Genomic DNA, 144,179 nt, shown 5'->3' on the forward strand with positions numbered 1-144,179 from the left:
AAGAACGAGTAGGTGAAATAGATTAAAAAAAAGGTTTGTAGTTAAAACTTTTAAATAGCTTTCAAAATATTTGCTAACCTAAAACATTCAAGTTTTGCTAAGTTAAATGATAAGTTAGGTTAAATTCGTTTGATATCTAAGACTTTTGCAAATAAGATAGAATACTAAAGCATTGATTACTGAATGTAGGTTTGTCTAATTTGGGCTTCTTGTTGCACAGAAACTGAGGACACTTGGGTCTGTTAGTAAACATGTTTTATGCTTTATTAAAGTTGTATTATGAAAAAAACATGTTTCTAGAAATTGTGAAATATATTCATAAATTTCTGATCTAAAGAATTTCTGGTATAACAGTTCATAGTTATTTACTACTTGGTTTTCACTGGAGGCTAAGTTTCTAAAAGTAAAATTCTTCTAAATGAAATTGATGGAAATGATAAGGGAAGCAATTCTGTATGTAGGAAGTAGGAGATGTGTAAAAAAGGGGTAAGGGATGAGAATACATTTTTGTTGAGGTAAAAGAAAGTGATTTTGTCCTAAAATGAGAGAGAGAAGGCTTAGGACAAAATCTGAATCAAAAAGAGAGTTGAAGAAGGTTTATAAAGGGAAAACTTTGGAAAACAATTTTATGTGTGGTCAGGACTAAGATTGGAATGGATACTGGTATAACATTGAAATTGTTTTACTCTCTGTTAAAAATACAAAGTTTTCTTGGATTGTTGGTCTGTTCTTGATAAGAAATTGCAAACAAATGTGTCTTTTTTCTTTTCTTTGCCCAGAAAACCAAGGTTTCTGTGTTTTGTCTTTATCGGGTCTTTGATTACATAAGAGAACTAAAACTTCTCAGTATTAAAAGAGTTAAGTTTTGCTAACAACTATATAACCTTCTGTAGAATCTCTTATTGCCACCTTGGTTTAATTAGATAATTAAATACTAAGTTTTGTAATGATCTGTAATCCTAGTTAGGTACCTTAAAACTTTCTCAGGTTTTTAACAAATTTCCCAAAATTTGAATTCTAAATGAAGTCTTTTTGACTAATTAAGCTTGTTTATTTGATATGTAAAGTTATATAGGAAGTATTGTCCAAAAAAGATGATAAACCTTTTTAGGTTATATTTTGAGAGTACATGATATAACCATTCTAGAAAATATATGAAATTCTTAAAGTTTTAATATATCCTGTCAAAAAGTCACCACTTGACATTCTAATTATTAAAATGTTATGTGTCACAGAAATAACCAGATTTCCTTGTCACCTGCATTATAATGAACTCTTACCAGATCTTTAACCACGTCCATTTTTGAGTCTTTTGTCACTCATAGTTATTGTTCTAATGCTCTTGACAAATGTTTCTCCAAGGAAATTCATGAAAAGGACTTTTGACAAATACAGATTTCTGATATCTTTAAGGTCATAAAACTAAACTGGATAGAAATTTCTGGAACTAATGGAAAAGCTGCATTCAAACAGAACAAGAATTAGTAACGTGGGACTGAATGAATTGAGGAAGATGATTACGGTTTTTATGACTCTTGTTTAAAACATTGCTGGTTCTCTAATGTTGGCTCTTCCAGATTTAAGGAAACATCTTCTCTTAAGAAGATGAATGTGATAAAATATGATAAAATATTCCTTTGTGAACAAACTGAAACATTTAACTTTTCTCTCTACTGGAACCCTCCAGATTCAGAAACTGTCAGTGAGGATTCTTTCTTTTATGGCAACTACAGTTGTTTGCAGGAGTTCACTAAGAATCTGTTCTCCTTGTAACTGGAGACCATTGGAAACATTATATTATCAAGGCTTTGACTGGAATGTCCTATTTGAGAGAGATATGCATAGACTCATATATGACCACACAGCTTTAAGGAATTAAGGTTGACTTGATGGAGCCAATAAACCCCTTGGAAATGTTGGCCAGATGCCTTGCTAACAGAGTTCCCAGCAGCCTTACCAGGTGAGTAAAGAATGATACATCCTGGCAGGTGCCAAATTCCTTCCCAGAATATTTGGGGGACCTCAAGAACTCCCCCAAATCTACAGGTATTGCAGGCATGTCTGATGGCAAGTATTTGGCTTGGCTTCTGGTCTTGAGAGGCTGTTAAATGTTCAACCTGAAATTCCTTAGAAAAGTTCTAGCAAAGCAGATTAAAAGAAAACTTAAATGGCCAATCGCTATTCTTGCTGAGCTTATGTAAATAATTAGGCAGGTTTGTTAAAACTGGACTTGTTTCACAAACAAATTAGTCTTGATTTGACTATCTTTAATGAAAATGAGAGTGATTTTAGAGAAAGATTATGTTTCAATAACATGTCTTCGTGAATGTTAGATTCTAGTTCTGGCTGTCTTAGTGTTTGAATGTAAAACCAGGCTGGATCCTGAAATGTTCTGGTTTCCTTGAGTATCTGGCTAGGACTCTCCAAACTAAGGTGTCCAATTTTCTTTCATTCTCTTGACTTGGAATCATTGAGAACCAAAACTTCCCTTTTTCCCAAAGCCCTGCATACTGAAGCTGGACAACTTGAGGTCAACTTCAGAGAAATTGCCACAGAACTCATGTATAGATAATCTTAGTGCCTATTGTCTATAGGCCACTTGAAAGGATCACCAGAGGCGTTTGAACAACAAACCAAAAGGACCCATCAGATTGCCACTGTTCACTCCCCCTCCCCACCCCCAATCTGAGGATGCTTCAAGCCTGACATCTAGAAATCTTCTCACTGGAAGCACTTAGGACTCAGACACTAGGTTTGCTCCAACCATTAACCTGTGTTTTTCTTTTGTTTCCATAGAAATGCCTCTTATTAATTGATTGTATGTTAAACAAGACAGAGTCTATATGATGGCTAACACCACCTGCTGCACCATATTAACTCCTTCTGAGAAGTAGGAATCCATATAGATAAAATCAGGCACCAAACTGGTTACTTGGCTACAAGAGGCCCTTGACTACATTCCTACAGAAATCAGAAAGACTGCACAAGAGCTAACACATCGTGCTGTATATGGATCAATTCATCCACAGAACTTAAAGAAAGCCTCCAGTCAGGTAAATCTCCAGATGGTGGTCCACAACAACCCCCAAAGAAACCCTAAAACAAATGACTATCAACACCCACTAGACCAACACCCACTACACCATGACTTCTACACCCCACTGTCCATTCAGGTTTCCTAAAACTTAGATAGCGAGGACTTCTGGAGCCCTCAGGCAGGGTCAACATCCCCTGCCAGCATGAAGTAGTTACAGAAGATGGACCATCGTCCTTTTTCCCTTAAAAGATTTTAAGGGCCCAGAGTCCTTGAGGGGTGAATGTCAGAGGCAGTTAGGTTCTAACAAGATACCTGGAGGCCAGCAAAGAGGAAGTCATGGTGATCTCTCTGGAAAGTCAGAAGCTTGTCCTGGCAGCACTCCAAAGCAAAACCACAAGCAGCTGGATCAAACCAGACAGGCCTAAGATGGCTGACAAAATAGGCAGAAACCCCTGACAAATTAAGGAAGAGAAAGCCTGAAACACTGCTTCCAGGAATTCTGTGCAAGTAATGAATATTCCTCCCCCTTACTAACAACTGTTGATAAAAGATAGAAATTCAAACCCCGGGGCACAGCACCTTACTCACCCACACACACTTTCTTTCCCTCTTACTCTTGCTCTCACATCTGAAAAGTGTACATTTGCTTTAGTAAACTTTCCTGCTTGTGTCACTTACCCACCGTGGAGTTGCCTGTCCTTGAATTCTTTCTGGTAACAAAACCAAGAGCCATCAGCAACATCTTTGGGATGGGCTAGGTCAATGCCTCAGGGTCTGTGATCTCCCCAGTTCACCTGGCAACATTTCTACTGGTTTTTGGTTTTGTTTGTTCTTTTTCTAGCTCCTTCAGGTTTAAGGTTATGTTGTATATTTGAGATTTTTCTTGCTTCTTTTTTTCTTTAATTTTTACTTAATTTTATTTTAAGTGGGCTCCACACCCAATGTGGGGCTTGAATTCATGACTCCGAGATTAAGAGTTGCATGCTTTACCAACTGAGCCAGCCAGGCAACCGATTTTTCTTGCTTCTTAAGGTAGGTTTATATTGTTATAAATTTCATTCTTAGAACAGCTTTTGCTGCATCACAAAGGTTTTGGACCATTGTGTATTCATTTTCATTTGTCTCCGTGTATTTTCTTATTTTTACTTCTTTGATTTCTTTGTTTACCCACTCATTGTTTAGTAACATGTTATTTAACCTCCATGTATTGTGTTCTTTCCAGATTTTTTTCTTGTAGTTGATTTCCAGTTTCATAGCATTGTGGTTGAAAAGGATGCATGGCATGACTTCAATCTTTTTTGATTTGTTGAGACTTGTTTTGTGGCCTAACATGTGATCTATTGTCGAGAATGTTCCATGTGCACTTGAAAAGAATGTGTACGCTGCTGTTTAGGGTGGAATGTTCTGAACACATCTGTTACATCCATCTGATCCAATGTGTCCTTCAAAGAAAGCCATTGTTTCCTTGTTGATTTCCTTTTGGATGATCTGTCCATTGATGTAAGTAGGTTGTTAAAATCCCCTACTATTATTGTATTCCTATCGATTTGTTCCTTTATGTTTGTTAATAGCTGCTTTATGTATTTGGGTGTTCCCATGTTGAGTGTAAATATTTGCAGTTGTTGTATCTTCTTGTTGGATTATTCCTTTTATGATTATATAAGGTCCTTCTTTGTCTCTTGTAACAGTCTTTGTTTTAAGGTCTATTTTGTCCAAATATGAGTATTGCTACCTTGGCTTTCTTTTCATTTGCATGATAAATGCTTCTCTATCCCTTCACTTTCAATTTGCATGTGTGTTTAGATCTGAAATGAGTCCCTTGCAGGCAGCATATAGATGGGTCTTGCTTTTTTATCCATTCAGTCACCCTCTGTCTTTTGGTTGGAGAATTTAGTCCATTTACATTCAAAGGAATTATTGATTGGTATGTACTTATTGCCATTTTGTTACTTGATTTACTGTTATTTTCGTAGTTCTTCTTTGTTCCTTTCTTCTCTTGTTGTCTTCCCTTGTGGTTTGCTAGGTTTCTTTAGCAATATACCTAGATTTCTTTGTCTTAATTTTTTTTATATCTATTATTGATTTTGATTTGTGGTTACCACTAGGTTTATATATAACCTTTATGCATATAACAGTCCCCAGATTAGGGCAGTTTTCAGCTATTATTTCTTCAAATAAATTTTCTGCCCCCTTTTCCCCCTCTTCTCTTTCTGGGATCCCCATAATGCAAATGATGTTACACTTGATGGTGTCGCTGAGTTCTCTTAATCCATTCTCTTTTTTTTATTCTTTTTTCTTTCTCCTATTTAGTTTGCTTACTTTCCATTACTCTGTCCTTCAGGTCACTGATCCATTCTTTTGCTTTCTCTAGTTTAATTTATTCCCTCTATGTATTTTTTAATTTCAGTTATTAAGTTCTTCATCTCTAATTGGTTCTTTTTTATGTTTTCTATATCTTTGTTGAGAGACTGAGGTCCTCCACTCTTTTCTCAAGTCCAGTGAATATCTTTATGACCATTACTTTATTTTTTAAACATTTATTTATTTATTTATTTATTTATTTATTTATTTATTATTTGAGAAAGAGAGAGAGGAGGCCAGCAGGGGGAGGGGCAGAGTCACCAGCAAACTCCCCACTGAGCATGGAGCCTGATGTGGGGCTCAATCTCACTACCCTGAGATCATGACCTGAGCTGAAACCAAGAATCAGATGCTTAACTGACTGAGCCACCCAGGTGCCCTTATGACCATTACTTTAAATTCTCTATCAGGCATATTACTTACCTCCATTTCACTTAGCTCTCTTGTGATTTTGTCCTGGTCTTTAATTTGGGACATTTTCCTCTGTCTCTTCTTTTTGTCTAACTCTCTGGGTCTGTTTCTGGGTGTTAAGAAAGTCAGTTATGTCTCCTGCTCTTGTAATTAGTGGTCTTATGAAGAGGTTCTGAAGTGCCCTGCAGCACAGTATCCCCTGTTCAGAACCTGGCACTTCAAGGGTGTCTCCTGTGTGTGTTGCATGCCCCCTACTGTAGTGACTGAGCCACATTTGCTTTCCACCCAGTCATCTGCAATGGCACTCTTTGCCTGTGGTGGGGAGGGTTTGGTCCCTGGGTTGTTAATGGGCCAGTCTAGGGCTGCCTTGGGCTTGAGTTGGGTCAGACTGGGCATTTGCCAGAACTGTGGTCACACTGTGAACTGCAGGGCACTTTCCCTGTGTTGTCCTCTGAGTGGCATTTGTTGGTGGGCAGGGTCTGCAGTCAGACCAGATGTCTGCCCCCAGCTCACTGCTAGGGCTGCAATGGAACTGGTGTGTGTGGTATCTTCCCCTCATCTCAGGACAAGAGTCACTTGGGGGGTGATGCTGACCTCTATCGGGGCTGCCTGCACACTTCCAGACTATGGCACCACTTTGGATGAACCCCTTCTGAGGGCAGGTTGGAAGAGGTGGCTTTGCAGGAGAACATGGGGGTGGGGTTCACAATGTTAGCAAGGTTTGCACTTTCTGCTGGGAGGAGACCTGGAGCCACTTTGGAGAACTCCTAAGGAGATCATGTTAACTGGAGCAGGTCCACTGGAGAACATGGGGGTAGGGCAAAGTATGTATGCAGGTGTGCTATGGGAGGGGATCTGTTGCTACTTTGGAGAACAGCCAAGGGTGGGTTGTAGGGGGTAGGTCCAGAGAAGACCACGGGGGGAGCTGCTGTTAGCAAGCTACGTGTAAAGTTTTGACACTACACTTGTTCCCACAAGTGTCTGTGTTTCTTGGCTGGGGGGCAGGGTGGGGCAGGGAGAGAAATGGTGTCCACCCCTTCTTTAGTTTTTGGAGAAGTCTCCAGAGATTTCTGCCCCTCCAGCACATTCTGAGACTACTAAATAGACCTCCTTCCCATGTACTCCAGGTGTTTGTCAAACTACTGCTTCTATGCTGTGTCTCTGCAGTACTATTTGTTATACTGTCCCTTTAAGGGCAGAGACTCATTTTTCGATTGCCCTCTTGCTCTCCCAGAGCTGAGCCACTAATTTTTAAAGTTTCTGGTGTTGAACCGCACTGATTATAATAATTCACCAATAAAGCCCCTCTCGTTTTAAGAGCCAAATATTATGGGGATTTGTCTTCCCATTGTGTGTCCCACGTGCCTCAGGTGACTGCTGTGGGGTCTGCTCCTCCCCCTGCTCTGTGCCTGTGGTGTCCCTCCCTCCCACAGCCAGTCTCACAGGTCAGTTTGGTTCCTAATTGCATCTTCACCCTTTAGTTTGATTCCTAATCATGTCTCCACCCTTCCTACCATTTGTCAATGTGGCTTCTTCTCTATGATTAGCAGTGGAGGGTCATTTTATGGGTTATTTACACTGATGTGGGTGTTATCTAGGTGTATCCCGTGGAACTGTTCCCATGGGACAGGTGAACTTAGGATCTTCCTACTCTACCATCTTCCCCAGATGGGTTTATGATGTAAAACAAGGATTTAGAGCCTTGTGATACTCTCAGAAAATTTTCATTTTAAATTTGTAAGCCAAGAATAGGTCAAGGTACAACTGATAAACTTTAAGTTAAAGAAGTGTCATGTAATTCTTTTAATTCTTCCTAGATATGTTATATTGTGCATTTAGCTGTACTCGTTTTAACAGAAAGGGCACAAATGACCAGATTATACACCTCATCGTGTGTCGGTTATTCATTCCAAATTCATTGCATTGCTAGTATTGTATGCATCACCATGGCCAGATAACAAGGTCAGCTCTGCACATTTTGTGCTTTGGAGAAAGAAACAACCAACTTCTGTAGCAACAAAAATGTCAGGAAGCCTGAAATGCTTTCGAGACCTGGATTTTAGATATTAAAGGATAGTGGAAATATATTTGTGGACAGGGATCCTTTTCATAATCCTCCAAATCACAATGTAGATGGCCTAATAATTTTGGCCCCTAAATGTGGTGCTAATAGGCCCTGATAAACTCACTCAGACAAGATGGGAAGCTCTAACACTGGATTCCAAGATGGGATGAAGGGCAACGCAAAGGGCTGCTGTGGTAATGTGATCTCTCCAGATGCATTCTTTAATCTTAGATGAGAAGGCCAGTCCTATGATCTCATATTCTTTTGCAAACATGACAACGGTTGACTTTATTATAGGGATTAAGATCTATCATTTAAGTGATGTAATGTGAATAATTCTTTCTTAATCCTCTGTTGATTCAACAACGCTTTGTATAGGCTTTAATTTAGTTCAGTGTGATGGAGTAGTTCATAGATGGCTGAATTCCAGCACCAACCACAATTGCTATACTTGCACTGCAGCTGGTGAGCTACTAATTTTTCTTTATAACAGTGTTATAGGATAGAATGATATTAAGTTACTTTGAATACAATAGGCATGACTCTCCCTTTGTCTGTAGTATATTAAAATATATTTAAAAATCATATATTTTTTATTTTGAAAACACTCAAACCTTGAGTTCCAGACCAGATTATTTCCAGATTTTTTCATGAAACTCTAAAATACAGTAAATAATATACCCCACTGATAATTTGTATTTTTAAAAAAATTATTTCAGGGGTTTTATAATGCCTTAATGATAAGCGATAACTACATATGAGTGCTGCTTTTGAAACAGGCTCAGAGTCACTTAAAAAATAATAGCATGGATGTTTCTCTTCCTTTATTGGCTAAATTCTGGATCAACACACTCTGAGTAGCAAAGCTGAGAGAACGTAGTGGAGACACAGCGTAGCTAGGGGGAATTAAAAATAAGTGCTCTGAAGTTCTGTGGTGCTTGAAAGGATTTTTTAAAAAATGTAAAAACACATGTTACATTGTGTCCAAAAAACACCACCCAAAAAACAAAAAAACAAAATGCATAAGCCTGTATATTTATTATTTCAGGGAACACAGCACAAGAGCAGTGTTACTTGTATCATTTGCCTTGAATTAACAGTTATGCCCCACTCATCACTGCCCACCACACCCACATCTTGCCTCTGAAGACACCTTTTTGGAGTTCTGAGCAAAGCCATGCGCTATAGAGGAACTCCGCAGAGGGTAATGGCGAACTGACCAATTTCATTCTTTCTTTATAACAGACACAGATTCAAGGAGCTATGCAGAAATGGAAGCTCTAGCCCCGCGTTTGCTGAGGTTTGTGCTGGTGTGCCATGAGGCCGGCTGTGTAGCCATCCGTGGGACCAAGGGTGACTGGGAACTCAGAGGGAGATGATGACCTGTGAGACCCGACGTGCTCCTGAATCCTTATGAGAGACCCGTGTCACTGAAGGTAACCAGGAATGTCTTCTCTGATCCTGAAAAACCACTTTGCACATCAGAAACTGGGCCTCTGCTTCAGAAATGCCCCCCAGGGCCAGGACAGAGGAGGCTTGTTTTGGCCTCCCGTGAATCTGTTACAGATAACATTGTCTTTCCTCTTCCTGATACACAGGCGGTGCCACAAGATCTGATTAAAGGTTAGCCGTCAATTAAATGCATGTGAACCCTTTGATCTCACTACAGTGCCTTTCTGTGCACGCCCTTGCTCTAAAAAATCTGCACACTAAGGTCCAACTTTGCAGAGAATACCTGTACAGAGCCCGGATCGTCTTCCACCCAAACCCCGCTGTCCGTAAGTCCCCCTGATAAAACTGTGTACATTGTATGAAGTCACCTGCTTCATTGCCAGTCTCCCAGCGCCTTCCCAGTTTGGGGGAGTCCTGACTGTCCCTCCCCAACCTTCTTACGGTAGAGACCGGGGTGATCCACAGTCAACAGCTTCCCCCCAGCAGCATATTATCTACGTCATCTTCCAAGGGCGGAGGCGGCAGCTACCGTACAGCCGTCCTCTCCTTCTAAGAGCCAGGTGCCTGCTACCGGTCTCGGAGCTCTCACTGAGCTTCCGAGAAACGCTACGTTCCAAGCGCAAGAGCAGAACCACAAATACCCAGTCATTTTTTCACATTAACCACGCCTGGTTGCAGTCGCAGGGTATATAAAGAAGACAAAATGTGTACAAAAAACTATGTAAAACATAGTGTCTGCCCTCAAACTTGCAATCAATGGCATGAGCAATTCAAGGCAGAACAGAAAAAAAATTCAAGTGCTGTGAAAAAGAGGAGGAAGGCGCTAACAGCAAGGCGAGAGACCACCCACTGTGAAGGAATTCTCATTTACTGACATGCGTGAGGAGAGACCAGTGGAGTTAGACGGTCTGGAAATCAGCCGTGAGAGCAGAACTGCAGAAGTTTCTGGAGACAATGACTGCCAAGCAAGAGAAATGAGGGTACTGACCTCACTCACTAGGTTGTTGGAATGGGGGTCACTATAAACTAAGAGAGCTGAGTGAGGGACACTGGCCCACAGCTGAAAGGTGCTCATAAGACCTTGCTGCTTAGTTCCCATCTGCCCTAGTTCTTCCCTTCATGCCCAAGGAGGTCCTGTGGGAAAAAGTCACTCTTGCCTGAATTGCTCTTAACTTCCTGCACATTCCAAATCCATTGGGAAGCCTCCAATTTCTAGCTCTTGAGAGGCACCCATCTACTTGCCACATCTCTTTTTCAAGTTGGGTGATCTCCAGGGTGAACTTCCTCTCACGTGACCTGCAGGGAGCACATGCACTCTCTCACCTCACAGCAGAGCCTTGCACTCCCTCTTTTCCTCAACACAGCCCTCTTCTCCCTCCACGGTCACCGCTGCCTGCCCCAGACTCTGCGGCTGCCCAGCCACTCCCTCTCTGTTGCACACACGCCTCTGTCTTGGCTGTCAGATCAGCCATGGCTGCCCTGGTGTCTGAGCTGCTTCCAACCCTTTGTTCTTTAATTTTTGTGGCTTCATTCCCTAGTAGACTGCCCGAGAAGCTTCCAACCCACCCAGAGGCAACACTTATACACTGATCTTAATGGAGAGAATGAAACAGGATCAGGAAGGATTACCATTTAAGGCTCATCTGGAATTTTTTAAGATTTTATGTATTTTTTGAGAGAGAAACAGAGCATGGTGGGGGGGGATGAGCAGAGGAAGAGGGAGAAGCAGACTCGCCACTGAGCAGGGAGCCTGATATGGGGCTCGATCCCAGGACCCTGAGACCATGACCTGAGCTCAAGGCAGATGCTTAATCGACTGAGCCATCTGGGCACTCCTGAAATTTGTTTTTTTAACAGACAAAACACAAGCACACATGTAGTGGTCTCCGATCACATGGCCAAGTTTCCCCCTTGATTTACTCCATGGAGTTTTTAGTTTTCATTCTCCCTTACTGAAAAGTGGACTGTAATTCACTATATTACTTAAATGACATAATTTAAAATAATTGTTTTCTATCTTAGGAATTTTTGCTGATCAATGATTTACTGGTTTCAATACGGTCTTAACATAAGAGATGGGGAAAGGAGCTTACTGTCATGCTAGGTAAGTACATGAGAATCTAAAGGCCACATTTACCATCCCACTCAGCTTTATTGTACTGTTATTCCATTGTTTTTATTATTATTTTATTTTTTTAATTCCAGTATAATTAACGTACGGTGCTATATTAGTTTCAGGTGTGCAATATAGTGATCCAACAATCCTATACATTATTCAGTGCTCATCAAGAGAAGTATACTTTTAGTCCTTCACCTATTTCACTCATCCCCTCATGCACCTCCCCTCTGGTAACCACTGGTTTGTTCACTAAACTTATTAAGAGTCTGGGGGTTTTTGTCTTTGTTTGTTTGTTTCTAAAATTCCACATACGAGTGAAATTATATGGTATTTGTCTTCCTCTGACTTATTTCACTTAGCATTACACTCTCTAGCTCCATCCACATTGTTACAAATGGCAAAATTTATTTCTTTTTATGGCTGAGTAATATCCCATTGTTTATATATACATGTATACACACACACACACACACACACACACACCACGTCTTCTTTATCCCTTCATCTAGTGATGGACACATGGGTTGCTTCCGTATCTTGGCTATTTAAATAATGGTGCAATAAACATAGAAGTCCATGTATCTTTTCAAATTAATTAATTGGGTAAATACCCAGCAGTGGAATTACTGGACCATATGGTAATTTTATTTTCAACTTTTGAGGAATCCCCATACTGCTTTCCACAGTGGCTGCACCAGTTTGCATTCCTAGCTAATAGTGCAGGAGGGTTCCTCATCTCCACATCCTCACCAGCACGAGTTGTTTCTTCTGTTTTTTGCTTTAGCCAGCCTGATACGTGTGACGCGATAACTCATTGTGGTTCTGATTTGCATTTCTCTGATGATGAGTGATGCTGAGTGTCTTTTCATCTGTCGTTTGGCCATCTGGATGTCTTCTCTGGAGAAATGTCTGTTCATGTCTTCTCATTTTTTAATTGGATTATTGTTTTTTGGGTGTTGATTGTATCAGATTTTTTATATAATTTTGGATACTAACACTTGTCTGATATATCATTTACAAATCTCTTCTCCCATTCACTAGGTTGTCTTTTAGTTTTGTTCGTTGTTTCCTTTATTGTGCAGAAGCTTTTTATTATGATGTAGTCTCAATAGTTTATTTTTTGCTTTTATTTTCCTTGCCACAGGAGACATATCTAGAAAAATGTTATTACAGCTAATGTCAGAGAAATTACTGCCTGTGCTCTCTTTTAGGAGTTTTATGGTTTCAGGTATCACATTTAGGTCTTTGATCCATTTTGAGTTTCTCTTTATATATGGTATAAGAAAATGGCCCAGTTTCATTCTTTTGCATTTAGCTCTCCGGTTTTCTCAACACCATTTCCCATTGCATATTCTTGCCTCCTTTGTAGTAGATCAACTGACCATATAATCATGGCTTTATTTCTGGGCTCTCTATTCTAGTGACCTATGTGTCTATTTTTGTGCCAGTACCATAGTTTAATTACTACAGCTTTGTAGTAGCATTACAGGATTGTGATATCTCCAGTTTTGTTCTTTTTCAAGACTGCTTTGACTATTTGGAGTCTTTTATGGTTCCATACAAATTTTAAGATTGTTTGTCCTAGTTCTGTGAAAAATGCTCATGATATTTTGATAGGGATTGCATTAAATCTGTAGATTGCTTTAGGTAGTATGGACACTTTAACAATAATTCTTCCAATCTATGAGCATGGCATATCTTTCCATTTGTTGTGTCATCTTCAATTTCTTTCATTAATCTTTTATACTTTTCAATGTACATGTCTTTTACCTCCTCAGTTAAGTTTATTCCTAGATATTTTATTCTTTTTGGTGCAGTTGTAAATGGGATTGTTTTCCTAATTTCTCTTGCTGCTACTTCATTATTGGTGTGTACAAACACAGTGGTTTTCTGTACGTTGATTTTATATCCTGTGACCTCACTGAATTCATTTATCAGTTCTAGCAGTTTTTTGATGGAGTCTTTAGAGTTTTCCACAGATACATCTGCAAATAATGGAACTTTTACTGCCTCCTCACCAATTTGGATGCCTTTTCTTCCTTTTTCTTGCATGATTGCTGTGGCTAGAACTTCCAGTACTATTTGAATAAAAGTGGTGAGAGTGGACATTCTTGTCTTGTTGCTGACCTTACGGGAAAAGCTCTCAGTTTCTCACCATTGAGGATGATGTTAGCTGTTTGTTGTATGATGTACGTTAAGTTTTTCATATATCGTCTTTATTATGTTGAACTCTGTTCCACCTGCAACAACTTTGTTGAGGGTTATTATCATGAATGGATATTGTACTTTGTCAAATACATTTTTAGCATCTAATGAAATGATCATATGGTTTTTATCCTTCCTCTTGTTGATGCAATGTATGTTGATAGATTTGCAAATATTGAATTACACTTGCATCCCAGGAATAAATCCCACTTGATCAGGGTGAATGATTTTTAAATATGTTATTGGATTTAGTATGCTAATACTTTGTTGAGGGTTTTTGCATCTGTGTTGATCAGAGAGATTGGCCTGCAGTTCTCTTTTTTTGTTGTGTCTTTATCTGGTTTTGGTATCAGGGTAGTGCTGGCCTCATAGAATGAATTTGGAAGCTGTCCTTCCTCTTGTAAGTTTTTGAATAGTTTGTGAAGAATAGGTGTTAACTCTTTAAATGTTTGGTAGAATGCACCTGTGAAGCCATCTGGTCCTCGACTGTTGTTTGTTGGGAATTTTTTGATTACAGATTTAATTTCATTGCTGGTAATCAGTCTGCTCAAATATTCTATTTCTTGCTGGTTCAGTTTGGGGGGGTTACATGTTTCTAGGAATTTATCCATTTCTTCTAGGTTGTCCAATTTGTTGGCATACAGTTTTTCATAATATTCTTTTACAATTGTCTGTATTTCTGTGGTGTTGGTTGATATTTCTTCTCTTTCATTTCTGATTTTGAGTTCTCTCTCTCTCTCTCTCTCTGTTAGATGGGTCTGACTGAAGGTTTTTCAATTTTGTTGATCTTTTCAAAGAACCAGTTTCTAGTTCCATTGGTCTAGTCCATTGCGTTCTTTTGTTGTTTTGTTGTTGTTGTTGTTGAAATTTCTATTTCATTTATTTCTACTCTAATCTATTATTTCCTTCCTTCTGCTGGTTTGGGGATTCATTTGTTCTGCTTTTTTTGCTCCCTCAGGTGTAGGGTTAGGTTATTTAAGATTTTTCTTGTTTCTTGAGGTAGACTGGTATTGTTATAATCTTCTCTCTTAGAACAGCTTTTGCTGCATCCCAATGATTTTGGACCATTGTGTTTTCATTTTCATTTGTTTACATGTATTTTTTAAATTTCTTCTTTGATTTCTTGGTTGACCCATTCATTGTTTACTAGCATGTTCTTTAACCTCCAAGTATTTGTTTCAGATTTTTTCCTTTGGTCAATTTCTATTTTTATAGCATTGTGTTCAGAAAAGATGTATGGTATGACTTCTATCTTTTTGAATTTGTTGAGACTTGCTTTGTGGCCTAACATGTGATGTATTATAGAGAATGTTCCTTGTGTACTTGAAAATAATGTGTACTCTGCTGTTTTAGGATGGAATGTTCTGAATATATCTGTTGCATCCATTGGGTCTAATGTGTCCTTCAAAGCCACTCTTTCCTTCTTGATTTTCTGTTTGGATGATCTATCCCTTGATGTAAGTGGGGTGTTAAAGTCCCCTATTATTTTATTCCTATCGATTACTTTCTTTGTTTGTTAATAGCTGCTTTATGTATTTGGGAGATCCAATACTGGGTGCATAAATATTTACAATTGTTATATTTTCTTGTTGGGTTGTTCCCTTTATGATTAGGTAGGGTCCTTCTTTATATAATAGTCTTTGTTTTAGGGTCTATTTTGTCCAATATAAGTATTGCTACACTGCCTTTCTTTTCACTGCCATTTGCATAATAATTGGTTTTCCATCCCTTCATTTTCGGTCTCCATGTTTCTTTAGGTCTGAAATGAGTCTCTTGTAGGCAGCATATAGATAGGTCTTACTTTTTTATCCATTCAGTCACCCCGTCTTTTGATATGAGCATTTGGTCCATTTACATTCAAAGTAATTATTGATAGGTATGTACTTATTGCATTTTGTTACTTGACAGTTGTTTTTCAAGTTCTTCTCTGTTCCTTTCTTCTGCCGTTTTTGGCTTTTTTTAGTGTAATCCTTGGATTCCTTTCTCTTTATTTTTTGCATATCTATTACTGGTTTTTGATGTGGTTTCCATTAGGTTTATATATAACATAGGTATAGCTGTCTATGTTAAGTTGATGGTCACTCAAGTTCAAACCCATTCTAAGAGCACTAGTTTTATTCTTCTCTCTCCCACATTTTAGGTATATCATGTCATACTTTACATCCTTTTATTCTGTGGATCCCTTGACTGATTTTTATAGATATACTTGATTTACTGCTCTTCTGCTTCCTATTTTTCTTACTCCTGCCTATGGTCTTTCCTTTCTGAAGAATCCCCTTTAATATTTCTTGTAAGGTTGGTTTAAGGGTAATGAATTTCTTTAACTTATATTTTTGTAGGAAACTTTATCTCTCCTTCTATTCTGAATGATAGTCTTGCTGGATAGAGTATTCTTGGTTGCAGGCTTTTTCTTTCAGTACTTTGAATAAATCAGGCCACTCCCATCTGGCCTGCAAAGTTTCAGCTGAAAAACCAGCTGATAGTCTTATGGGATTTCCTTATCTGTAACTCTTTTGCTGCTTTTCAAATTCTCTATCACTACTTTTTGCTATTTTAATTACTGTGTGTCTTGGTGTGGACCTCCTTCCGTTGACTTTGTTGGGGGCTCTCTGTGCACTAGGATCTGATTTACTGTTTCCTTCCCCAGATTAAGGAAGTTTTCAGCTCTTAGTTCTTCAAATAAAATTTCTGTCCCCTTGTCTCTCTTGTGGGATCCTTATAATGTATTATTATGCTTCTTGGTGTCACTGAGTTCCCTTTATCTAGTCTCATTTTTTTCTTTTTTCTTTCTGTCATGATTGACTTCCATCCATTACTCTGTCCTCCAGGTCACTGATCCGTTCTTCTGCTTTCTCTGGTCTTATTCCCGCTAGTGTATTTTTAATTTCAGTTATTGAGATCGTCATCTCTGATTTGTTCTTTTGTTTTCTAGCTCTTTGTTGAGGGTCTCACTGAGATTCTCCGCTCTTTTCTGAAGTTCAATGAGTATTTTTATGATCAGTCTTTAAATTCTCTATCAGGCATATTACTTATTTCCATTTCCTTAGCTCTTTTGCTGTGATTTTGTCCTGTTCTTTCATTTGGGATATATTTCTCTGTGTCTTCATTTTGTCTAACTTTGGGTCTGTTTCTGGGTGTTAGTAAAGTTAGTTAAATCTCCTACTCTTGAAAGTAATGCCCTTAAGAAGAAGAGGTCCTGTGATGCCCTGCAGTGCAGTGTCCCCTCTTGACCAGAACCTGGTGCTTCAGGGGTGTCTCCCCTGTGTGTTGTATGCACCTACTTTATGGCTGGGCTGCTTTGCTCTCAGTCCAGGCATCAGCAATGGCTCTCTTTGCCCGCTGTGGGGAGGGTTTTGTCCCTGTGTTATTAATGGGGCAGTCTGGAACTACCCTGGGCATGAGTTGGGTCAGACCAGGCATTTGCCAAAGCTGTAGCAGCACCTAACTGCAGGGCAATCTCCCTACGTTCGCCCCTGAGAGATGTTCACTGGTGGGCGGGGCCTACAGTCAGACGGGATGTCTGCCCACAGCCACTGCTGTCACCACATTCAGACTGGTATATTTTTTTTCTTCCCCTCCCCTCAGGGCAGGAGTCATTTTGGGGTGGTGCTGGCCCCTGTTGGGTCTGCTTTCATACTACCAAGCTTGTGGCACTACTTTGGATGGACTTCTGAGTGTAGGTTGGAGGAGTGGGTGCACTTGTTAGCCAAGCTAGGTGGGAAGTGTTCACGCTCTGCGGGTTCCTGCAGGGGTGCATGTTATCTAGCCCAGGGACTAGGGGAGAGAAATAGTGCCTGCCCGCTCTTTTGTTCTTGGAGAAATCTCCTAAAGATCCCTGCCCCTCCAGCACACACCCTGAGATTAGTAAATATACCTTCCTGTACACCCTGGGCATTTGTTAAACTGCTGCTTCTATGCCATATCTCAGTGGAGTTCTTTGCTATGCTCTTTAAGGCTGGGGACTCCGTTTCCTCTCACCCTCTTGCTCTCTGAGCTGAGTCTGCTGATTTTTCAAGTTCCCAATGTTGAGCCCCACTGACTATAAAAACTTACAAAGTCCCTCTGGTTTTCAAAGGCAAATGTTATGGGGATTAGTCTTCCCATTGCAGGTCCCCCATGCCTGGGGTGCCTGGTACGGGGTCTGCTAGTCTCCTCTATCCATGCCTGAGGTGTCCCGCTTTCCCGTGATCAGTTTTGAGGGACAGTTTGGTTTCCAACTGCATCTTGCCCTTCCTACCTCTTTGAAGTGGCCTCTTCTCTACATGTGCAGTGGAGAGTCTGTTCTGCCAGTCTTTGAGTTGTTTTCTCAGTTATTTACACTGATGTGGGTTTTATCTAGGTGTAGTCATGCAAGTAGGTGAGCTAAGGATCTTTCTACACTGCCATCTTCCCTGGCAGTCCCCATTCCACTTGACTTAGCCTATCATCAGATTAGGAGAAGTCAATCAGAAAATGGCTCTCTTTCCAGCACCATTTTTCTTTTCCTTCAAGGTTCTGATGTGGCTTTAATGACCTTTGCTTTTTCAGGGCTTCTGTCTTTCTCATTGGGACACCGTTGTTTCAGATAGGTTCCAGCCCCCACTCACTGCCCACTGTAGCTGCTCCTGAGGAGCCCTTCTTACCCTCCCAAGCCAAGAGCAACCTTGCTCCATCTTCCCCCCAAATCAGGAAAACATATGGATTTTTGTCACCTGCTTTAAGCACCTCCACATTTCAGAAAACATTTCACACAGAGGGGTTCAGAATCCTGGGAATCAGTCCGTGTTTTATTTTACAGTACATTCATATAAGTTCCTGCATTTCCAAGGTAACCAGATCACATTCAGGTTAGCACTGCTGGTAACAAAATTATACAACTACCCTGGCTTCAAAAACAAGATAGGATGATACACATTAACATCTCTTTCCCTTTAATACTGCAGAAGACAATACCTCACAAAAATAAAATCACATGCCTTTTACAATCCAGTGTGAAGGCATATTATTTATGTTAAAATAAACCATTTTGGACATGGGGAGAATAAGAAGAGTTTCAAAGCTTAAGATAACTAAAATGTCCCCCAGTGCCATCTTTCTCTTCTGCCAGCTGGCACATTCAACATCAATGCCTTGGGAAGAGGGACAGAGGAAAGTGAGGGATCATTTAACTCTGAAACTCATGGCTTCTTAGGCTACTTCTGTAAAAACTATTTAAATAACCTAAACTTCTAAAATGAGTTAATATTAACAAGGGATGGCAATATAGGAAGCACCTGGAGAAAATTCCTCCAGTCACTAAGGGGAAATATAAGCTGCAGACATTTCACAAAAATGGAAAACTGTATCGTATCCAGTAATACATTAGGTTTTGAAAATACACTTTCACTTTACTGTATGAAAACACTATGATCCATGTTTTAGTCTTGAATTTGTTCAGAAAAAGAGCCAGAACCTCCATCTGCAATATTTCCTATAGGTATCATTACCATCTAAGAGTGCAGCTGACCAACATCCCAACCTGTGAAAAATATAACAAGCTGAACTTAGCTATAGTAAAGGCTAGAATGAATTAGGTAGGGGGAAATTCAGATGTGTGAGAAATAGAAGTTAAATTCATTTGGGTCCTTATCCTAGATAAAAAATTTTGTTAGAAAATGTTTTGGACCCAGGTCCAACATAGCTGGAATGATATGTTGTTGAAAATGCAAGCCCCCATCCAGAAAGACCACGTGCTTATATAGCACCCTTCTCATAAGAGTTCAATGTGCTTTAGTATAATTATCAATTCATTACATAATTAAGTACATGATTCAGAATATACTCTCGGTCTCTTATTGTTAATTCCAGTGACTAAAGAGCTCCTGCCACTTGCTGTCAAGAAACTTTTGAGTCTGGAACTTACCAGGTTATAAATGAAATTTATACTCCTATTTGCTGGCTCCAAAAGAAATACCACCTCTTTCAGGGCTCAAAAATATGATGGAAGAGAGAATAAGACACTTATTAGGAAAGCCACAAAACATCTGATGAAAAACCAGAGCCAGTGCATATCTTACAACCCCTGAAGACAGCCCCCAGCAACAGGGTGAGCGAGGGGAGCAGGGATGTTTTTGAAACCAGCGTGACTTGTAGCTAACTGCCTAACAGTAAATTCACATAGTAAAACGCAGAATAAGTCAACATATAGCCAAGGTTACATTATATCTAGAAATATGTTTTATGCTTTAAAAAAAATTGCAATGCACTCCAAAAAAATTTTCAGATAATTCATGTACAACAGAAGGCACTGTTATCCGCATAAATCCATTGATTCTGCATGGCAAAAACCTGAGACGTGCATTTCAATTCAATCCTCTAAAACCACCTTGGTCATTCATCCTTTGGAGAATATGATTTGTCCTTTTCAGTCCACTGATTTTGTTTTCCTTGAATTTCATACATTACAGTAGCTGCGTGGAATATATATTTCGTGGGGGAGAAAGGTCAAAGGGGAAGCGGGAGTGGATAGAAGTGCTGCCTGAAGCCAGAGCGAACTGGCACAGCAGGAGGGGGCCGAAGAGCAGCCCACTCTTCTCCTCCCCTTGAGCTTCCCAGTCCCCTGGTGAAGTAAAGTGTAGCGATGACATTTGGTAGGCTGACGTTCCCTCTTTCAGTTGTTGCTGGGCACAGTCCCAAAGTTAAATGCGGAGAGGACTCCTTTGTTTTCAAACGTGAAGCCTCCCTGTTGTTCAATCTTCTTCTTTGCCTCTAGCATTTGCCAAGAGAAGGGGGGAGGGAAGAAGAGTAAGGTGACAAAGTTGGAAACAACCTCAAATGAGCTAGATTTCTTTATACTTAGCATTGTGAAGGCATGAGACTCACAGTATTAGTTATTCTGTCCAACTGAGCGTTAGCCTTTTTTTGATTTAATTCTAGTGTAGTTAACAACATACAGTGTTATGTTAGTTCGGGTGTATAACAGTGATTCAACACTTCCATATATTACTCAGTGTTCATCATGGTAAGTGTACCCTTAAACCCTTTCACCTACTTCCCCCGTTCTCCCACCCACCTCCCCTCTAGTAACTAACCGTCTGTTTGTTCTCTATAGTTAAGAGTCAGTTTTTTGGTTTGTCTCTTTTTCCCCTTTGTTCATTTGTTTTGTTTCTTAAATTCCACATAGGAGTGAAATCATATGGTATTTGTCTTTATCTGACTGGCTTATTTTGCTTAGCATTATACTGTCTAGATCCATCCTTACTGTTAAAATGACAGGATTTCATTCTTATTTATAGCTGAATAATATTCCATTGTGTGTATATATATACACACACACCATCTTTGGCTATTACAAATAATGCTGCAATAACATAGGGACACATATATCTCTTCAAATTAGTGTTTTTGTATTCTTTGAGTAAATGCCCAGTAGTGCAATTACTGGGTCACATGGTAGCTCTATTGTTAACTTTCCGAGGAACCTCCATGCTGTTTTCCACAGTGGCTGCACCAATTTGCATTTCCATCAACAGTGTACAAGGGTCCTTTTTCTCCACATCCTCACCAACACTTGTTTCTTGTGTTGTTGATTTTCACCAGTCTGACAGGTGTGACAGGATAGTTCATTGTGGTTTTGCATTTCTCTGATGAGTGATGTTGAGCACATTTTCACGTGTCTGCTGGCCATCTGTATGTCTATCCATGTCTTCTGCCCATTTTTTAATTGGATTGGTTTTTTGGATGTTGAGTTAATAAGTTCTTTATATATTTTAGATACTAACCCCTTATTAGATTGTCATTTGCAAGTCTCTTCTTCCATTCCATACGCTGTCTTTTAGCTTTGTTGGTTGTTTCCTTTACTGTGCAGAAGCTTTTCAATATGATATAGTCCCGCAACAGTTTATTTTGGTGTTGTCTCCCTTACCTCAGGAGACCTATCTAGAAAGATGTTGTTATGGCTGATGTCATACAAATTACTGCCTATGCTCTCTTCTAGCAGTTTATGGTTCCAGATCTCACATTTATATCCTTAATCCATTTTGAGGTTATTTTTGTGTATGGTATAAGAAAGTGGTCCAGTTTTCCCAAAACCATTGTTGAAGAGACCCTTTTCCATTGCGTATTCTTGCCTCCTGTGTCTTATGTTAATTATCATATAATTGTGGGTTTATTTCTGGGTTCTGTATTCTGTTCCACTGATCTGTGTGTCTATTTTTGTGCCAGTACCATACTGTTTTAATTACTACAGCTTTGTAGTATACCTTGAAATATGGAATTGCAATACCTCTAGTTTTTTTCTTCTTTTTCAAGACTGCTTTGACTATTTGGAGTCTTTTGTGGTTCCATACAAATTTTAAGATTGTTTGTTCTAGCTCTGTGAAAAATGCTCATGATATTTTGATAGTGATTGCATTAAGTCTGTAGATTGCTTTAGGTAGTATGGACATTTTAACAATAATTCTTCCAATCTATGAGCATGGCATATCTCTCCATTTGTTTATGTCATCTTCAATTTCTTTCATTAATCGTTTATACTTTTCTTTTTTTTAAAAAAAAAAAGATTTTATTTATTTGACAGAGATAGAGACAGCCAGCGAGAGAGGGAACACAAGCAGGGGGAGTGGGAGAGGAAGAAGCAGGCTCATAGCGGAGGAGCCTGATGTGGGGCTCGATCCCAGAACGCCGGGATCACGCCCTGAGCCAAAGGCAGACGCTTAACCACTGTGCCACCCAGGCGCCCCTAATCTTTTATACTTTTCAATGTACATGTCTTTTACCTCCTTGGTTAAGTTTATTTCTAGATATTTTATTCTTTTTGGTGCAGTTGTAAATGGGATTGTTTTCTTAATTTCTCTTGCTGCTACTTCATTATTAGTGTGTACAAACGCAGTGGTTTTCTGTACGTTGATTTTATATCCTGTGACCTCACTGAATTCATTTATCAGTTCTAGCAGTTTTTTGATGGAGTCTTTAGAGTTTTCCACAGATACAGTCTCATGTCATCTGCAAATAATGGAACTTTTACTGCCTCCTCACCAATTTGGATGCCTTTTCTTCCTTTTTCTTGCATGATTGCTGTGGCTAGAACTTCCAGTACTATGTTGAATAAAAGCGTGGAAATTCTTTTCTTGTTGCTGACCTTACGGGAAAAGCTCTCAGTTTTTCACCATTGAGGATGATGTTAGCTGTGGGTTTTTCATATATAGTCTTTATTATGTTGAGCTCTGTTCCATCTGCAACAACTTTGTTGAGGGTTATTATCATGAATGGATGTTGTACTTTGTCAAATGCTTTTTCTGTATCTATTGAGATGATCATATGGTTTTTGTCCTCTTACTGATATAAGGTATGACACTGATTGGTTTATGAATACTAAACCAGTCTTGCATTCTAGGAATAAATCCACTGGATTGTGGTAAATGATTTTTTTAACATACTGTTGCATTTAGTGTGCTAATACTTCATTGAGGATTTTTCCATTTATGTTCATCAGATATATTGGCCTTATAGCTCTTTTTTGGTGTCTTTATTTCATTTTGGTATCAGAGTAATGTTGGCCTCATAGAACAAATTTGGAAGTTTTTCTTCCTCTTCTATTTTTTGGAAAAGTTTAAGAACAGGTATTAACTCTTCTTTAAATGTTTGGTTAAAATTCACCTGTGAAGCCATCTGGTCCTGGACTGTTGTTTGTTGGGAGTCTTTTGATTACTGATTCAATTTCATTGTTGATAATTAGTCTGTTCAAATATTCTATTTCTTGCTGGTTCAGTTTTGGGAGATTGTTTCTAGGAATTTATCCATTTCTTCTAGGTTGTCCAATTTGTTGGCATATAATTTTTTGTACGGTCCCTTGTATTTCTTACAATCCTTTGTATTTCTGTGGTTTTGGTTGTAATTTCTCCTCTTCCATTTATGATTTTGTTTGAGTCCCCTCTCTTTCTCTCTCTCTCTCTCGGAATCTGGCTAAAGGTTTATCAATTTTGTTGATCTTTCAGAACCAGCTCCTGATTTCATTGATCTGTTCTATTTTTTAGTTTCTATATCATTCATTTCTGGTCTAATCATTATTTCCTTCGTTGTGCTGTTTCAGGGATTTGTTGTTCTTTTTCTTGCTCCCTCAGGTGTAAGTTAGGTTGTCTAAGATTTTCTTGATTCTTGAGGTAGGCCTGTATTGCTGCTATAAACTTCCTTCTTAGAATGGCTTTTGTTGCTCCCAACGATCTTGGGCCATTGGCTTTCATTTTCATTTGTCTCCATGTATCTTTTTTTATTTCTTCTTTGGGTCAACCAAGAAATCATTCATTGTTTACTAGCACGTCATTTAATCTTCATGTATTTGTGCTCTTTCCAGGTTTTTTCTTGTGGTTGATTTCTACTTTCGTAGTGTTGTGTTCAGAAAAGATGCATGGTATGACTTCTTTTTGAATTTAAGACTTGCTTTGTGGCCTAACAAACATGTGATGTATTATAGAGAATGTTCCATATGCACACTGCTGTTTTAGGATGGAATATTCCAAATATATCTGTTCGATCCATCTGATCCAATGTGTCCTTTAAGGCCACTATTTCCTTCTTGATTTTCTTTTGATCCATCCATTGATGTAAGTGGGGTGTCAAAGTCCCCTATTATTGTATTCCTGTTGATTACTTTCTTTGTTCATTAATAGCTGCTTTATATATTTGGGACCTCTCATGGTGGGTACATAAATATTTAAAATTGTTATGTCATCTTGGATTGTTCCCTTTATGTAGGGTCTTCTTTATCTCTTGTAACAGTGTTTGTTTTAAGGTCTATTTTGTCCAATATAAGTAATGCTATGCTGCCTTTATTTTCACTTCGATTTTCATAATTGTTTTTCTGTCCCTTCACTTTCAGTCTCCATGTGTCTTTAGGGTGTGAAATGAGTCTCTTCTACATAGCATATATATGGGTCTTGTTTTTTTATCCATTCCGTCACCCTTTGTCTTTTGATTGGAGAATTTAGTCCATTTGCAGTCATAGTAGTTATTTATAGCTATGTATTTACTGGCATTTTGTAACTTGATTTTTTTGTTTTTGAAGTTCTTCTCCATTCCTTTCTTCCCTTGCTCTCCTCTCCCCATAAGTTGGCTTTCTTTAGTGATATACTTGGATTTCTTTGTCTTTATATTTTTATGTCTATTAGTTTTTGATTTGTGGTTACCATTAGGTTTGTACACAACATCTACTTCATATAGCAATCTTTATTAAGTTGATGGTCACCTAAGTTTGAACCTATTCTTGACAACTGTCCCCCCTATATTTTAGGTATATGGTTTCATACTTCATATCCTTTCATTTTGTGAGTCCCTTGACTGGTTTTTAAAGATATACTTATTTTCACTTCTTTTGTGCTTCCTACTTTATTCATGGTTTTTGTTTTCCACTAACATTTCTTGTAGTGCTGGTTTAGTGGTCCTGAATTCTTTTAACTTTTGTTTGTCTGGAAATGCTTTATCTCCTTCTATTCTGAATAATAGCCTTACCAGATAGAGTATTTTTGGTTGTAGATATTTTCCTTCAGGCATCTTGAATATATCTTACCACTCCCGTCTGGCCTGCAAAGTTTCTGCTGAAAAAATCCACTGCTAGGCTTGTACATAACTTTCTTTTCTCTTGCTGCTTTGCTTTTCTCTATCACCACTTTTTGCCATTTTAATTATTATGTGTCTTGGAATGGACCTCCTTTGGTTGATTTTGTTTGGGGATGTCTGTACCTCCTGGATCTGCATTTCTATTTCCTTCTCCAGATTAAGGAAATTTTCAGCTATTATTTCTTCAAATAAATTTTCTGCCCCCTTTTCTTTCTCCTTCTCCCAGGATCCTTATAATGCAAATGTTATTATGCCTGATGGGGTCACTGAGTTCCCTAAGTCTATTTTCTTTTTTTTTTAAAGATTTTATTTATTTATTTGACAGAGAGAGAGACAGCCAGCGAGAGAGGGAACACAAGCAGGGGGAGTGGGAGAGGAAGAAGCAGGCTTATAGCGGAGGAGCCTGATGTGGGGCTCGATCCCATAATGCCGGGATCACGCCCTGAGCTGAAGGCAGACACTCAACCGCTGTGCCACCCAGGCGCCCCCCTAAGTCTATTTTCATGTTGCATAATTTGTTTTCCCTCATCTGCTCAGCTTGATTACTTTCAATTACTCTGTCCTTCAGGTTGCTAATCCATTCTGCTTCCCCTAGTCCACTATTTGTTCCATATAGTGTATTTTTAATTTCAGTTATCAAGTTCTTCATCTCTGGTGCTTTTTCAATGTTTTCTCTTTGTTAAAGTTCTCACTGAAATCCTCCACTGTTTTCTCAAGTCCAGTATCAGGCATACTACTTATCTCTGTTTTGCTTAGGTGTTTTGCTATCATTTTGTCCTTCTCTTTCATTTGGGACATATTCCCGTCTCCTCATTTGGTCTAACTTTTTGTGTTTGTGTTAGGAAATTCAGCTACATATCTTGTCTTGAAAGTAATGGGTGGAGCATGCAGTTTTAACAAGGTGGCGCGGGTCCTCTGCCAGAGATGCGTCTCCGTCTCTGAGACCAGCACAATCTGCATGGCTCGCACAGGCAGGGTACACGGTTTTAACAAGACTGGCCGCCACTGCTGGGACTGAGACCCCACAATGTGCACAGCGGAGAAAGACAGTGTTGGCAAGGTTTGCACCGGTCTTCTAGAGAAGGGCACCCACAGCACCAGGCCTGAGCAGGCCCGGCTGAAAAGGGTGGTGCATAGTGTGAGCAAGCCAGGTAGTGAATGCCAGCTCTAGGCCGGCTCCTGCAGGTATCTGAGTGTTCAGGCTGGGGGCGGGGGTGAGAAAGGGAGATGGCACCCACCAGCAACTTTGTTCCTGGTGCAGTCTTCCAGTAATCAGACTCTGAGATTAGTAAATAATTCTCCCTCCTGTATGCCCCAGGCATTTTTCAAAGTGCTGCCTCTATGCTGTATCTCTGTAGGCTGCTTGTGCTGTGAGGGTGGAAACTCAGTTTTCTATAGCCCTCAAGGCTCTCCTGGAACTGAACCTGCTTTTTAAAGTGCCCAGCTCTAAGTCACACTGGTTGTAAGAACTCATGAAATTCAGCCCCTCTGGTTTTCAAAGACAGATGTTATGGGGATTCACCTTTCCATGCAGGATCACAGTATGATAGTCTGTTTCTCTCCCTTCTCCACGCCTGCAGGTCCCTCCCGCCAGTGGACAGACCTGTGCACCGTTTTGCTCCCCACTGCATCTTCGCCCTTCCTATTCTCTTTGATGTGGACTCTTCTCTACATTTCGTTGTGGAGTTTGTTCCGCCAGTCTCTGAGTCATTCTCTGGGTTATTTACCCTGATGCAAGTGTTATCTGTGAGACGATGTGAGCTTAGGGTCCTCCTACTCTGCCAACTGAGTCCCTGAGCATTAACCTTTAACAGGGCTATGTGAGTAAGTAGATATATTTGCTATCACAGAAAAACTGCTACAAAACTACCTCCCCTGGGGCGCCTGGGTGGCACAGCGGTTAAACGTCTGCCTTCAGCTCAGGGCGTGATCCCAGTGTTCTGGGATCGAGCCCCACATTGGGCTCCTCCGCTGGGAGCCTGCTTCTTTCTCTCCCACTCCCCCTGCTTGTGTTCCCTCTCTCACTGGCTGTCTCTGTCTCTGTCAAATAAATAAATAAAGTCTTTAAAAAAAAAAAAAAAAAAAAAAAACCTCCCCTATCTCAACTTCCAGTAAAAATAAGCAAAATGAAAACAAGTCTCAAAGTTGTGTTTGTTTTCATAGTTCCATAGTCTACTGCTGGAAGTGTGCCCACAATTCTATCAGGGGGACTGACATAGACTGTGTGGGGTGAAAACTGAAGTCCATGTGAAGCACTTAGGCTCTAAACCCCAGGTGCCTGTTCCATGAGGTTTTCCGCTACAATATTTTTGTAATTACAAAATCTTTTCCATTGGTTTTCTAGGAGTGACCATAGTAATGTCTGCATAAAATAATTTCTCCGGGTCAAAAAAACTGAAAATCAACAAGAATCACCAACACATAAAGCCCAGCAAAAAGAAATGAAGAGTGTTTCATTTCCAGGAAAACAAGCTCCTTGCAAGAGCTCATGAAGTGCCTTTAGTCTATCTGGGGTAAGATGTGTGACCCACATCTTACCCCAGATCTAAATGGGTGACCCAACTGATTAACTCTCCCTCAGCAAGACTCGCCCCCCCTTTATGTCTTAACTTGGGCTCTAAGATACAGGGTGAGTGCATGAGTCACAACACCACTAAAAGACACGCAGTAATGCACAGCATTGTGCAGAGCTAAGGTATCACAAGGGATTAAAAAAATTTTTTTTAAATCATACAATAATTCATTATTATCTAGAAAGGTTGGCCTCTAACGATTTTTAAGTCTTTAAGTGCCCCAGGACTCATTACTAAGGCTGACTACTGGCACGCGACTGCACGCGCTCCAGGCTGGAAAGCAGGCGGCTGACCTGCGACTGTCCTCCGGTGCTCGGCCAGGGTGTACACCTCCTGCAGCGCCCGCCTCTGGTCCTCGCTGAGCGGGGCGGTGAGCAGCTGGTACCAGGCAGCGTCCCGGGTCTGCACCGCTATTGCGGGGGGGGGGGGGGGAGAGAAAAAGGTAAGAGTCTGGTGACAAGATAATAAGAGTATGATGATGAAATGACTGCAGACAGGAAGAGACAGAGTACAAAACCCTAACCAACACCAGGTGGGGAAACTTACTCCAGCAAAGGATTATTTCCGGGTACCCACGCCGTGTGCAACCACGTGGGACGATCAGAGGGCGGCTAAGACGGTGCAAATCTCTGCTTTGCCCAGTTCTCTTCCTCCTGAGGTTTTACTAGCCATGCTCCCTACAGTCCAGATCTCGGCAAACACCTCTGCTCCGATGCGGCCATCCTCCCCCAGATTCTCACAGCAGCTGCAACATCACTCCCACCCCAAGAACTCCAATGGCTGCTTCAGGCAAAACCATCCCCTGAGCCTCCCAGGTTTTTCCACGTGGACAGCTCACCACAAACTCAACACAACTAACACCAAATTTAACATCTAAACCAATTTTGGGCAGATCCCAAAACAACTTAAGGCAGACTTCAGAGAAAACATCTGCAGATTTCGGGAGTAATGACATACTTAGCAGAGCTTGTGTAAAAAACTGATATTCATCCACACTGTTGTCAAGGTCCAGTGGGGTGCTGAAGCCCTCCAGGGCGGTTTCTTCCAGTACTTCTTCATCCCAGTCATCCTCCTCCTCTTCCTCCTCTTCACCTCTTCCGTTATTTGACTGCATGGCTTGAGCAGTTACGTTTGTCTCCTCTTCATCACTTGAAATCTCCTCTGTGAATTCATTAATTATTTAAGAGGAATGAAAACACAAAAGGACAAAACATTCTGGAAATGGAAAAACTACCACCTATTTTTACATGAAGTTCTAAAAATAAACCTTTATCGTAGTTTGCTAAATTGAAAATGACTTTATCGGGGCGCCTGGGTGGCACAGCGGTTAAGCGTCTGCCTTCGGCTCAGGGCGTGATCCCGGTGTTCTGGGATCGAGCCCCACATCAGGCTCCTCCGCTATGAGCCTGCTTCTTCCTCTCCCACTCCCCCTGCTTGTGTTCCCTCTCTCGCTGGCTGTCTCTCTCTCTGTCGAATAAATAAATAAAATCTTAAAAAAAAAAAAAAGAAAAGAAAATGACTTTATCCTCCTCACTAAAAACAACTTCCAAGTAACCCTAAATCTAAAGTCCGCTGGACATGACTACTGTTTTGCTATGGCTGCCTCATACTCTTTAATGCAAAAATGCTATTTCGTCACAGAGTCCCAGACACCTGTACAGCCAGTGCACATGTTTTAAATAACAATGACCTCGCACTGAGAATCTGGTCTCTTAACAGTTACCTAAGTTGATTATGAACTGCTCAGAAGTGTTCAAATGAGGAGATCATTTCTGCTAATAGAAACAGAAAAATATAGAAATAAAGAAAAATTAGCTACATGTGGGTTGAAAAGTTGAGAGCTGAACTGTATATCATCATGGATTCTGTTTTCAGTGCTGATCTGTTTTGAGAGGTTAGGCCAGTACTGTAAACAACCACAAGACAGTCTGCAGCACAAAATCAACCTAAGAGGGAAAAACCTAGAGTAAACTCCAACTAGGAAATATTATTCCAAAGATAGTTCTGTAAAACATAGCACACTGAAGCAGCTGAATGAAACTGCGAAGCGGTTTTAGGGGTAAGGCAAGAAACCACAGTTTTGATCACGTACATACATATATATATAACAAAGGTATAGTTACAAAGACAGCAAAAAATACCTTCCTAATTAATCATTCTATACTTCAGTGGAAATTCAACAGGAAAATCTGGGCAAGTACTAGAAAATTTTTTCTCTAGTCATGTTAGTTATAAACCAACAGTTTACAAAACAAAAAATTAGAGAACATTATATAACATTCTGAAAAGAATTCTGTAATTGTTGGCCTATACTTAGCAAAAAAAACCAAAACCCTCCTAATAAGCATTACTGCAAAACTTCTACGTGGTATTCAGAAAAACAAATTAAGGGCGCCCGGGTTGCTCAGTTGGTTAAACATCCGACTCTTGATTTCAGTTCCGGTCATGACCTCTGGGTCGAGAGATTGAGCCCCACATCAGGCTCCAGGCTGGGGAACGAAGCCTGCTCAGGACTTTCCCTCTGCCTCTGCCCCTCCCCTCAGCACACACACAAGCACGCTCTCTCATAAATTTTATTTTGAGAGAGGGAAAGAAAGAAAACCAAATTAGATCAGATGCTGTGCTCTGCGTTAGGGTTAGGGAAGGGTACCATTCCTTGTACGTGAACAAACCAGGATGATGCCAGTTAAGTCTAAAAGGTTTTAAATCTACACTTGCTGAAATCATAGAATTTAGCATCAAAAATAGAGATATAGCTTTTCCATGATAAGTTCTGATTTTTCTCATTTAAAGAAATGCCTGTTTTTAACCAGAAGAGGAAGAACTCCATTTGGAGTTGGATAATGTTACTTCCTGGGCCCAAGTAAGTAGTTTTTTGCAGTATCCTTGACTCTAACAATCTTATTCTGACTCTCATTAAGCAAATAACCTTCCTTTGTGTACTTTATTCTAAATTTATTAATACATTAACTGTAAGTATCTCCCAAATACAGTTTCTGATTAGGAACCATTAAAAAAAATATCAGGCACTCTATCTTAATCTGCTATAGTGACACTTCGGCTAATTTAATTCATGCTGCTGACTCCATTGACACTGTTGGCACAAATAAGAAAATGAAATAACTGGTTGCTAACTTATCAAAACCATGTGATTCTGTTATAAATGTATTTGTATTTCCCAGGGTGTAACAACATTCATTAAGTTCAATAATTATTTAAATGTCAAAAAATAAATCTAAATTTAATCACATGATATGTAACAGAATATTTGTTAAATGTGCAATAATAAGCCAAAGAATGTAACTCTGTTTAATGACTCCAAATAGACTAAAATTTTTTAAAAAACGCATGCCCAAATCAAAATCAATTCTAGCACTCATTGCAATTAGAAGACTTTACCGTTTTCTTCCATATCAGCCTTCTCTGCTTTTGAGCGATCTTCACGGTTTACCAGTTGTCTGGTAGCACAGACCTGCTTCAGGCCAAGGAAAAGGAAAAGAATTGAGGGCACAATCTGTCCCACTACAGCATCTACTGCAGGAGGTCGATTTTGCAGTTCCAAAAGGATACTCAGTCCTATTATACACATCTTCCGGTCATGATGCCTACAAATTACAAAGAAAAAAAAATGTGTTCACAAGAAGTGAAGACAGTTGAGGAAAATACAAGAAAAAAATAGCCAAGGTATATTTTAGGGTTTATTCAATAGAATTATACAGAAGTATTCCCCATTTTGTACCATATGAAATCCTACATAAAATCGGTTTTGTAAACCAATTATTATCATCAAAGAGCTAAAGAAGTCTGCAATGTGGTGAATCTTGCTATAATATCAATTTATGATTGACATGAATGCTATATCTAGGCCTTGTCCTTGGCATAACAAGTTCTATTAAAGCAAGACTACATGAAATTCCTAGCCAATGGGAAAAAAGGAAAAATTCAGACTCTGTCTTCCGCATTAGATTGGTCTACAAGGTTTCCTAGCACATACCCTGTACACTAGCTCCAGGTGTCAAAAGCTACTCAGAAACTCAGCATATAATAAGCTGAGCTTGACAACTCTAACTAAATCCATTAATTGTTCTCTGCTTTAACATAGAATAAGGAAAATTTGATTCTGAAGGAAAAAAGTTTGACCAATATATATTATATACATTTTTCTGTTTCTTCTAAGTTGTTTAAATATATTAAGAATGGAAAGACTACTATATTTGGTTTAACACTCCCAGTAAGCCATCGTCAGAGCTGAAATTCTAGCATAACACAGTCGGGAATAGGTGTCCAGTCACTGGAGGAGGCCATGTACCTACTACTTGGCATCTCGCTTTTCCTAAGTTCAGAAACTAGAAGAGCGCTTCATGTAAAGTCAAACTCTTCCACCGGGGCATCGCCTAGGCTACAACGAACAATCCTTCTTTCTGATCTCATATGTGAGAACACGCTCCCCTGAGAGCTGCAGGGTTCAATATCCTGGGACAATAACTCTTTACCAAACTGGCATTCTCCTTAGAAACCTGACCCCATTTAGAATGTTTTTGCCTGTAGACACTTAAGGGTCATGGAACCGGCTGGGCACTTAATTCTTGTTGCCTAGAGATACAATGATAGCACCTAAGTCAAAAACAAGTAGGGACAGGCTATACCTACTTTTCAGAGACTGCATTCTTTCCACTAGATTATACTACGAAACACATTAATTCTCTAAAAATTAAATATTGTTAGCAATATGCTAAATATCATTCTTAAAAACGAAAATTATCTTTCTATATGCTATTTATATACTTCGAAAAGTCAACTTCCCAGAAACAGAAATGTAGAGTAAAATCCAAAAGACCCATACCCAAGAAAACAATCTGTATCATTCATCCACTGATTTATAAACTGTACAGTTATAGGTCCAGGGTTGTGAGGCAACTGAATTTGTTCTAAAGTGTGGAGCAGCAAGTCAGGGCTGTAGTACAAGGCAGCAATCGCAACCTGAAGACACATGGTACGGAGCTCACTAGTTTTGACTCCTCGGGTTAACCTCTCCAAAACAAGCTGAACAAAGAGTGGAATGCACTAGAGGAAAAAATGAAAAGGAGAGTCAACCATACCCATAGAAACCAGATACAGTGTCATCAATAAATAAGATACACTTAATGATAATTAAACCTTTGCTGATTTAGAGTTATTCGCCAAGTTCATATTCTCATAAAACCCAGAGATTAAATGGCCAAAAAGAGGTCCGAGAGCAGCAGTGTGAGGAAGTCTCCTTCCTTTCTGAGTGCAGATTACAGTTAGTTGAAAATTGTTCCACGAGAGTCCACACACAAATGACGGCAATAATCCGAATGTAGACTCAGCCATTTCCACATTCAAGGTAAAATGACTAGGTTGGAATTTTTCTTTGTTAAATCAAATTGAATGGGACTGAAAATAATCATGTATGACCAGAATTTCTCCTGAGAAAGAAAATTCCTAAGTCAGTCACAAGATGTAATGTAGAGCATGGTTACGAAAGCTGTATTGCATATCTGGCAGTTGCTAAGTAGATATTAAAAGGTCTTACCACAAGTAAAAAAATTGTAACTATGTATGGTGTATGGTAACTAGATTTACTGTGATCATTTCACAACATACATATATATATATATATATATATATATATATATATATATATATATATATCAAATCATTGTTATACACCTGAAACTAACAAGCTACTCGTCAATAACTCAAAAACAAAATTCCTGTTAGTAAAAGACTGAAGAAAAAATGGTGAACTTCGCACATGAAAATGAAGACACCTGACTCCAATTCTACAGTATTGATGAACTACTTTCATTAGAAGTATTTCCTATTGGGGCGCCTGGGTGGCTCAGTCGTTAAGCGTCTGCCTTCGGCTCAGGGCATGATCCCGGCATTATGGGATCGAGCCCCACATCAGGCTCCTCTGCTGGAAGCCTGCTTCTTCCTCTCCCACTCCCCCTGCTTGTGTTCCCTCTCTCGCTGGCTGTCTCTATCTCTGTCAAAATAAATAAATAAAATCTTTAAAAAAAAAAAAAAAAAAAAGAAGTATTTCCTATTTTCACCAAAAAGGATGGGCTGAAATGATCTGTGTAAAACAAAATTCTGAGGTCTTAACACAAGCTCATTTTAAAAATCAAGGCTTCAGGGGAGGATTAGAGGACTAGGAAGAGCGCAGAGGAGCTTGAGGGGCAAAGACACTCTGTATGTTACTGGAATGGTAGATACGTGCCATGATACAACTGTCCAAACTCATAAAATGTACAACACCAAGAGCGACCCCTAGAGTAAACTGTGGGCTCTGGGTGAAATGATACGTTATCAGTGTAGGCACATCAACTGTAACCACGGTGCCACCCTAGCGCATACCTTGATAAGAGAGGACACTGTGCATGTGTGGGGCAGGGGTACATGGGGAATCTCTGTCTGCTCAATTCTGTGAACCTGTAACTGCTCTAAAAAATAGCCTATTAAAAAATAAAGTTTTGTCTGAGGGTTGCTGGAAGGGAGGTGGGTGGGGGGACGGGGTAACTGGGTGATGGATATTAAGGAGGGCACTGGGTGTAATGAGCACTGGGTATTACATGCAAGTGACGAAGCACTAAGTTCTACCTCTGAAACTAATAATACTGTAAATGTAAACTAACTTGAATTTAAATAAAATTTTTGAAAAGAAAAACTAAAAAATAAAGTTTTGTGTAGAAATTTGAATTAAATGTAATATGTTTTGTAGTCCGAACTATAAATATATTAGGAGCAGAATACCAGCCTTCTTTAGGGGGATATATAAAATTAAAATACATAACTACACGTGGTACTTTTATTTTTTTTGTTTGTTTGTTTTAAAGATTTTATTTATTTGACAGAGACACGGCGAGAGAGGGAACACAAGCAGGGGGAGTGGAGGAGGGAGAAGCAGGCTTCCCACTGAGCAGGGAGCCTGACCAGAGGCTTGATCCTAGGACCCTGGGATCATGACCTGAGCCAAAGGCAGCCACTTAACGACTGAGCCACCCAGGCGCCCCCACATGGTACTTTTAAGATTGAGATTTTATAAAGGAGATGACTAGTCTGATGCTTGATTAACTCTACTGATGGGGCGCCTGCCTTCAGCTCAGGTCACGATCCTAGGGTCCTGGGACCAAGCCCTGCATCGGGCTCCCTGTCTGCTTCTCCCTCTCTCCTTCTCCCTCTGCTTGTGCACACACTCTCTCTCTCAAATAAATAAAATCTTAAAAAAAAAAAAAGACCTACTGATTTCTTCTCAAATTCTGATAGAGAGCATTCAGGTATCACAACACATGTAGGATATAGGCTACGTTAAAAAATATTACCGTGGAAGGAAGGGGAACGTTCTTCACAGTAGGAACGCAAACTGGCGCAGCCACTGTGGAAAACACTATGGACGTTCCTCAAAAAGTTAAAAATAGAACTACCCTGTGATCCAGTAATCGAACTACTGGGTTATTACCCCAAAAGTACAAAAACACAACTTCAAAGGGATACATGCACCCCTATGTTTATAGCACCATCATTTACAATAGCCAAATTATAGAAGCAGCCCAAGTGTCCTTCAACAGATGAATGGATAAAGAAGATATGGTATCTACAACAGATATTATTCAGCTATAAAAAAGAATGAAATCTTGCCATTAGCAATGACGTGGATGGAGGCAGAGTATATTATGCTAAGTGAAAAAAGTCAGAGAAAGATATACCATATGATTTCACTCATATATGGAAATTAAGAAACAAAACAAGCAAAGGAAAAAAAAAAGAGAGGCAAACCAAGAAAGACTCTTAACGACAGAAAACAATCGGATGGTTACCAGAGGGGAGGTGGCTGGGGGGATGGGTGAAACAGGTGATGGGGCTGAAGGAGGGCGCTTGCTGTGATGAGCGTAGGGTGATGTGTGGAAATGCTGAACCACTATATTGTACACCTGAAACTGCTAGTGCACTGTATGTTAATCACACTGGAATTAAAGTTAAAAATAAAAAATTAAAAATTTTTAAAAATTATTACTACAGTTAATTATTGTGAATCAATGAAGCCACAAGAAAATGTAAGCTAAGCTTGAAAAGCTCTTCTTGAGATGAATAATAAAGTTTCATTTTGACAAATATTTATTATTACATACAAGGCCATTAAGAATACAAAGAGACTTTGAGGTTTTAAAACAAAACTAAAATTATCCCTTTACATTAAAACAAAATCAGTTCTGGGGACTGATGGTGCAGAATACTTCTAGATACTACTATGGGGTGATCTTCAGGATGGATCTATGATTATGGGAAGAAAGCAAGATAGGAAAAAATATGTATAGTATGCTACTGCTTAAGGTGAGGAAAGAAAAAAGTGAGGAAAGAATGGATACATCTATTTGCTTACTTTTTAAAATGAAAGGATGAACTAAAAACTGGGGGTGGGGGAGAAGGGAAAAGAAAGTAAGGATAGAGGGAAAGGGATGGAAGCTAGACATCCCTGAATATACCTCGTTTTGTAGATGAGACTTTAGAATTACATATACAGTATATACTTAGAAAAAAATTTAAGGCATCCCTAAAAGTTAAAATAAAATGAAATAAATGAACAAACAAACAGGGATTATTTTAAAGGACTTTAAAATTTATGATTTGACTATATTCTGGCTACATATACCCCTAGCATATGGATATACCCTGGAGAGAAAAAGAGCCGCTACAAAATCTTAAACGGTTAATAGTAATCGCATGTTGGTGATAATCTGGTGTAATTACTCTGACACTATATATACATACTAGTGGGATAGAACACGTGAGTACTTACGAGGAGAACCAGGATGTTTGGTACGGCAGATATACGTTCAGATCACTTAGGTTAAGTAAAAATAATGCAGTCCTGAATTTGAATTAGAAATGTGTGTACTAATGATGGGTAAATCTTAAAATGATACGATATGTATTTGTTGGCTCTCTTGTGGAAATAATGACCAAACTCAATAACAATGAATATCCCTTGTGCTTGTAGGCTTGAAATACCATTTCCCAGCATAGGGCACGAAATGGACAAGACGAACCTGGAATATCTAGTCATACCAGACAGCAAGGAAACTACCAACACTATGAGGAGCAGGTCAAAAGCACTCATATGATAAACTCAAGAAGTTCCCACTGGCCAAAGCTGAAACAACTTTGTATACCTGAGATATACTGAAACACATCAAACAAATTTGAATCTTTACATTCATAATAATATTTTAAAAAACAAAAAAAGCAAAACACCTCATTTGGTCATCTTTGGAGAATGTTAGGAAACAAACTTGCATCTTGAATCATAGTAAATAAACGGACTGACTCAAACTGTTCCTCAGAGTAACCTCGTAATAGATTAAAAAAACCTTTCTCTTCATAGAAATATTTCAGCTAATACATGAAAAAGGAATGACGGAATAATCACCACCAACAGCACTAACATCCTAAGATGAGAGACAACCGGACATTCTGTGCCTCCTAGTAGAAATACAAACCACCATCTATGACGTATTCTTGCCGAAAGAATAACTAATGAATCTAACAAATCTCTATACCTAACTCCCAAGTGACAGGAAATACAGAGGAATGTAGTTCCAAGTGATACAGTCCTTCAGCTCTGCTAGGGTGCACCACCGCTGTAACCTCCCTGACATTAAAGGTTCCCTAGGAACCCTAACTTTCTGACAAAAATTCTTGAATAACAATTTTCCAATCCTTCTGCAAACCAGTTTTAGGAGTAGAAACCCACTATATTACACTACAAATTTTTACTTGTGAACTTCAAATGAGTCCATTGAACTAAGAGCTATTCTTTTTCTTCTTTTTTTTAGTTTCAGGTACAGAATTTAATGATTCAACACTTACATACAACGCCCAGTGCTCATCACGAGTGCATTACTTAACCCCCATCACCCATTTAATCCATCTCCCCATCCACCTCCCCTCTGGTAACCATTAGTTTGTTCTCTATAGTTAAGAGTCTGTTTCTTGGTTAGCCTCTCTTATTTTGCACCCCCCCCCCACCGTGTTAGTTTTTGTCTCTTAAATTCCACATATGAGTGAAATCATGTGGTATTTGTCTTTGACTTATTTTGCTTAGCATAATACTCTCTAGCTCCATCCATGTCATTACAAATGGACAGATTGCAATCACTCTTTTTTACGGCTGAGTGATATTCCACTGTATAAATACCATATCTTCTTTATCCATTCACCAGTTGATGGACATTTGGGCTCTTTCCATAATTTGGCTATTGTTAATACTGCTATAAACACTGGAGTGCACGTATCCCTTCAAATTAGTATTTTTGTATTCTTTGTGTAAATACCTAGAAGTGCAATTGCTGGATCATAGGGTAGTTGATTTTAATAAAAGCAATTCTTTCACTCAACTCTTTATTACATATTAGACTCCTCCATACTGAAGTTTTAACTTTTTCTACTTTCTACAACCCTTCCTGTTTTACTGAGAAGATAAAGCTATTGGACTTAAGCTTCCACACCCCTTCTTTCTACCTCAAGACATCTTTTTATCAGCATTATCCAAACAGCACTTTCACAACAATTAATAGATTTTCCTTGCGTTTGGAAAACAAAAACATCCCAGAGTTAAATTAATTTGGAATACACAGATACTAACACCCTCTTAGACACATTTTCAGATAAAGGCACTAGAAGTCAGGCAATAATGAAATCTGTTGAATTTCGTTTTACCCAGTATTTCCGAGGCTTATCTGACCACTGAATACTTTTTGTAATGAACACCTACTAACACCATTAGATGGTCACAGTTTAAGCAGTATCACTCTATTCCTATCTACTGGTATCCACACTTTTTGTATCTGTTGAAAGTCAGCTTTATAACTTTCCAACGTAAACCTGTGCCCTTGGGCTTTCTCCTGCCCTCCTCATCTAACAACTTGTTTTTTTCAGGTGTTTTCAGTACAATGTTTGCTATGGTCCCCACTGTAAATCTTGTTCTAGTCTTCTATTCCCAATGCTATTAGCCTAGAGCAGAACCAGTACCCTCAGACTTCAATTAGCTAGTAGCCTCCTCGCTTGTCTTCATAGCCCAGTGTAGGCAGAAGACCTGTTTAGATTAAGGATACTGCCAGCAGACTCATCATTCTAAGTGCCTATCTTTGATCATGTCATTTCTCTGCTCAGTGGATTCTCTATTCAATTATTTATGGCAAGGGTTGGTAAACTTTTTGTAAATATTTAGTAATACTTTCAACTTTGGGGTGCCTGGGTAGCTCAGTCAGTTAAGCAACCAACTCTTGATTTTGGTTCAGGTCATGATCTCAGAGTAATGAGATGGAGCTCTACGTTGGGATACACCCTGGGTGTGGAGCCTGCTTGAGATTCTCTCTCTCCCTCTCCCTCTGTGCCTCCTCCTACTCATGCTTTCTCTTGCTCTCAAAAATTAGTAAATAAACAAATATTTTTTTAAATTTCTTAGTAATATTTTCAATTTTGTAGGCTACATACAATCTCTGTTGCATACTTTTTTAAACATACCTTCAAAAATGTAAAAACCATTCTTCATTCCTAGGCCATACACACAGGTCACAGGCTGGATTTGGCCCACAGGCCATAGCTTGCCCACTTCTGGCTTACAGGAGAGATTCCAAACTCTTTGGCGTGGATGTATTCTATACCTTTCTGGCATTATTAGATCCTACTGCTCAAAGCTTTCCAAAAGCCAGTCAACAGAACTAAACCCTTCTCTACCCCCTTCTCTTCTCAATCAAGTCCTGTGCTTTACCACCTCCTTGTTTTGTCATCCCTAAAACACTGCTCATCGAAGGAGAAAATGAGCCTTCAAAAATATGTGTAAAACTTTATCAACACAAAAAGAAAGCTGGAGGGTCACTCTCAAAAATAATGGAGAATTTGGTGGTAAGCAAATAAGAGGAGGCTGGTGGCTCCTCCTAATTAAAATAAGAAGACAAACCCAAGCTAGCAGTTCACATGGGAAAAGCAAGGCAAGAGGTGATCAGGAAGAACCCTCCCGGGGTCAGAACTCAGACACAGACTCCGAAAACTTCAAAACAGCCATTCTAAATGTTTAAAGAATAAAGGAAACCATTTTTAAAGTTACAGTAAGCTATGATGACCATGTCTCATCAAATATAAAATATCTATTAGGGCATACAAATTATAAAAAGAATCAAATGGAAATTCTAGAGTTTAAAAGTACTATGGGGGGCACCTGGCTGGCTTAGCCAGTAGGGCATGCAACTCTTGATCTCAGGGTCTTGAGTTCAAGCCCCATGTTGGATACAGAGCCCACCTTAAGAAAAAAAAAAAAAGTACTATAAACAAAATGAAAAATTCACTACAGAGACTTAACAATAGATCTGAACTGCAGAAGAGAGAATCAGCAAACCTAAAGACAGACTGAAAAAGAGTAACAATCCAAAGACCAGAGAAAAGAAAGAATAAAGAAAAATGATCAGAGCCTCAAAGACATGTGGAGCACCAGTAAGCACACTAACATATGTGTAACAGGAGCATCAGAAGGAGAGAAGGAAGAGAAAGAAGAAAAAATATTTGAAGAACTAATGGCTGGAAACTTTCCAAATGTGACAAAAATACACATCCAAGAAAGTCAACAAATTCCAAGTAAGATAAATACAGAGACATTTCATAGTAAAAATGGTAAAAGACAAAGAGAAAATGTTGACAGCAGCATAAGAAAAAACATACATCATTGCCAAGTACAAGGGAATGCTAATAAGATTAACAACTGTTAAACAACAGAGACCAGAAGGATGGCGTATTCAAACTGCTGAAAGAAAAAACTGTCAACCAAGAATTCAGTAAAAACTGTCTTTCAAAATTGAAAATAAAATAGAAACATTCTCAGAAAACAAAAACAGATTTCACTGTTAGCGGACCTACCTTATAAAAAATACTAAAGGAAGTTCAAGCTGAAAGCAAGTGACCCAGAAGGCAGTTCAAAGACAAAGACAAAGACACACACACACACACACACACTCACACACACGTATGCATACATACACAAGCTCCACTAAAGGTAATTATGTAATTTTCAAAAATAGAAAAACACTATTTCTTTGACTTTAACTGTTTTAAAAAAAACAATTGCAACTTTAAAAAAAAGAAAAAACAGCTGCATAAAACATCTTAAAATTGTATTGTTGAGACTATAAAATATAGAAATATATTCAACGATAACAATACAAAGGAGACAGGAGCAAGGTCGTACTGGAGTAAGCAATGACACCAGACAGCAACTCCAACCCAAAGGAACAAACAAAAAGAACTGAGAAATGGTAAAAAGGTTAGTATGACAAACTCTATAAATATATACTTGCTTGCCTTTCTTAGCTTCAACACATAAAATTACAAAAAAATAATTATAAACTGTGTATTACTAGGTTTATAACATATATAAATGTAAGATATATAACAGTAATAGTACAAAAAGGAGGAAGAATATACAGAGCTACATAGGAGTAATGCATCTATTTCTCACTAAAATTAAGTTAATCTAAATCTGAAGTAGATTTTGATAAGGTAAGATGTATTACAGTAAGCCCTAGAACAACCAATAAGCAAATTTTTTAAATAGTGAAAAAAAATTAAAGAAATTAAAATGTGACATTAGAAAATATTTACTCATTTCCAAATATTTACTTATTTCAAAAGAAAACAGTAAAATTGGGGAACAAAAAAATGAGACAAAAAATAAAAAAATGACAGACTAAATCCATGCATAACAATAACAATATTACATATTAATAGATTAAACAATCAAAGGGGAGAGAATGTCTCACTGGATTTAAAAAAAAAAAAAGATTCAACCAAATGCTAACTACAGGAAACACACTTTAGATTCAAAAATACAAACAGCTTGGGGCACCTGGGTGGCTCAGTCAGTCGGGCATCCAGCTCTTGATTCTGCTTGGGTGGTGGTCTCGCGGACGTGGGATTGAGCCCTGGCAATACTTCCCAGGGTGACCTAGCGACTCAGCACAGTGCCAGCTGACTTCTTTGCTGAAACTGACGGGCTGATCTTAAATTTCATATGGAAATTCAAGGCACCCAGAATAGCCAAAACAGTCTTGCAAAAGAACAAAATTGGAAGACTCGAACTTCCTAATTTCAAAACTTACTACAAAGTTATAATAACAAAGACAGTGTAGTCCTGGATTAAGGATAAAGAGTTAACCAGAATGAGAACCCAGAAATAAATCCTCATGTTTACAGTCAATTCATCTGACAACAGTGCCAAGACAATTCAATAGGGAAAGAATAGCTTTTTCAACAAATGGTACTGAGAAAACTTTTTTTTTTTTTTTTAAGATTTTATTTATTTATTTGACAGAGATAGAGACAGCCAGCGAGAGAGGGAACACAAGCAGGGGGAGTAGGAGAGGAAGAAGCAGGCTCATAGCGGAGGAGCCTGATGTGGGGCTCGATCCCATAACGCTGGGATCACGCCCTGAGCCGAAGGCAGACGCTTAACCGCTGTGCCACCCAGGCGCCCCCTGAGACAACTTTCTATCCACATGCAGAATAATGAATTTAAACTCCTTCCTCCTGCCACACAGAAAAATTAACTCAAAATGAATTAAAGACCTAAATGTTAGAGCTAAAACTATAAAACTCTTAGAAGAAAAAAGAAGGAACTCCTTGTAGACTCAGATTTAGCAATGGGTTCTTAAATACAACACCAACCACACGCAGCAAAAGAAAAAAAAATAGATATACTGGGCATCATCAAAATTAAAAACTGCTTCAAAGGACACCATTAAGAAAGTGATAAGCCAATTCAGAAATTGGGAGAAAATTTTTGCAAACTGCGTATCGGATAATGGACTTGAATTTAGAATCTATAAGTAACCTCTGTAACTCAATAATAAACAAATAACCCAATTAAAATGGGCAAAGAATCTGAATAGACATTTCTCAAAAAAAGATAAGCAAATGGCCATATGAAAGGATGCTCAACATCATCAGCCGTCAAGCAAATGCGAATCGAAACCACAAGATCCTACTTCACACCTACGAGGATGGCTGTAGCAAGAAGACAAAGCGAGAGCTGATGAGGATACAGACAAACTGGAACTCTCGCTCCCTGCTGACAGGACTGGGAAATGGTGCAGCTGCCTTGGAGAAACAGTATGGCAGGTCCTCAAATGGTTAAACAGAGAATTACCACTCGTAGATACATGCCAAAAGAAATGAAAGCATGTCCACACAAAAGTCTGCATACAAATGTTCATAACATTACTCATAATAGCCAAAAAGAGGAAATAATCAGGGGAGCCTGGCTGGTTTAGTTGGTAGAACATGAGACTCTTGATTCCAGAGTTGCGAGTTCAAGCCCCTGCATTGGGCATGGAGCTAACTTTAAAAATAATAAAGTGGAAGGGCGCCTGGGTGGCACAGCGGTTAAGCGTCTGCCTTCGGCTCAGGGCGTGATCCCGGTGTTATGGGATCGAGCCCCACATCAGGCTCCTCCACTATGAGCCTGCTTCTTCCTCTCCCACTCCCCCTGCTTGTGTTCCCTCTCTCGCTGGCTGTCTCTATCTCTGTCTAATAAATAAATAAAATCTTTAAATAATAATAATAATAATAATAATAATAATAATAATAAAGTGGAAAAAATCCAAATGTCCATCAACTGATGAACAGCTAAAATAAATGTGATATATCTACCCAACGGAATATTTAGCAATAAAAAGAAATGAGGTACTAGTGTACATGCTCCCACACGGATGAACCTTTAAAACATTGTGCTGAGTGAGAAAAGTCATTCACAAAGGACCACATGATTCTGTTTATATGAAATGTCTAGAATAGGCAAATCTCTAAAATAAGAAAGTAGAGTGATGGTTGCCTAGGGTGGGGGGTGAGTGTTAAGGGGAAATGAGGAGTGATCACTACAGGGTACAGAGTTCTGGGGGGACAGTGAGGGAATGCTCTAAAACTGTCATAATAGTTGCAGGATTCTGTGAATATACGCAAATTCACTGAGGTATGGACACTGTAAAGGAGTGAATTATACGATATGTGAATTATAGCTCAATAAAGCTGTTACAAAACAAATACATGGAGCAAGAGTTACAGAACTGAAAGAAAAAAGACAACTCCACAATTTTACTTGAACACTTCACACTTTTCTCTGTAACTATCATGCCATGATTATACCAAACGTCAAATTAATCTTTGTTGAAAATTTATAGTGCTTTTTAAATCACTAAAAGAAACTTTTTCTTTTATGCACAGTATCTTCAATTCTGATTAAAAGAATATATCTGAGAATATTTCAATAGAATGCATAAACACAAAGGGAAATTGCAAATCTCTGGAAAACCTACAGAGTAGAATTTACATATTTATCTCCTTCATGACTTGCTTGATTGCCTCTTAAATTATTACATATTTTCCTGTTTACTTCTTTCTCAACTAGAATGCAGGGTGCAATTTTCAAACTGCATGGGTATTTTTCTTTGTCATTTAAATAGGATTTGTACCAGCAAGCACGAACTACAGGCTATCTTTTTAATTTTCCATCAAATATAAACAAAACGTCATTCAGGCAGGTGAATTTTCAACACAAACAAGTACAGACTTTCCACACGTGTATTACCTGATCGATTCCCTTTCCTTTGCACTGAAGGATGATGACTTCAAGGAGTTTGGCTGCATGACACTCCGCATCTTCTCCTGCATCTCCACACAGTACCTACAGTAATGACAGCCCAGCCCCGCAGTGAGCGGCATTGCGCAGAATTTAATCGCGTCTACATGAAGCAAATTCCCCATAAAAATTCAGGCACTAGAATCATAGCTTTGGGGCACCTGCATGGCTCAGTTAAGTGTCTGCCTTCGGCTCAGGTCATGATCCCAGGGTTCTGGGATCAAGCCCCACATCGCAATCATCACAATCGCAATAAAGTAAACTATGAGTTAATTGTCCAGATAAGTGAAGCTTCCCTTTAGAGGGAACAAAACAACAAAACAATAAAATGAAATCAAAAGAAATTTAAAGAAACCTTCCACTTAAACAATGAAACAAACCCTATAGTTTTCTGTTTGAGTTCATTTTTTCATAATAATAACCATAATTTATCACACACCTTTTAATTTCTCCATATGGACTTTATAACTACAAACATTCTTCCATGGATGTTATAACCATTTTCAATTACAAATAATTCTACAATGCACATGTTCATACATAAAATTTGGAATATAATTGCCTTACATTAAGGTTCCCAGAAGAGAGATTCATAGAGTAGAGCCCTGCTTATATTGGAAATTAGAAAATATGGAAAAATTAATAAGAGTTCAAACACAAACTATAAGGAAAAAAAACAGACTTAACCTAAGAGGAGACAGAAATTAAAAATACAGACAAAAAGAGGTAACAGAGAAACAAAAGACAGACTCATTGAATAAAGACAACAAAGTGGACAACTTTTGTCAAAATTACTCTTAAAAAGCAGAGAGCAAAATTTTAAAAATATTAGAAACGAAAAAGACATAAATACAGGTAAAGGAGAGATTAAAATAAGCAAATACTATGGAGAACACAATACATCCTTATACATTTGAAAACTCAGATGAACTGGATAATTTCCTAGACACATACGATTTAAGAAAACTGAATTAAAAAGAAATTCCAGATAAAGAAGACAGATGGAACATTCCCATTTAATTTTATTACTTCCCAAAGACCATTAAAAATGATAATAAAGAGGTTTTAGAGGCATAAATCCACAAAGACAGAGAAAAGGAAAAAAGTAGACAGCTATACAATTTTGGAAACTGGAAAACAGATCAGTGAGCTGAATCGTAAGCAGATAGCTGGCAAAGCCAAGAATCAACCCTATTTACATAAAATTTAAGATTCCACCTCTTAGGGCAATATGTCTACATCTAGATTCTAAATGTGAATGGGCTTTGGAACCAGAATGCCTTGGTTCAAATTCCAGCTCTGCCACTTATTATCTGTGTTTTTAAGAATCAACCTCTGTGTCTTACTTACTGTCCCCATCTGTAAAAGGAGGATAAGAATACACTTACGTGGTGGGGTTGGAAAATACAGAGAGAGAAAAAAAAAAATCACTCCCTTTGTCCCAAATTGCATTTACTCGGGGTTTTTTTTGTGGTTGGTTGGTTGGTTTTGGTCCCCACCTCCAGAAGGGGAAGAAACAAAATATATTTCAGTAATTTTAAAAACTCTGGAGCCAGACTCCCTGGCTTCAAATATGGCTCCAACGTGGACTCGCTCCGTGACTTCGGACGATCTGACTCAGGCATGATGCAAAAAATTGTGCCTCAGTCTCCTCTTTGACCAAAAGGTGATACTTTCCTCATAATGTTGTAATGATAAAAGAAGTTAATATGTATAAAGTACTTAGGAAATACCTCATATACAGTAAGAGTTCAGTAAGTATTCGCTATTATTAAAAACCAAGAATACAACACATTAACCATTTGATAAGTGTAAGGACATCAATGTGAACACCACTTCTACCCCAGCTGCTGTGACACAGAGCGGCTGTACTAATGGCTGTAGGACTGCTCTGTTTTCTGCTTGCTGCTTTCTCCTCCCTTTTCCTCACTAGCAATGGTCTCCACAACTTAGGAGAGGATACTGAAGACTGCCAAGTGATTATGATTTAATAAGCTAGGTTATTACAGAGCTAAATGGGTCTTTAAAAATCATGATTTTACTCCTTCAGTTTATAGGTGATGAAACTTAGTGACCTCCCAAAATCTCCCAGGCTCTTTACAACCGAACTGAGACCTCAATCAGATGTGCTGATTATCAATTCAGAGCGTTTACTATCTTGGTACACATCTCCTCTAGAGAGGAAGATAGGTTGTACACTAGATATTTTACTCTCAAGGCCAAACTTAAGTATCTGGCAGCTCTATGCGATACAGTTTTACATTTATGCATGTATAAATATTCGCCTAAAGGAGAAGGAAAACATTATTTATAGTCATCAATGATTCTATGATATAACCAACAGAGGGCGAAATCTAACCCGTGATGATCCTGTTTGTATGTAAACATAACAGTAGCCAGTAAATGGCTAATAAATCATCCTGTACTGAGCTAAATGATGCCATTTTTCCAACTATTCCAATTTTTTGTCTGTTATATTCCTATATGTATAGACATACCTATCTATATATATAGTGGCTTCCAATATACACATTCAATTAAAAAAAATCAGTGATTGACAAACTGTGGTTATTTACTTAGCACTTTGCTTTTCTGTTGTTGGGTTTTGTTTTGTTTTGTTTTTAGCACTTTTCTTTAATCAAGTAGTTAAGTTTGCATTTTTGAAAGAAAAAACACAAAATTATTTATCCTAAACATTATAAAGTACACAGCTACAAGAGCAGCAAACATCGGGAGTGCCTGGGTGGCTCAGCTGGTTGAGTATCTGACTCTTGGTTTCAGCTCGGGTCATGATCTCAGGGTCACGGGATCAAGGCCCACATCAGGCTGTGTGCTTGGCTTGGAGTCTGCTTGGGATCCTCTCTCTCCCTCTGTCCCTCTCCCCACTCGCACTCATACACACACACACACACACACACACACACACAATATCTCTCTCTCCCTCTCGCTCTAAAATAAAATAAATAAATCTTTAAAAAAATAAATAAGGGGCGCCTGGGTGGCTTGGTCAGTTAAGCCTCAGACTCTTGATTTTGACTCAGGTCATGATCTCAGGTCATGCGATCAAGCCCCACATCGGCAGGGAATCTGCTGGAGATGCTCTCTCTCCCTCGGCCCCTCTGCTCTGCTCTCTCTCTCTCTCTCTCTTTCTCTCTCTCTCTTTCTCTCTCTCTCAAATAGATGAATAAATCTTTAAAAAGTAAAATAAATTTAAGAAATTTTAAAATTAAATAAATAAAAGTGGCAAACATTCTTAAGCACAACACGTGATATAAAATTTTCAAATTACAATTCCAAGGTCTATTAGAAAATAAAAAATAACAAATATATGTTGAAGGCAATACAGAACTAAAGTGTAAGAAACAAACCGAAAGAGAGTCCTGAGGTGAAACAGTCAAACATTAGTAAGAACCACTGTAATAACTGATTAGGACACACTTACCTTCCTACACATTGTAAAAAGTATTTCTAAATGCTTTGGATTAGATAATAAAGTATCTGTATCTATTGTCACATAATTATGCAGGAGAGGCATCATATCTGGAAAAAAAAAATTCAAAAGCCCAATGAGATCTGAGTAACAAGAGTAGAAATAAACTATTCCTACTGAAATCTGCAGCACCCACACATTACTATCTCCCCTCACAACCACAAAAGGGCTAGTAACAAAGTGACAGACCCGCTCTATTTACAGGCGAGGGAAACGTGGATCAGAAAGATTAAATGCTCACCCTCTATTACAGTGATTGTTCTGAATGCCTGTCTCTCCACGGGAGTCATCACCACTTGACAAACTGTGTACTTGCTTGCTGGTCTGTGTGTTCCCCGCCCCCCCCCCCCCAACTAGAACGGAAGTGTCAATACAGCAGGCCGCCTACTTTGTTCACTGTTATACTGCCGTGCTTAGCACAATGCTTGGAAATATCGACGGTATTCAGAAAATAGTAACTGAATTAACGTACGGGTATATGTCCGGACTGCAAACTAATTTAAGAGACAACAGGGAACAGTCTCCCTTCTACGGCTTGTATTCCTAGAGCTGCAAAACACTGCTCTGAGAGCACCACCCTTTATGCAACAGGGAAAGAACAATTATTTTCTGATTAGTACTGGAGCCATATATGTCTCTATGTCAAGTTGTCAAAGGAAATCATGTCCAGACACAGAAAAGCAAAAATGTTAGATGGTCAAAGCCGTACCTGTAAAGTATTCAAAACAATCCTGCTGAAACACCTCATATAATATGCCCAGCAGCTGCCACATTTGAGGGGAAATACCATGGCAGGTTAAACTATATGCCAGTGAAAGAATTTCTTCATAGAATTCTAGAAGGAAGAAAAAATCTCTAGTTAGAATGCTAGAAAATAGCAAAACTTAAACACAAAGACCACAGAGGAAGGTTTAAGCTATCCACTCGCATACATTCCTCTTACACCTAACATACTCTGAGCACCCCTCTGTCCACACTCCCATCTTCAGCTACTTCCATTTGCCATCAACCATTTTTTTTTCAAGATTTTATTTATTTATTTGACAGAGAAAGACAGCAAGAGAGGGAACACAAGCAGGGGGAGCAGGAGAGAGAGAAGCAAGCTTCCCGCTGCGCAGGGAACCCAATGCGGAGCTCAATCCCAGGACCCCGGGATCATGTCCTGAGCTGAAGGCCGCTGCTTAACGACTGAGCCACCCAGGCGCCCCTGCCACCTTCCATTTCTTAAGAAGCTCTGCCCCCTACCCAGTAAGACAGTGCAAAGATTTGTTTTTACTAAACTTACCCATAATACTGGAAATATGTGTATTTTTGATACTGTATAATAAATAAAATATAGTTTATACTTCTAAAGCTATGTTAGAAATGCATACGAGAAGGAATGGATGGTTGTATATCTCTCATGCACAGGATTATTAATGTACAAAGAATATTCTTTGGGAAGTTTAATTAAGTTAGGCTAAAATATCTTCCTGCCTCACATATGTTTACAAACTATTCTGGACCATATTTTGTCAATTTACAAACCTTGTAAAATTTGTATGGTATTTACCGCAAGACAATTATACCCCCTAAAAAGAGTCCAAACGGAATGCTATTGTATGTGCATATGTATTTTTTATTATTACCCTCTGTCAAAAGGAAATCATATCTAAACACACAATGAGAAAACACAGTTCTTAATACAAAATTTTCAAATAATTCCTACCGTGTCACTAAGCAAAAGTCTTTTAACCCCAAAGGTTTTTTTTTCCTCTTATTTAAAAGGAACTAGGTATGCCTGGGTGGCTCAGTGGGTTAAGCATCTGACTCTTGATTTCAGCTCAGGTCATGATCTCAGGGTCGTAAATTCAAGCCCCACATCGGGCTCTACATTGAGCGTGGTGCCTGCTTAAGATTCTCTCTCTCCCTCTCCCTCTTCCCCCCCACCCAACTTGTGTGCACACTCTCTCTCTCAAAAAGTTTAAAAAATCTTTAATAAAAGGAACGAATATTCACCCTGGATGCACTTGGGAGTTTTTTTCTGTAACATTTAAAACAATATATTCAAAAGCTAGTAGACAGATACTTGCCTTACCAAGAGCAAAGTAAGATGGAAATCACAGATACTGGGAAATAACTTGTTACGTAAGACAGCACTATCTGAATATGAAATATCTGAAAGTTCTGTTTATCATCACCCCACACCGTGGAGACGAGGAAAGGAGAGTAAATGCCTCTTCTTAACATGAAGCTGAAGCCTAAAGACAGAAAAGGCGCCCAAGATTTCCGAGCACACCCTTCACAGCTTCAGCACGTGTGCACGACCCGGCCACTGCGACGCTGAAGATCAGGACTTTGAGCCTTGACAGAGAAACTAGAAGGTGCAAAGCTGTTGCAGATTACTTCTTGTGGCTGTACTGGAGTCTGGACTGTGGTGGGCAGCAGTGCGGGACCCCATGTTGACAAAGGCAGCACTGGCCTCCTCGGCAGACCACTTCTAGGGCACGGTCCCGCTGGCTCCAGCCAACTCCAGCCTTCCCACAGATTCAGTGAACTACCAAACAGCCTCCCACTAAATTCCATGTATGCTTGAATTCACCAAAAGTTATTTCAATCATTCTCAACCAAGAAGACTATTAGGGTAGGATGGTTGTATTTACTTTGACTTTCTGCGTTAGATAAAGCCGTTAAAGCAGTAATAGCTCACCCTGGCTTCTAATAATAAATGAAATTTTAGGAGCAAATTAACAATGAAAATGGGCCAGCGATAAAAGGAAAGTGGGACAATGGAAAGAGATTAGGCCATGGACACGAATGAAGTCAGGCTGCTGGGGTGGAGGTCCTAAAATAACAGAGTCAGCCCATGACCTCTTGCAGAACAAATATATATACATTTTCTTATCTAAGATCCTGTATGGCCAAATATCGGTTCAAAATGGGCCATTAACATTACATTACAGCTAAAAACATAAGAAAGATCATCCATCACCTTAGGGCTAGGGATGGGCTATCAGACAGGCAATTGGAGCCATGGCTTTCTCCTCTACCCACTGTACCCCAAAATAGCCTGTTTCCTTAACATCCTGATGTCGCAATTGCTCAAATCAAATAGCTGGTTGGTATAAACTTTTTCTCTTCGCCTTACTTCACGGTTTCACTCAAGATTACTTTAAATTTAAATGGAAAATGTTCAGTTACAATCTCTTCCATGAATAAGGACATCGGGGAATATATTCTTTTTTTGCTTATCAGAATCTCTAGGATTATGGTCCAGAAATGTCATTTTAACTAGCTCCAGGTGATTCTCACGCACACCAAAGTTTGAGAACTACTGTTTTACAGCAATGATTTCAAAAGGAAGGAGGATGTACCCTAGGCAACGTACAAGATAATCCACTGAGAAGGGAAAATAATATATTAGAACACTTTATATAGAGAGACATTTAATCCCATCCTTTTACATTTCTATTTTTATGGATGTAAATGTCATTTAGTAACATATGTATATTGCCTATAATATGTATTCAAATCTTATTCACCTATATTAGAAGTGCATGCTCAATTTTTTATTAATGGTATCAATGATAAAAAGTCTGGAGACAACTGCTCTTAGGCAGTCACATGCTTTTCTTCCGCTTTCTGTCTGCACACTACACAGGCTGCATCTTCCCCTTGTCCACATGACGTGGGGCTGCCATCTTCAAAATGCTTGGATACTATGGACAAACAGTCTCCTCCACAAATTCCCATCAGTTTGCAACATTCTGATTCTATTAGTTACTCATTCTACTCAGAAGTCAGGCACTATAATATAACAGAACAACAGTTATTTCATACTTCTGATAGGATACATAGGTCTATCATTTCACATTTTTCAATTCCAGATTAAAGTAACCTTGCCTGAACCTCATCCCAGTTTTTCCTCTCTACAAATGTAAAATTTAAAGTTCTCTGTCCTTTAAAAATTCCAAGACTAAAAATTCATTGGATATATTGAATTTTTCTCTAGATGAAAACATAGATACCTAATACTAGAAAGTATATCCAAAAACAGAAGAAAATGCAAGCTTCTCTTTCTCAAAATTGTCCATATTGTTGAATTTGAAGGGCTAAAAATGCACTTTAAGTTCACCAAATTTAAAAATATCAGTTTACCTTTTTACTCTACCTTTGAACTTACCAATTACATGTTTCTGTAAAACAAGATCAATGATCCGTAGACAGATATTCTCTAACTGCTGAGTAACCTAAAGACAAATTTAAACATTTAGTTTAAAATTCATCATAACCCTTAACCTATAAATATTAGCCCAATAAAAATACCAACAGGATTTTTTTGAAAAGAGAAGTTGACAATCCTAAATTTCAAGTGAAAAATATAACCAAAAATTCTGAAAAGTAAACTAATGATAAAAGTGGGAGTTAAATCCATAATAAAATTACAAATTAAGTTAGTTCCTTACCTCATATTTTATACCAATATAAGTTCCTAATGAATGAAAGATTTCAATGTAAAAACTTGGGCCATAAAAATACCAGAAAAAATGAAAAGAAGTTGTGCATAATCCTGAAGACGGAAAATGGCTCAAAGCACAGAAATCAGAAATAAATATATCGAGCCATTTGATTTCAAAAATTAATATCTGTATAGGGTAGGGGGAAGTCAAAGATAAATGAAAAATTGAGGGAATTATTTTCAAATGGTATCACCAAGATCAAATTCCCTCCCCTAAAATCAAATCAACAGGAAAAAAGGCAAAGGTTATGAAAAAGAAGTATAAACAGACCTTAAACTTTTAACAAGATGTTCACTCAAATATATCGTAAGAGTACAAATTCTAAGCCCCAGATTACCACTTTTCATCTATCAGACTGGTAATGATCAAAAAGTACATGGCTGGGAAAAGAGACACTGCTGTCCATTGATTTGGGAAGTGTTAAGTTGGCCAAGTTAGCAATATCTCTCAAGCTTACTCATACATACATCCTTTGACCCAGCAATTCCACTTCAGGGACTTTGCTCTCCAACACATTATCACTGATGCAAATGACATGTAAAAGGCCACTCACTACAGGATGTTTGTGATCAATATCGACCAAGGTTCCATTTAACAAGAGACAGTTAAATTATATTCATTCATGAGAGACTGGTTGAATAAACTTGACATATCATATAAAGGAATATTATGAAACTACTAAACAAAATCTTTAAAAAAAATAAAGGGGGGGGTGCCTGGGTGGCTCAGTCAGTTAAGCATATGCCTTTGGCTCGGGTCATGCTCCCAGGGTCCTGGGATCGAGTCCCACATCGGGCTCCATGCTCATCAGGGAGCCTGCTTCTCCCTCTGCCTGCTACTCCCCCTGCTTGTGCTCTCCGACAAATACATAAATAAAATCTTTTTTTTTAAGGAATATTATGCAACTAATAAAAATATTTAACTTTCGTGACTAATGTGAAGGATCACCAAAATATAATTCAAAAATGGCAGATAAAAACTGTATGCTAACATTTTCATAAAAGAAAAATACACACACTCATTTTTTTGCTTAGCTATAGAAAAAAAAAAATCTCTGGAAGGATACAGAAACCTTGTAGAGGAGTTACCTCCAGAGAGAATTAGATCTGGGGAGCTGAGCGAGAAAGTGAATTTTCACTATCTTTTCACACCTTTCGGATTTTTCAACATCTGTTGTTCGAAATATTTTTTAAGTAAGCAAAAATTGAACTCCACTATGGGTTACAATTTTCATCTGAGTATCCTATTTCAAGTTTGGGGCATATTCTCTGAATATTCAGCTTTAAAGTACTGTCTTAAATAATCAACACATTTTGCCACCCATAGGCATGGAGAGCAAGGTACCAGAGCAGTTGCCGGTTGTAAATAACTGATCTGCTTATTTATCACTGGATATCCCTGAAAACCAGCCCTGGAAAAAGACACATGTACATAAACATTACTTGGAAGAATATATAATAAATGCTAACAATGACTGTTTAAAAAAATAGAAAAAAAATAAGGTACTGTCTTAAAGTTCAAATGATCCAAAAATCTCCGAGTTTAAAAATCTGTCAATATATTTAAAACCATTAAAGAAAAACTGCATATGCATAAGCATCCGGTTTAGATTTCTAGTTTTGTTCTGCATATACTGTTTGTACATGTATTCATACACATGTGATTTTTCCTTTTAAGGAAATATATTCTTCTCAAAGTTTGCTTTTAATAAGTCAAAGTTCAAAATCACAGGACAGGCAGTCAGGAGACCAAGATTCCAGCTCTTGTTTTGCCTCTAATTATCTCTGACCTTGGTTCAGCCACTTACTGAGGGCTTTCAGTTTCTAAGTTTTTTCATCTGTAGGTAAGGAAGCTGGAATTGATTAGCGCCTCTCAGTTTTAATCTGTGCCTCCTTTGATAATCACAGTAAGTTCGCATGCTCCTTTATTTGAAATGCAAAATAAATTTAACATCAAGTGTAAAAAAATTAAAAAGGAAAGCTAAAATACTATTTTATTTTCAAACTAATCCTGCTGCTCATTTGACTACTGCCCATCCTCTACACACACGTATTTTGGAAAACTGGACGAGGGGATTTCTCTCCAAATTTAAAATACAAGTTCTGCATATAAGGCGAAAGAATTATCTTAAGTACACTTGTAATTTAATTTGCAACATCTCACTGTTCTGAACGGCCCGTACAGTTTTAACAAGGATATAAAAATAAAGATGGAAGTAAAACTTCATATTCAGCCTTTTAGGTGAAGGAGGCCTGCCCAGGAGAAGAATATCAAACTGTTTTTAAGAATCTGGTAATTGGGGCGCCTGGGTGGCTCAGTTGTTAAGCGTCTGCTTTTGGCTCAGGTCATGGTCCCAGGGTCCTGGGAATGAGCCCTGCACCGGGCTCCCTGCTCGGCGGGAAGCCTGCTTCTCCCTCTCCCACTCCCCCTGCTTGTGTTCCCTCTCTCGCTGTGTCTCTGTCAAATAAATAAATAAAATCTTTTCAAATAAAAAAAAAAAAAGAATCTGGTAATCTTCCATTGGTATGTGATAAACACAGGATAAGTCAACAGCCACAGGGTTTAACAACGCTATTTAAAGAACCGGCAGCTGCTTCCTAAGTCACACTGTACGAGACAGGAGCTGCCGCCATTGCCGAGCAAGTCAGCCTGAACTCACAGAAGTAACTAACGCAAATCTGATTTAAAGAGAGGCTGCGTAGGGGAGCCTGGGTGGCTCAGTCGTTAGGCGTCTGCCTTCAGCTCAGGGCGTGATCCCGGAGTCCTGCGATCGAGCCCCACATCAGGCTCCTCCGCTGGGAGCCTGCTTCTTCCTCTCCCACTCCCCCTGCTTGTGTTCCCTCTCTCGCTGGCTGTCTCTCTCTGTCAAATAAATAAATACAATCTTTAAAAAAAAAAAAAGAAGGAGAGGCTGTGTAATGCTTGGGGAGGAGAGCAGAAGGTTTTGGGTGGAGATGAATGGATGCATTATCAGAATAATCTGACTGCAAACCCAAAACTCTGTGGCTGTGAGCAAGTCTCTCAATACTATCTGAACCTGTTTTCCACTTCTGCAAAAGGACACTACCATTTACCTGCTCCAGTGATCACACAGGAACATTAGTGAAAGTCTATCAGCTAATAGAGGGAAAGCACTTAATAATTGCACGAATTCTTATCCCAATATTCTTCTGGAATTCAGTTTAGGAAAGATGATGTTTTAAGCTCTTCTTCCCTTCCATTCTCATGATGTTTGTTACATTTGAATTTTGTTCCATTATTTAATATCTGCCACTGTGACTGAATGGCTCTCTCTCTCTACCAAGAAGACTGTGGGTTCCACAAGGCAGAGCTCATGTCTTATTAAATTTGATATTCCCCAACAACCTAGCTAGAACATAGCAGATGCGATAAACTCAGTTTAGTACAAAGGAATATACTATATATCTTACAACAACATGTAATATTTCCCCCTTCAATTATTTTAGTATGTTCCTTTAATATTTGAAGGTAATTTTTAAAGTCTAGCAACATAACTAAATAGTAATTTTAAAGTCATGCCCATTGATCATGTAAATTTCAGTTAATGTTATTACAATGACATAACAAAACACAAAGAAATCCCACCTCTTTATGATCTTCCACAACTGTCAAGATAGTATCAATAGTATGTAAAATTCCCATAGCCATTACTGTTTTGTCTTCAATTTCTTCATATTCATCACTCTGAAGAACTTTGCCAAATATCTCAGCCTATGAACGTAACATATACATATTCCACAATCAGTACTGTCATACCTACCCCTCACTGTTGTTATAAGTTAATAAAAGGGCAGGGCACTCATCTAGATGTCAGTCTTGCTCACACTTAAGTTACACACTAACTCAAGTTACTAAATCAATGATAGAAACTGTCATGTTTTAAATATGGCCATTTTTTCCTTATCTAATCACTGGAGTGGAATATACATCTAATAACTGGAGTTATAACAATTAGATAGCTATTTTTTAACTTCTGGTTATCATGAAACAAATAAATCCAAAGTCTGGGAAAAGTGAAATCTAGCAACACTCAAATGAAAAATTTGATAGAAGGTAGAAGACAAAGTCAAGAAATTACCTAGAAAATGAAACAGAAAAAGACAGACAGACATGGAAAACAGGAGAAAAAAGGAAAACTAAAGACTCAGTCCTGACCCAATATTCTGCATCAGAATTATAGAACAGGGGAAAAAATGGTAGGGAGAAATTAATCAAATAGGTAATTCAAGAAATTGCCCAAAACTGAAAGAAATTAGTTTCCAGATTCAACGCTCGGAAAGTGAAAATTTAGAAGGCTCACATCAAAGCACATCATTATGAAATCTCAGAATATTACAGATGAAATGATCCCAATGTTATTAGATTTAAGTCTAATTGACTATAGAAATTAACAACTGTCAGAATTATTAGAGCAAACATTTTTATATTAACATTTCAAATGCATATAAAACTAAACTCCAAACTCTGTAATTTAATTAATTCAGATAAGTCAAGGCTTTTATTTTTATTATTCAAGGCTGAATTTACTTTCAAATTAACATAAAACTTTGCCCATTCTTACCAGATGTTGTGTCATATCAACAGCAATTGAGGCTACCTCTTGACTATATTCACATATCATCTTCTGGATAACGTTAGTAACATCATCATTTTCTGTCTCTCTAACAATGTGCAACAGCTCCTGCATGATAGGCCTCACGTGTGGCTTCATATATTCCTTAGCTAATGCAATAAAACAAACAAAAATCAGTAAAAACTTAGACATTCACAAGTGGTGAAAGGAATTAACTTGGTGACAAGGTAAAGTGACACAGAGTAATAGATTCTTGGCAGATGCTTGCTCTATGGTAAATAAGACACAAAGCTGTACCAAAATATCTTCACCAATATATCCATTTCCCCCTAAGTAATTAGGGGTAATCAATCCTACACATGGGAAAGAACTGTTCTAACCAAAATGCCAAGAGCTTTCATTGAGAAATTCTAATTACACAAATGCTCTATCATCAGCATGACTTATAGGACGTGTATATGACATCAAGATACAAGTATAAAAAAATCACGTACATAAAAAATAAGCCCAGTATTGATGGTGCCCGTTCCCCGCCACATATCCCCATACAATACTCACTGAAACACTGCTGAATAGAAGTAAACTACGTTCGTGTTCTTCATAAAACTGAATTTACTTTCAAAGGTTTACCTGAACTTTAAACAATATTCTTCTGAACACAAATGATTTATCTGTGCCATCACCAACTAGAAATCCCACTTGCTACTTTCAGAACTAGTAGAATCACTGAATGCTAGAGTTGAAAGTAGAATCACAGAATCCTGAGGCCATCTAGTCCAAGCCTGCGTATTTAAATATATGTCTATCTAGCCCCTGACATATGGCATGCTTGCCCAGGTTGACACAGCAACCTGTAGGACAATCAAAACTAGACACCAGGTCTCTGGATTCCCAGTCTACCCCAGCGCCCCGTGATTACCAACTTATTTCCTAATCTAAAATTTTTCTGGAAACCAGTCAATAGGAACTCCTAAAAAGGGGAAGAAGAAAATTCCATAAAATTCTGAGGGGACAAAGGCTCAGAAATCTAAACCCTGCATCTTAAGACACAGAGAATCATCCCTATTAGGGAAGGAAGTAAAGAAACTATGTGAGAAGATTATGTCAAACATAAAAATAGAATAAACCTTCTAAAAGGTATTTTTGGCTTTACCTTGTGTCTGGTTAGAAATTAATGACTGGAGAGCAAGGGCAGCTTCAACTTTGACAGGCATCTCCTTATCTTCAATCAGGCTCTTCTTTGCCAGTTCAACTGCATTTCTTAGATTGAGCTCATTATGAAACTTCAAAGAACTGAATGCATGAAGTACCCAACAGGACTACGTTAGAAGAAGAAATTAAGTAGGGAACTATTAGGATAATGGCATTCTATAATTAGGTCATGCATAAAGGAACTTCTTACTAGGTAAAATATCATTAACTCTACCAAGTACTGTTTATTTTTGGAGGGTAGCATATTAGCCTTAGTTGCTAACTTCTGGATTTCCCCCTTTTTTTTTTTTTTTAATTTAAAAAGGCAGTTTTGTTGGGGCACCTGGGTGGCACAGTCATTAAGCGTCTGCCTTCGGCTCAGGGCGTGATCCCGGCATTATGGGATCAAGCCCCACATCAGGCTCCTCTGCTATGAGCCTGCTTCTTCCTCTCCCACTCCCCCTGCTTGTGTTCCCTCTCTCACTGGCTGTCTCTGTCAAATTAATAAATAAAATCTTAAAAAAAAAAAAAAGGCAGTTTTGTTACTTCTAAATTATCTATATGCATTTTTTATAGGGAAAAGAAAATGGAACCAAATTGAAGTGTCTCTGAAAAAAAGAAATCCTGTTCAAGCTTAATAAATATTATGATTCATAACTAATTTGTTATTTATTTACATGTAAGAGCTACTACAAACCAATGTTTGACTTTCATTTGCTGGCCTTCACAGCAAACAAATGAAACATTATTTCCCTTACTAGCATCAGGACTTAGCAAGCTTCGTTTTTTTTGTTTTTTGGTTTTTTTTTTTTTTTTTTTGCTCATACAAGGTATGAAGAATTTTAAACCTTCTAGAGGTTACCAAGTTTTAAACTATTAGACCTATTACTTTGTCTATGTACATGAAACACAATTAGTCTAAACTATTAGACTATTACTTTGTCTACGTACATGAAACACAATTAATGATAATGTGCATTGCCAAAGACTCTTAGCAAGAGAGTTACAATTCACACAGCCTGTCAAAGACAACAGCTTACCTATAAAAATACTTGCACACCCTCTGCACCTCTAATCTACACATGCCCAAATACTTCTCCAGTGAACACTACCTTCTGTTTATAAAATGTTTTAGTGTGTAAGACATTGTTAACATATGCTCTTTATAGCAAGACATTTTTTGTGTTGATGTAGTTATAAAGATAAATACTAGGCTCTTGAAGTTCTACTTTTATTTCTCCATAAAAGATATTGATTCTAGAAGTAATATACACTTAGAACATGAATAAGTTTACATGGATTATTATTTTCTCCATTTTTCTAAGGCATATATGTCAACCTAATATACGATTTATACTAATCAAGTTTTTAGCCAAACTAGAATTTCATGCTGTTTTAGAGACTGAAAATTAATCAGTTTACGAATTTACATTGTATTATTGCTGTAACATCATCCCTCTCCCTGCATGTGTTACAAATGCAGCAAGTAGGTTAGGGTGAACATTTAAAGCAGCTAGAATTAAAATCCATAAATCCCTTATTTACTAGTTTGTTTTTTATTCAGCTTAGGTGACCATAAGGGACATTCTAATTGACTTCGTTTTATCCCAATAGATGGTAAAAGGTCAATTTACCCAAAAACATTTAGTTCAATAACTATCTTACAAATGAACTTTTTTTTAAATTTTTTTGTTTTGTTTTGTTTTAATAATCTCTACACCCAGCGTGGGGCTCAAACTCACGATCCCCACATGATCCCAAGATTGAGTTGCACACTCTTCCCACTGAGCTGGCCAGGTGCCCCTCAAATGAATACTTTAAGATACATAATGGAAATATGGAAAACTTACTCTAGCTCGAAGATATCCCAGATTAGACAATAGTAATGGAAATACGTGATTCTGCAGCAACAACTCCATTTGGTCCTTGAATAAACTCTTCTGTAAGGAAACAGAATGAAGTTTCAACTTAGCAATGCCTTTTACATATATAAAAATCACAGCTAATAAAGTATGTTTATTATGACTTATGCTTAATATACTTCTATGTGAAATTTTATAAAATTATTTGACCTACGTATTGTATGTTTTAAAACAAGACAGAGGGGCGCCTGGGTGGCACAGCGGTTAAGCCTCTGCCTTCGGCTCAGGGCGTGATCCCGGCGTTACGGGATCAAGCCCCACATCAGGCTCCTCCGCTATGAGCCTGCTTCTTCCTCTCCCACTCCCCCTGCTTGTGTTCCCTCTCTCGCTGGCTGTTTCTATCTCTGTCAAATAAATAAATAAAATCTTTAATAAATAAATAAATAAATAAAACAAGACAGAAACAGTACCTTACATATAATTTGATACTGACTGACTTTTGCAGCAATAAATAACACTAGTCATTTTGTATCCTTTTTTCATATGGCAATAGTTTCACACTGAAAAACTGTTTTTTAATTAATTAAAAAATTAATTAAAGAAACAGGTGACACAAAAAAGGATGTTTACAGTCAACTCAATTATGCAGAAGCAGTCACAAGTTTTAAATTATTCACAACTTTCATATTCTCTCATTTGCCTGTGCTTAAGTAAATAATATTATGAGTAGCTTGACCTTCAATAAAATATCAGCCAGGGAACCAATCACATGCAGGGCGCCATCTTTCTTCCTTGGGTCAAAGTTTGGGTCTGTTAGGATTTGATAACAAAATGCCATCATTTTGGGCAACACCTAGAGAAACAGAAGAATCCATTTTAGTCTATGTGACCTTCCACAGCCTTATTACTATAGTGTTAAGTACGATATACAAATTTGCAAAACTAAAGCCATTTTATTGTGTTTTATCAAGCAATTATAATTAAGAAAACAACCCTTTTCCCTAACTAGGACAGGAAAATATTCAAGTGATAGATTATAACGAATAGTATAATTTTTCAAATAGTAGGGGGTATAACTAGTGTCAAATCAACACAGTCCATCTTTCAATTTTGGATTTAAAAAGAATAACTATATACCTCTTTTCTTTTCTTTGCAGCAGTATACAAGAGAGTCTGGGCTGCTGTGGTGGGAGAAGCATAATCTTCAAATATATCTAGGATTTTAAAAGGTTAAACCACATTAATAAAAATATAATTACTTATTATAGATTTTGAACCCGACTGACCACTATTCCAAAACAAAAAATAAAACACAGGACACTGGTTTACAGCAGGAAAAGGCTAAGGATATGTCATCAGTGCTCCCGTACACAACAATTATTTCTCAAGCTCCGTATGTTGTCCTTTTAAACAATCATATTAAAGAGAACAATATATATTAGGCATATCTGTTTCACTGAGGACAAAAGTTTATTTAGTGCTTACTATGTGCCTGGCACTGGTCAAGGTTCTGGGGATACAAAGATCAAACAAAAAGAGTTCTCACAGAACTCACAAGGTGAGAGAGAGAGACAGATTATACACATACATACATAATAGGTACAATAGGATAAGGAGAAAGAGAGTGAAGTTCTATGGAGTTATATGGAGTGCTAGTTCAAATATAGTGTCTCTTTAATTCTCTGTTGGGGTAACACTTAAGCAGAAACTGAATGAAGGAGGGAGCAAACTCTACATGGAAATCTAAAGATGAAGCTCTCCCAACAAAGGAAACCACAAGTGTAAAAGCCTTGGGGGACTACTAGGCCAGTGCTTGGCTCTGTCAACAGGCAGATTCAGCAGGGATTCAGTGGCTATTTATTGAATATACATATTTAAAACACACCACTGAACATCATGAGAACTTTCACAAATTTCAGAACAGGCAGATATTTGTAAAGTATCTCATACGTCCATATTTAAATATAAAAATAAAACCAAATCTAAGTCTTTGCCAAAATATAAAATACAAATGTAATAATACTAATAACTAATATGTATCGAGTGCCAGACACCACACTCAGGAAATCACCCACTGTGCCAGGCACTTACTCTTTGGCAGGCACTATGCGAAGATGCTACAAACATCTAATATTCTCCTCTGAGCAGTTAAGGAAGTTAGTTACATGTGTTATCCCACTCAATCCTCCCAACACCATTAGTATTGCTGATTTTATAGCTGAAAATAGTGCATGTCAGAGAGGCTAAGGAATTTGCCCACAGTCACACAATGAGTAAGTGGCCACGACAGAATTGCGCCCGCACTATCTTAACATCAAGAGCCTGAGCTCTCCAAATCTAAAAACATTATTAATGTCAATGCATTTAGATAAGACTACTTCGTTCATATAAATAACTATAAATGGCAAAAATATAAAAAGAAAACTACATAACTGTGTAACTGTTCTTTCCTATAGTTATCCAAAAGTAAAAATGTCAATTCTGTCAACACTCACAGCTCTTTATTATTATATTTCTAAAAACTGAGATACTATCTTATTTGACACAAAGAGGAAGTGAAATCATGGTAGCTTTCTGAACACTAAACAAATACTCCCGCCATCACAGAAACACACAGGTATTACAGGAAAACTAAACACTAAAAGAACACCTTGAAAACAGAAGAAAGAATCTCAGAAACAAGGCAGAGGATCATAGGGGAAGAGAAGAAAAAAGGAAACAAGATGAAACTAGAGAGGGAGACAAACCATAAGAGACTCTTAATCTCAGGAAACAAAGTGAGGGTTGGGTGGAGGGGGGTGGGAGGGATAGGGTGGTTGGGTGATGGACACTGGGGAGGGTATGTGCTACGGGAGCACTGTGAATTGTGGAAGACTGATGAATCACAGACCTGTACCCCTGAAACAAATAATACATTATGTGTTAATATAAATAAATAAACAAATAAAAACAAAGAAAGAAAGTAGAAGAAAGACTGGCTAATCATTCTGCTCCCAGGAAAACAAAGTCATTAGGAAGGGGAAATAATAAATCCAGCATATGTGAAATGATTTTCAAAAGGAAACTAGAACAGAGGGATAAGGCAGATGGTAAATATTGTTTCTCCTTCATTTGCTTCTCTGGTACTTTGTCTCCAAGAGAAGAGGCCCTCTGAACCAAATGATACTAAATACAAAGCACTGTAAAAACAACATAACCCATCATCTAGCATCCCTACCAGCAGGCTTAACTCAAGTAGCCAGGTAACCTGGCCCAACAAGGGAAAAAGCACTGCGTTGTCACTATCTTTGACATGCCTGGGGCAGTGCTAGTTTTATCAATTATTTATTTCAACATCTATGGAAGGCAGACTAGAGCCAAGCACTAGTAGAGGAATGGAGAGATGGAGAAGGGATGGAGAATGCAAAATAAAGCAAATAAACAAGATAAAGTCCCTGCCCTCAAATAGCACTAAGTTGCAGGACAAACAGAGGTACACAAGTAACATTCTGCTATATGAAGTGACGGTTCCATGGAGCAATTAGTTTAAACTGGGGATAAAAGGGAATGAACTAAAGCAACCTACACAGTTCAGTAACTTCCAGAAAGATCCAAGCAAAAAGTTTCCTCCAGAGAACGGGGCCATGCAGTGATATTCTCACTCTCTTGTGGAATACTTAGCCACCAAGATAAAGAGGCATACTAAACTGGGGTGCTCCCAAAATATGCAGAAATCCAAATAATCTCCCAGACTAAGAACAACCCAATCTACAAATGGGTATCCCAAAAGGTACAGAAAGGGATGACCCCTCCAGATCAGCGTCACAACAGAAAAAATTGTAGGTGGCTCCATGACTGCTTCGGCACCCCTAAGACGGATGAACAAGACAGCGTTCCATCATCTACACGCGAAGGTCTCAAGTACATTGGCTCAACAGAACATCAACCTCTCCTGAGTTTCAGGCTTTATCAGGCAACGCAGAACTTTGGGAATGTAACCAAGTAATAAAATCTGCTTAAAAATATAAATTTAGTTATACTATTCTACATATCCAGGAACTGATGAGGAATAAAATCATCTCGATTACCAAATTTCATTCTTATGTACTCATACGGATCTTCTTGCCACAGCTCTTCATCCTCATCTTTATAACACATCACAGAAAAAATGACATCTTCAGAGATATTCTAAGAAGAGAAAAAAACAAAACAAAACAACAAATGGCTATGGGCTATTCAAATTTGAGGAATATTTATAATGTATTTACGGTATTTATGATGTTAGCTTTCCAGACTGTTACATTAATCTTTGTGTTAAGCTTGCACTGGCTGAGGGGAAAGCAGGAAAGCAAGAGCCTAGGGGCGTGGGGGAGAAAGAATTAAACTTAAGATTGCTTTTAAACAATAACTGATTAAAAGTATAGGGAAAGAGATGAATGGAAATGCTATTCTTTGAAGCAATAGCAGAGATAATAAAGTTTTACTAACAAATCAATATTAAACACACCTTAATTCTTTAAGGAAGAAAAATAAATATCAAGCCAAGGTTTTATTTACTATAGTGTTTCTTATTGTGAATTTTTACATTTCCATTTTGGTCCTAAATGTCAATGTACCAGCAATATTAAAATTTCTTTTCCTCTTCCATTCTTAAAAAATTTCCTACTCTTGGGGCGCCTGGGTAGCGCAGTCGTTAAAGCGTCTGCCTTCGGCTCAGGGCGTGATCCCGGCGTACCGGGATCGAGCCCCACATCAGGCTCCTCTGCTGTGAGCCTGCTTCTTCCTCTCCCTCTCCCCTGCTGTGTTCCCTCTCTCACTGGCTGTCTCTCTGTCACATAAATAAATAAAATCTTTAAAAAAAAAAAAAAAAAAATTTCCTACTCTAGAAATATAGATTTCGGGTGGGAAAAAAAATCGTATCTAATAGCCTCTATGCACACTGCTGCTAAAGCCCTACTAAGCCTGTTTGTGCTGTAATAACTACAGATGCAAAAATAGGATCATCTCTTCTCACTTATTCCTAATAAAATTCTAGGAGAAAAAATTCAACCGAGGAATTGGACTTTTCTTATTCCTACATTACAGCAATATAAAAAATAAGGCCAAAGGCATCAAGTAAAGAAAAAAAATCCACTCTTAATTTATAACAGCATAGTATATAAAATGAAATCAATATCTTTATTAATTGCAAAGAAACTATCACTATTTGATCAAGGGGATTAGACAAATATTAAGATGTCCACAGAAAATAGAAAAAAAAGATTATATTTATAAGACCAGTAATAAGGCAACACTAAACAAATTCTATCCTGGACACCAAAGGCAAAGTAAAAGAATTTATTTTTCTTTTTAGATACTATCATAGAGATTACAAAACGTTAAGAATTCTTAGTTTGAGAGAGGGGAAAAAAGAATTCAGTTCCTAACATCTTTGAATTACCCAAAATTATCTAAATGCAAATAAGAATTTATTAATAGCCAATAATTTTTCATTCTCATTTGTTCTTTAATTAAATAATGACATTGAATTCTATCTTTAAGTTAACAACTGATTTAAAAACAGATAACTTCGAACTTAATCCCCAAAGAGAGATAAAAACCTTGTTAGCTCACACCTACAAAAGAAAATGATCTTGTTTCATTTCCTGCAAAATAATGCTACCTTAGTAGAGCCTTGGTGACTCTTTTCAAAATGTTATCACGTAAAATACCACATTTGAGCCTAGCAACCTTTAGATAAGAAGGCTAGGAAAACATTATCGGACTGAACACAAGAGAAACTGAGGTTAAATGAGACTCCAAGTAAGACCAACTGAATCCAGGTCTTAAAACTATTAAACCTGAAGGCTTCACTCTTCTCAAATACTTAAATTTCCAAGCCCATCATATCAGATATAAGACTGTACGCATTTGAAATTATTCATGGAAATAAAAATATATTAAATATATAATATAGGATTAGTAACTTACTTTGTCTGGAAAACCTAACTTAACCAGAGAACAAGCTTGGAGAGCTATTCCCTGACACTAACCTGTATGTGTGGCTTCATCTGCTTCCAGGTAACAGAATGAACAATCCCTTGATTAAGATAGTTGAATGCTTGCTGAAGAACGCGGGGGGCTACATACTCTTTCTGTCTATATTGGTCTAAAATTTTTAGTAGTACCTACAGGAAAAGAGGAAAAGAAAGTACAGGAGAACAGAAATAATTTTAAGGTTAAGGGGAGGGCATTTTAAGCATGACATAAAACCCAGAATCCATAGAGATAAAAATAAACAGATTTGGGGGGAAATCAACGTTTTGTGAGAAAACTCGTGGACTGTTTTAATTATTAGAGAGGTCCACGTTATATTGAACTGAAGGGTGTCTCACTGTAACTTCCAGCCATTTGTCCCACTTCTAACCTAGGGGACTATTCAGGGTAAGTCTACGCTGTATTTCACGTAACTAAGTTCTTCAAATAAGATTTCTGTTCAAAGAAGTAGTAACAGACTTCACTAAGTGAACACTGAAAACATCCACACAGCAAGAGACACCATAAACAGATTGTAATAGTTGATAAAGTTACATTTCAAATTGGAAGAGAAATGGTAAGTTATCCAAAAAACAATATCAGGACAACAGATTAGCTCTGTCGGGGGGGGGGGGGGAGTCGGCTCCCTAACTAAACTCCACACCAAAATTAATTCCAGATGGGGAGCTATTTCAGCAACGTCAACAAAAAAATAAAAGCATAGGATGCGTAGAAGAAAATATTGAAGGGGGGCCTGGGTGACTCTGTCGGTTAAGAGTCTGCCTTCAGCTCAGGTCATGGGATCAAGTCCCACATCACTGGGCTCCCTGATCAGCGGGGAGCCTGCTTCTCCCTCTGCCGCTTCCCCTGTTTGTGCTCTCTCACTCTCTCTCTCAAATAAATAAATAAAATCTTAAAAAAAAAAGAAAGAAAAAACAAAATATTGAAGAATTTTATTTTATAGTCTCAGACCACAGAAAGTCTTTGTAAACATAATACAAAACTGAAAAGTTATTTTTTTTAAGTCTTATTTAAGAAAAAAAAAAAACTGTTCATGAGGAAGGAACCACGCCCAAGCTGTGACTGTCCCTAGGACCCTCCATCAGAGGTAGCAGTACAACAAAGTCCAAATCTTCCAGCTCCTGCTCCCAGAGCACGTCACTATAGCAAGCTTAAAACTGAAGTGCTGATTAAAGAGTTCTTTCAAAACATGCACAGAATTTATAAACTCATAACACGAATTCAGGGGCGCCTGGGTGGCACAGTGGTTAAGCATCTGCCTTCGGCTCAGGGCGTGATCCCAGAGTCCTGGGATCGAGCCCCACATCAGGCTCCTCTGCTATGAGCCTGCTTCTTCCTCTCCTACTCCCCCTGCTTGTGTTCCCTCTCTCGCTGGCTGTCTCTATCTCTGCCAAATAAACAAATAAAATCTTTTAAAAAAAAAAAAGAACATGAATTCAGTTCAAGTTACATAAAAATTCAGGTTTATTCAAGGTGTCAGCAGGGCTGCCATCGCCTAGCTGCCCTTTCTGCGACGCAAGCTACAAGCGGACGCTACTGCACGTGGTTCTTCCTAAGACAGCTGTGGCTTCCACAAGCGGAGGTGGTGGGAGAGGAGAAACAACGGTGAAGGGGAGAACAGTTTCTCATAAGACAACAATTTTTAAATACTAGGAATATATACGTTAAGTAACCAAGGTACAAATAGTTTATGACATGGATGAAAGGCCATGAAATCTGAAAGCATATGTACGTACAGCGACATACACGTGTTTACGTGGCACCAGAAAAACCAGGCTGGGCACACTTCAAGACGGCATCGACTTTAGGATGCTTCATGAGTGTAACAGCCGTGGAAACGGCGGAAGACAGAGCTGATCTGCTTCCTGATTATCCCAGTTTCCATAGAGAATGGCTGAACAGACCATTTCATTCATTATTCACTGATTTGCACTACAGACCTCCTTGTGGGCCAACAAAATAATTTGTGAGAAAATTATAGCCACAGCTTTCCTGAATTGTTGTGAGGTACTTTTTAGAAATGATCATCCATAAAAGGAAGTATTCCATCTACGATGACAGGGTTGAAGTATTTAACTTGGTATCACTGACAATAAAGAAGACTAATATGCACAGATTTATAAAAATCTAGAAACACCCTCTATATCATTAACGGCTTTACTATGTTTGTTTAATCTTTGCTTCCTCACTGTGGTCTCAACACAACCAGTGCTGGAATAGTTATTAAACTTCATGTGTTGAAATATAAACAAAAATGTGATTAAATGGCAATACAGGTCAACCACTCTTCACACCCAAATGTCCTTTGTAGGTTTTAAATATTAATACCAACTTGGATTATTTCTCAAGAACAAATTTTCACTGTACAAAATGGTTCCCAAACTTCCACAAAAATGTGTAAGTTCTCAGCTGAAGGTCTTAACTTCTGAGCTCCACCCCTCTTGAAATAGATCAATTCATTACATAAATCTTCTGATACAAAAGCTTCGAACAAAGAGATGAGGATCGAAGGAACAGAGAATAAGAAACCCATAAGAGGTCCGAGAGTTAACAGAAAAACCCAATTCAAGCACTGGTCACTGCAACATCAGTATCAACAAATTTAAAAGGTTTGAGTCTAGCATTTAGGAGTTTAGAAGGAAGCTGCCCTAGCACATTTGGTTCTAGGGCTGATTGCACTGTATTCGGTTCCTAGAGCTGCCATTTCATCCCCTATAAACATATAATATATTAATATGTTTATAACCTACTTTAAAATGGATAGAAATGACTTAACTACTTTCAATAATAACTGTCCTTCCACTTAAAAAGCATACATTTATTACCTGCTGAATTCCCACTGCATAGGTTTTCAAAAAGAATTCAGAAAATTCGAAGTATTCTTTTGTGACATTTCCTGGGCTTCCATATCTTAAAATACAAAGAGAAAATGTTTAAATACTACAAATTTTTAAAACAAAGCATGCTCACTAGTTTCAATACAGTCCCTTGTTGAAAGATCTATTCTATCTGGGCAGAAAACTAACACTTTCCTCTTTCCCACAAGCCCCAAGATGAAATCAGGATAAGTTTGTACTTAGATTCTGGGCCATACTTAAAATTTCAGACAGAAGCTTCCACCTACTTAAGCAAGAGTTTCTAAAGGGCACATAGTACAAATAAAAATGTTATTATCTGACCTTTTTTAAATAAATGTTTCTACAATTAAATTTGACTAACTTTCCTATGGAGCTGAGGAGCCATGCACCTTCTTGTATGATTCCTACATATTTCCAAGGAGCTACACAATGTCATGTCTCCATTCTTTTTCCACAGAAGACAGAAGGATCCAGAGAAGACTGTCCACATCATTATGATCTCAAAGCCAACAACCACAGTTAAGCCTACCTTAAAACACAGGGTGACTGTTTTTTCTTGCCCACTATGGCTTTTAAAGCCACAAATAATGATCTACTGTGGAGCATTAAGGGGCCTATCCAGCACTGGATATAATACTGAGGTATTGAGCATAAGATCGTAAATCTAATAAACAGAATTACCGTTCGAAGAGACGAGCTACGATATGCAGTGCCCATTTCTTACACTTCCACCAGACTAATTCCGGTCTATCATCCTCATCAATCTGCAGAGTCTCCTAAGAGGACAGAAACACCCAGATTAAATTTCTGAATAAAAGGGTTCATGCGAAAAGCAAAAGCAGAATAAATCTTGTTACAGATTAAATAATATTAAATGTGAGTTTAGATTGCAAATGCAAATTCTTACTTACGGATTGCTAGGTAGGAATTAAATAAGCAAAGTAAATTTCAACTAACTAATGCTGTTGTTCACATTTATCTCCTATCTTCAAAAGGCCTAAATAAGTGGAAAACAAAATACAAGACACCATGTCCCTTGAGGAAACTCTGAGATGACAGAAAGGTTTTACATCTTGATCCGGGTAATAGTAACACAGGTGTGTGTTTGTCAAAATTCACCGATCTGTTCCCTAAGTTCTGTGTATTTTGTATATAAAGTAAACCTCAGGATAATTTGTCCCAAGATACAGATAAAAGAAAGAATACTGCACATTTGAAGACAAGCTTAAATTTAAAACTATGTAATTTAATGTAGTTATTCTGAATAGTTAGAGTTAATTTGATAAGTGACATATAGCATCATTGTTATTACAGATAAAAACGAGACACCATCTTTCACCTATCAAACTGGCAAACTTAGAATTTAATGTAACAGACAGTCTCAGTCCCTATTTATTAAAGCATAAGCCAGAGCAATGTTTCTAGAGAGCACTTTACAAGATCCGTCAAAGCCCTAAACACTTCTAGGAGTTTATCCAAAGAAAATAATCATGTATGTGCATAAAGATTTAACTACATCCTTACAGTTACAACACCAACACCCTAAAGCCACCCAAATGTCCAGCAAATGAAACACTCCACAAAAATGACAGCATAAAAAATATTTGTAAGAGATTTTAAGTGAAAATTTCAAAACCGGATCTACATATGCCATTTTTATAAATAAAATGTGGCTGTATATAGACCCAGAGGGAAAAAAAGGACAAAAGAATAAATACCAAGTTTTAAAAATGGTTTTTATCATCTTTAGTAGTATTAAATATAATTATTTTATCATTTTTGCTTATCTGAACTTTATAAAAATTAGTATGTATTACTATTCTTATTACAATAGTAATTTTTTTCCAAATAGCAAGCCGGGATAATAAATCGGTCTACCACAAATATCCCAAACCCAATAAACAATTTTTCTCAACAAGAAGCCCTTTCTTACAGGAGGAACCGTCCTGTCAATAATAGTTCGAAAGATCTCCATCCACGCCGTCATGGTTTGGTTATTCACCAGTTGAAGAGGCAATGCATACTGAAAACAGAAGAACACCACCATCAAACAGTAATTCCTCCCCTCCAAAAGAGCCAGCAATTTCATCTATAGTCAAAGGCTGAAATATACGAAATGGCTAACATTTGATGATGAAAACAGTAATCTCATATGGTTTAACCTAAAATTTAACTTAAAATAGGTCTGTAAGCATATGCAAATAAATTAAAATTCTGAAAATCTAGAAATATGCATGCCATGAAGTATTTCTCTAGGCTACTTGTTTAAATAAAAAAAAAAAAAAAAACTAATACAGTAAAGTTTCATTTATTCAGCATGAGATTCTAGAAAAGTGACTTTTACCATTTACCCCTTTGTGTGTCAAGCTTTTCATTTTAACCACTTTTTTCCCAGCTTTATTGAGATACCATTGACATATAACATTGTGTGAGTGTAAAATATACAATGTGATAATCTGATACACACACGTACACACACACACACATATATATAGTGAAATGATTACTAAAATAAGGTCAACACCTCCTATAATTACCTTTTGTAGTGAGAACTCATTTTAACCATTTTAATGAAAATCTTTACCTCATAAAGGTTACTTTCTCTACACAGCAGCATCACATCACGACTAGCGCACTACTGTGGGTCTCCCTGCTACACTGTGAGTTACACTCCCGTAAGACACAAGGCCTCTGCTCCATAAAGTTCAAAACCTGCTACATGCTAAGGACATAACAACAAGTAAGAGGCACAGTCTCTGTCCTCACAAAGCTTACACACTAGTTGGGAAAAACACACATACGAACAAGGAATTATAATATCGTATGATACAATACAGACAAAAACGGTACAATATTGTTAAAGACACACACACGAGGATTGCCTCATCCAGGCTGGTAGTATCAGGGACATCTTTCTAGAAGTGACGCACAAGCTGAGACCTGGAGAAAGAGCACGAATTGGCCAGCCATAAAGGACAAGAGTGTTCCAGACAGAATTTCAGAGGCTCAGAATGAGAGAAGGCGTGACCTGTTCGTGAAGCTGAAAGAATTCCAGTATGGCCAGAGTGTGAAGTACGAAGGTAAGAATGGTAAAAGATAAGGTGGAGAGATGAAGGGTTTTAGAGACTATGTTAAGAAGTTCCCAGTTTAAGTGCAATGGGGAGTTGTTTGGGCTTGAGACAGGGAGCAGAGGAGGAACAGATTCCAGGTTAGTGGGTGAGGGACGAGGAGTTCACTTCTGGACAAACTGAATTCTGAAGTATGTATGGAATATCCATGTGTCTTGTACACAGTAAACATTTAATAAATGCTACTTACACAAAGTCATTTTAATTGTATCATACTTTTTAAAACAAACTTTTCTGCCTCTTCCTAAATTACCAGACATTAACTTTTTACTTACATTATTATTGTATCGTGCCTCTTGAAGCTGCCTAAATTTTTGCTTCCAGGATTCCCAGAGGGAGCATATTACTTTGGTAGCATATAATAGATCACAAAAACGATTAAAAATGTTGAGGTTCTGCACTGGTTTTTAGGTTTGTAGCAGCATATGTTGAGAGAAAACATTTTAGGTTTTGCCCTCTTAGGAAATCAAACAGAGGTGGAGGCGTTAGGAAAATTATTTCATGAGCCTGTCTTACTTCCTGAATCCTACTATGCTTCTCCCGATGGGAAAGGGATTATCTAGCCTCTGTATAAATGGGATATTACTATATCTAATAGCAAAACATCTCACTGAATAAAAAATGTTTGCCTCTGAGTAAAGTGATTGTCCCCAGGAAAATTTCTGAACAGTGCTTTAATAAAAAGCCAAAGGCACCATGTATCTTCCTTCCCTATTACTTTTAAAAAAGGGTAGGGGGCAGGGGGGTGGAATATAGTTTCCTAGTACTCTAGTTTCTTCTCTCCTCAGATTTACTTCCTCCCCCCTTCTTTCTCCCTGCTAAACTGAAAAAAAAAATTACCTCAGACCATTCTCTATTAAAAGTTTAAAAGATCAGGGGCGCTGGGTGGTACAGTCAGTTGAGCGTCCTACTCTTGGTTTCCAACTCAGGTCTTGATCTCAGGATCCTGAGATCAAGCCTCCCATTGGACTCCATGCTGAGGGCAGAGTCTGTTGCCTCCCCCTCCTGCCCCTTCCCCCCACGCTTTCTCTCTCTCCCTCTCTAAAATAAATAAATCTTTTTTTAAAAAAGTTTAAAAGAGGAGTCTAAAAATATAAATCTTTATTGAAGCGAAATATTCTGAAACACTACAAAAGTACTTAAAGTGACACGAAGCCAAGAATAAAACCAACCGTCTTGGCTCCCGAGCTCTCTAGCTTGACAACACGACCCTCTTATGTGACTGATCTAATAAAAAAGCATGTAACAGAGGTCTGACTCATTCATCATCAAACACTTTATAGACTGACAACAATTATTCTTCCTCCACCCACATCTAAATAATTTATCCAAATCTTTCAAGGATTAAATTTTAAATATTTTTATACTTAAAACATTCCATCTCTGTCCTCTGCTAATTATTTTTTAGACTCTCATATTAATATTCTTGATAGCTTTCAGATAAGAAAAGGAAATATTTTAAATGAAGGAAAGTGAGGTACTAAACCTTCTTTGTTAGCTCTAAATTGGGTCAAATTACAAAGAAACTGTCATCAGTATGATTTCCCAGTAAAAGAGGGACCCTCTTCTTTTCCTTCCTCTTCTCCTTTATAATCCTAACTTAGCAACAGGCAGAATGCTACTGACAGATAAGTCAAGCAATCTGAGGCAGTTAATTACTCCGGTTCTTCCTCACCCAGCACTTCAGACACTGGAGTGAAAGGCACCATCAGTGAATCTCAGCTCTGCCACGAAGATCAATTTGGACAATTAAGGTAATCTCTGTGAGCTTGTTCTCCCATAGGATTTTTTTAAAGAAATACATGTGAGAATATATAATAACTTTTAACAATAACTTACACTTATTAAGCACTTTCCATATGTCAAAAATACAAGGTCCCATATTTATCTTCTGCAACAGAAACTTACCTGAACAAGTGCATAGAAGATTTTCAGAATCTGCTTTTGTAGTAAAACAGAATAATGCGAGGAATCAGGAAGGAGCTGCATGATTTGTTGCTGAATACGAGGCAGAAATATTTGCATTGCTGCTATAAGAGGCTCTCTTTCCTCTGCTTTCTTATATCTACATGAGCAAAGACAAAAAGAGAAAAAAATAATTTCTCCCCCTACAAAAGAGCTATAAATAATGAATGAAAACATTTTTTTTAACTAGATAAAGCTAACAAAACAAAAGCATTCCAAACAATGGCTTACATTTTTTGTTTGGATCAGAATAAACTTGGAAGAAATTCTGAAAGAGCACATCTCTCTTTTAGGCAGAGAAACCCAAAATCTTTCTAGAAAGGGTTAAATTGATTTCAAAGAATTCTAGACTATTTTGCAAATTTCCTAAGTGATTTTTTCCACTACTTAATTTTCATCATACCACAATTCTTCCTATAAAATACAAGTTGATATGCTTGTTTAAATAGACATTCCTATCATATAACAAATAATGTAGGGGGAAAACTTTCTTCTTATCATATGCTAAATTGAAATGTTAAAAATAGTTTGCAAACTTAGGTGCTGTTAGGTTACTTCAATTTCTCCAGATCTCAAATATCTTCTAAAAACTCTACAGAGTCTGAACTAACTAGTTTTTTAAAAGAAAACTACGGGACTCTGCATGCGTAAGGAGCAACCCTCCTGGAAACCAGAAAGCAGTGCTGTTAAATGTGACACTCACTAGTCTCTTACCTCCCCAGCAACTTTTATGGAAAAGAACATCACTAGCAAGGAAACTTTAACATTTTCTATCTTGCATCCAAAAAGTTACATGTTTGGTTTACTTAATAATGTGCTCACTTGAAGAACTCAAATATTAGGGTACTTCTGTATGAGTTTCCAAGGAAAGCTGTTAATAAATGGGCCTCTGAAACTGGCCAATAAATTCAAGACACTCTGCATATCTTATCACTGCCTTAGAGATTAGCAATGTACTTTAGCAGATTAAAGGTTCTCTGAATAACTATAGTAAATAAACAGGTTTGTGCTTAACCCAACATTTCCCAAACTAACCTGATTCTGCAGAACACCCATACAGCACACCTCTCTATGCAATTTAATTCTTTCTAAGTAACACAAGGCTGGTGTCGTCAGCCAATAGAAATCAACTTACTCATATGTCTTCACCAGTTGATACAGACATAATAAACTGCCAAGCCAGCTTCCACTGCTCTGTGATTGCAAGTAATAGTCTATCTTGTCGACTACCGCTGGCCAGTGACCAGGGAAATCGTATTTAATGATGGCACGGAGACACATTGTTAACTGGACTCTATAAGGTGGGGGGAAAAAAGTCCAAAATCTAAGTAGTTATAAATATCAGGTTTCAAACACCTCTAATGTCTTACACAAAAGCACTCTAACCCCTATTTACCTATATCACATAGTTACATATCTCGGGCAGGGAAAAAGAACAGTCCTACAAAGAAAAACCTCCTCAGCAGCTCCACTTCCTGAAAATAAACAGAATGGGGAATTTCCTACAATGAACGAAAACTTTCAAATGGGATTATCCTAAATACAGCTTTAGGGGAAAAAATTTAAAAATAAAAATTCATTTAAAAATTTCCAAAAAAAAAAAAAAGAAAAAAGAAAGAATGACTCCACCACAGCTCTGCAAAATTTCCCAGCTTGTTAAACCTTTTGTATTTTAGTTACTGTATCCTAAGGGGGAAACAAAACAAAAGTATTGTGTCATTACAACCGGAAAACTTAGCCTAAAAATAGTCAAAGTAGGTAAAACGGAGGCTGCCATAACAGTGGCAAGCATTTGTGTGAGCCTGAACCATCTATTATCAGTTAATAGCCCACACGGTATGCTGCTCCTATCAAAGCTTCCTAAGACGGTAATTTTGTCCTTCAGAATAAGAAACCATATTAGCTGGAAATTCTTGAAGAAGAAAGCTGTTATTCGCAAAGAAATGAAGACAAAAACAAAAAGAAAGACCTAAAACAGAGAGACTGCTCTTTAATAAAACCACAAAGTTTATAAAAGATGTGATCTCATAACGTTTATGTCAGTAACCACTTCCTCAATGGGTTCCCTACTATAATTGGGATTGGAAAAAAAAAAAAAAAGAGGAAAAAATTTCTCTTCAACAAACTATCAATATGTCCTTATATGGTCATTTGCAAATGGTCAGAAAATGAACCTGACTAAATTAGGATTCCACAATGCCAAAAAAAAAAAAAAAATTGTGTGTTCAGTTGGCTAATAATTCAATTGCTGAAATGAAACACACAAAATAATGCCTTCTCTTTATGTTACCAAATCCATTTGAAAAATTTCCTTTGGCATACTTTTAAATAAACTTTGAGAATAGTTCTTCAAGAGTGATTACAATTAAGCCTTCAAGACATACAAGAAGCAACTGTCTCATGATAAAGATAAAGGTCTTCTCTTGTGCCCCAGCAGTTGTGCCTAAACAGTAAATATGTCATATTTGTGTGCAATACAACTGAAACTTCTCATTTTCTCAAATTTCATCTTCAGGAGTCCTCCTAGTCCCTTCTTATTCCAAGCAAGCAAAAAATGGCTATGAGCAGCCGTCCTTTCAGACGTTACCATGCAGAAGCAACGCAAGATTCAGAGGGACTTTAAGTGTAAAGATTTTGACAAGACACGGACACACGATGCGACCGTAGGGGAGCCATTGCCAGGTTGGCATGCGGGCACCCACTGAGAATAATGGGTCTTTTCTCCTCTTAACTAACAAAGGAACTACACGAAGAGGAGGTCAATGTTTGCTCTCCTTCCTCGCTGTTCCCCTCACACTTTCTTCCCTATTCCTACTGCTTATGACATAATGTACATTAGACACTCAGGGACAAAGTGTTATCTCATCTCTTGACATTAAACAATTTCATTCCCCTACCTCAGTTTCACCTCTTTCCCTCCTCCATTTTCAACAGAAATCTAATTACGAGCTCACATGGAAAAGAATTTGTGTTTCTTATTTTAAAACTGCAAACTGTTAATGACTCTGCAGCACTTCTGTGCAAGAGGGGAAGCCGCTAGCATTACATGCACACTTTGACCAAAATTAGACGACAAATTTGGTTCCTCAGTTATAGTAGCCACATTTCAGGTACTCAACAGCCACGTATGTCACGTGGCTAAATATTGGACAGGGTGGATACAGATCTCCATCATCACAGAAAGGTCTACTGGACAGGGCTGCTCTCTAGCATCTAACCTGAATTTTAAAAACCGGAGGCAGTCTTCCAGCTTATACCTACTCCACCCTGTCTTCTCCAAAGAAAAAGATACTCAGTTCATTAAAAAAAAAAATGAATGAAAAGATAGGTAAAGTATAAAGAAAAGTGGTAGGTAAAACTCCCAGGAGTCCATTTCCCTGTACGGGGGAGGGTTGGGGACGGAGCAGATGGTAAAAAGTAAAGAGATCATAACTAAGAACATAGGTTATTTAAATAGCAGGGATTTACATGATTTTAGTTAAATTTTTTAGCCTTAACTCTTTTTTGGCAACTTAGGGCAACTAAATCTTTTCCAAAATGATCTGAGGTAAAGAATTACAGTTGCAAAGACAAGTAAAACAATATTTTTTGAGTGCCCACCTTCATTACTTTTCCTCTTCAGAAATACAAACTTGAGGCTGATGATTAAATCCAACCTCTCCCATCCAAACATTCTGTGTTTCCTACTATTCATATATAGCATAATGTACCTCACTAAATCTGGAGACCGAATTATTCCTTCCACAATGTTATCACGTATTTGCTGGCGATCATTTTCATGAATGTTGAATGGAAATACTGCTTCTCCTGGTGGAGGTTCTCGGTCAGGCCAGTACTGTGTCACCATGTTCTTCAAGTAAATGGCAGCTAAGGTAGAGGGGGAAAAAATGCTAATGTAGCAGTATTGAAAAGATGGCTGTAACTCAGCTTTACAGAGCAGGAAAGGCTAAGCCCTTCACTGCTAAACATGACACTCCACAAAAATGGAAAAATCTTACAATTATAAATTGCCAAATGGGGAACGGAAAATGTACAAGAATTTAAAGTTTCTCTTGAGCTAGTAAAGCAAATCTAAGCAGAAAACATTTCATTAAATCAAGCTTCAGAGCTTACAGGACAGAAAAATGATTTAGGAATCAAGTATATATCCTCAGACTAAACATAAGGTAGTCTAAATGAAACTCTACTATCTGTATTTTGATAGCATAAAGACCATACTGCCCCTGATGCCTAAAGCTGAGTCCACAACAGGTGACATCCCACCATCCTTCATGTACACGGCTTTTCTTGTTTATCTTCTTTCACTGGCCACTATCCTGCACCACCATAGTTGAAATAGCACTAATTTCTGTCCTACCCTTCTGAAATATTTACCACTTGTAAATAAAAGAATAGGGAAAAAGACATCAACCTTCAAATATCCTTGTAACATCTCAGGAAATTTCTTATCTGCTTATTTCTATCAAAATACAAAATAATTTTGTTCCTATTCTGTTTAACCGTCTTCAATAGTTAGAAAAGGCTTCTGAAAGAAACAAGCTGACATACTTCAGATAGGGTTTTGATAGGCAATGTGAAACTTTCTAACTATCCCAAATGAACACTGAATGTAAATAAATGCTTATTTATAACACCAGATACATTCATATACATAATATATAAGAATGAAGAGATAGGATCTGCAAAGCATTTTAACTTTCTTCCCTTGAGTTTCTCCTCTCCCTTCTTCCCCCACCTCACCTTCAACCCAATTTTACATAAAACTAAACTGGTTCACAGAAGCATTACATGACACAGAATAAACCAACATGTTCTACACTGGCTATAATACAACTGAAATGTAATGAAATTATGAACTTGACAAACAGCAAGATAGAGACATGGTAAAATTGTGGACTTATTTATAATACAGTCATTAAATACCATTAATTTTACCACTAAAAAATATTTTTTTATTGGGCACCATACAAGATGGCCTGCATGAAAGGCACACTAGTTTGTGTATGTTAAAATAAATCCTCAGGGCTCCTGGGTGGCTCAGTCAGTTGAGCGTCTGCCTTCGGCTCAGGCCAAGGTCTCAGGGTCCTGGGATTGAGCCCCATGTGAGCCTCCCAGCTGGGCAGGGAGCCTGCTTTTTTCTCTGCCTCTACACACCCCCAACTTGTGCACGCTCTCCCTCTCTCTCTCAAATAAGTAAAATCTTTTTTTAAAAAAAGTTCTTAAAAAAACAGAATAAAGTAAAATAAATCCTCAATTAGAGGCACCTGGGTGGCTTAGTTGGTTAAGCATCTGACTCTTGATTTCAGCTCAGGTCATGATCTCAGGGTCCTGAGACTGAGCCCCCCATTGAGCTCCATGCTCAGTGAAGAGTCTGCTTGTCCCTCTCCCTCCCCACTTTGTGCTCACACACACATGCTCTCTCTCTCAGATAAATAAAATCTTTTTTAAAAATTAAATAAATCCTCAATTAGTTAAGATAAAATTGAACTTACATTAAGTTAATAGGAGAGTATTAATTTCTCTTATGGATAATCATGGATTGCTAAGAATAATGAAGAAAAAGTACCAAAGATAATTTGAACTATCAATAATCTAAAAACCTCCCTTTAATCATTTAATTACAGTGATCTATCTAACCATTTGCCAGAGCTAACAAAACACAAATATCGTCTTAATCCAGTCATATGGAAATTATTAAACTTTTTCTGCAAAATCCACCATTCCAAGCATCTTAAGTTTAAATTTTACCTTCTAAAGCATACACACAGTTCTCTCCTTCTCAAGCACAACAAATCATCACTTAAGCCCTATGCTCTGGATCCAGACTCACAACTACACAGGTCAGTCGATCCCATAACCTCAACGGGAAAAGGATGCCAGTGAGAACTCACTGAAGCACAATGCTGTGCTTTCTGAGTTGATGTTTCTAAGCTTTTCCATTTTTCATTGTAATTTGGTAGACCCTCTCTCTCTTATTGGTTTAATCCGTTAAAGGCTAAGAAACTGAATAGTGTATGTAAATTATATCCAAAACAAGATTATACAGATTCTGAGTAAGAGCCAAGGAGCTTCCTACATATAAGACACATGAGCTTTAATGAAAGAGTTTCTTGTAATGCTTCTGGACTGATCAGAGGCATCTTTCCAGTTTTTTCTAGGGTCTATATTCTAGAACAAGGTTAACCTTAAAGAATTTGTGAATAATTTGGCTATAAAGCTGAATTTTTACATCCCTCCTTACCCATCTTTTAAAAATATATACAAAAAGTCAGAACAAAAATCAAGCAACTTGCACAAAACAGAACCCATGCTATTTTTCAAATGAGGGTCCCCACATCAGTCAACAATAATGACTTCATCAGGTCTAATGTAACACCCAACCCTCAACTACCACTTTTATGTATTTACTTTTTAATCCTTTTTTTAAAAGATTTTATTTTTAAGCAATCTCCACACCGAACGTGGGGCTCAAACTTATAACCCTGAGATCAAGAGTCACATGCTCTATCGACTGGGCCAGCCATGTGCACCTCAACTACCACCTTTAAGTTCAAACTACTTTTCTGCTCATAACAACTCCAAAATGTACTAAAGAAACTACATTTCTGAAACTAGGTTTACATATATTAGAGGGTCTCCCCACAGGCAAGGAGTAAAAAACTAGAAACAAAGTCACCTGAGAGATTCTTAATCATAACTATACTAAATTTAAGATGGGCTCCTTTCTCTGTACATTACATAATAATATTAATAATGTTATTATGGATCTTAATATCTCAAAAGGAAAATAACAGAACATCTAAATTTATTTTGTTTTGCTTGCCAATATCAAAATATTACATTTTTTTTCCTATTTCTTCACAGTAAGGTAATAAGGGACACTCACTAATGAGCTCGATTGATGGTAGCAGGAATATTTTAGGATTGCTAACAAGCCAAGAAATCAAGAATTGAATATTCTGCAGAACTATGTCTTTCCACTAAATATTAGCATAATTTGTTTACAGTTTTATGCAGGCTGACTTTTTTTTAAAAGCAAAGATCACACCATTCTTTTTTAAATGTCAAGATAAAATGATAAATTACCTGTCTGGGTGTCGCCATATGGTTTTTGGGGCATCTTTGTATTTTAATAATACATTAAATAGGACAGAAAATTTATAAGTTTAGGATAGATACAATGTAGAATTTTATACTGTGTATTTCAGATTCAATGATAAAATGGATGCTCTAAGAGAGAAAACTGTTCTATTAAAAAATTAACCACCAAGATAAACTCTGTCCTATAACTAACAGATTTGAAATCTACATAAATTATGAAGAAAAATTGCCTACAAGTGCTATTTACATTTCATATCAAAACTTAGTTATCTAAGTTATTAAGATTCAAAGTTGTATAGAGGATATGAGGAACCTAGCATTATAGCAGGGTTGATACAAAAAGTAAGCAAAAGCAACTTGGTGAGAAGATTCAAAATTCTAAATGTTAATATCGTTAATATCCATTGACCCAGCATCCCCATTTCTTATCATTTATTCTATGAAAATATTCCCACAAGTATCCAGAGATAAATGTCCAAGGATCCTGATTATAGCTTTGCCTCTATCAACAATGATAACAAAAATGGACAGTGAAGGAAATATCCATCAATACCAAATTATTTAAATAAACTATAGTAGTTCTGCACAAAGAAATAATGAACAATTGTTATAAAGAATAAAGTACATGTATATGCATATATACGGATATGGAACAGCCCCCCAAGGGTATATTGTCCAATGGAAGAAAAAAGTTATAAAATACCATGTAGAACCCCTGAAACAAATAATACATTATATGTTAAAAAAAAAAAAAAAAAAAAAAAACCACCATGTAATATAAAAACAGATTTTTGTTACATTTTAAAACCATCTTATCTATAAGAAAAAAGGAATTGGAGAACCTTGCACCAAAGCTGACAGCAGCTATCTGTGGGGATGTAATCAAGGCAATCCAATGAGTTTTTGTAATGTTTATATGTCATGTAAAGAAGACATACTAAATCAATAAACTGCTTTAAGATCTTTAAAAATACTATTTCTACAAAGCTTCACAGACACTCCACAATGGCCCTTTAAACACTTAGATTATTAAAATAGTTTCCATTCAGCAAAATGTGATTTCAGAACAGCCCTATTTCATAAAACAAAGCTTAAACAACTGAAAGTTACAGTTTCAAAAAAATCTACAAAGAAGTCTTCTTATTAAAGCCTATAAGACTTACCTTATTAAAGTAACAAACAATTGCAACATGTAGGTTTTTCCATCGGTTGTCTTAACAAAGGGATCTTTCAGGAAATCATATATATTGCTACAAGTATTTTCCCAAAGCCAATGATTCCTTACCTTTTTGTTGTTGTTATGTTCAAGGCAAATTAAATACTTTTATCAGCATGTGGAGTACAATCCTATCTGTATAAAACTGTTCTCTCTTTCTACCTGAACCTGCAAAGACTAATGTTCACCTAATGTTAATGACGGCCATTTCTGAGCAATGAATATCGGGTAATTTTTTTTTTTACTTTCATCTTTGTGTTTTTCTGTATTGCCCAAATTATTTATAATGAGTATATATCAAGTGACCTAATTTTTTAAAAAAGAGTTTTTAAATTTCTACTTTTTAAATTAGCATTTGTCATTTTACTCCCTTTGTCTTGAAATTACTATCTTTTCAGGACTCATGACACTCCAAAACTTTCTTGATTTTTTACCTTCTGGGCTCTAATGACCAGCTCATTAAAAAGGCAAAAAGAGGAAGGCCCAACATCATTGAACTACCATAAGGTCCCACAGACATGAAAGTAAATCTCATGTTTAAAACAAAAGTCCTGGGGCGCCTGGGTGGCTCAGTCGTTAAGCGCCTGCCTTCGGCTCAGGGCGTGATCCCGGCATTCTGGGATCGAGCCCCACATCAGGCTCCTCCGCTGGAAGCCTGCTTCTTCCTTTCCCACTCCCCCTGCTTGTGTTCCCTCTCTCGCTGGCTGTCTCTCTCTGTCAAATGAATAAACAAAAAATCTTTAAGAAAAAAAAATAAATAAATAAAATAAAATAAAACAAAAGTCCTGTTCCCCAAACATGTGTTTAGGAATATCTGCGCACATATTACCTCCATGGTCCGACTTACGAATGGAGCTCAAATCCACATACGTAAACTCACAGTCTTCATCTATGGACCAAAGGGTGGGCCACCAGGAATCATAAAAAATTACGGAGATTAGGCCATTAAAATTGTGAAAGCCAAGGGGGAAACTGGCAAAGTTACAGAAGCGAGAAATCGGTAGGTAAAAAGGAGAGAAGGAGAGGGAAAGCTAGGAAAGATGTCAGGCTGAGTATCTACCTCCAAGTTGCCAGGGAAAAAGAAAGTGAGTTTTTAAGCCATTTGAAATACTTTATGTGTGCTTCCTGTTTTTTAAAGAAATCACAGATATAAATAATTTTATAAAGGATGAAAAACCTACTCACCTGCCTGGCGTACTGGGAATTCCACATGATCAGAGACTATGATCCGAAGTAAACTGGGGGCAAAATTGATAATCTTGTAGGACTGAAATTACAAAGAAATACTTATAAAACAGGGCAATGTAAATGAATAACTGTTAGCACGGTTACTGAATACATTACTGTCCAAATAAAAGGAAAACTTAAAGTGAGAGAAGTTCTCCAAGGCAAAATTAAGACTACTGAAATACTTCAAATCAAAACTGGAATAAATTGGTCAATAAAGGTGTATGAACGTTTTTATGTTTTTTTAACATAAATTGTCAAAATGCTTTCCAGAAAGTGTGTCGCAATTTACACTCCCAAAAGTAGTATCTGCCCATCTATCCAAGGTCCAGCATTATCATTCCTTCAAAACGGACTCATATTTTAAATTACATTTCTAAGTTAAAATTTATCCTTTCTGTTGGCTATTTGTTTTCTTCTACAAATTCCTCATTCCCTTCATCTTTCTTTGAATACAATATTTGTTTCATCCTTAATAAATCCTAAGAGCTATTTATGAATTTAAAATCTTAACCTTTTATTGGACCTATACATTGCAAGTGTTTCTTCCCAGCTTACTTGTGCTTTAATTTTGCTTATGGTATTTTTGACAAACAGAAACATGGAAAACATGGGCTACAGAAAACAGCAGATTCCACGCAGGAACACAGACACGATCATGTTAATTGTCTGTGCTTGAGCTATGGAGAGGAACCAGCCCAGGGTGGAACAGTGCGCCTCCCGAGACAGTGCTGCGAGTTGTCATCACCAGCTGCCCTCTATGGGTAGAGCATCCTTTATTTTTTTATTTTATTTTATTTTTAATATTTTATTTATTTACTTGTCAGAGAGAGAGTGCACAAGCAGGGGGAGCGGCAGGGCAGAGGGAGAAGCAGGCTCCCCGCTGAGCAATGAGCCAGACTGGGGGCTCAATCCCTGGGACCCTGGGATCATGACCTGAGCCACCCAGGTGACCAGTGGAGCATTTTTTAAACACGACACCCAAATGAGCCTGTGCTGAAGTGGCCCTGCCTGGGTCACTCCCCGCCACACACACATGTTCCACTTTGACCTGCTCCTGAGTTTGGACATGCTGACTTTAGAAGTAAAAAAAAAAAAATACAGAGCAGCCCATTCCTTCTGCTAATACTCCCTCCAGCTGTCTAGAGCCTGCACCAGGTTACCGTTCTGCTACACTGCCAGAGCGTACACTTGGCCTTGCCTGCAGACATTCCCAGAAAAGACTCATAAACTCTCAGCAAGGCTAAAGCTGAGAGCTTCCCTTCCTCCGGGAGTCTGGACCGACAGCAGCATCCTTTTCAACATACCACGAGGTTTATGTATACCACTCAACTGTTTAATTTATCACCTTTCCTCCTCATTTATTCAGAATAGCATTTATGAAGATAAACGTTTGACTAAAAAATTTGGAGAAAATTGGCATCTTTAAAATAATCGATCTTTTCCATCCAGGAACATTTTGCTTTCCAAATCTTTCTATAAAATTTTGAATTATCTTATAATTTTTCTTCCTTTCATCCTGGATAAACCTCAGAATCTTTAATCTATTGTATATAAAGTAAGTTCTCCTTTATTCATAATTGAAACCACCATTTTAATTTTTAAGAAAACAGATTTCTTTTAACAGCAGTTTACAAGAGTCAAAATTAATACAGACTTAGCCCATTCTTCTAACCTTCTGCGTGTACGTTATCATAAAATAACTCATGTTTGTAACATTTGAGATACAGAAAATCCTGTAGTGAATCACACACTAAAACATCCATGGTTTAGTTCTAATCTCTATAGTTTAGATACTTATCTTACTACAAATAAGTACAAAATAACCTATACACTTAGATTAATGGTACCTATTTAAAAGTGGTTATTGTGGAGACTGCTTTCATTTCAACACTGTTGCCTTTGTACACATCTTGGAACTCCTCTTTTTGCAACTGCATGCCACTTCAATGACCTTGTGCAACTTTTTGTCTTCTCCTTTCAGCCTTGATTCAAACTATGTTAATTTAGCCAGCTAAAACATCCAGGGGTAAATTCAGATAAAGTCTCATACTACTTTCCTCACAAATATTTACCCAATTTCTTCTTTCACCTTGGGATTCAAGTTTCTAAGAAAAAAAAAAAATAAGACATTTGATATTTACTTTTTATCTGTGAAGTTTTTTGAAAATAAAGAGTTTACTTGCATAGCATAATTCTGCATCTGACAAGAACTCATCTTAAAGCAAAGAGCTGCTGTCTCCCACTCTCTGCCTCACTGCTGCCACGACATTAACTTTTCTAGGGCTCCAACATGCCAAACTGAAGGCCTTTATTGGACCTGCTCTTCCCACTCCCAGTTCTTCACCTGGTTCACTCCTTCAAAACATCTAGGTCTACGCTCAATGTCATTCTTCAGAGAATGACCACCCTATTTATAGACCCCAACACTGTCTCTCCAGGACTTTACTATCTATAGCACTTAGGACCTGCTATTATTTACTTGTCTCTATCCCCCACTAGAATGCAAGCTCTGTGAAAGGAGAGCCTTGTATTAGTGCCTGCATTAGAACTCAATAACTATGTTATTCATGTAAGCAAACTCGCTTAAAGGGCAATAAAAATTAGCTGCATGGAAAGGCAGGGATTCCAAAGCTCGGCAATGAAGGTAATTATTTTTATTTCCCTATTGAGGCCTTGTGGAGAATGCTTTATTAAAAGAAGATACCTTTGTGGATGAGTTACTGGAGCAAGATACCTCCCCATTCCTACTTCCCTTTGCTGCTGCTATAGGGACTTCTGGGCCTAGAGACAAGGAGGAATGTGCACAGGATGAGTTTTCCAGGGACCCCCGGGTGGGTCTGTCAGTTAAGCATCCGATTCTTGGTTTCGGCTCAGGTAGTGATTTTAGGGTTGTGAGATCAAGCCCCGTGTCTGGCTCCATGCTCAGTGCAGTCTGCTAAAGTTTCTCTCTCCCTGTGCCCCTCCCCATGCTCACAAGCTCTAAGTAAATAAATCTGAAAGAAAGAAAGAAAGAAAGAAAGAAAGAAAGAAAGAAAGAAAGAAAGAAAGAAAGAAAGAAAGAAAAGATGAAAGTGCATTTTCCCATAGAAACAATATCACACACAGCAATCAAGGAACCAGTCACTGGTAACAGAAATATGTTGGCAACAGAAAAATATTGCTCCAAACAAGAATTTATCCTTCAGAACAGAGGCTGTTATGTTTTGAAACTGCCTACTCTTCCACAAGGCAATTGACAAATCATCAGTACCCTGCAGAAGCTGCCCCCACTTCCTACGCAGAGCATATTTGCTGAGGGGGGACCTAGACTAAAATAAGTGAGCTGGACCCTAATCACTTCTGGTAGATTACCCACACATTTGTCCAACAAGGCAGGAAACTACAGTGGTGATAAAGAATAAGCACACAAAACCCAACATTATAGCTGTATTTTACTATAAGGTTATGTTATGTGACATTATACTTGTCTTTTACTTACAACTAAAAAAAAAAAAAAGGCTAGTAAGAGCATATTACAATCCAAAACATTATACAAAATAAAAATGCTAAGGAGTGGCATAGCAATAAGCTACTTTTAGAAGTTGCAGAGAAATTACAGTCTGTGATGAAATGGGTGGATATGGGGCAGGGCAAAGTGAGGATGAAATGGGTTTGAACTGAAATGCCATGAAGAAAAATGTAGAATTGGGTCCCAAGTATCTCTTCTAGTTCTGCAGGCTTTCCCACCAACCTTTCCGCTTCTATACGGTCAACTGCACTTACACATTGACGAATCAGAAACAAAGCAAGGGGGGCACCTGGGTGGCACAGCAGTTAAGCGTCTGCCTTTGGCTCAGGGCGTGATCCCGGCGTTATGGGATCGAGCCCCACATCAGGCTCTTCCACTATGAGCCTGCTTCTTCCTCTCCCACTCCCCCTGCTTGTGTTCCCTCTCTCGCTGGCTGTCTCTATCTCTGTCAAATAAATAAAATCTTAAAAAAAAAAAAAAGCAAGGATAGGCTAACAGAGGCAGGAAGGTGTAACATGATATCAAAGATGATCCCTATTGACACTATCAAAATAACATCTGGCCTCATTGTGAAGAGAAGGGGGTCACAAACAGGCCAACTCCCCTGTTCATACTAATAGATTGCAAGTTCAGCTCTTGCTTTGTGCCTTCTAACCAACCCCTGGATTACTATTCTTCTAGCCAACCAACACACAGTACCTCGGCTCTGCAAAGCCTGGGACAGGTACTGACTTTAACTTTCCCCTATTCTGAGCGAGAGTCCTTTTCTTTTTGAGGTAACAACGCATTCTCTTTAGACTTCAGTTTAACTCAACCTTCCCTCCAGAGTTTTCACTCTCCCTTTTATCTCTTGGGAATCCTGAATTCACACTTACTCCAAACGCCATCCAGATTTCCCACTGGATTTCAAAGATTTAAAATGCACAGCTGCACTTTAAAGTCAATTCCAACCAGGGAAAAAACCTTAGTGAACTCCCACAGAAACTTTTACTTAAGACAGCTGCTCTCACACTTCAGGAAGCACAGAATCACCTAGCTAGCTAATTAAAACATAATTGGGACCCACCCCCCAGAGTTTCTGATTCCCTAAATGTGAAGCCATAATTTCCACTTGCCACAAGTTCCCAGGTGATGTCCATGCTGCTCATTCTGGTCAACACTTTGAAAACCACTAATTTAGGTATATTCCTTTACATTTTAAGGATTACCCCAACCTCAACCAGCTGTCACTCTACCCTGGGGAGCAGACCTTAATTCGTACTTTTTAGTGAGAGGTCTATCATTCATTCTTACAGGTGAGGAGGAAAAACATGCGCTACATTTTGGGATCACTGCAATTCCGAAATGTCGGTGGTAACGCTGGAATAAGGACAGGGCCAGTAAGAACAGAGGATGGAAGATAAAAGAAAGTCTTACACATTTTAGCGCTATAAGAAATCCCTCCAAACGTATATGAGTCGACGTGTCTTTTGTAAAATAGTACCACAATGAAAATTCCCTGTTCTCTCCCCTGCACTCTCCCGGCAGCATTTCCCAGCGCTCCAACAAAACTCTGCCAATCAGTGCCAACACAGACCTTCCAACCCCACAGAAGCAGGCGATGGGCAGGGTTTCCCACCGCAACACCTAAAAAAGGCTGGGTCTGGAGAAAAGCTGAACTCAGATTTGAATTTTGAGTGAATTTTCCCACCCTCGTCCCTAAATCAGCGTGCTTAGGGAAATCACACCCGGCAAACACTATCAAAGCTCTCCAAAGCCTCTTTCTGCGGGTCAAGTGGACTGAGCAAACTGCACTGTGGAAGGAAAACGACACGAAAAGATGCAAAGGTGGCCAACAGGTGCGCGAGTTGTTCTGAGAAGATCCGGGGAGTGCGGCTAAACTGGACCCCCGGGCGGGGGGCGGGCCGGGCCGAGACTAGCGTCAGGGTCCCTAGCCCCGGTTGGGGTGGAGATCAGGGGTGCCGAGGAGGGAGAGCGGGCTAGCCCGCGGGGAGTGCCAGGGGGGCGCCGCAGGCCCGCTCCTCACCTGGTTGAGCTCATTCTCAGCTGCAATCCGCAGCTTCGGGTCGATGGTGCCCTTCAGAGCCTGGATGATCCGGTTGAGGTCCATCTCCCCGGGTGGGGGCTCCGCGGCCCCCGGACCAGTAGGCCAGACTGCAGCTTTAGTTTTTCTTTTGACCCGCTCAGCCTTCTTCTCCGCGACCCCTGGACTACCTCACTCCCCACCCCCCGCCACCGTCGCCACCTGCAGCCACTTGCTGCGCCACTCTGACTCCGCGCCCCCTGTCCTCCCTTTCTACCCCCCACAACTCGCTCTCCATTCACCCTTTTACGACAACCGGTGGGAGGCGGGAGAAGTGAGAAAAGGAAGCGGCGCTTCCTTTACGGCGGCCTCTTCCCCAGGGCGTGATGCTATGGCTGCTCCGGCAGGCAGCCCCCATGCTGCTGTACGGAAAACAGTAATGGCTTCTTCGCGGAAGGGAAATTGCGCTCACTAGCTCCGGCCGGCGGCCGCCATGCTGTCTTACGGAAAACAGCCTCGGCAGCTTCCCAGATGAGGAAACAAGCGGGCTCGAGGTCTCTTTACAGATACTTCCTAATTAAGCATATATAGATGGAATGGCACTTTTTGTTAGTACGGAACTGGGCATCACAACTGACCCTGTTCCAGGGCAGACTTATTGGGAACTTAAGATCATCTAGCCCACAGTAGGACAGGGTTCCCTTGGTCTATGGGAGCCATCATTCATTCTTTCATTCATTCACTGAACATTTGTTAAACATATGTTTTTGGACCAGAGTATTGAGATATTTAGGTACCACATTATAACAAGATGACCAAGATGCAGGTTATTATGAAGGAACTTACAATCTGATAGAAGAGACAAATGTACAAATATTTACAGATTGTGAAAATAAAGAGATCATAGAAACTATGTGCCTGAGAGTTTCTGAAAGATGTCTGTACCTTCTCAGAAAAGTAGTGAAAAGCAAGAAGGATTATACAATTTCCACCCACTGTGGCCTTATCTGGCGCAATAAATTCAATGGCCTAGCGGTTGGCAATGTCTCTTAATGCTTCCAGTTTTCCCCCTCTTTAGTCCATTCTCCACACTGCTTGCCATCAGAGTAATGTTTCTTAAAGGTTAATATTATCATGTCCCTTCCTTGATGATTTCCCATCAATTTTAAGATAATATTCAAACTCCTTAGCACTCTGGTGTCTTAGGAAACGTAGTACTTTCATCTCCACACTATTTCATTAAGCCACTTTCTTGGACCTCATGATATCTAAAGCTCCTTGACCTCTGAAATCTTAACTCCAATATCCTCTTTTCAAATTAGGACATATTCTTCCATCTCTTTCTCGCTCAATAATTCTTCAATTACTTTTTTAGTTCTCCTTAGGGTCCCCATTCCTGACTACACATCCTTCCCTGCTATTAAACTCCCAATGCAGCTTCTTAAGTCTACCCTTGACCCACTATGCAAACTGACATCACTACAAATGTGTGTTCTTTTCTTAGGCTCAACAATCCTATTCCTTCTTTGATCAGAACCATCTTCCATTTTCCCAGCAACTGTTCCAACCCTCAAGACGCTTCTCAAACTCCCTGTCTCATAGAGCCCTGCAAAGATGAGCAAAGCCATCAGGCTCAACTCACTCAAACACAAATTAATCTCTGCTTACCCCTATTCACCTCCTTACCTCCAATCTGAACCCAATTCTCTCCCATCTCTTCTGGGACCTTGCTCAATAAATCTATCTTTTCTATATATTTTTCATTAAAATAAATTTTGAGGGGCACCTGGGGAGCTCAATCGGTTAAGTTTTGCCTTCAGTTCAGGTCATAATCCCAGGGTCCTGGGGTGGACCTCCTCCAGGCTCCCTGCTCAGTGGGGAGTCTGCTTCTCGCTCTTCCTCTCCCTCTACCCCTCCCCCTGCTCGTGTTCTCTCTCTCTCTCAAATCAATAAATAAAATCTTTTTAAAAATTAAAAATAAAATAAATTTTGAGTAATTACATGCTCACAATTGACAATTTTGTAAAACTTTTCTTATATTTTCAACCCCTTTCTCTCCACTGACTCAACCTCAGCCTAAAAGCATTTCCCCCAGTTAAATAACAATCCTTCTCCAATAATGCTAATTATTGTTCATTCTTTTTCACTTTTCATACCAAAGAATGGTCTTCATTTCTTGTCTCTACTTCTTTACTTCCTACTCGTGCATCAATCAGCTATCTGCCCTCATTTCCCCCACTGAAACTGCCAAGCAAAAATCAACACTGATCCTTTGGATACCAAATGCAAGAGACATTTTCAGTTCTCATCCGAAAATGTCTCTCTCTGGCATCTGACACTGTATTATATGCTCTTTTTTTTCTAAAATATTTTTCCTTGTTTTAAAGAATATATTTCTAGGGGCACCTGGGTAGCGCAGTAGTTAAGCGTCTGCCTTCAGCTCAGGGCGTGATCCCGGCATTCCGGGATCGAGTCCCACATCGGGCTCCTCCGCTGGGAGCCTTCTTCTTCCTCTCCCACTCCCCCTGCTGTGTTCCCTCTCTCGCTGGCTGTCTCTCTGTCACATAAATAAATAAAATCTTTAAAAAAAAAAAAAGAATGTATTTCTAATATTTTTTAAAGATTTATTTGAGAGAGAGAGAGAACACAGAGGGAGAGGGAGAAGCAGACTCCCCGCTGAGCAGGGAGCCTGACGCAGGGCTATCCGAGGACCCTGGGATCATGACCTGAGCAGAAGGCAGACGCTTAACCAACTGAGCCACCCAGGCGCCCATATTTGTAATATTTTGATTGCTCACTTGATCACCCAAGTCTTAAACACTGGTGCTTCTCAGGACTCTGTCTTTAGCCCTCATCTCTTTCTTTTCTTTCTCTTAAATCCATTCTGCTTTTGTCATTTCATCCACTTATATAACCATCAAATCAATAGGGACAACTCACAAAACTGCTTCTAACCAAGATCACTTTCCTTAAACTAAATGTATCCAAATGCCTTCCATGCTTCTACCCGGATGTATCCAAAACCTTTAAGGCACACGTCTAAAAGTGAGCTGTGGCAGCCCTGAAGATGGTTTGGAGTAGGGAGAGACTTGCTGCCATTGTTTCAATAACATTAAAAGAGAGAAAAGACACACACACAAAAAATACAGTGACACCAGAGAAACTGGATCACTCATATACTATTGGTAGGGGTTTAAAAAGATAACACCTCTCTGGAAAACAGTGGCTAAGAAAACTGGCACATCTATACCATGGAATACTACTGAGCAATAAAAAGGAATGATACATTCAACAACTAGGATGAAACTTCAGAGAATTAAGCTAAGTGAAAAAAGCCAGTCCCAAAAGCTCACATATTATCTGATTTCATTTATATAACTTTTACTAATATGACATTCTTAAATGGGGCGCCTGGGTGGCTCAGTCAATTAAGTGTCCAACTCTTGATCTCAGCTCAGGTCTTGATCTCAGAGTCTTCCTCTCAGGGTCGTGAGTTCAAGCCCCACTTTGGGCTTATATGCTGGGCATAGAGCCTACTTTAAAAAAATAAATAACATTCTTAAAATAATAAATCATAGAAAGAACAGACGAGTGGTTGTGAGGGCTTAAATGGGGATGGGAAAAGAGGGAAATGGGCATTACCATAAAAGGGCAACTTGAAGAATCCTTCTGGTGATGGATATGTTCTCTATCTTGACTGTATCAATCTCAACATCCTGGTTGTAATATTGTATCTTGTTTTACAAAATGTTGCCACTGAAGGAAATTAAAGAGAACACAGGATCCATCTGTATTATTTCTTATAACTGCATGAGAATCTACAGTTATCTCAGATAAATATTTTAACAAAATGCCTAATTAAAGAGAGTTGATGCTCCCATTAAAACTTTGTGGGCTTTGCATCAGGGAAATTCAAATGAAAACCACATTGAGATACCAGCTTACACCAGTTAGAATGGCAAAAATTGACAAGGCCGGAAATAACAAATGTTGGTGAGGATGTGGAGAAAGGGGAACCTTCTTACACTGTTGGTGGGAATGCAAGTTGGTACAGCCACTTTGGAAAACAGTGTGGAGGTCCCTCAAAAAGTTAAAAATAGAGCTACCCTATGACCCAGCAATTGCACTACTGGGTATTTACCCCAAAGATACAAATGCAGTGAAAAGAAGGACCATATGCACCCCAATGTTCATAGCAGCAATATCCGCAATAGCCAAACTGTGGAAGGAGCCAAGATGCCCTTCAACAGGCAAATGGATAAAGAAGAAGTGGTCCATATATACAACGGAATATCACTCAGCCGTCAGAAAGGATGATTACCCAACATTTGCATCAACACGGATGGAACTGGAGATTATGCTAAGTGAAATAAGTCAAGCAGAGAAAGACAATTATCATATGGTTTCACTTATTTGTGGAACATAAGGAATAGAATGGAGGACGTTAGGAGAAGGAAGGGAAAAATGAAGGGGGGGAAATCAGAGGGGGAGACGAACCATTAGAAACTATGGACTCTGGGAAACAATCTGAGAGTTTTAGAGGGGAGGGGGTCGGGGGATGGGCTAGCCCGGTGATGGGTATTAAGAAGGGCATGTATAAAAAAAAATTAAAAAAATAAAAAAAAAAAAAAGAAGGGCATGTATTGCATGGAGCACTGAGTGTTTTAAGCAAACAATGAATCATGGAACACTACATCAAAAGCTAATGATGTACTGTATGGTGACTAACATAATATAAAAATAAATAAAACACAAATATGACAAAAAAATAAAACTGTGGGCTTTGGAAAGACTCAGTGAAGATAAATTGCTAAAGAAACAATGCTGTCAAGTTAGCAGTGTCTAAGGCAACAGTAAAAAAAACCAAACAGACAAAAAAAAAAAAAAAACCATAAGCATCTATGATTCTTTGCAAGTGTTTTAAAATCGCTTTCCCTAAACTATAACTTAGGTTTAACTTATATACGGCTCATTGTTTTTGAGTCCCCTTTTTTATTTACTTTACATGAGAGGATGTCTATTTCTTGATACATTTACATTATTTACGGTAGAATGTGAGCCAGCTATATTGTCTTATTGTACTACCATGGTTTGCATATGCCTCACCTCTTTGTACGTCTGTCTCCTCATCTGCTTCCAAGAGCTGTTGTGAGGATAAAATGAGATAAGCACATTGCTTATGTCTTTGTATTCTATTTAAAAAGAGGGCAGACTTTGTTCAACCTTTATCGAATGAGACATAGTGAGACCTAGTCTCACACTATGCCTGGTACATAAAAAGCAATCAATAAATACTGCAAATACTGTCGGATAAACGAATGCATGTGAGAGAGATAAGGGGTCTGAAATAGGATATCCACAATAGAAATTAAGAAGGTAAGACAGATAGGAGACATTTCACAGATTGAACCAACAGGAATTTGTGACTTACACAATATATAAAGTAACAAAGGGAAGTCAAGAATGATTCTGAAGTTTCAAGCTTTGATGACCCATGGAAGTCATTAGCCAGTGCAACCTGAAGGAGTATTAAAATTTGAAGAGATCAGTTTGTTGAACTACAAGTGCTGAAGTGTTAGACAGCTAGAGGTTTCCAGTGACAATTGGAAATTCACATCTGGCACTCCCAAAAAAGCTATGGCAGGGGTTAGAGGAAGGAACACAGGGATGCTGTTAGAGAACTATGAGTCATCTGTGTATATAGGTTAGCTGGCACATAGACATGGACATTACCCAAGAAATACAGCACAGAGTGAGAATAACTGGCATGATAACAACTCCAATTACGGGAAGTAGTTTTTACTCCAAGCACTGCCACTGTGGCCTTTGAGATTTAACATTTTCGTCCTCTAAATGGAATATCACACAGCTGTCCTCCCCATCTGTGGGCAGCAGCTCATCTGCTGGTCTATGTTAGTAGGCTTGAATCTGGTTCACATGGTAAAGAGAAAATGGGAGTTAAAATCCAATGCACAAAAAACCCTATCTGTAAGTTTAATAATATATTTTTAAACCATGATAAATAATGTGCAAGTGTATACCTCTACCCCAAGTGTCTATATTGCCTACATCAGAGCATCTGAAATATATGCAAGCACGTATACACACATCTTGTAGATTTAAGATCTTTAGTATTTTGTTAATGTACTAGAAGTCAATAATAGTCTCCTTTAAAATGACACATGTAACCAAAAGCCCTGAGTGCACTTTTCTAAAAGAATGTGACGGACCTCTTCTCTCAGTTTTAAAAATAAAAAATCAGGGGCGCCTGGGTGGCTCAGTTGTTAAGCGTCTGCCTTCGGCTCAGGGCGTGATCCCAGCGTTCTGGGATCAAGCCCCACATCAGGCTCCTCTGCTATGAGCCTGCTTCTTCCTCTCCCACTCCCCCTGCTTGTGTTCCCTCTCTCACTGGCTGTCTCTGTCTCTCTGTCAAATAAATAAATAAAATCTTTTTAAAAAATTAATAAAATAAAATTAAAAAATTAAAAAAAAAATCAGTGATCAATAAGGTCAAGTAATAGGGGATTAGGAAGTTTCTGACCAGAAGTCAGTCTCTTCTCCAAGGGACTAAAATGGTGGTAGTGGTGGTGGGAAGGGACAGAACCTAAAGATAGTAGTATTAACTAGGACTAAAGAAGAAATACTTAGTTTCAAATCAGTTTTGTGGGGTTTGTTTTCCTCCAAATGTTCTATTTCCTCGGGCTTTCCACATTTCACACCGGAAAAGGACTCACCCATCTCAACTCCAGGATCTGTTGGAACTACCTTGTGACGACAGCTCAATGCAGTCCAGTTTGTCCAGTTCACAAAGTGTTTAGTTAACCTTAGCAAAACTGGGTAGTGAACCAAAAACATCTGTGTGCGCAAAACAATGGGAAATATGCTAAAAGCAACAGCACCTGGAAACTAAAGAAGAGGAAAAAGTGCTGTAGAAAATGGTAGGCTGCATTTGGGCTTGAGAGAGCTAAATCTGGCCCAGGCACTTCCACTAGTGGCCTTAGAAAATCAATCTCTGATAGTCTCCACCATCTTATGCCCTAAAACAATATCTACCTCACCAGGGCCACAGTGAGGACCCAGTAAGATCACATAGATAAGGGTACTCTGTAAATGATGAGGTGAAATGCAAATATTAGTGAAAGGTGGAAGGCAGTTAGGGTCTTTTTTTTTTTAAGATTTTATTTGAGAGAGAGCACAAGCAGGAGGAGTAGCAGAGGGAGAGGGATAAGCAGGCTCCCCGCTGAGCAGGCATGGAGGGGGGCTCCACCCCAGGACCCTGGGATCATGACCTGAGCTAAAGGCAGACGCTTAACCAACTGAGCCACCCAGGCGCCCCAGCAGTTAGGTGTTTATGGTAATACTCTTTCATGTGTTATCCCAGCTTAATGATAATGAAAACAAACCCTCAAGCCCCATCCAAGGAAAGACAAGGTGGTGTAAGAACCATAAACCTGCCATTTTATCTTTAAAATTTTTTTTAACAAAAACGTGGTATGTACATTTCAAGTTCTACAGTAAGATTCAAAATAAAAAGTCTTCCTCCCTCTTCCTACAACCCCCTTTCCTTAGAGTCGACATTATCAAATTTCTTGTACAAACTACCAGAAAAAAATGATCCGAATAATCACATACACATACGTTTGGGAATGTTTCCACAAATAATATTGCGTACTCTGCTGTGTTCTGTATCTTCCCTTCTGACTTAACTGGTTCCCTACTGGCGGGCATCTAGGTTGTTTCTCCAGATTTTGCTATTATAATTAATATTATACGGAGTATTTTTATGCATATATCATGGCATAATTCTAAAACTATTTGTATATTCCAGCAGTGGAATTTCTGGGTCAAAAAACATGCTTTCTTATCTAGATAGTTATTGCCCATTTACTCTCCAAAAACATAACACTTTCATTCCCATCTATAATATGAGTGTTCATTTCCCAACGCTTGCCAAAAATACACACTTAAAAGCTTTATATATGCTTACTGATCATTTTTTATGTTTGTATGAACTCTCTTCATACATGTTGCCCCTTTTTTGGCCATCTTTTTCTCAATTTCCTCCCATTGCAGGTGGTCATGTGTCTTTTGACATCATTTCCACCAAACAGAAGTTTTAGGGGAATGAATTCTATGTGTAAAATTTATCCATCCTTTATGGCGTCTGGGTTTTGTGTCCCACTTAGAAAGTTCTTCCATACTCCCACACTGACCCCCCCCTCCAAATCATGCTACCGTAAACCCTAAAGTCAAGTAGTCCCGCCTCTGCGTTCCAAGTTTCCAATTATATCTTTGGTGCCCCATTCTTAAATCTGAACGGTCATCCAATTATCACAAGATTCTGAGCAAATATAACAATACGGATAAGAAACTAGAACAGAAAAAGTGTAGGAAATGGGCTGCAGAGGGAAGAAAACTTAAAACATTATCCTTAGAAAATAATGCAATCATGAGACAAGAGCAGAACACATACATGGAAGGAACATTCAGATGACAGAAGTGTCCTTATAAATTTTAAATGTAGCAGAAATTTAAAACTCTGTGAAAAGGTAGGAAGATAAAATGAAGGAACTTTCCCAGAAAGTGAACAGAGACAAGAGAAGATTAAAGAATGGGTCTAAGGAGGTCTAGGTTCTGAATGGTTAAGAGTCCCAGATATAGGGGCACCTGGGTAGCACAGTGGGGCGCCTGGGTGGCACAGTCCTTAAGCGTCTGCCTTCGGCTCAGGGCGTGATCCCGGTGTTCTGGGATCGAGCCCCACATCAGGTTCCTCCGCTGGGAGCCTGCTTCTTCCTCTCCCACTCCCCCTGCTTGTGTTCCCTCTCTCACTGGCTGGCTGTCAAATAAATAAATAAAATCTTAAAAAAAAAAAAAAAAAAGAGTCCCAGATATAGAACAGGGGGGGAAAACGTGTGATAGAAACGAAGAAATAATTCAAGAAGAGACTGTTCTTCAGCATTACTTACAATAGCCAAACTATGGAAGCAATCCAAGTGCCCACTGGTAGATGAGTGGACAAAGATGTGCTGTATATTTACAGGGGACTACTCGGCCATAAAAAAGGAATTCGATCTTGCAATATCCAACAGCATGGACGAACCTAGAAGGTATTATGCTAAGGGGAGTAAGAGAAAGACAAATGCCATGATTGCACTTACATGTAGAACAAAAAACAGAAACCTACCCATCTATACAGAGAACTGGTGGTTGCTTGAGGGGAAGGGGTGAAGGATGAAAGCAGTAAAAGAGAGTGAGAGGTAGAGACTTCCAGTTGTGGAGTAAGTCATGAGAATGGAAGCTACAGCACAGGGAATATAGCCAACGGTATTCTGACAGCACTGTACGGTGACAGGCGACAGCTACGCCTATGGTGAGCACAGCATCATGTAAGAGTGATGTGCTCTCAGCAAATGAAACGGATGGAATTGATGTAACTCATGTGTCTGACCACCTGAACGCCATTTATCTTCGTAGCCCCAGAGCCAGACACAAATTATATAACCCACCTATTTTCAAGATTAATCATTTCAAGGAATGAAGCCCTTGAAATAAAATGAATAAAGAAATAATGCTTGGACAATTTAGAATTAGTGAGCCTCGGGCCTCCTGGTATTGACATTGGGTAACAGTATTCTACACTCCGGCATTCGGCGTCTTGCACCGAGAACAAGGGCACTGCACCCATCAGTTGTCAACAGCTGCCCAAAAGCTGGTATCATTAAAGCAGTGATTAAGAATACCTCGAGACAGGGGCGCCTGGGTGGCATAGTGGTTAAGCGTCTGCCTTCAGCTCAGGGCGTGATCCCGGCGTTATGGAATCGAGCCCCACATCAGGCTCCTCTGCTGTGAGCCTGCTTCTTCCTCTCCCACTCCCCCTGCTTGTGTTCCCTCTCTCGCTGGGTGTCTCTATCTCTGTCAAATAAATAAATAAAATCTTAAAAAAAAAAAAAAAAGAATACCTCGAGATAAATCAGCCAAGTACAGAACGAGTGAGACAAATCTAAATTTTTCATCAAAATCAAGCATGTGGCAGGGAAGCAGAGTGGAATTCATAAGGAAAAACTTCAATGTCTATATGCCAACGATTACTCCACCTTATAAAATACATAAACTATCACCCTGGTTATCATGAGAAATCACAATAGAGCATCAGCCCTTAAGGCTAAAGAATTAAAATCTGCAAACAGGAAAGATCATAGTATAAAAACATAGTATGTGATGTCAGAGCAGTGTGAAAACACAGCTGTTCTGGAGCTGAGAAAGTTAAAACAATGAGGTAGTTGACAAAGCATTGGTACAGGAGTGAGTAAATCTCAAAAAAAAAAAAAAACACCTTCTTTTAAAAACTGCATTTACTCACTAAATTATAGAGGCGATAACACGCTCACAATTGTTGGGTAAGAGTTTATTTAACGAAAGACTAAAAAATTTAAAATGAAAGAAGAAAACTTCAGGGGGAACTTAGTGTATAAACTATTTTATTGATTAAAGAATGGTTTTTAAAAGCAAGCATCTTGATTGCAGTATTCTGGGATACAGGGGACGGCTGGAGAAGGGCACTGTGAACCCTGCAACCAACTTGCTAAGGCAGGAAGTTCTTGTTTTGGAAGTTACTGTGTAATGCCTCTTACCCTGAGGTGTTAAATAATCTCGGGGAGTTGGTATAGGAGCATTGAATTATCATCGTTAATATTTTCTGAGCTGGGCATGGGTTCATCAGTTAAACTCTGAAGCCACATTTAACTCTCCATGGTGTTAAATGTTAGTATAATGTTTTCAAGAAAGAGGATGTAATGTGCTTAACTATTTAACAGAATTCTTTAAACACACGGTGGGTAATTTCTGGGTTAGGGATATTAGTATTCCAGTTAAATAAGTGATGTAAGTTCTATTCATGAGAAACATAGGTAAGCTTAAACTGTGAACTGTGAGAATATGTGTCTAGAACGAATACTGAACTCTGGCAGCTCCTGCTGCAGTAACACTACATAAAACAGTCTATACACATGCACAGGATTCTCTAAGTTTTTGGAATGAAAAAATTAGAGCACCTAACATTTATTAAATGCTTATGTGCCAGACATGGTGTTAAGTCTTTTAGATATATTCTTAGTGGAACTTCACGTTTGCCCAATGAGGTCACAGAAATAAGTTCATTACTGCACCCCCCCTCAAAAGACAACAGAAATCTTAAAGGTAAAATAACTTGCCCAAGATCGATAACCAAGGGGCGAAATGAGGACTCAAACACAGCACTGCCATGCTTTCTGATGACCAAACATTCTGCCTCCTGAAAGTGAGAAGCCACTAGAAGGGAAGTCTTCCTGATGGCACACCGGTAGTATCACCTGTGATCTCCTACTGTATTTTGTATTATAACACACGTAGTAGGTGCTTAAAGATAACATGTCCAGCTTCAAGGAGAAATGTTATTTAATAGGCAATGGAAAACAGATGAAATCTTTCGGTGAAGGACACATAAGATCAGTCTAAAGAAGAACTGTTCGTCTTCTTTTAAAATAGCATGAACCCGGGGGCGCCTGGGTGGCACAGCGGTTAGGCGTCTGCCTTCGGCTCAGGGCGTGATCCCGGTGTTGTGGGATCGAACCCCACATCGGGCTCCTCTGCTATGAGCCTGCTTCTTCCTCTCCCACTCCCCCTGCTTGTGTTCCCTCTCTCGCTGGCTGTCTCTATCTCTGTCGAATAAATAAATAAAATCTTAAAAAAAAAAATAGCATGAACCCATGAATGCCCATTCAAAAGTTATCAGTGATGAATAGTAAAAAATTAAATATTTTACCTCTCAACTAATGTTTAATCAAATAAGAACACTGAAGGTGCATGTAACTTTTTTATTGAGGCACAACAAGGCATTATAACTCGCCTGAACTTGAGGCAGTCAGTTTAGTAAGCTGAACGTTAATACAGTTAAGGATTAAGTGCAAACAATATACATTCACAGCTTGACTAGCGAGGCTACATCACAATTTATAAAGTGCCAGATTAGTGCTAATTGTCATTCAGCTTGAAATTTTTCACCTTGGGGAGGAAAACAAAAAAGTAAGGACCTCCTCCTTCCTCTAGGAATGATACCATTTTCCTAAACCAATCAGTCACAACGGCAAAGACTACTTCTCCTTTAACCCCACTAATTAGAACACCATCCTTTTACTGTCAATTCTGCACTGACTTTCAATCTTGATAAAGAAGGTAGCCTGAAAATGTAGAGTATTTCCAACTACTTCCATAAATTGCTCCCCTGTGCAAACGTAGCCATATCTGGTCTCCCTGGAAGAGCTGAAGAATCGCATGGTTGCTAGCAGTCTCGTGGTCTGGAGCACCATCGTTGGCATAGGCAGATACCAAGACCTCTTCATTCTTCATGAGGTTGACATACAGGGGCACGTTCACTGCCAGCTTTAGCATGTGAAAAATGAAAACATAAGTGCCATTCACCGGGCAATTAAATCTACCAAGCTGAAGATCGAAAGTTTCTCCCAAGTTGTTCAGAAGAAGATCAAACACAATAGGTTGGTCTAAAGTTCCAGGGGCGAGATTAGAGGTTCTGGCTGCTGAGAAGGCAACTCGCATCTGCTGAGGCAGGGGGTAGACGTGTACTGGCAGTATGGTGGCTGCTGGGTTTGTCACGGCCACATCCACAGGGGTCATGCTACGCGAGTCTCCTTGTCCAGAGTCACCACTGTTAAAGGTTTCGTTGTCTCTTTCTGGGCTGCTCACCTGAGAAGAATCACTCCACCCTGCTGTTTTATTAGCAACAGTGAGTTTCTCATAATGAAGCAGTTAGCTTTGAACACAATATTTAACATTAGTCGGCTACTGAAACAGATAAAGATACATTTTATAGTAAATTGTAAAACAAAAGCAACAAAGTATAGCTATAGTATACTTTCCTAGATTTTTCTAGCAAGAGGCTTATATACTACAATTCTAAAGCCCCCCCCAAAAGCCAAAAAGGACCTACAATGATCTTGTCTAGTAGCCTCATTTTTAAAAAAAAAAAATTTTTTTTAAAGAAACCACGGTCTGAAAAACCCAGGTTTGAACACTTTTACTTCTTTATCTTTCTTCCATAATTCTCACTCAGTTCTTCATTCCTCAGTGACAAATCCGCTCAAAGTATCTAATATATAAGGATTCAAGAAAACTGAGATTACGTAAAAGAACCAACTCTTAGAACTCCTAGCCACTTAAAGATTATTTTGTTATGGTCCTAAGACCACGATGAATGTCTATTCTACATTGCCAAGTTAATGTGATATCCTGAAATGTTAATGCTTTAAGTACTATACAAAAACTAAGCTCAGATATAAGACCAAGATGTGAATATCGACTGCTTTCTTAAAAGGAAAAGATTCTGTTTTCTTGTGATAAAGTTAGTTAATCTTCAGTAATTCTTGATTTTCTCAGTTATACTGAATCTTTTAATAGTATCGTCACATTTTAAAAAGTACTATAACACCCTGCTTTTGAAATTTCAAGTCATGGTGTCTTTTTTTTTTTTAAGATTTTATTTTATTTATTTGACAGAGAGCTCAAGCGGGGGCAACAGCAGAGGGCTAGTGAGAAGCAGGATCCCCACTGAGCAGGGAAGCTCGACACAGGGCTCGATCCCAGGACCCCGCGAGCATGACCTGAGCCAAAGGCAGACGCTTAACTGACTGAGCCACTCAGGTGCCTAAGTCATGGTGTCTTAGTTGTTGTTTATTCCTATCTTTCAATGTAGTGACATTAGAGTATCTAGAAGTTCCCATTATTACAAGAACCATCATCCTGAATCATCACATGAAACTATCTGAAGTATACATAGTGAGTATGTATCAAAGGCTGAAATAAACTGTGGTGTCAGGCCAACTGAAAGAAGCACACACAGGCACTTTTAATTAACTGGACAACTGACTGCCACAGCCGTTCCAGTAGTCTAGCATCTCCCTCAGGTCTTCAGTACTACACTTACACAAAAGGAAAACTTTAAAAGACAAACAGTGAAAACAATGCACTTCAGAGAGAACTTCACAGAAGATAAAGAAAGATCTAGAGGTATGTTTCGGGTAACCCAGTTAATTATCCTTACCTCTTGAATTTGTCCGAGGACCACCAGATGTCCCTCCTCGCTTGTAACACTGCTGGAAATTATCCTGAAACGAACACAAAATATTTAACCTTGGCACCAAAAATGCAAGATGATAATTAGTTATTTCCCAGTGTTACTGGCTGGTAAAATTGGAGGATTAAAATCCTCTTAGCCTTTTATCTGGCCTTCCCCAGGAACCACGGAGGCTCAGATGTTTCCAAACACCAAGAAAAAAACAAAACAAAACAAAAAAAACAAACAAAAGCAAGGGCCACAATAGCAATACTTGCTTCATCTGTTAATTAACCTGACCAACTAGGTATGCTAATATTTGCAAACATGATAAGGCATCTAGGAAACACTAAGTAAAAGATACAATAATGCTAGGTAATGAGGGAGATTCAGAAATATGGCATGGTCCTCTATCCCTTCTCTCAAGATATAAGGAAATAATAGGGCAAGAACACAGACTATTTCAATCTTGCCCTATTTATAAACCAAATGGTGAAGACATGTATGAACTACATTAGGGTTTTGTTTTGTTCTGTTTTGATACAGGAGTTGATAAGAATTATATTGTATGAATGTATTATTTCCTGAAAACATAATTTAGTATCTTCATGAAAAAATGTTCAGGAGGAACAGTTCAAACAGACTCCCAAATATGGTGAAAGTCAGCCTCCATACAACTCATGAAAATATCTGGTGTGATTAAAATAATATATGCAATAAAAATGTAAACAGGACAAGAAGTACACAATAATTAAGTCTCCTACCCCAAACTCCTAATCTTCCTCCCGACAGCAGCCACTATTACTATCTTATGGTTCTTCAGGAAGAAATTTATGTATTTATTTTTAATGTAAACTCTACACCTAACATGGGGCTTGAACTCACGACTCTGAGATCAAAAGTCATGCACGCTCTACTGACTGAGCCAGCCAGGTGCCCCAGGAATGCTAGAAGATTGGTGTTAAGAACAGCTCCACTGGGACGCCTGGGTGGCTCAGTCTGTTAAGCGTCTGCCTTCAGTTCAGGTCATGATCCCAGAGTCCTGGGACTGAGTTCCACACTGGGCTCCCTGCTCAGTGGGGAGCCTGCTTCTCCCTCTGTCTGAGGCTCCCCCTGCTTGTGCATGGGCGTGCTCTCTGACAAATAAATAAAATCTTCAAGAATAAATAAATAACCAATCCTTTAGTCTCATCTGAAATTAAAAAAAAAAAAACAACTAGCTCCATTACTGAAGTCTATATTAATCAACACACTCCCTTCACATACATGTTATTAGAGCTAATACTTGCATGCTTCATATACGTCTGGCATTGTGGTACTAAGCATTTATATGTATTAATTCACTTAATCCTCAGGATAGCTCAGAATAATCCTCACAACACTTCAGAGTAAGATGAGTAACTCGCAGATGAGTCTTCATCTAACAGATGAGGAACCAGAGCTCAGAAATTTTACGCAACATACCCAAGGTCACACAACAAAGGAAGTAAAGAAATCAAGGATCAAACCCAGGACACTTAGGTGATTTGGTATGTTCTTTGAAGTGTGTTCTTAACCCCTTCTCAGTACTGCCTCCGAACAGACATCTACCTTTCGTCATAGAACTAACTGTAAGCTCTTCAAATACAGGTACTTTACATATTATAACAGAACTCAGTTTGGTACCAAATACATACTTAAAGGCTTATAAAACTTCAAAACTGAAAATTCTGATGTATACAGTCATATCCATATATGATCAATGACAGGGAGATCCCAAGATTTATCAGCCTTTTATCATAGTTTTAAAGAAAATGTGCTTAGTTATGCAAATAATAAACCAAAAAAATTAAACTTATGAAGAAAAGCCTCTCCTACACCTGATATCTAGAAAAGTTAAATTGAAAGCAACGCAATGGTCTGGAGTTAGGAAACTTGCATTCTCATCTCTGTTCTACCACTTGCCTGCTGAATGACCTTAGACAAGTTACTTGTTTCTGAACCCCAGTCTCTTACGAGGTAGAGGAGTAAATGAGTTAATACAGACAACATGATAAAGTCCTTAGGACCTTCCAAGTTCTGTGTTAACAGGCAATTGTCATTCATCCTCTATGGGTTACTGGAAAAGCTTCCAACTCAACTACTCTCCACGGTACTGACAAGCAGTTCTAAAACAAAGAGCACCTTATACAAAACAAACTGTGACTCTGCGGTAGTTGAATCACAGGCTTAACATCAAAAGCTGTACTACTATTCAACTACGACAACTATTCTTACCCTTTGGGAATAAGGTGTTCCGGGATATTCTCTAGCTTGGAACTGTAGCTGGCTATAATTTCCATTGGTAATTGAAGGTGGTCCTCTATAAGTATCAAAACCTAATAAATAAACAACTTAAATAAAATTATGGGCAAAATTATACTGAACTTTTAAAGAGTCTAATTCTATACCACTTTAAAAGTTAAACTGATCCTGTAATACCATCATTTGATTTATGCCTTCTTTAAGCAAACTCTACTGATATTGCTTCCACAACAAAACACATATTTATAACATTATCGCTGACTTCAAATAATACAACTGTAGAAATTTACTATTACCGGAATGCAGGTGGAGTGCAGAAAGTGGGGTAGCTAAGGCCTGTCTACAGCACGATTGCTAATACCAAGCAGTGACAGAACACTTGGAACCACCTCTAAGACTTAAGAGAATAAAAATTATAGTCTCAAAGTTTATGTTTTTATCTACAGTATCCTCTATTAAATAACTAGAAAGTGGACATTGCCTAATTATGACATATTTTGAGCAGTCAATTAACAAAGGAAAGTTAATATTTAAATATGAAAACCAAAATTCATCCCTGGAAAAACAAGATGCTCAATCTTTCACTTCAGCAAGTCACAGGATCAATCTGCTTTTCATACAAAAAGTTCCTGTTATATACACAACAGGTATTTTAGAAATACTGCATTTTGCAGAAATAGGGAATTCTCTAACACAATATGGAGGGCAACTAAAAAGGGAACAACGTAAAGTAAAAATAGTTTGAGTTAAGTAAATATATACACAAAATAATTCAGTATAATTAAATTTTGTTCAGAGCATACCTTTATAACCACCAGGGGACCGATACGAATTGGTTAGTAATCTCCCACCACGAGTACATCCTCTAACAGATCCCCGGCTATTGACAAATGGTTGAGAGGGTCTGGGAAATACATTCGTCTGTGCTGGGTAAAAGGCAAGGCTACCATTGCTTACTTGAATAGTTCCATCAGGATAACTTGCTGCTTAAGGAAACAGTTTTAGAGTCCAAGAGTTAAATGGTAACAAAGATTTAATATTCTTTATACTTAAAAGTCATTGTATATCACAACCTTTAATACAATTTTCTCCTTTAAAAAAAAAAAACACACAGGTACTATATATATGTATGTATGTATTATTCAGCCTTAAAAAGGAAGGAAATTCTGACACATGCTACAACATGGATGAACTTGAAGACATTATGCTGAATGAAACGGGCCAGTCACAAAAGGACAAATACTGTATGACTGCACTCACTCTAGGTTAAGTACCTAGAAGAGTCAAATTCACAGAGTAGAATGGAGGTTGCCAGGGGACTGTAGGGAGAGGGAGTTGAGAGCTCGTGTTAAGTGGGCAGAGTTTCAGCTGGGGAAGGTGAGAAAGTCCTGGAGATGAATGCTGGTGTTGACTGCACAACAATCTGGCTGTCACAGAACTGTACACTTACAAATGGTTAAAATGGGAAATTTTATGTATATTCTACCACAATTAAAGAAAAAAAGGCTAAATATTCCAATCAAGGAGTAAAAGATAATGAATTCTAATACTGTAATTAAGAAAGCGTGTGACCAATATTCCTTATGTAAATCATCTGCCCTATGTTTTCACCTAAGCACAGATGAGAAGAGAACGGGGTCATGGGTGGCTGGGTCCAAGGATTTACATTTAGTACCTCTCGTGATGAACCAAGTACCCAGAATGCCCAACTCACTTACTTAGGCTTAAGTTTTAGAAAACTCAAAAGGGGTCTGAAATACCAACACTAAAAATCTCCAGGTGTTTATTAAACTAGGAAATAACTACAAAGTTGCCTATTCTTTCATGTATCGGAATAGCATGGAAGAGCAAAATAGGTTTTCATCTCCAAGCAAACAGTGGAATAAACACACTAAGTTGTATCTTGGTCTTAATGCTTTAAGAGGGAAGAAAAGAGAAAAGACCAGATAGCTATCTGTGTGCACTAAAAAATTCAACAGAATGGTTTCAAACCCTTCATAAAAGCAGCCGTCTAGGGCCCTACCAAACTCTCTCTCACTGTCTATGGGAATCAAAGCAATCAGATTTTAAAACATGAGCCTCCTTCAAGGTGAAATCAACCACCCAGGGGCTGCCTCGACACAAAATTAAGAGGTGAACTTAACTAAATAGAAAAAAAGGCATTTAAGTGTTTCTCAACACTTGAACATGTGAAGAAATAATGCTTAACTAGTCAAGAAAGAACCCCTAAACTATCACTAGTGCATTGCTTTCCATTCAGTCAGCTGTCCTCTAGGTCTTCAAAACATCATATGCAAAGATCTTACCCGTCTCTTGAGAAAGGACAGTCTGTTCTACGTGTATCGCTGGCAGTTGGCACTGGGGTGGTGTCTGTGTACTCGCTGTCGTAAAACTCTGATTGTAGCCGGATGAATAAGGGGATTCTTTTATTTCTTGTTCTTTCCGTGGAGGCAGAGGTGCATTAACATTAAATACCTTAAAAGACAAGGGTACACCGAGTCATCTGTGAAGTTTCATAGAAAATTAAGCGTGACATCTAACAAAATTCTGCAACATTCAAAAACCTGTATTTGATGGGCAAAAGACTCGAACAAACATTTTTCCCCAAGAGAAATGGCCAATAAGCACACGAAAAGGTGCTTAACATCATTAGTCATTAGGGAGATACAAATCAAAACCACAATGAGATACCACGTCATACCCATTGGAATGGCTGTTACAAAAAAAAAAAAACCAACAACAACAAAAAACAAAAATCTACATGTTGGCGAAGATGTGGTGTAAATGGAACCTTGTGCGTTACTGGTGGAAATACAAAATGGTGCAACGAACTGTAGAAACCAGGATGGTGGTTCCTCAAAAAGTTAAGCATAGAATTACCATGGGACCCAGCAATTCCACTTCTAACATACACCCAAAAGAACTGAAAGCAGAGATTCAGGTTTTGTATGCTAAGATTAAAACATCTATAGCTTGGTTCTAATCTATATAGTTTAGATAATTTTCTTATTACACATAAGAACAAAATATTATTCATAATAGGCAAAAGGTGGCAACAACCCAAGTGTCCATCAACAGCTGAATGGATAAACAAAACGCAGCACAGCGGTGCCTGGGTGGCTCCGTCAGTTAAAGCACCCAGCTCAGTCTCAGTTCAGGCCTTGATCTCAGGGTTGTGAGTTCAAGCCTCACACTAAAAAACAGTAGTATATGCGTACAAATACTACTTAGTCATAAAAAAGAATGAAATTCTGATCCACGGTACAACACAGAAAACCTTGAGAACATCGTACTAAGTGAAACAAGTCAGACGCAAAAGGGCAAATACTGTGATTCCATTTATATGAACACTCAGAATAGGTAAAAGTCAGAGGCAAAAAGGAGAGGAGAGGTAACCAGGAGCTGGAGAGAGAGAGGAATACCCTGTGGGTGTACTGAATGCCACTGTATTATACACTGAAAAATGGTTAAAATGGTGAATTTTATGTTATGCATATTTTACCATGGCAAAGAAAACACTTCTATTTGGTTTCTAACAGATATAAACTCAAGTACAAAAATTAATTTTCCTGCTACTATTATTATCTTATAATGGATACTGAGAATGAAAGCTACACAGGGCAAGAGGGTACTTTTCGGAAAGATTAGAGATGAACGAAAAAAATCTGGATCTACTAAATTCCTACCACATGGCAGGCAGTGACCTGTCCAAACTCTGGCCATTGTCTATAAACAGCACTTCCATTACTCTCTAGCTCCCTTACCCTGCTCCATTTTTTCCTGTAACATACACCACTTCATAGTATTATATATACGAGTATTTTTCTCTCTAGCCCTCTATTACGAAACGTAAGCTTCTTGAGCACCAAGACTTGTCTCTTTTTCATTGCTAAAATCCAACTCCAGTGACTAAGAACTGTGTCTGATTTCATGACTACCTGTTTGTTGAATTAATGAACAAACAAGAACCAATTCATACTGGAAAGGAGTCGAACAGGTAGAGAAGACAGACTGGCGTGAGTAAAAAAAAGGTACTGTGACAAGAACATACAAAGAAGTACGTGAGACTAGCCTGGAAGGTTATACCAGACTTCCACAGTTATTGTCAAGCAAAAGACTTTCAATTTCATTCTGTAATGAATCACTGTTTGCTTTTAATTAGGAAGTTAGTAAACCCAACGTGGCAGTACTGTGCAGGGTGGACTGACAGGGTAAGAGGGAAAACAAAAACTAAGCAGTTCAAGCAGCCAAGCAGGAAGTGATAAGACTTCCTGCATTGTATCTGCTTTCCAAGGCCACTGCATTGTATCTGCTTTCCAAGGCCACTCCACTGACCCCAGCCCTCCATCATCACTCAAAACTACCTAGAGTGGGGCATTAAAGCATCATCAGATACTTACAAGCTAAGACTTTTTTTCCCTAAAGAGCTGTTTTATACTATCCTATTTTACAGAATAAATATATAAACCTAGTTGTAATATTACCTTAAAAAAAGTTTTAAACTTAATTTGTAGAGGAATATGTAATTCAGAATAACAAACTGGAATCCAAAAACCAGCACCAGATCAAGAAGAAATCAAAACAAAGTTTCAGGAATGATAGAACACCCAATAACGTGTCCTGTATTTCAGGTTATGGATGCTACGAACATCACTAGTGTGATATTAGTAATGGTTAGTATTATTAAGCTGTTCATAGAAAATTATGTTTCTCGGGGTGCCTGGGTGGTGCAGTCTGTGAAAGTGTCCAATTCTTGGTTTCCACTCAGGTCTGATCTCAGGGTCATGAGATCAAGCCCTGCATCAGTCTCCATGCTCAGTCCGCTTGGGTTTCTCTCTCCCTCTCCCCTCCACTCACTCTCTAACAAATCTTAAAAAATAAATAAAAGGGAAAGAAAATTATGTTTCTCAGCCACACATTTCATTTAATTAATATGGATCCTCAGCTTTGCCTGCTACTATTTTTCTGAGAGGGGAAAATGTTCTGATAAAATACCCATTCAAAATTCTCAAGGCTTTGGATTTAATGCTCTTCCACTACAAACAGTATTTGCATTGACAAAAGTAAATTATCAACCCAAATAAGAGTAATACAAAGGCAAAGTTTTTCACATACTTAGTACCCAATAATGGATGTAAGAGAAGCAATGGCTTTTTAACAGGAACAATGAAGTGCACTCGTCATTCACGCTTCATACTCACTGTCTGCATGGCTTGAAAGGGCGCTGTGTTAATGGTTACTGAACTACTACTCGCTGGAGGAGACTGGAAGCCCTGTTCAGAGCCCTTGGACATGGGAGGATTTGGAGAAGCTAGTGAAGACGGTTGCTTGCTTGGGGGCACTGCTGCCTGGGGAGGAGAAATGCAGCATCAGCCAATCACCTGCCACATAACAAGCAGTTAACTTACACTAAACCCCAGACTGGCCTAAGTCAGCAAGTTCTATAGGATGACATTTGGACACAGGAATGCAAAAGAATAGCTTTTGCTTACAATTCCAAATTGCAACTGCTGAGGACGCACACTAGCATCTGCTTTGCACAGCTTGCTGACTAGGTCAAAGAGTCTTACTATTATCAGTCTAACAAATGAGATGCTCAACTTTTTATGAGTACCTAGTCCTTTTCAAACCCTGAAATGGTATTTTCCAGCTAAGAATCTAATATTATTTCAAATCTATACAGAAGAATTAAGAAGAATCTTAGGTTAGTTGCTTAGTCAATGTTAATTTTTCTTGATTTTAAAGTCTTATTCCTGGATCTCTATGTCAGCTGCCTAAAAAAGAAAATCAAACCTGATCTAATTTAAATCATCCTTTATCTACGGTAATAAGCAAGTCCTTGATGTAACAGATTACAAATCCAAAAGCTTAAAGAGATACCAAAAAACCAATCCCAATCATATTATGAAGTAGAGAGCTGTGACTCACTTGGTCACACTTTCCTCTTCTTAAAATGAGGAACCAAGTAATTTTAATTTAGACCAAGTCTGCACCATAAAACTTAATGAGTATCTATATTTCCTTATATTCTATAATGAATACATTCTCTTGTAATAATAGCCAGAAATAATTTTAAAAAACCTAAGAGTTGCTAAATTAATCCAAAAAAATCATGGTATCTTGCTATATCCACTTCAAGGATTTGCTCGAACTTAGCAAAAACTGTCACTTTAGAATTGAAAGCACAAACTTAATATAGTTGACCCTTGAAAAACACAGGGGTTAGGAGTGCTGACCCCCTGCAACAGTCAAAAATCTGCATATAACTTCTGACTCCCCAAAAACTTAACTGCTAATAGCCTATAGTGACAGAAAGGAAGCCTATTGCTAATACATGTTTTGTAAGTTATATATATTATATACTGTGTTCTTATAATAAAGTAATCGAGAGAAAAATATTAAGAAAATCATAAGGCCCAAGTGTCCACCACATCAACTGATGAATGGGTAAATAAAATGTGGAATGTATGTGTGCACCCGTGCACGCGCACGCACACACACACAAAAATGAAATGAAATATTATTCAGCCATAAAAAAGAATGAACTCTTGCCATTTGCAATGAATGGATATAGCTAGAGAGTATAATGCTAAGCAAAGTAAGTCAGTCAGAGAAAGACAAATACCACACGATTTCGCTCATATGTGGAATTTAAGAAACAAAACAAACGAGGGGGGAGGGGAGAGACAGAGAGAAACAAACCAAGAAAAAGACTCTTAATTACAGAGAACAAACTGATGGTTACCAGAAGGGAAGTAGGTGGGGAGATGAGTTAAGTGGGTGATGGGAATTAAAGACAGCACTTATTGTGATGAATACCAGGTTCTCTATGGAAGTGTTGAATCACTAAATTGTATACCTGAACCTAATATAACACTGTATGTTAACTAACTGGAATTAAAATAAAAACTAAATTTAAAAAAAGGAAACACTTATAGTACTATGCTGTATTTACCAAAAAACATTCTAGTATAAGTGGACCTCTAGTGTAAGTTCAAAGCCGTGTTGTTCAAGGGTCAACTGTACTATCAAAATGCTCTTGACAAAATTAGCCAAAAAGAGAACGTAACTCTTTCCAATGGAGGCAGTGCTAATACTAACACTATAAACTTACTGAGTCTTCAGTTACAGAAGTAGATTTTTCCACTAAGGATTTCTTCGATATAAATATAGTGAGAAACTTGACCTTCTCCCATCTAGAACTTTTCATCTTTTTTGATATCAGCAACTTAGACCTATTTGTTGTATCTGGTAAGGCAACACACTATTAAGTCTATTTATATGACAAAGTCACAACAAAGTTACCTGTGTAATCTCCAGGACCACAACATCTACAGAAAGCAATACATGAGTAAAGTATAAATGTTAAATCATTCAACCGATCGTGCTTGTAATGCATAAGGTAAGCTGGTTCTGCTATTCTTTAAGACAGAAAAGAAATTAAGACAATTGGTCTCTTATTACCTCAGGAGTCTCTGAGGTCATAAACTCTGTCTCAGATCCCGAAGAAGCCTGATCGGTAGTAACCAAGCAAGCATTTGAGCTACAAGTAACTGAAGAAGAAGCAGCCTAGACACGGGAAAATATAAAACATTGTAAAAGACATTTTGTTCACTTTTTATTTCTTGGGCCGTGGGCTTCCCAACATGTTACTATTACCAAGCACTTACTAGTGCCAAATACAATGCTTAACACTTCACACATAGTAATGATATATTGAATCCTAATAATAACCCTGTGAGGCAGATACAACTATCCCCATTTTATTAATAAGAAGACAGAGGCTAGGGAAGGTGAGGTAATTAACCCAAGATCACGCAAAAATTAAGGGTTAGAGCTGAGAGCCAAACCCAAGCAGTCAGCTAAAGTGCCTTTCCAGGACTGGTCACCAAAGCTGCACATCTAATCCCGTCCTCACTTATCAAGATTCTTGGCCCTGGAAACCTGGGTCCAGATTTTCCATCTGGCACCAACAGCATTTCACCAGAAGCAGCTCAGGGTACATTTAACACTCTGGGCACAGCTCTGCCAGGGATTGTAACTATGTTTTGACTCGGCGCTCCCAATGTCTTAAAGAGGTAGGTAGAAGCACAAATAGAAAGGATCCGCTCTACATAAATCACAGCGGCATCAAAATTTTAACAAAAAAATGAAAGCTAACAGTATTTATAAATAAAATTGGAAACACAGAACTAAGGCTGTGACAACTGTCACCAATAAAAAACTAGAAGTGGCTAGAAAATAATTCTATGGCACGATATTAGAACATAACAGAGATCTATAAAAACCTAGCAACTGCACAGTCTCAAGTGTCAGTGCATCTACTCCTTTTATCTAAATATGCTTTGATGTGATTCTCAGAAGCCCCAGTAGTAGAATGGGTAAAGTGGAAACTAATGAATGGCAACCAAATTGCAGTTACGTTGCAGTGACCTTCTAGAGCTGGTCATCATAACAGGCCACTTCCTGGGAAGGAAATGGAGACCAAGTTTTAAAACGGTCTTAAGAAAAAAGATTTTTGAAATACTTTAGAACATTTTATATACCTAAATAAATAGGTATAACTTAGATCTGACCAAAATATTAGAACTATTACGAGGCTGTAGTGTTTCTAAAACTAGGTCTTTCTTCTGGCCCTCATTAGAATGATGAGACAACTGCCCAAAACAATTGGGACTGGCTGATGTGGGGACACAACTCTCTCTTGCCAGAGAAAGACTTACAAATGCTGTGTTAAGGCAACTCAGGGCACTTCATACTTAAGCTTTTGAATTTTAGCTAAAAGATTCACTTAACAACAACAAAATAAAGACACATTCTTCGCCTTAGTATTACTCGGAAGTTAAGACAGTTCTTCCTTATTACTGTTCTTTAAGCGGACCAGCTGAAGGTAGTTTTGGGTATTAGTGAGTAAACATGACGTTGGAGACCAGTGGTTCCCATAAAATGGATGTGCAGATTCCACCCAGGAAGCTTATTATAAATAGATGACTAGGTAATATCCCTAGAAATTCTGATCCGATAGGTCTAAGGTGATATCTAGGAATATATCTCTCTATTAAAGGGATCAAGTGCTTCTCATGCAGCCATCCACAGACCTGCCCCTGAGAAGTACTAAACTAGACCAGTGGCTTTTCAAAAACATTTAACTTGTATGTAGAACCTAACAGTTAAAAGATAAAATGGAACCCTTAAAGCAACGAGCAGCTCGACAAATACATTTTAAAAACAGAGCCACACCTTATCAAACTAAATATAAAAACCACTGTAAACAAATGGTATTTACTCGGAAGTTTTTGGACAGGAAGGCAACAACTGTTGAGCCATCTGGTCAAAATATTTAACCTGTCAGAGCTGTTACTGTTAAGAAAAGTGCCATAAGGTTTTCCGAGGGATCATGACAAGTTTTTTTTTTAAAGGTAATGAGCAGAAAACTAGCAAACCTCGAACGACTGATGATGGAAATGCAATGCGGCATCAGCGATCTCAATGATCTGGTCCCTTTATATCTCTAAGTGTGTTCTGTGAAAATCAGTTCCTCAGAAGGTTAACTCTTATGTGTGGAGGGAGGTGGGAGATTAGCTAACCATGGGTTAAACAAAATTAGTATCTTTCTTTAGACCCTTTACGATGTTCCTACACGAAGTGACTTAGGGAGCTCAGTGGCAAAGTAAGACTGCCAGACAAGGTACCTCTGAATTCTTCGGACTTGCTTTTTCCTTACTAGAGTCGGTTAGCCTTCTTTTCTAACAGATGTCTTCCCCATGGTATTGAGGTAATGTTTTGAGGACTAGTTGTACTTAAGCTAAAAAACTATATTATCCCTAGAACATTTTCAGTCATTTAGATATTAGAAATCAGCAAGTCTGATCATTCTTACCAAAGCAAGAGTTTCTTCCCTCAATAGCAAAGACATATTACTTTGGAGAATTACCTGTAGTGGCTCTTGAAGAAAATCGCTTTGACTGGATAGATTCTGTTCTGTAGATGCTGCGGAGAGTGAAATCAACAGTAAAATACTGAGGGAGGAGAAAAGTTTATGCGACCCACTGAGTGGAACTGAAGTTATTACTTTACCAAAAAAGCAGTAGCTGGAAGAACTAGATCTCAGGCTCATCATGAATTTTCTATTAGAGCTTTAAAAAGAGAGGATCAGAGAAGAACAGAATACTAGTCCCTTCTGTGATACATAATGGTATTTTAAAGTTAAATGGGCAAAAGCAGCATTTCGAGGTTTCTAAAAGAACCATTACTTTAAAAACTAACTAGTACTAGTAATCTGGAAGGTAAAATCTGAGCTATCATGAATTATAATCAACTGCTTACACTCAAGGTCCAGGTTTCAAAATAAGTCTTAGCTGGATCATAGGTCTTTTCCGGTTTTTTCTATTTGATCATGTATATTACTACACTTTTCAATTACACACTCTTGGTTTAGTTTCTTCTTGTCAATGTCCATCACTTTTGTTAATTACGCTCTATTCTCCTTCCCTCACCCAGAAATTACTACACCGATCTACTAGTTGGTGTCTGGGACTCACTACAAACTGGACTATGGCTTTAATTACCTCATTCCTCCCCTGAGATAAATGAGCGTAGAGCAAGAAAGCCTAAAGTTTGAACGTCAGATCAGATTCGGTTCTAAGCTCCATCATTAGTTACTGTGTTAATCAGAGTACCAACATGACTGAGGTAATTTCACTCATAATTAGGATTGTAAAGTTCCAACACTAGATTTATAGAGGGGAAAGGACTCCAGTCACTTCAAAAAGAACATTAAAAATTGCAAAAATGGCCATTGCACATCTCCGTTCAAACATCTGGAGACTTTCTCTAAAATACAAACAGAGGGGCACCTGGGTGATTCAGTCCATTAAGCGTCTGCCTTCGGCTCAGGTCATGATCCCAGAGTCCTGGGATCGAGTTCCGCATAAGGGTCCCTACTCAGCAGGAAGCCTACTTCTCCCTCTCTCTCCTGCTCCTGCTCTCTCTCCCTCTCTCTCTGACAAATAAATAAATCTTAAAAAAACAAAACATCTTCTAAAAAAAATAATAAATAAAATAAAATGCAAACAGAAGAGTATACTAATGTCTTAATGGTAATGATCCCAGGGTCCTGGGATCGAATCCCACATCAGGGTCCCTGCACAGCAGGGAGCCTACTTCCCCTCTCCCCCTAGCTCGTGCTCACTCTCCCTCTCTCTTTCTGACAAATAAATCTTCAAAAAAAAAAAAAAAGAAAGAAAGAAAGAAAAGAAAAAAACATCTTCTAAAAAAAAATAATAAGGGGCACCTGGGTGGCTCAATCTTTAAGCGTTTGCCTTGGGCTCAGGGTGTGACCCCAGAGTCCTGGGATCGAGCCCCACATCAGGCTCCTCCGTTATGAGCCTGCTTCTTCCTCTCCCACTCCCCCTGCTTGTGTTCCCTCTCTCGCTGGCTGTCTCTCTGTCAAATAAATAAATAAAATCTTTTTAAAAAATAAATAAATTTTTAAAAATAATAAACTGCAAACAGATGAGTATACTAATGTCTTAATGGTAATCTACCCTTACATAACTGATGACATATAGATACATTTAGAATAAATTCGCACACATAGTTTAAGATATCCAGAATAAAATTATTTGTAAAGGGAAACAACTGTTCAACCTATGCATGTTTATTCTGAGTATTAAGGATCAGTACCTACCTACTGGGCTACCTGGAGTAGTTGAAGGCGGTTGTGACGATGGAATTGCACTTGAAGGTTTGTCAAAATCCAGAATAGATTCCTAAAGACAAGATTTTAAATCATGATTAGAAACAATCACTCATTTAAAAGCTATTACTATTAAATTATTCATGATGCCGTCCACAGCTATTAGCTATGAAGAATCTAGCTAGTAACTATCACAAAATGTTAATAACTTAGTCTTTACTAAGAGAAAAAGAGTTAAAAATCTAAAATCAAGGGGTCGCCTGGGTGGCGCAGTCGTTAAAGCGTCTGCCTTCGGCTCAGGGCGTGATCCCGGCGTTATGGGATCGAGCCCCACATCAGGCTCCTCCGCTATGAGCCTGCTTCTTCCTCTCACTCTCCCCCTGCTGTGTTCCCTCTCTCGCTGGCTGTCTCTCTGTCACATAAATAAATAAAATCTTTAAAAAAAAAAAAAATCTAAAATCTAAAGTAACTGTCAAACCGTAAAATTATGTCAAGTAATTCCAAGGCTTACCTTGGGAAAAAAAAAAAAAAGGACAAAAAACCCCCTTGACTTGAGGACTTAAATGTTAAGCATGAATCCTATAACCTCACTTTTATTATGTCCAACCAACGAGGGTTTAATTATCTTACCTCAACCACTAAACTAACTCATGCTATTATTAAAACTTTCATAGTGAGAAACCATTCTCGTCTCCCATCTGCCCATCTTGGTTCTCCCAGAAATGTTTCCAACATTTTAAATACTTAAGCTACACTTTTAGTAACCATTTTAGTTCTTTCATTTATCTTCACGTAAGTAGAGGGTTACAGGCTAAATACCTTGCCACAGAATTTACAGCTAGAAAATAGCAGAACTGGGATTTAAACACAGATCTCCTTCCAAAGTTCAAGATCTTTTTACTACACAAAAGATATCTTATTTGTCTACTTCTTCCCTCAGTAATATCACACTACTCTGAAATTCTGTAAGACTCAGTACAACACAATTTAGCACTTAACTATTGCCATACACTACAATTTTCTACAACTGGAATATCAACTCATTGAAGGAGATAAATGTCTTAGATGCACACTAGCACCTACCAGATACCAACACAGAGCAGGTCCTCAAAGTCTGAGTGGAAACTACCAATGATCTACAGGACAAATTATATTTGAACACTTACACTTTCTACATGTTTAATTCATTTTATTACAACAAACTTAGGCGTAAGAAACGATTACCCTCATTTTTCAAGAAAAGACACTGAGACAGTGAAGCAACCTGCCTACTGAACTGTGAGAGCTAGGAAGCGGCAGAGCCACGATTCACCTGCATTCTGAACACCAGAACCTACGCTCTTAACGATTTCACTATAAATGCTTCACATCAGAAGCTAGTAGTCCCAGGAATATCATTCAAGACTCATTTAAGAATGACTCATACTTGCATAAAGTTACAAGTTCCTTGAATCTGGGTCATCAGATCCTGCAGTTTTTCTTTCCTCAATACTGGATCCTTTGGAAGAGTCGAGGAAGAACCTACAGGCTGATGCATAGGCTTAGGCACCTACAAAATAAACCCACAATGTAGGAAGAGTGAAATCCACATTCAGCAGCCTAATTTAGGAAACTCAGCTTATCACTACATCTTAATGAAATCAAAACACATAGCAAAGTCCATTTCAGATTTATCTCAGATGAAGAATTTCCACATAAATACATTTTCTAAATAATTTAAGCAACCTTTGAACACTTTTTCCCCTTCAGAACACTTTTAATATTTCTAAAACATCATCTTTTTAAAGGGAACACCAAGAATTACAGAACTTCCTTGACAAGTTTCTTCATTGTAGACTATCAGCTTAGATGCCACTAACTGTAAGATACACAAGTGATTTTTCCCCAGAGAAAAAAATTGCTACATTAAATATACATCCCATTTTTAAATGTCTGATTTCAGAAACATTAAGATGTAAAAATACTGTATACATATACATCCTAAAATTGAGGAAATACACTGTTACATTTTGTTATCGATTAAGTATACTTTGGGGAGCTACTGATGTTTACAAAGAGGTTAGCCCTTACACTAAATCACTTACAAATGCTGTATACCCTGAAAGATCTAATGCTTATATAGTTAACTTCTTAAAGCTGCCAGTGTGCCTCCCCTACCAAGCTCTTCCCCACCTTCTTATTCACTCGGAAGTCACACAGCTAAGCCTGTCAAAAGTGTCATAAAATAAGAGTTAACAGGCCCTAAATGAATATATGAAAGACTCTTAGGAGAAAAGTACGAGCTTTAGTGATTAATTTCACATTATCTTTTAGCTTTGAACTCTATTTTACCCTTGACTGTACTTAGTCATGTTCTAGATGGCCGAGATTGCAAGACAGATAGAAAGATAGTGTACTGTACAGAAAAGTGTCCTCTCAGACACTGAAAGGCCCTGCAACTTCAATATAATGTCATCGGTACCATAAAAGCAAATTAAATGAGTTTTGGCCTTTCCAACTAAACACTCCTAATTTTAAATATTATTCAACAAATAGCATAATATTCTGGTATGGTAAAAAAAAAAAAAAAGCTCAGTGCTGCAATACCTAATGGAATTTTAAATTGGGTTTTTTAAAACAGCTTTACTGAGATATTAAATTGGTTTTCTAAAATAAGTTTCTCAAAATATATTACAACTACTGTTGTGTGATATCTGGTTAATGAAATAAGACATAAGAAGTTCACATTTCTTAGCAAACAAGCTTGTAACAAGTTTGCATTTAAATAGGGGTAAGTAACTTGAAACTTAACTAAATAGCACATCCAAGGATTATTCATTATAATCCACCTTATCTTCCTGAAATAGCTTATTTATCATTAACAGAATTAGGTATTATATTTGAACTAAATCTCATACTCCAAAACCTATTTACAGATTATTTAAAGTCTATAGTTTCTATCTCCAGAAAATTCTCATTTTGAAACAGAAGTAGCAATCTAATTCACATCCTATCCCACCTTCTGGAATATCTGCAACCACAAAACCACCAAAGAGTACAGGCTAATCTGAGTGATTACAAATGAGTGAAAGAGAAGAAAACACAGAGAAATACAACTTCTGTCAGAAAGTCATGTGTGCCAGGTGGAAGATAATGAGTGAAACAGAGTAAAATAAGATCCTCATCCTGTGACATGCATTTACTTTTCTCACTTATTCACATTATGGTCTTGTCCAAACCATTCACTATTTTTATGTCATACCGTGTCATTAAAATTATGGCATTCGAACAGTATATTTTAACTGGAAATTTCATCGAAGGTTAGGCTCAAAACACAGACTACGTCTACTTCCAATTTTCTAGGGAAAACAATAAATTATGCATGAAAGAGTAAAGTGAAATACTTTATACATTAACTTAACATGGGTTTTGCAGATTTAGGACTAAAAAATTATTACAAGTCCTTATTTATGCCTATATTGACCAAAGCAGACTGATACAAACTCACATCTTTGGGTTCTGTATTAAACTTCCTGGGCAGGAGCTGGTCATTTGGTATGAGGCTTGCTGGAGCTACCCCCCAGGACTTTGGAGAAATCTGTGATTGTGGTGTTAAAGGGTGTTTTTGACTCTCAACATTGTTTTCCCAGGATTTTGGAGTCTCTTGCTGTCTTGAATCCTGGTCTTCACACATGGTAGTGGTCCATGACTTGATGTCCTGTTCATTCTGCACAGAAGGTGTCCAAGACTTTGGAGATTGCTTCTTTGGATCCTGTTCTTTCTGCAGCTGAACAGGCCAAGGCTTTGGTGTCTCCTGCTTCTTCTGTTCTTCTTGAATATATCCTGTTTTGGATTTAGGAGCTTCTTGCTTCCACTGGCTAGGAGCTGACTTGGGTTTGGAGACATCCTGCTTCTTCTGCTCTTCCTGTAGAGTGGACCTGAGTTTTGGGTCTTGTTTCCTCTGTTCTAAGGAAACTGCAGGCTTTGATACCTCCTGGTGCTTAACAGACGGCTCCCAGGACTTGAAGGATTCCTGTTTCTTCTCCTGACCATCTGGTTCAGTAAGCATATCCCAACATTTAGGGAGATTTGGTTTTCTAGCATAATCTGCTTCCCAAGATTGCTCTTCATCTTGTTTGCTTGAATAATCTACCTCTGTCATGTAGCGTCTGTTAAGAAACTAGACCAGAGAAAAAAACATGGTTGAGTCACAAAATCTTTAAAAGACCTTGAGGGGAACACTGAATTCTGTTTAGCATTCCTACGTCCATTGGTCTGAGTCACTATGCTAACTGGAAACGTCTGTCCTTATTCTACTTGAAAAGACCATCTTCTTTGTCCATTCCTTTTCTCTCAATTAACAGAAATACCACCTTTGATACTTCAAAAGCAGCAATCTGTATACGTGACCACCTAAAACTAGCAGAACTGCACATCACAGTGCCACGTTTGCTTGATTCGGGCTCTTTTACCAAGGTTATTCTGCCTCTGCCAACCTTAGACCACTCTGCCCACCTGACTCCCTAAACTGTTAAGGCAGAGGATAGTTCAATTACACCCATTTACACTATTTAACCTTAAGCCTTATGTTTCCTGAATTACCAGCCTTTTCTTTATTTCTATTATGTATCAATCATACTGTGACTGACTCTTCAGTTCTTTTCAGCTTTCAAGAATTTTAATGTCACTTCAGAAAGAGAACAAATAATTACCAATGTGAGTAATTCTGACAAAAAGCAAAATCCTACCCATCTTTAAATTCTAACACAAGGGCCAAGAACAGCAGCTAACACTTGAGCACTTAATGTGCACCAAGCCAAATTCCAAGCAATTTAGAACCGAACCCCTTTAATCCTCACAGTAACATGAGGCAGGCATTACTATGATCCCCATTTTATATATGATAACAGACACAGCTGGGCTAGACCTCTTACCCAAAGTCACTAAACTAGTAAGCCTGCGACACTGGGATTCAAGCTTCAGAAATCTAGTTCCAGAGCCTCAGCTCCTAAACACACTATACAAAGTCTCGAAAACCAAAACCAGCAAATTACCTTTCAGAAACTTACCTCTTGGGGTTGTATCTCTGGCTGTGCAAGTTCCATAAGAGACTCTGGAAAGATAATACTCCCTTGAGTATTAAATAAATACTAAATAAACCACATGTTTTTAGGCTGAGTACAACTGTAATTTATTCTAATATTTCAGAAGAGTTAGAGAAAAAGGATAGTATAGTGAAATATATTCATGGCAGGAGTAATCCCCACTATTGCTTGTTGGTCAAAAGCATGTGGTCTGAAACTAGCTGAAACTAGCAGCTCTCCTTCTATGCCACTTTTCTAAAGTCAAGTTCCAGCTATAAACTGATTTTTAGTTGAAAATAAGACTATCTCCTCTTATGCACAAATACAGCTCCTTTCAAGTTGACACTACAGCTCCAGGCCATGGGGTAAAAATTAGTCATCTCAGCTTGAAACAGAGGCCTTAAAGGCCTCCTAAAAGCCAGTTTAGGAATGGAAGGTGGTAAGGGAATGGAGACACTGAAGCATTAGACTTAGTGTTAAGAACTAATAGAAAATAAACATGAGAAATAACTTGAATCATGCTAGTAGAGGCTACTGGAACCCTACCCTGGACTACCTACATAGAAGTGATATTTTTTTAAATAAACAGAGTCCCAAAAAACAGTAACAAAAATGCCACTGACTCAAAGTATCTCTTCCCCCCAGTAAAGTGAATTTTGAAAAGTTTATTTCTTTTACTGACTTTGGCACATTTTATCCGAATATGTTAACCTTAGATTATTTATATTTCATTCTACTACCATTTTGAATTCTACTATGAGCATTTTAAACAACAATTTTAAATGGAATTATCTTACTGATAATTTAACCAAGAAATCCATTCAAATTCCATAAAGGTCTCATTTGAACAGTGTATTCTCTTGTAACAAGGAATAACCTTATGTTTCTCTTAAGGTTCACTCCATAAATACGGTAATTAAGCCTACAGACATATACCAAACCTAAGCTTATCCTGCTGCCAAGTAAAGATTTCCATGCATGAGGAAATGAACATATCAAAATAAGGCAATCCTTTTACAATGATTTGACTCATTTTGTTTAAGTATTAAAAATGCAACCACTATAAAGAATTTCTGAGATCACAACAAACCTGACTCTTTGACAGATTCAGTTTTCAATAATTGTTTTTTCTTCTCTGATTTTATTAGCATTTCTTCCTCCAATGATACTTCTTTTTCCTTAGCATTTTTTGGGACTGGGATACTCTCAAAATAGCCTGAGTTCAGCAATTTAGACAGCAGATCTTTCATGTGTTTGTCTAAGAAAGAGTGATTAAGACTTAGTTATCACATAACCTAATAGTTCATTGAAATTATTTGGAACAGAAATCCTAATATAATTTTATCCTAGTTACAGTATATCATTATAATATCCTACATTGGGGGAATTCAAAGAACTGGTCAGTACCTTGCAGAGTGAATATGCAGTCCATCTTTGTGTCATGGTCAATCAAAATAAATTTTAAAGATCCAGAATCCTAAAGTTTAGCAAGTCACTTAACTTTCTCCGGGCCGCCACTTCCACCATTTGAAAAATGGCTAAAATCAGAGACCCTAATCAAAGACTAACAGGTTACAAAAGCACACATCTATTCCGAGCTGACAGAAAAGCTGTTTCTCCTATCTGTCCCTGAGACCTCACAACTAACAATTACTCTACCCTCCAAGTAATTAAAATCTTAGAGAAGTAAAAGCTCTTCAAACATAACCATTAGAAAACCCTATCTTGGACAATCTCTAAAGGATTTTTAAATTGCAAAATCCCATGATAAAGATTTTACTCTTGAATTATGCTCTCTGTGACTCCTAGCATATCACTATTTGATAAGAAAAAATCTTAAAATGATTGAATTCGCTGTACCATAAACAGATCTGAAAGTCTACTTCATTTTTAATATCCACTAAAAACATAATTCCCAAATTAAACAGAGTATCCATATTTGATCTGGGTCTATTATTTCTTCCACAGGAGTACTATGACATAGATTCTTTTTTAAATCAATTTTGAGGTGTAATTTACAAAAACAAAGTCAAGTCATTTTAAGCATACAGTTTTAACAGATACATAGCCACATTACTCCCACCAGAACCAGGATATAAAACATTTTCATCAACTCAAAAGTTCCCTCATGCCCCTATCAATCCCCTCCACCCACACCGTGGGAACCACTGACCTGCTATCATTCTAGTTATGTCTTTTCTAGAATTCCACATAAATGGAACCATATAGTATATACTCATTTTTTGATCTGGCATCTTTCACTCAGCATAATTATTTTGTGATTCACATCTATGTTGTTTCATGTATCAATAGTTCATTCCTTTTTTATTATTGAGTAGATTCTACTGTATGGATATACCAAATTTGGTTTATTAATTTTTACCAGTTGATGTACATCTAGGCTGTGTTCAGTGTGGGGCTGTCATTAATAAGGCTGATATGAACATTCATGTACAAGTACTTATGTGAATGTATGTTTACAATTCTCTTGGGTACTAGAAGTTTAATTGCTTGGTCACATAGTAAGCATACACTTAATTTTATAAGAAACTGCCAAACTATGTCCCAAAGTTATTATCATTTTGCATTCTAACCAAGAAAAAAATTTCTATGATTTAAACTTGAAAGGACTTAGAAATTTTGAGATAGTTATACTGCATACTTAGATATTTTTCAAAAGGAAGCAATCATGAGTAACAAAATGTTTTACTAGCTTCTAGTATTTTCATTATCCTAAGCCAGTACAGAAAACTATGTACTTCATGTCCATTTTTACTTGATCATTTGGCCAAAGTCTATTTAGGAAGCCCAAAGGACTCTTTCTCTCCAGATCATTTCCAGATCGATAGACAACAATGTTTCAATAAACTATGTACCCATATCATTCATATTTTCTTAGACACATCCAGTAGATAAGACTTACTATTAACAATGTGTGGATTTGTGATTCCTAAATAGAACAAGTTACCATGCAGAGAACTGAACCCCAAAATGGTCAAGCCAGTATGAGTATTTAGCTCTTATTCCCAAATCATAGTGACTTGCTACTTCAAAACTCTCCCTGGGTTCCATTTTAGTGAGTACAATTATACAATAGCTGCTTTTAACAGAACTAAACAGAGATCATTCTCCCAATGAATATAGTATCGCCAGACATGTTAAGTTCTAATGGACTGACACAGTTTCAGCCCTCAATATCAAAACAAACGAACAACAAACAAGAGAGTCCTAAACTTCTAAACATAAAGTCTAGTATTTACTGCATAAGTCCAGAGTAGAGAAACTCACATGTCGTTCCTACCACTGCTTTCTCACTACCTTCCAAAAGGTCCCAAAAGTACAAGGATGACTGCTCCATCTGGTCTTCAACACTGACAAGGAAAAGCAGCAGCAGAACAAAGTAGCTTTAGAGGTACATACATATATATACACATCTATATGGAGCAATACAATTTATACAGTACAGCTCATCAACAGTCAAAACATTCAATGTTTACTGTCTTCTTACTCTCTCAAAATGAAAAGTTCGAATTTTATAAAAGACGACTAGACGCCCAGTTAGGGATTTCAAATATAAGCATTTTCTCTTAAAACAACTAAAATATTTTACCACATAGAACTATTAAAGAATAGACAAAAAAGAGTTTAAAAACTCATCAAGTATATGTCCTAGATGAGAGAACAGTGGAATGGCAATATTAAGAGCTACATTTCGCTTTAAAGACAGCAGCTTATTTTCCAAATTATATTTCACTTAAACATTAAAGTAAGCTACACTCCCTAAAGCCATCAAAGTGAAGTAAGGAAACAGCCACATAGATAATGATGATGGACTAGACTATCAGAATGGAAATAACAAAATCTATATGGCTATATATAGGTTAAAATTAAGTTTTATTAGGTTTTTTTCCCCTGATACAGGACTAATTTCCAGTAACAACTGAAATCTGACTGTGCTTGGGCAAGCCCAAGAGACACAACACTGGAAGGACCTATACCTAACAAAGCAGAAGCACAGGGATCTGTTCATCAGCTGAGTTCCTCCATCAAACCAAAACCAGCAAATGGATAACTATGGGGGGATAAACTGGATAGCCTCGATTTGCTGATTTTGTCTCTTAAATTATTAGATATGCTTCTCAGTATTTATTCACAGTGTAAGAAGACCACCAAATAATTCTCAGTCTGAAAGTTTAATGATACTGGCCAAGTTAAATTTTATTTACCTCCACTTAAGTACAGCAGTAGTAAAAAGGCAAAGACTCTCAGGTAATACAACAGCCTGAGATAAAAACTTTAAGTATAATAATCAGTTTATGGTTAATACTTGTACAGAGGTAAAACTGGATTAGACATTTTTTAAATCAATGTTCCAATAAAAAAAAAAAGCACATTCATGAGATCATTCAAATTGACTTTCCTTCTAGACAGCCTATCAACACTGTCACAGTCTGGTCTGGCCAATGTTTGCCATGGTCAATCAAATGAATGCTTTCTTAATTTCTCTCTCTCGGTCTCTCTATATACGCTGTAATACATATGTTATTATGTGTGTGTGTATATATAAATACTCTATATAAAACTAAAAAACTGTGCTAAAATGTTTTATGTTCTCTTTTAGGAAAATATTTTCATTAGCTTACCTCAGACTTTCATTTCTTTCAGGGCAGGTCAGTTTTGAAAATTTAATGAGGTAGTCAAGTTCTTTTAAAGGCAAATACACTGCACCATTCAAGCCCCCTTTGAAATCCTTCTGCACATGTTCCTGTGTCAAGTTCTGTAATACATACTGAACTTGAAGTATAGTACGAAGTTTTTTCTTCTCAGCCTCAAGTTTTAGCATGTGCTCCCTTCTCTGGGCCTTCTTCTGCGCTTTAAGTAGCTGTTAAAACAAATACTAATTTAAATTGACAACTCTCTACCTCCCCATATTAGCAATTCAGAGTCCACAAAAGTCTAATCCCAAAGACTTGAGATTAGATGATGTATCTCACATGTATATAAAAACTATGAAACTGACAGGGTCATTTAATCCCTTTCCTTTTCAGTTGAGGAAGGGCCTGAGTAATAAGGCGGTACGTCTCAGGTAACCGGAGCTCAGAAAGTCCAAATATCTCCGAACTCCAGGCTGTATTTAGTACTTCTGGTAACACCATGATAAGAAACAAAGTACCTATCACTGATATACATATTAATCCCAAAATTTAACTTTTCCATTATTATGTATATCAAGCCTTTTTTAGGCCAAAGATTGTAAGAAAATGCTTCAGTTTGGTTTTGAAGTTTTTGGTTTTGTTTTTTAAATTTCTTGTTCTAGGAGAAGAATATTTCAACTAAAATGGTCAATTTTCAACAAACCAAAGAAAACTAGCTAAAGCATAAGGAACTGAAAACCAAACAAATAAAATGTCTTATAAGCATAATGCTAAAAAACATCCACAGCAAATAGTTTTAAGTAAAATTAAGAGATATTTTTAAAATTAAGGAATAAATAAATAAATAAAATTAAGGGATATTTTCAGGAGGCCTAGGTGGCTCAGTCAGTTAAGCATCTGCCTTCAGCTTGGGCCATGATCTCAGAATCCAGGGATCAAGTCCCACATCAGGCTGCTTACTCAGCAGGGAGCCTGCTTCTCTCTCTGCCTGCCACTCCCGCTGCTTGTGCTCTGACAAATAAATAAAATCTTTAAAAAAAAAAAAAAAAAAGGTTTTCATAATAGTTCATCAGTCTGTATGGAGCTATATTTTTCAGTATTTAGCTAACCAAACATATATGGATAGTTACCGGAACACAAATTTTCCATCAAGTAAAAGTGTATGTAGATTGAGCAGCCCTGAGTCTACTCTAAAGCTCAGAACCGTACTCCCTGGGGCACCAGAGCCTGCTTCTCCCTCTCCCTCTACTGCTGCTCCCCCTACTTGTGCTCTCACGCTCTAAGAAATAAATAAAACCTTAAAAAAAGGATTTAAAAAAAAACGTAATCCCTTAAAGTCTGACACAACACATGGGTCTCAAAAGTCGCTTCCCATTTATAAAATACCAATTAATAAAAAGTACCATCTATTTCCAGTAAGAAACCTAAAACGTCTTTTCTCCCCACAGTTGTTTTTCTAATTGTAGTATTTCCATCATTACTGGATATTTTCCAAGTTATGAAGATTAAGAGAACAAAACAAAAATCTAAAAGAACATTTTTCCTATATGGGGTTAAAGTACTTTGATACACCATCATATTTAAGACTCTACAAAAGACATGTTCATAAATCCTAACAGATGAAGATGGGAGGAAACCCCAGGAAAAGATTCATTACGGTATTATTAATTCCTTTCTAGGGGGTATGAAAGTCACTTAATAAATTTAACTTGTGCTACTACCAGGGATAAGAGACAGTAGGTGAAACAGACACATGAAAAAATGTTCAAAATCATTAGCCATCAGGGAAATTCAAATCAAAACCACACTAAGATACCACCTTATGCCAGTTAGAATGGCAAAAATTGACAAGGCAAGAAACAACAATTGTTGGAGAGGATGTGAAGAAAGGGGATCCCTCCTACATTGTTGGTGGGAATGCAAGTTGGTACAGCCACTCTGGAAAACAGTGTGGAGGTCCCTTAAAAAGTTAAAAATTGAGCTACCCTATGACCCAGCCATTGCACTACTGGGTGTTTACCCCAAAGATACAGACGTAGTGAAGAGAAGGGCCATATGCACCCCAACGTTCATAGCAGCATTGTCCACAATAGCCAAAGCGTGGAAGGAGCCGAGATGCCCTTCAACAGATGACTGGATTAAGAAGTTGTGGTCCATATATACAATGGAATATTACTCAGCTATCAGAAAGAACGAGTTCTCAACATTTGCTGCAACATGGACGGCACTGGAGGAAATAATGCTAAGTGAAATAAGTCAAGCAGAGAAAGACAATTATCATATGATTTCTCTCATCTGTGGAACATAAGAACTAGGAAGATCGGTAGGGGAACAAAGGGATAAAGAAAGGGGGGGTAATCAGAAGGGGGAATGAAACATGAGAGACTATGGACGATGAGAAACAAACTGAGGGCCTCAGAGGGGAGGGGGGTGGGGGAATGGGATAGACCGGTGATGGGTAGTAAGGAGGGCACATATTGCATGGTGCACTGGGTGTTATACCCAAGTAATGAATCATTGAACTTTACATCGGAAACCAGGGATGTACTGTATGGTGACTAACATAATATAATAAAAAAATATTAAAAAAAAAAAAAAAAGACAGTAGGTGAAGGTAAAATCTTGATAATGAGCAAAGGACTGGTTGGGGTTATGTGGACTAAGATATTTTCAGGATTCCAAAGCTCAGAATCGTTTTTTCCAAGACCTCAGTATGAACTTAAGCCAATTAACATTTACCAAAACTACAGGATTCTCAGTTTCTGCTTGAGAGGAAGAAAGAGAATAGAGATGGCAATTCTAGCTCTCCAAGACAGTGGGATTCTCTTGGGACAATTTCATGAAGGTACAGGGAAATGCAACTGATGCTTAGGGCATCTTCAAGTTTGTATCCCATGATTACCTCACTGGTTAGCCATTTCCAAGGCTGGAGGAGATGTTCTTACCAGCTCAGGATACCCCGAACTTCCCTATCAAAGTACCGATTACATTCAATGGTTATCTTTTTATATTTAGCTGCATCTCCATTAGGTTTCAGCTCTGTGATGACAGGGACTATATCTCTGTTGTTTACCAGTATCTATCACTAGTGCCCAGCACAGAGCCTGACAGATGAAAGGACCTCAAATATTTGTTGAATCAATCAAGTACCAAGTAAGAAAGCATGCTGTTTCCTACATCATAATCAGAAAACTACTAACAATAGCCTATTTCTTCTTATTTATGTAGAAACTAAGTCAGGTTACATTTTCTTCTCTTCTTTCAGCTGAGGACTGATTTGTAAAGAAGGAAGAAGACATGAAATAAACCATTATCGACAAATCATACTGAATAATAAAATTAATTTTCTGATCCCTCTTAGAATGATAAATCCCCACCAAGGGACAGAGCTCATGTCACGAAGACAGAGATATAGCTGGGAAGAACAGAGAGGCTTCCAACTTTACTTTGAAGGGAAAGAAAATGTTACACACTGCAAAACTGACTCTCATAGAAGAGGTTTGATGAAAGAAAGACTTTAGTAAAAAGGAAAGTCCAAAAATTACTATGTTGGAAGGTAACTAGCAAGCACCTTTGGAGTCTTGATTCATTAAGGCATGTTCCAAAGTACTTTACACCTCACCTAAAGTGAAAGTAAATCCACAGTATAAATGAGAAAAAAATAACCTCATGGGTATCAATAGAATTTGGTGAAGTGGTAACTACCTCCACACAAGAGCAGTAGAGGAACATGTAAATAGAAAGATACTATGTCCTAGTATAAACAACATGGTTTTTAGAAGCAAAAAATAGTTAGGGCCCTATACTCTACCACCTACTGGCAATACAATTGTGAAGAAGTTCCCTTTTGTGCTAAGCATCAGATTTCTTATCTTTAAAACCACGCTACTTATGCATCTATTTCCTAGATTGCTGTAAAAATCAAGTGAACTTACATAAGTACCTGGCACATGGAAGTTGTTTAAAAAAAAAAACTTAAATCTAAAAAGAATTAAAAAAAAACCCATACTTTGAAAAAATAAACACCTGACTAAAAAACTAAAATTATCAAATAACTTTTGAGTAAAGAGAGTTAATAGAAAATTTTAACTTTTATAGAAGTACACTTCCAAACACCCAACCACAGGAAAGGTATGAAATATTTTCTTACAGTAAAGTGGGTCAAAACTAAATAAATCTAACATGGGAGGGGCAATCACACATGTATAAGACAAAAATTTGATTTGAAAGTATTTTATCTAAAATAGCCTACAAATATTTAAATAACTGTGGAATTCACAGAAAGTACTAAAATTAAATGATAAATGAGTAAACTTGAGTTAAAGTATGCTATGGTTGGCAAAAAGAACTAATATCATCTTAGACTTTGTTTTAAAGTCGGCTCCACCCCCAGTGTGGGGCTTGAACCCAGGACCCTGAGATGGAGTCAGATGCTCTACCAACTGAGTCACCCAGGCACCCCAATCTTAAACTTGCATTAACAGAATTATCCAGAAAACAGAAAGTAATTGTTCTATATTAGGTTACTTTAGATTTACACACTACCTTTTAAGAGTTAATTAAGTCAAACATCCAGAGAGAGCAACAATATTACAAGGATTAAGACGGTAGATGTCTTCAGCCTGGAAATGATATGTTGGCTTTTTTTGTTTGGGGAGGTTTTCTGATGCCAGAGGAATGAATGGAAGAGAGAATTTTTAGTTCACCATACAAGAAGAAAATACCCAGGGGCACCTGGGTGGCTCAGTCAGTTAAGCGTTGGCTTCGGCTGGGGTCATCACCTTAGGGTCCTGGGATGGAGCCCTGCATCAGGCTCCACACTCTGTGGGGAGTCAGCTTATTATTTCTCTGCCTGGGCCCCTCGACCTGCTCATGCTCTGTCTCTCTCAAATAAATATATAAAATATTACCAAAAAAAAAAAAAAAGAAAAGAAAGGAAGAAAAAAGGAAGGAAGGAAGGAAGGAAGGAAGGAAGGAAGGAAGGAAGGAAGGAGGGAAAGAAAGAAAGAGAGAGAGAGAGAGAGAGAGAGAGAGAAAGAAAGAAAGACAGACAGACATCCAAAAAATTTAGGCAGCATGTTCCCCACCACAGAAATGAATTTACAAAAAAATTTCCTTAATTGTTAGAATATGATCTTTAAAGGACCTTTTAATACAATTCTTTTTTTTTTTTAACGATTTTATTTATTTATTTGACAGAGATAGAGACAGCCAGCGAGAGAGGGAACACAAGCAGGGGGAGTGGGAGAGGAAGAAGCAGGCTCATAGCGGAGGAGCCTGATGTGGGGCTCGATCCCCTAATGCCGGGATCACGCCCTGAGCCGAAGGCAGACGCTTAACCGCTGTGCCACCCAGGCGCCCCCTTTTAATACAATTCTAAAGGAGCAAAGAATACTTCATTAATGAATGCTTAAGGCTTCCTATTAATTACTAACTAAATCTGTCAGAGATAAAAGTTTATACTGCCAACACCAAGAATCTAACAAGCTGTGAAACCAGACTTAACTCTATTTAACAACGATTACAAATCTTCCTGTTAGTAACTATCATGGTGTCAAGAGAAAGTTTACCAATTCTGTTCCTAATATGTTAAATAATCCTAAACTTACAAGCCTATGTTATATAAATTTATAAACCTATATTCTAAAATCTCTTTCATAGGAATGCCTGGGTGGCTCAGTTGGTTAAGTGTCCAACTCTTGATTTTGGCTCAGGTCATGACTTCAAGGTCATGAGAGCTTAATATTTTCTGTCTTCCTCTGCCCCTCCTTCTCCCTCTCTCCCTTTCTAAAAAACAAAATAAAAATGACTGCTTTAAAAAAATAAAATAAAATCTTGTTCATGAATGTATCCATTTAACAGTTTTTATTCCCTTTTCAATGACTGTTGTAACACCACAGTGAATACACATTAAAGAACAAATACTTTATTCACAGTATCTCATATTTAGATACATTTGTGTTTTCTTGAGACTCCAGAAATCTGGAAACACTAATTCTACATTAGTTATAGTCAACCCCAATAAAATATCAGCAGGAATTAGATGGATGGTAACAGAACATCATTAATGGACACTAATATTTTCCTCAAGATCAATAGAGTGGTTTCAGAAAAAAGCAAAGAAAACATACTCACATCTTGGCTCAGTCCAGAAAAGGTTTTCTGAAGTTCCTTGGCAAATTCTAAGTTATGTAGTACTTCTTCATATTTCTCCACTGCTTCCTACCAAATAGGATAAGAAAACATCAATTCTGTTAACTTCTAAGTACAAATACATCAGAATAAGTGTTCCTATAAAAACAACAGAAGACGTAAAACTTTATGAACTAGCCATTTACAATACTTACTCAAAAAAGTAGGAAGAAAGAGCATTTAATAGAAGTTATATAAAGTTAAATTTAAAAATTCAATTTTTAGGAGTCTAGGTGGCTCAGTCAGTTAAGTGTCTGACTCTTGGTTTTGGCTCAGGTCATGACCTCAGGGTTGTGAGACTGAGCACCTGCTTGAGATTCTCTCTCTCCCTGGGCCCCTCACCCCCTTAAAAAAAAAATCTAAAAATTTAAAAATAAATATAAAAATTCAATTTTTATACTAATAATCTGAGCCATAATAAAGGAGCTGAGTTCCTGTCTATAAAGTGCAAGGTCACAGAGACCAGTTGTTTTTAAGAGCAATAAGCCAACAGAATTCCTCTGTCAATATTCACTCACTACTCAAATACAGTACACAAGAAGCATAGTGAGCATGACACAGATGAATAAGCAACTTCAAGAAATCTGGGGCGCCTAGGTGGCTCAGTCAGTTGAACATCCGACTCTCAGTTTTGGCTCAGGTCATGATCTCATGGGTCATGGGATTAAGCCCCATCTTGGGCTCCATGCTCAGCAGGGAATCTGCTTAAAGATTCTCCCCCTCTACCCCTCCCCACATGCAGGAGCTCTCCCTCTCTCTCAAATAGTCTTTCAAAAAAAAAAAAAATTTAGGGGCGCCTGGGTGGCTCAGTTGTTAGGCGTCTGCCTTCAGCTCAGGTCATGATCCCAGGGTCCTGGGATCGAGCCCCGCGTCAGGCCCACTTCTCCCTCTCCCACTCCCCTTGCTGGTGTTCCCTCTCTCACTGTGTCTCTCTCTGTCCAATAAATAAATAAAATCTTTAAAAAAAAATTATACTATGGTAGAAAAGATTTGTAAACAATTACCTATAAAAAATGAAATTAAGTACTGTAACAGAAAGATTGTAAATTTAAAGGAGTTTTTTTTTTTTTAAAGATTTCATAGATGAACAACAACAACAAAAAAGATTTCACTGGTGAACAAAGGTGGTAGTTAGAAAAAGCGTAGATTTTAATGAGACTAACTCAAATCTAGATGGAAGACCAATAATATGAAACAGAAGAAGATGGGGAAATTGTCGAACCACATAAAAGATATATTTTAAAGTCTTCATAATTAAAGTAATACAGTACTCCACTACTAGCTATCTACCTAAAAGAAAACATATGTCCACATAAAGACTTACATGCAAATTTGTATAGCAGCATATTCATTATGGCCCCAAATAAAAACAATCCAAATATACAGCAACAGGTAAACGGATAAAGAAGATGTGGAATAACCATTCAAAGGATACTCGTCAGCAATAAAAAGAAATGAATTACTGATACATGATGATACATGAGGGCGAACCTCAAAAACATAACACTAAGTCAAAGAAGCCATATGGGAAAGACTATCTTATATGAAATATCTAGAAAAGACAAACTTACAGAGTTAGAAAGCAAATAAGGATACAAAAAGGAACTTGGAGGGGTTACAGGTGTTTGAATTCAGATTGTCATGAAGTTGCATAGCTCTACAAATTTACTATACATTGACATACACTTAAAATGGGTTAATTTTATGTACATGATACTTCGAAAAGCTGTTTTAAAAACAGTCTGATAATACTACATCTTTTTTTAAGATTTCATTTATTTGAGAGAGAGAGCAAGCATGAGCAAGGGGAGAGGGAGAAGCAGACTCCCTCCTTAGATGGGAGCCCGATGCAGGGCTCTATCCTACAACCCTGGGATCATGACTTGAGCCAAAGGCACACGCTTAACCAACTGAGCCACCCGGACGCCCCAATAATACTAAATCTTTACAAAAATATAGAATAATAAGAACTCCTATGATACTACCAGTGTTAGCATAAATTAGCAAAATAATTTTGGAAGAGTATGGCATTTTTACCTATGAAGTTAACTATGGGCATACCCTGTACCCCATGATAGGTAAATGTACTGCTGGAGTTGAGTGGTAGATTCCAATGCTGGCTTTACTGTGCAATATAACCTAAGGCAGCATTTTGTTGGGATCATGTTTCATAATAAACAAAGGTGAAGAGGCTTTCCTCCTATAGAACCAAGAATGCACAGACAACACAACCATAGTATACAGCCCTTAGAGGTATGTAAAACCAGACGGAAACAACCTCCTATTTACTCCCAAATGGTATCAACTTTGATTCAAGAAAAGCAGCATCAAATGGGAACCACCTCAACTTCCCATTACCCAATGTGCATCCATCCTTTCTTCTCCCTTTCCTTGTTTACTGGAGGAGGTATCCTTCTACCTGTGCTCTGGATCCTTTTCAATTATGCTTTCATATGAAATCTTACTCTGTGATTCCCATTTAAAAATCTTGAGTTTCTCCCTCTCTGTTGATGCTTAAACCAGCATTTAACATGTTCAAGTCTCCCCCAGCCTAAATTAGAAAAATAAAAAGTACTTTTTTGGCTACCACCTTTTCCAGTCTCAGAAAAATTTCAAAAATGTCTACAGGGTCTCCCATTTCCTCTTCAGCCCTTATCAACCTGGATACTGTTTCCACCATTCTGGCAGAACTATACTGGCTGCAGTCAGCAATGTCAACACCACCTTTCAAACCCATAGATCTTTAATAGCTCTCATTCTGGTTTACTTCTCAGAAGACTTCAAGATGAAGGCATCCTCTTGCTCTACAAACATCTGTTTTTAATAACACTAAACTTCCATTCTTCTCCCATTTCTCCAGCTGTTTATTTACCAGTAATTTTTCCATGAACTTCTCTCACCTCTGTTTTTAGCATTTATGAAATAAATAGGACCTACATTAGAGATGTTGGGCAATTCAAATGATTTCATATTTATAAATCACTCAAAATGATGCCTGACCCTGAGGTAAGCTCACCGTAAGTATTTTTAGTTTATTATTCAAACACCAAATGTCAAATGTCCTAGGCTTTTCTTTCTATATTCTCACCCAAGACAGTCTCATCTTTTCTCATGGTTTCAATTAGCAGCCATAGAGATGAAGTATCTATTAACCAAACTTCTCTGTGCTCCACACCTGTATCTTACATACTTACTACATATCACCCCTTAATGTTTCACAGGCACATTAAAATCAATGGTCCAAAATTGAGCTCTTTATCCTATCCTCCCAAAACCTTCACCCCCAGTGTTTCCAGGCCCAATAAATGGTTTTGCCATCCATCCAAGTGTTTGAATCAGAAATCTGGAAACATTCTTGGCTCTTCCCTCTACTCCTATATCCTGGCACCAAGCTATGTTAATTCCACCTCTCAAATCCGGCTACTTTACTCAAACCCTCCCTGCTGCTACCTTGGTACCAGCAAGGTACCTATAACCCCTGACCCAGACTACAGCCAACCCTTATCTAGTCTCCTTACATCCACACTTACCATCTCCAAACCATTACTCACCCTATAAAGTGATTTTCTTTAATTACAGATCTATAGTCCTGCTCTGTTTAAAACCTATCTGTATCATTTCTGATAACCTTAAGAAAAAACACAAAGCCTTTAAATGGCAAACAAAGATGTATGTTTAAGTGGCTTTCCCCCTCCAACTACTTTATTCCATCCATACTGGCTTTCTTTCCAGTTTCCTAGAGAGGCTCTTTGTAAAATCATTCTTTTCCCACTCAGGCCCATAACACATGCTAGCATCCGCCTAGCTTGCTCTTCCTCCTTTTCCATTTGAACTTGCTAAGTCCTATTCATTTTTTAGGTCTTAACTAAAGCACTTTCTTTCTCAAGGAAGCTGTCCTCAATTCTCCAAACTAGGTTAGATTCCTCATTATAATCCATTATCACTCTGTACTTCACTCTAACATCTATCATATTTGTATTTACTTATTTCCTACCTCTTCTCCACCACACTATATCCATGCGGACAAGGATCACATTTCCCCTTAGGTTATAACCCTAACATTAAGCACAGAACCTCCCAGCATAAATACTTAATGTATTATTGTTGAAATAATAAAACGCAGTTCAGAACACGATTTTAGTCACAAATATGCTGAAGATTCTGAATAGAATTTTAAAAATTTCGAACAGAATTATATACTGAGATTTCTGTTTCAAAAAAAGAACACTAGCGGGAATAGGACTGGTGAAATGAAAAGGAAGGTCTCAAGAAAAGGATGTTAATTAGAAAGGCTACATAACATTTGGGTGGTGTGCCTTGACTAGGCCAATTGCTGTGGGACTACAAAGCAGAAAAGATTCCGTGTTATTTAATGAGTTTGCATTGTGCATTACATATAACATAAGGTCAGAGTTTAGCAACCAGAGATGGGTACCAAATCCTAAGTCTTTAAAAATAAAAACTTCAATGAAGCTGAAAGTGTCCCTTGCCATTTGCTCAAGCACTCACCTGAATCTCAGTTCTCCATTTCAAATCCAGAGCTGAACCAAAATAGATATTTAAGTTATGAGTGGGCCTCTAAAAAACCTCATTAAGACAATCTTCTGAGGCGCCTGGGTGGCTCAGTCGGTTAAGCGGCTGCCTTTGGCTCAGGTCATGATCCCAGAATGATCCCCCCCCAACTCCCTCCTGGGCTCCAGGCTCAGCGGGGAGCCTGCTTCTGCCCCCCCACCCCCAGCGTGCTTGCTTGCTTTCTCGGTCTCTCTTGTCTCAAATAAATAAAATCTTTGGGGAAAAAAAGGACAATCTTCTCCCTGTTTCAAAAGAAAAATCTAGGTTTGTACTAAAAATCTTAATGAAATCTTTTTAATCTTTAGCTTAGTCTTGACAGGTTACTTCAAAGTTACTACTACAGAGGTTATAATAGCCATGCAGATCATAGAAAGCTTTACTTGCAATATTAAGAATATATGTTGGGTTAATGAAGAACTACAAACTGAAATTACAAAATTCCTAGCCTACAATATTGAAAATACAGTCAGTATCCAATTTTTAGCTAAAGCAGTGCTGGAAGGAAAATTCACAGCCTTAAATGCATACCAATGGGGAAAAAAGGAAACCATGCAATTTAAAGTTAGAAAATGAAGCAAATAAACCAAAGGAAAGCAGAAAGAAAAAAGGAGAAGAGAAAAACTAAAATAAACCCAGAGGCTAGCTTAAAAAAAAAAAACAAACTAGCTAACTTAATTAAAAGTAAACTGAGGAAACAGAATCATACAAAATTAGAAAAAAACAAAGTAAGAGAGAGACAGACTTTTACCAAAAATTACTTTGCCCCAATCTATGCAAGTAAGTTTTTTAAGCTGGATGAAGTAAGTGATTTTCAAAGAAAAGTTTTGAAAAGTTGACTCAAAAAAAAAATAATAATCAATTTCAAAAAAAAAAAAAAAAAGAGACAGAATATTTTCAAAACCTCCCACCCAAAACAAGAACCAGGCTGAGAGAGTTTCATAAAACAATTCAATCCTTAAAGACAATGTTATTATGGAAACACTGACATGGTATTGAAAAAGAAGCAGTGGATGAACAGGCAGAGCAAGGCAGATTTTAGAGCACTGAAACTATTTTACATATTATAATGGTAGATACGTGCCATTATACATTTGTCAAAAACCCACAAAATGTACAAAACCATAAGATGAACCCTAATGTAAACTATGGACTTGGTATGATGGTGATGTGTCAACGTAGGTTCAATTATAATAAATGTTACCTCTCTCGTAAGTAATGCTGATGGTAGAGGAGGCAGTGCACATGTGGGATCAGTGGGTACAACTCTTAACTTTCTGCTCAGGGTTGCTATAAACCCGTAACTGCTCAAAAAATAGTCTTTTAAAAAAAAAAGTAAGGGCCAAGAATAAAGGCCCCAAGAGTATCTATAGCTAAACTAAATTGTATAGAAAATGGAGGAAGAGAAGGCAGGAAGAAGAATATCTGCTCGCTTATAGAGACAACACTCTGGACAGATATGTAAGAATCTACTAGCAATCATTACAATAGTTCCCCTTATCCATGGGGGAATGTGTTCCTAGACCCCAGTAGATGCCTGAAACCACAGATAGTACTGAACCTTATATATACTGTTTTTTCCTTCCCTATATACACATTCCTAGGATGAAGGTTAATTTATACATTAGGCAGAGTAAAAAGATTAATAAAATAGAAAAATTATAACAATATTACAGTACTAAAAGCTTTATGAATGTGGTCTTGCAAAATATCTCACTGTACTGTAGTCACCCTTTTAGTGATGATGGGAGATGATAAAATGCCTACATGGTGAGATGACGTGAGGTGAAGGACGCAGGCACTGTGACATAGTGTTAGGCTACTATTGACCTTCTGACCGTACATCAGAGGATCTTCTGCTTCCAGACCTCGGCTGACCACAGGTAACAGAAACCAGGGAAAGCAAAACCACAAATAAGGCGGGGGAGGGGGACTACTGGACTTTGTAAGATAAGAAGTGAACAAAGGACATGGTGAAAAGAAAAACTGTCTTTTAAAGCATTTCCTAATTTCTTTTTTTTTTTTAAGATTTTACTTATTTACTTGACAGAGACAGCGAGAGAGGGAACACAAGGGGAGTGTGAGAGGGAGAAGCAGGCTTCCCTCCAAGCAGGGAGCCCGATGTGGGGCTTGGTCATGACCTGAGTTGAAGGCAGACACTTAATGGCTGAGCCACCCAGGTGCCCCTATTTCCTCATTTCTGGAGCATCTGGGTGGCTCAGTAGGTTAAGCATCTGCCTTCAGCTCAGGTTGTGATCTGTGGGTCCTGGGATCAGCCCCGTGTGGGACTCCCAGCTCAACAAGGAGTCTGCTTCTCCCTCTCCCACTGCTAATGCTTGCATGCACTCTAATAAACAAATAAAATCTTTAAAAAATAAGTAATAAAACATTTCCTAATTTCTGAACTATGTAAATTATTACCAACTTAAATAACTAAACTTAGTTAATATGGAACATTTGTGATCAATTAAATAAGATCAAAATATCCACTACCTATTTGACAAAACTGGTACTTGGGGATCTTATCTAAGGGATGTGATCATAATTTGGGGCCTAACTGTTCATCCTTTTCCATGTGCTGACGCATGTACCATGTGCTGCCCATCATGAACCTGGAGCCATACCACAAGCACCAGGACCGACCCTGGACAGATTCTAGCTGCCACATGGCCCGCTGCCCCATTTCAGCAGGAAGCACCAGAGCAGTCATCGCCTGTTCCCTAACACGCAGTTAGGGTTACTATTCCAGTGGGAGGAATGAGTAAGGGACAGGAAGAGATAGGCAGGGAAAGATAGGGGGCTGTGAGATCAGGCTCACAGAAATCCCAAAAATGTGGAGGTGTGGGGAAAGCAGCGCTAAGAGGACAAATGGGACCACCCTGCCCTAGGTGGGTGGGGTGGGGTGGGGGTCTTTATTATAACCACCTGTGACCAACAAAGAATAACAAGCCCCTAAAAAGGAAGTCGTTGAAGGTGTTATCAATAGAGATGTTAAAAGAATTTAAGTTTCCTGCTTGGCTTTCTATAAAAGACCAACCCTGAAGGCCCTCATTGCCAGACAGGCAACCCTGTCTGGACTCCCTCACACTCTTGAGAGCTTTTTCTGTATCTTCACTTAACAAATGTCTATCGCTTTACTCACAAAAACAAAAAACAAAAAAAACCTAAACTTAGAACTTATTAAATACTACACTACTGATGACGGTTCTCTGAGGGTTCAGATCATAGATTTTTACATTTTTTTTCTTCCCATTTATCTGCATTTTCTAAATTTCTACCTCAAATATATACTGCTTGTATATGTTAGTTCTCAAAAGTACCACAAACTACATGCTTAATTATATCTAAAAACATTCTATCATTTTTTATTTAGTAAATCTATATGTAACAAATACTTTACATGTTTACTATATGCTCTAAAGTATCCTAAGTACTAGGAAAACAGCAATGGACAGAATTTCTACTTTAATGGAACTTTCACTTCAAGAGAAACAAAATAAATTTTACAGCTGGTCAGAGAAGCAAGGCAGGATGCCTGGGTGGCTCAGTCAGTTAAGCATCTGACTCTTCATTTTGAGTCAGGCCATGATCTCAGGGTCATGCGATGGAGCCCCTCGTAGGCTCCACACTCAGTGCAGAGTCCACTTAAGATTCTCTCTCCCCCTTTCCCTCTGCCCCACCCCCCCAAGCGCTCATTCTCTCTCAAATAAATGAAATCTTTTTAAAAAAAAAATTTAAGGGGGGATAAACAGAAGGGGGAATGAACCACGAGAGACTATGGACTCTGGGAAACAAACTGAGGGCTTCAGAAGGGAGGGGGTGGGGGATTGCGATAGGCTGGTGATGGGTATTAAGGAGGGCACGTATTGCATGGAGCACTGGGTGTTATACACAATGAATCATGGAACACTACATCAAAAACGAAGGATGTACTGTATGGTGGCTAACATAATATAATAAAAACTTTAAAAAAAAATCTTAAAAGAGAGGAAATTAAAGCAAAGACCTAAGGAGCGTGAATGGGGGAATGGAGGTATAGTGTTGTGCGGACAAGCCTTACTGAGATGACCTTCAAATAAAAAGCTGAAGGAGATTGAAAACTGAGCCATTTAGACACCTGGGAATAAAGCATCCCAGGCAGTAGGAACAGCACGTGCAAATGCCCTGAAACAGAAGTGTGCCTGGGATGTTTGAGGAATAGCAAGGAGGCCAGTGTAGCAGGAATGAAGTTAGCATGGGATGAAGTGCAGGAAATGCAATAAAGATGTTGAAAGGACGTAGGGAGTATCTTTTATAGGACTCTGTCGGCCACAGTAAGGACATTTTGCTACCATGATGGGTACTGAAGCTACCGTGCTGAGAACAGGCTTGGACAAAGAACAGAAATAGAAAGACCTGTGAGGAAGACACTACAGTAATGTAGATGAAAGATGATGCGGCTTAGACCAGGATGGCAGGAGCAGAATTTGAGAAATGGCCAGTTTCCGGATTTACCTTGAAAGGAGAACTGACCTTGCTAATGGGCTAGATGTGTGGTCTCTATTAGGAGAAAGATGAGAAATTCTCCTTGCCAACACCATCCTTCTAGTTCCTCAAGCCATTAACTGACATCACTAATTAGAGGAGGAACAGGTTTTGGGGGGCAGGGTGAAGTCAGGAGATGCCAAATAGGCAACTGAACATAGGAAATCTACAGTTTCGAGGACTTATCTATTGGCAATGTAAATTTGGCAGTTGTCAGCATTTAACTCGAGAATTCAAAGTGAATCCTATAGAAGCAACATGTAGTTATTAAGACAGTACTGAAAGACTGAGTTTAGAGTTTGCCTGGCTGGAAGTCGGAAATATATCTTGTCCTTGACATTTATTTCTTAAAGAGCTACCATGAGAACGACCAACCTCCCTACCCCTAACCCCCCGTTTCCCCAAAATCACATACTACTATAACAGAACACTTCCTTCAAGGATATTTACACTAAGAAAAGTATTATCACTTTAAAAATCATTGAACATACCAGGCCAGTTGAAAACAAAGCTATGTTGAAATGCTGGATGTCCAGCTAAGTCCTCTCACCAGCAGTGTGAGCACATCATTCTCGGAGCTCACACAATTCAAATCTGTGCCTCAGCAAAATTGTAATTTCCTACATCACAAAAATTCTAGGTCAGTGAAGACGAGTCCACATGGCAAGGGAAAAGACCCTGAATGCCAGTATTTGTGATACACAACCAAAAATCTTAGCTAAAAAAGAAGACAACAACAGATCTACAGACTAGATCGAATAACTTAATTTTGTCCCTTCCTAGCCAAGAGATGTGATTAGGCAAAGATCCATTAAACAGTTTTTTTATTTTCATATCGCAAAAACTCTTTCACATTAGATAAAACTTGCAGTTGCCAGGTATACCATAGAATATATTTTTAAAAGTTGCAAATACTCTTTTAAAGTAAGGTTAAAAAAAAAAAAAAAAAAAGGCCAGATAGCCAGATATCAGATACACGTGCCCCCTGAGAGGTTTCATAGCAATCTATGATAGAAAAGTAAGGAGAGAACACAAAAGGGATTAGGGGGAAGAAAAAGGAGAAAACCTAGTCAAGCTAGAATATTCTTTGACATTTTAGAGCAGAAAGATGACCACTTTAGAGTAAATCAGTGAACAGTGGAAAGCTAGTCTTCCCTCCACTTCTTCATTCCTCCCTAGCAAAAGTTTAATTTAAATCCATACGTTAACTCTTAGTGATGGTCTACATTTTCACTCTTAAATTTAACAACCCACAACCCCATCCATACCCTCTGTTAGTGCAAAAGTAATCCGTCAGATCTCATGGATGAAGAAGACAGTCTTTTGAAAAATCCAGTGGATTTTCTTTATTGGCCTTCTCAAATCTTTGGTCTCACCAAACCCATACAGAGTTTTATTAAGGAAAAAACAACAACAACAAAAAAAAACGAGCAAGTGTGACCAAAGGATCATAAACCACTTACCAACTGGTCTGGATTAAGTTGCTCCCCATTTTTCAGGCGATCCTTGTAGTCTTCAAGTTTGAGCTACAAAAGAGAAACTTGTATCTGCTATAGTCTGATATAAAATTCTAAAGAAATAAACTAACAGCCTGCTTCTTAAGAAAACAAAGTTCTTGAAGTAAGCTATTAATCTGTAAGAATACCAGTTTACTATAAGGCAAGCAGCAACTGCAGGTAAGGTCCAGTCAGGGAAAAAAATATTACACACAATCAACATTAGTCTGGAATTAGGAAAGTTAAGCAGTAATGAAACTCTTTTCTCTTGGTGGCCTCTGTTTATAATAAGACTACTTAACACATAGGGACTTAACTAGTCAATCATATGCCCCTAACCCAGTGGTGCTCAATCAGGGACAATTTTGACCCTCAGGGATCTGTGGCAATGTCTGGAGATATTTTTGGTTATCACT

General features: G+C 38.1%; 2 protein-coding genes across 22 annotated transcripts in view; both read right to left on the reverse strand.

Moving 5' to 3' along the window:
- Positions 1 to 18,395: 18,395 nt before the first annotated feature.
- IPO8 (importin 8) lies at positions 18,396 to 89,607 on the reverse strand. Of its 3 annotated transcripts, XM_044385572.3 has the most exons (26): positions 89,183 to 89,482; positions 85,721 to 85,753; positions 83,604 to 83,685; positions 77,812 to 77,968; positions 75,237 to 75,395; positions 74,045 to 74,201; positions 70,942 to 71,031; positions 69,690 to 69,784; positions 68,976 to 69,060; positions 66,147 to 66,281; positions 64,203 to 64,302; positions 61,273 to 61,349; positions 60,872 to 60,988; positions 60,124 to 60,213; positions 58,236 to 58,401; positions 57,071 to 57,231; positions 56,095 to 56,220; positions 52,152 to 52,218; positions 48,699 to 48,824; positions 47,942 to 48,039; positions 44,449 to 44,544; positions 32,638 to 32,858; positions 31,194 to 31,399; positions 28,752 to 28,955; positions 28,088 to 28,204; positions 18,396 to 20,376 (listed from the first exon to the last, which is right to left on the reverse strand). In XM_044385572.3, the coding sequence occupies exons 1-26, from the start codon at positions 89,264 to 89,266 to the stop codon at positions 20,279 to 20,281; spliced, it is 3,147 nt and encodes a 1,048-aa protein (XP_044241507.1). In that variant the 5' UTR covers positions 89,267 to 89,482; the 3' UTR covers positions 18,396 to 20,278. The 3 variants fall into 3 exon arrangements, with proteins under 3 accessions (XP_044241507.1, XP_026357957.1, XP_044241508.1); XM_026502172.3 differs by lacking the exon at positions 85,721 to 85,753 and having other exon boundaries at positions 89,183 to 89,607; XM_044385573.3 differs by lacking the exons at positions 85,721 to 85,753; positions 89,183 to 89,482 and adding an exon at positions 85,496 to 85,703.
- Positions 89,608 to 101,017: 11,410 nt separating this feature from the next.
- CAPRIN2 (caprin family member 2) overlaps positions 101,018 to 144,179 on the reverse strand; it is a 46,436-nt gene continuing 3,274 nt past the window's right edge. For 3 of the 19 annotated variants that reach the window (XM_057318988.1, XM_026502161.4, XM_057318985.1), the window contains exons 3-19: positions 143,731 to 143,793; positions 133,118 to 133,204; positions 126,971 to 127,209; positions 125,616 to 125,698; positions 123,418 to 123,585; positions 122,313 to 122,356; positions 120,752 to 121,423; positions 118,691 to 118,813; positions 117,256 to 117,337; positions 115,501 to 115,556; positions 113,031 to 113,135; positions 110,768 to 110,914; positions 107,873 to 108,041; positions 106,370 to 106,552; positions 105,540 to 105,640; positions 103,272 to 103,335; positions 101,018 to 101,940 (exon numbers count right to left, since the gene is read on the reverse strand). In XM_057318988.1, the coding sequence (XP_057174971.1) occupies positions 101,372 to 101,940; positions 103,272 to 103,335; positions 105,540 to 105,640; positions 106,370 to 106,552; positions 107,873 to 108,041; positions 110,768 to 110,914; positions 113,031 to 113,135; positions 115,501 to 115,556; positions 117,256 to 117,337; positions 118,691 to 118,813; positions 120,752 to 121,423; positions 122,313 to 122,356; positions 123,418 to 123,585; positions 125,616 to 125,698; positions 126,971 to 127,209; positions 133,118 to 133,204; positions 143,731 to 143,793 (2,955 nt within the window). In that variant the 3' untranslated portion in view covers positions 101,018 to 101,371. Of the gene's footprint in view, positions 101,985 to 103,271; positions 103,336 to 105,539; positions 105,641 to 106,369; positions 106,553 to 107,872; positions 108,042 to 110,767; positions 110,915 to 113,030; positions 113,136 to 115,500; positions 115,557 to 117,255; positions 117,338 to 118,690; positions 118,814 to 120,751; positions 121,424 to 122,312; positions 122,357 to 123,417; positions 123,586 to 125,615; positions 125,699 to 126,970; positions 127,210 to 133,117; positions 133,205 to 143,730; positions 143,794 to 144,179 lie in introns of all 19 variants that reach the window. The other 16 variants (XM_057318981.1, XM_026502164.4, XM_057318987.1 and 13 more) reach the window with 13 other exon arrangements.

Source organism: Ursus arctos, unplaced genomic scaffold, assembly GCF_023065955.2.
Source record: "Ursus arctos isolate Adak ecotype North America unplaced genomic scaffold, UrsArc2.0 scaffold_26, whole genome shotgun sequence".
NCBI classification, from domain to species: domain Eukaryota; kingdom Metazoa; phylum Chordata; class Mammalia; order Carnivora; family Ursidae; genus Ursus; species Ursus arctos.

Bases quoted from the DNA above. Each gene is read 5' to 3' on its own strand.
- IPO8 (XM_044385572.3), bottom strand. From the start codon at position 89,266: ATGGACCTCAACCGGATCATCCAGGCTCTGAAGGGCACCATCGACCCG. The intron at 61,350-64,202 runs GTAATCGAGATG...TTAAAATCCTAG, and splicing joins GTACATAAGAATGAAATTTG to ATATATTTGAAGATTATGCT. The intron at 44,545-47,941 runs GTAAGTGTGTCC...TCATTACTGTAG, and splicing joins TTTTTACAATGTGTAGGAAG to GTACTGTGTGGAGATGCAGG.